Here is a 142,985-nt window from a genome sequence, read left to right as displayed (position 1 = left end):
GTTTATGAAGTTGTCATGTTATACAAACATGGATTAACTAAGTTTCCATCCATCCATCCATCCATTTTCTGTTCACCCTTGTCCCTAATGGGGTCGGGAGGGTTGCTGGTGCCCATCTCCAGCTACTTTCCGGGCGAGAGGCGGGGTACACCCTGGACAGGTCGCCAGTCTGTCGCAGGGCAACACAGAGACATACAGGACAAACAACCATGCACACACACACTCACACCTAGGGAGAATTTAGAGAAACCAATTGACCTGACAGTCATGTTTTTGGACTGTGGGAGGAAGCCGGAGTACCCGGAGAGAACCCACGCATGCACAGGGAGAACACGCAAACTCCATGCAGAAAGACCCCGGCCGGGAATCGAACCCAGGACCTTCTTGCTGCAAGGCAACAGTGCTACCAACTGCGCCACTGTGCAGCCCTAACTAAGTTTGACAAACTTAATTTTGATTATATGTGATAAATGAACTTAAATCAAGTTGGAGCTCCATTCTCTTTTTTTAGTGTACAGATCGTCAAACGATTCAGTTCTCAGCTGGAAAAGTAAATGGATCTTATCCACAAAAACAAACATACTCTGAATAAAGTTTTGGTATAAATGAACCAACTATTTGTGAAATTCCTGAAAATATTTAAAGTTCTGTCAAGAGGAAGGCAGTCGCCCTAAAAGAGTAAGAGTAAAACTACACATTTACATTAACAATTACAACACACTTACTTAGTAAAAACTACCATAAAGCAAAAATGCACGTAATGTTTCTTTAATTTCACAGACTTTATTTTTGTAAATAATCAAATTGCCTTTAGGTTTATAAGTGACTTTACAGTTTAATCTGTGACGTAGAAACACTATATTTCCATATTACACCTGCCATAATTCGCCAATCATACAAAAAAAAAAGAATATTTGAATCAATCGCCATGGACCAGAATGCTGTTCAAAACAGCACAAATGAAAAAAGAAACTGATCATAAAAACAATGCAACGTAAATGTAACTGGAAATATGTGTATAGTGTACGGTTATGGTGAGGGGGGAAAAAAAGTTTCTTTCCGTTATAAAAGTCTTAGTGAGGACGAGGAACTGAGGCAAACCGAGCCCACACCACCAGCCCTCCACCTCCGTGCTTCTCTGCTGTGTTTGTGCTTACCTGCTGGGTTTCGGTTTCTAAAACCGGCTGCGCTGCGTTCCGGCCCAACGCCTGCACTCGGGTCCAGTCTGTCAAAGACATTTTCCAAAGGTCACAATGCGTTCAGATGCAAAGTCATGCTGAAATATTTGGCATAAAAAACAAACTTTCTACCGGCCAGCCGAGCAAACGAGCTGTTTTCTAATTGTGCCGTCATTAATATAATTTCTCATACCTTCCATATTCACACCTCTATTTTTAATGGTTTGTTCAACTTTTAATGGAATAATTAAAAAAATGAATTCTAAACTAATGTGTACCTTTAGAGAGCACTCCCATTTATTATTGATATTATTTGTCTGTTAAATATACACAATATTTTTATTAATTAGGGGGGGAAAAATCCTTACAGGATAAAATTGCTTGATGACATGCTGAATATTTCTGGATGTATTTATTTATGTTCCAACAAATGGCGCCAACATATACAGACATAAGCAACAAATTAGGAGAATACTGAAATGTTTATTCGTCTCAGTAACTCAATTCACTAAGAGAAACACATGACACAAACAGATGGATGTTTTCAGACTTTAATCATTTTCCATTTTAAGCCAACAAAAACACAACATTTTAGATTAGAATATTACATCAGACCAATCAAGAAGCAGTTTTAACGCGGTAAAACTTAGCAAGAAGCTGCTAAATACTTGCCTAAAGGCTGCTGGTTTTAAAAGGTACTTGTATTTTAATCTATTTAATATGATTGCATATTAAAAGTTGGTTTCTGTGTAACTGTGCGGCCTGCTACAAACGGACATCTGTCACCATGTCCACTTCAAAATATATATATATATATATATATATATATATATATGGCTGTCAAACGGCCGAGCTATTCTTCTCCCTTCACTGACACGGAGGAATGTATCTGCTTGTGCACAAAGTGATGCTGCATGCAGAGGAAAACAGTTTTCTTTTCTTTCTCTCTCTCTCTCATTTATTTAACAAAATAAACTAATTTAAAGTCCGCAAATCTACAAAGTCCAAATCATCACATTAGAGGAACCACATGAAACCAAAAAACAATTAAATCAATCCCCCGGCCTCTTAAAAGCCATAATATGTTGAGTGCGATGACCATTTCCTTACTGGGTAGAGACACGCCGAAATGTGCTGACAATCAAAATAGCATTCGGTTTATTTATTTTTATTTTTTTTCCCCTCCCCTCCTTGTGGTTACCCTGTATACATGGACATAAAACGCAAAATGCAGCTCATTATAAAACCTCGTCAAACGGCATCGAGTGTAAGTGTGAGTGCCTTCAGCCCAGTGGGCTTCGGATTTATCTTGATTGTTTCCTTCCACGTCGCTTCAAAAAGTTTTCATGCCTTCTCGAGGGCGAAGCTTTATGCCGACTGCGGTTTTGGGGTTCGGTTATTTTCGCAAGCAAATGCGGAGGAAATATCCCAAACATTTTAACGGCCTCCTCTTCAAAGCAAGTCGACTTTCTGTTGGAGTTTAATGAACAGACAGAACCGAGATTGGCCTTAAATAGGTCGGCTTTTTACTGTGCTTCTCAAAACTAAAACATAAAACCACATTTAGCAGTCATCAAGTCCACGGATAACCACCCTGGTTTATTTAAGTGCAAAATTAGGCTAAAATGGGGGAAATAATTACAAAGTTAGAGGTTCCTAGGAGAGGCCTAGCTCGTCAGCGCACTGCAAAAACGACATCTTGAAGGCCTTCAAATTCAACTTGATTAAAGCTTTGATCAGACGGTTAGTTTGCTAGTTCTGCTTAATTCTCCCAAGACATTTGTTGACAACTGAACAGAACATACTGAGTTGCATAATGAATGAGCATATGGCCTTATTTACAACAAAAACAGCCAAAAGATGTCAGCGTATAGCTCAAGGACAGCGCTAATGTCAAACTAGGCTGAAGTCACACTTTATTGGTTTTTAAGCAGATGGTTGCTAAGGATGTTTTTTCTTTTGTTAATGTTACTATTGCATGTTGTAGGATTGAGAATTTTCAAAAATAATTTAACATCCATAATCTTGTTCATATATAATTTCTTCATTCTTGTTAAGCAACATAACACAGACTTATTGTTGATATATTGAAGGTGAATTTTGGAAAGTACCTAAAAGTCTTCTAGGGAATATTTTCAAGTAGCTACACACCAAAAGGCAATTTGTGATTTGTGAGCACTTGTTTTTAATATCGCACCATAAAAACATATTCTATAGTGATGAATAAGACGCTCCTGCTGAATGAAAGGAGCAGCTCCTGAATAGCAGCTGCTCTCCTGAGTTCATTTTCAGGATATGTCTAAAGATGTTAAAAACGTTTTTTTCCCCCACTAAAAGATGGGGTACGTAAAATAACAATTCCTTTTTAAAAGGGAACACACAGAAGTGGTTTTGCAAGTATTTTTAGTAGCTTTGATATCCAAAACATTTACTTTTATGAAGTGTATAAAAGAACATTCTTTTTACCTATGAGCCAAGGTTTGTTTTTTTTATTTTATTTCATTTATTTATTCGTTTATTTTTCAAAGGATTTCATAAAACTCTCCAACAGCTGCAGATTATCAGCCTCAAACAGAAACATTTTTATCTCGTTTTCCCACAAATGTTCACAGAGTTCTAAGTAGCTGTTAAGTCGGAGCGAAGGGAGCAGTGCAAAATTGCAGCTGCGTCTGTCAACTTTAGAAAGAGCTCCACCTTGAGGCCAACCGAAGTACTGCACAGAGTTTAAGGGGGGGGAGGAAAACAACGGGCGGGAAATGATCCAGATGTGGAGGAGCAGAACAGAAAGGTTGCGAGGGCAGGTAGAGTGACAGCGGCAGTGTGATGTCTCTATTGGCCCACTCTGTGTGTGTGCGTGTGGGGCGGTGTGTGTGTGGGTGTGTGCGTGTGTCTTGTGAGGCCCACTTTTTCAACAAATACGACATTGTGAGGACCCACTGCTCCTTATGGGGCCCAAAGCTCCATAACAAAAAATGCGTTTTTGCTTCTTTTTTTTTTACGTTTAGGACTAAGTGTGAGTTAAGTTTAGGGTTAGGGTTGGGCTACAGAAATGAATTTTTAAAATGAATGGAAGTTAATGCAAAGTCCTTATAAAGACAAAGACATGTATGTGTGTGTTAGATGTCTTCATGTTGGTCCCAGTAGACTGTAGTTTTTAACAGAGCATGGATCACAATTACTGTTCCTAAGGGGAAGAACGGCAAAAAAAAGAGATCTGAAACGTCTCTCGATCTCTTACACACACACACGCACGCCCTCGCACACACATCTGCTTTGTTCCTCAGATCTACCATCTGAATTTCCCATCAGAACTTTTACATCGTAAAGCTCCATCGTCATCGTCGTTGCCTCTCGTTGGTTTCCTTCTTTGTTCTTATGCCTTTCTCTCTCTGTTCCTCCGTCCACAGGTCACACAATATTCTCTTACAGTATTCATTAAACAGAGAAGAATGGTGTTTACGTCGGCTTTTCAGACCGAGGCTCCTAAGCCAAACTTGTTATTGGTTTTCAGCAGATTCCTTCAGTGTTAGTTAGGACTCCATCTAAGAGGAGAGCTCAGCCTTTCTGTCCAGCAAAGAAAGGCTGAGCTCTCATCTTCAGCAATGAAAACTAACTGCAGACGTAGTTTAGAGAACATATGGAAATGTACAATAGGAGAAGATCTTCCTTTGTCTACGGCTGCTAAGGGGTGCAACAAATTAGTCTCATGGAGGTGGCATCTCTTTAGTGATGACTAAAGCAGAAGTCACAAAGGTTGGTGACACGAGGGACACACACACGCACGCACGAAATGAGCCACCCCGGAGCTAACATCTTGCCAGCTCATTACATTCACTTGGACGTGGCCTTTAACACCTAACACCACTTAGAGGGGCGGTGCGGCCCCCCACCATGCCGTATCGCCTCACACACCACAGAAAACAACAACAACAAAAAAAGTGATCAACTCAGGAAGAGTTTCGCAGCTTAGAAGGGATCTGCTGATTTTGTTTTCTGATTATTTAAATACAAAGCAGAACTTGTAGTGAATACGTGCGAGCCTGAACTCTATCAAACTTTCTTAAAGGTGATTCTTTCTTGAGCATGTTAGCATGAGCCTACAGGCTACACAAAACATGTACATGTTTATGAAAAAAAATTAATTTCATTTGATCCTAGTAAACAGACATGGTCAAATGAAATGAAAATGGTTGCAAGGAGACGTCTGCTTGGGTTGCTAGGTAACAGCACAGTCTCCATCGACTGTGACTTAATCAGGAGGTTTTGAAACGGCACGTCTTCCAGACACCAAAAGACATTAACGTATTACCAAAGAATGGCTGCGTGGGTTTTCTTTAGCCCTTGGGCCGCGTTTAGGAGCAGCTGAGACCAAAATGGAAGTATAAAAACGTGCAAAATATAATTCCTACATAACAGGCCCCCTTTCGTTTAAAAATCTTCTGTGCAACATATGTATCAGCATGACAGTGCCACCATCCGACGCTAGGGTTCAGGGGTTACAGGTCGGTGTCAGCCCTCCCCAACACATTCTGCATTCTGCTGATTGCTCTTTCAGCCAATCGTCAATCAGTTTCTACAGCGGGGCCGAGCAGCTCCGTCAGCAGCAGAGGCAACAGCGCTTAGTGTGCGGTTGTGGGCGCCACCGCCCGAGTGCATTCCAGGCCCCGAAGTGGCACGAGGGTCAGAGGTGACACGCATGCACATGTGCAGGCCTTCGTCAGCTCTCCTTGGGGGGGCTCGTCGTCCCACCGGCACGCACACACACACACCCTCACGGACTCGCTTGTCGGCCATTTGCTATGTTTAAGAGACGCGAGTGAGTGTGCGGACGGAGCGGTAACATTAATCCACCTGGATGCGGTGACACGGTGGCCCGTGTTGACAGCAATCGCCACTGTGTTTAGCGCTGTGAACTATTTTAAAGGGATAGTCCAGGCCTTCATATGTCAGCTGCGGTGCAGAGCCGTCTTGGTGTCTTCATTTAGTAGAAGGGACACATTTGATTTCTCTGAAACGAAAAGACGCTACACTCAAGTCAAGCTGTTCTAGGTTCCAAGGAAATCAGTGGGATTTGCTTTTCTGTTTCCTTTTTCCTTTTCATTGATCCATTTTTTAAATGTTTTTTTATCACGGGAAGCACATTGAGTGGTGTTGTTGCTCAAATGTGCTATACTACTGTACAAATAAACATGCTTTGCCTTGTTTCTTAGCAAAATAAACAATGTATTGACCTACATTAAAGACTTCCAAACTCTACAAGGGACGTACGTTTAGCTTTTCCGCCAACTTCCATTATGCTTAGCATGTGTTGCAACCATTTTGATACTCAAGGTTGCTTGGAGACCTCCAACTTTTTCAGTCAGAACTCTAAAGTCATTTCTGCTGTGTTGTTTCTGAGTACGGAAAGAAAGCATTTATAATCCAGATTAGCTCCTCTTCAAGCCTGACGCTAATGGGCCCAAACAAGTCTGACCCGGTTTTTTATCCACACACTATTTTGCAAACCTATAAACTGCTGCAAGACGATTATTTAAATGGAAACTGATGATTGTTTGCACGGTAAGTGGTGGTAGGAGGCAGTGCACCACCAATAATTGTCCTGTGTGAAACAGTAAATGGGAACAAAACACGAAAGTCTTTTCTGGCCAGATTAACCGCCTCATGTATGAAAAAAGGTGGCGTTAAAATTAATCAAAACCAAGAGACAGTGCTTTACATGTTCCATTCTATGTACATGTTCCACACTCAGAAAAAAAAATCAATGGTTGTGCACCACCTCCGACCTTCATTTAATGCTTAAATAACCATTGGCTACAATCCAATCCGTGGTTTTGCAAAACTGTGTTTGCATAAATCAACATGACATTTTTGATACTTGTTTGATAGTTGTTAGGGCCTGTGCACAATCTGCTAGGTCTTGGGTCACTATAGTTTAAGCCATTTGCTTCATCATCTACCAGCTAACAATAATGCAGCCTCTGTTTGCCCAGAAGTCAGAATTTCCCGTTCCAGTCAAAAATGCAGCTACGGGGCATGCTGTGCTGGCGTAGGCGATAGCGCGACCCACGTTTGGAGGCCTTGAGTCCTCGACGCAGCAAATATCGCCGGGTCCGGGAATCGAACCCGGCGATATTTGCCCCATGTCTTCCCCCCTTTCCTGTCAGCCTACTTTCATATAAGGGACACTAGAGCCCACAAAGACCCCCTGGAGGGGAAGAAAAAAAAATGCAGCTATGACCCAATAAAGTCGCCAATAGAGTCATCTACCACTTATGACGTTTTAGAAAAATCTTGATTCAAAAAACCTAAACTACCACTTTAATAATTTACCTCTGGGTATTGTAAACTTTGTCAATCCACATTAAAACACTGTAAAACGTAAAAAATACTGAACTGGTGACATTATTGCATAATTTTATTTTATTTTTTCTAATTTGTATGCTTTTGGTTTTCCATTAGCTGACATTCTTTCATTTTTACTTAGTTTCTGAGTGTTTAGTGAGTTTGTTGATTAGAGTATAAACAGAATTATTTTTGCTTATAATCTCGTATTTTGGAGATAGGTTATATTTATTTCTGACTATTTCGGCTACCATTTCTTGACTTTCCGACTGGGTAATTTTGATCTAAATTACTAATATTCTTTGGCATTAATAAGCACATTTACCATTCAGTGACTTCAGTAAGAACTAAAGCCATTACTGCTTCTTACTGTAGTTAGCTCCACTCTGCTGACTCTCCTTTCTTCCGACCTGTTTGGTTGAAGCCCTGCTATAGGCTCCCCGTCGCATACCCACGTAAAAGCAGGCTCCCCTACGCTCTGCTTTAAAGCGTTGCCTATCCAAACAGGAAAGTGGCCTCTGCCCCTGCAGCAGTTGAGGGCACAGCAGTGGAGATTTCATTAGTCACAGCTAACAGGCAAATTACCCGCTTCAGCGCACCTGTAAAACTTTACTGTGTGTCAATCTCACACAATCGCAGAAGCACCGTATGGGTATGGGTGGCTGCTGCGGTACAAACTTGTTGTGCTAACAGTGTGTCAGTCAAGCCTCTAGTGGGTCAGTGCAAAGAGACGATCTAAGGTCAAAATCAAGACTTTTTGATTCAATCTACACCTTAAAGTCAGATTTTTTTTTTTTACTTTGTGTTCGGTCTTGCTGGTAGATCGGCTGAATTTGGCTGCAGGTAACCTTTCAACAGATTTGCAGTGCAGACAGAAATGAAGTTAAAACACCAAATTACTAAAACTATAACACAGGCTTAAGAGAGTTTGTACACTATTAACTGTGGTTTGTATTTGCCCCTGTACGGGACTATTTTCAGACCACATTTCCACACCTATTAGGCGGAAACAAAAAAGAGAAATAAGAAAAAAAAATTGTCACAATTTACCTGAAGACGCCAATAATTCAACAATCTATGCAACATTTTGTGCAAGAGTCAAAGTGCACTTGAGGTCCCCCTGCTGGTTTGGAGGCCGGTAGCAGCAGATTTGTTTACTTGTGCCTTGAACACTCCTCTGCTAGCTTGCTACGCAGTCACATTAAATTTATTTTCTACTACTATTTGCATTTCAGTATCAATAAATAAATACAATAATTTAGTATAACTGCATGATAGTCATAATAATGATAGAAAATAAAGTCTAAATTATAATTTTACAAAACATTTGCCTGTTTTTTAATGGTTATTTCAAAACCCAATCATATCAAAGCTGAAACTGAACTGAATGCATATAATTAGTGTCTTTAATGAGTTATTGCACTTCCAAATGAAGTAATTTTTAAGCTCTCACTAGAGCTGTCACTCTTTCAAATTAAGAAAAAACATTTAAGATAATATAATTTACTTTTATGTGCTGCTTATGGCTTATGGTTTTCAAATGGCCAAGAATAGAAAGAGGTAAAAACCGGCTTCTGTTGTGCGAGGGGTGTCTGTAACTCTTTAAGAGAAATTCTCACCGTTTCACACCAAAAAGCCACACAAAATAAAAAATAAAAAACTCCTGTATCCTGCTCCCTGAACAGACACAGGGACGGACAAGAAAAAAAATATTAGCTGAGACACACACTTTTCACACACAGTGCTACCTCCTGTCTGGCACGGCACCCTCTTTGTAGCCGTGTTGTGACTGTATCAGATGTGGAGCGATAGAAGTCTGAAGAATGGAGGTGCTGGAAGCGTGCATGTGTGAATTTGTAATGTGCTTATGCTGGAACCGCAAGAAACAGGAGATAGGGGCTCCAAAGCTTGTGTTATGCACTCCCACACACTCAGTCAGAGGCTCACACACACACACGCACAGGCCGGGTGGAACTTTAGCTCCCTGAACTCCTTTAATCCTGCTGAAGGTGGAAGTGAGTGCTGGGTTTCCTGGAGTCACAGCTTACAGTTTCCTCTAAAACTACCAGTGCGGGTGTGTGTGTGTGTGTGTGTGTGTTCACTCAGTTCAAAGGCACAGTGTTGAGGTGAGTTATCACTGTGTCATCTATGGGAATATATGTGTAGCACATTTGAATTGCTGCACTATCACAGAGCGCTTTTACTGCAGCCAGATTTACTTTGCCGTATCGTCAACAAGAATTTTGGAGACTTTAGCCGTTTCCGGTTAAAACGTCAGCGTATTGTCGAACTGCCATGTGAGGTAGTGGCTGCGGTGCTGCGGGGTCACAACAAACAAAAGGATGGACAGCAAATGGTGCCAAATCACTTGAAAGGTGGCTCTGAGGTCAAAGGGGAAACGCAGCGGACTGCTGAGCGGTACAAGGCCAACATACCTGCAATATGGCTTAAAAATTAAATCTCCATTTTTGTCATGTCAGATTTGAATTTTCTCACTTTATTTTCTAAAAAAAAACAAAACTAAAAATGACAGAAAACATTTTCAAGAAGTGGCTTTTATTTCAATCCTCCAGTCTGTGAACGGTATTACAGAGGTCAGAGGGGTCAGACCTCCTGAATTTTTGTTTAATTATCAGAACATATTCATAATATTAGCAAAATAAATTAATTCCAAGAGTTCACATAAAATTACTACTCAATTCTCTTAATATTAGGGCTTTATTCTGGTAGCATTATCACTTTATTCTCGTATTATTTTGACCTTATTGCCACTGACTTTATTCATGTATTTCTCTGACTGTATTCTTGTAATATTACGACTTTATTTCTTAAATTAAACAAAGGAATTGTAACTTGAGTGTTATATTTTGTCATCACGTTGCCCTGAATTCAAAGATCTAAACCCGCTTGGCAGCCCTGGGTGTTCTGATACCCAGGGCTGCCATCTTGGAAACCCAAGGAGGGTATTAATGAAAAATAAAAACTAAAGAAAATACAGATTTTCCAAAAAACTAAATATTCCAAAAGCCAAAAATTTGATCAAATCGATTTATCTCCCAACCCTAACCTGCAGCATTCTGCCTGGTAATCTCATTTGGTTTCCGCCATCACCAAACATTCACTAACAAACACTTTTATGTCCCTCGCCGCAAAATAAAAGGTACAAACCTAAGTCGAAATGAGTAGCTAGAATCAGAAACAAACCTCTTTTCTCCAAGCAATAGAAATACTTTTACTTCCACAGGTTTTCCCAACTCTTGCATGTCCTCAGTGAAGTTCAATAACTCAACTGAAGTCAGATCATTTCCTTTCATCTTCCGTGGGCGTTTTTTTTTTTTTTATTCCCTCTTGGCGTTGATTCTGCCACACAGCTCTCTCTCTATGTAACTGTGTCGTTTATATTCTAGCAAACGCCCGTCTTTCATCCCTGCAACTCAAACCAATCTGCACTGCAATCTGCGAGCAGACTTGCTGACTGTTGGGATTTTGTGTGTGCGGTGGAACCATTATACACAAAAAGCCACACGCAGCGTACGGCTACACATGCACGCTGAACATCTCGCTGTTTCCCCCGCAACGTGGCACGCTGCAACACCGATCCTGTTCAAGAAGGAGACGTGTGTTTTTGTTTGTTTTTTTTTCCCTTTAGTTCAATATGTACATTTAACAGTCGAGCGGATATGGTTCCATTTTTCAAGCAGTCGGTATTTTACACTCCTATTAAAAGAGGACTAATTAGGCTCAGCTATTTTTCATGAGGCCACAAATAAAGCCTGGTGAAAAAAGGAGAAAAACAGGCATCAAATGCATTTTGATGGATAAAGCATGTCTCAGCAGAGCTGCCTCAGAATGCATAATTAGATAATTAAACACTTAATTGACCTCTTAATGACCTTTTGAACATTTAATTGACCTTTGAATTAAGGCGGGCGGAGAGGCTGCGTCAGCACTTTCGCTACGTCAGGTCTTAGCTTCGCGATATCAATGCAAAATCTCAGACAAAAACTAATCTACATTCAGCATCTTTTTAAGGAAGGTCTGTTTCAATCAACCATGAGACTCAAGAGAACTTAAATAATCATTTTAATGGGTTTAGATCAGTGGAACCAAAGCATTTCACTACATAGAAGATAGGAAGAAGAGAAGAAACAGTAATGTGATTTCTGAATCGTACAACCGCGGTTCCTAAGAGATAAACTATCCAAAATAGGGAAAATAGCACAATCCTCCCCAAGTTTCTTAAAAACAAGCATTTTCTATGTTTTTCGCCTTCTTCTCTGAAGTTTCGTTGTTGTTGTTTCCTATGTGTTTGGTGCCATCTTTGGATTATCAAGACGGTATGAAGAACGTCAGATTTTAAAAATTGCAATATGAGGCTCTTTTGAAAACAACAAACAACCTTTAAGCATTAAAATCACTTTTCATTAAGTCCACTTTTTGGTAGTAAAAACCTCTTTTTTTTACTACAAAATGATGTAATATTCAAACCTTAAGCATCAGCAGTTGGAAGCAGAAAGTCAGAATAATGAAAAGAAATAAAGGCTTGAAAACATCAGCCTGTGTGTAATTAATCTTTATCTTGTGCTTAACTTTGTAAATTTGGTTACTGAAATATCAGAACTTTTCTATAATGTTCTAATTTGTTTAATAGGACTGTATGTTTCAACATTTTATAGAGACTGAAGATCTGCTGACCTGATCTAAAGAGGACTTATAATATAAAACGGTAACAGGAACACACAAAAACACAGATTGGAAGTGTTTATGCAGGAATTAGAAGCACCTCTTTGCACATTTTATCCTCCATACACACACACCAAACACTACCGGTACAAGCTTCCGTCTCCCTCTGCCCCTTCATATAATATATCAAAGCATCTCTGGGTGTCTGCGGGTCTCAAAATCCGCCTTCACTTCCTGAACCAACATACACTCTCTCTTTATCTGTCCTTCGTGCTCTCTCCCTCAGAAACACGCACACACACACCACGCGTGGTGATGAAGGATGGTAACTCTCTTCTCTCCGGTCTCCAGCTGATTTACACACACCGTCTTTGACAAAGCACCTGGAATAACACCTCAAACACACACACACACACACACACACACACACACACACAAAGAACCCACACATGCAGTGCCAAGATGAAACCGAAATCAATAGGATAGCTGCACAAGATGATTATGGTACAGATATGTCGTTCAGGTTTTTCTTTTAAAAAGGAGGTAATCATCTTTGTTTCTGCTAGTTTGCAGACTTTTAGACCAAAAAAGCCCTGAAAATCAGCTCAAGATTTGGGAGAAAGTCTACAATGTGTCATATTTAATTTCCCCCAGTGTCAGGTAGAAGCTTTCACAAGCCGGGTTAGAGCTGGGCTGCGTGGATAAGAACAAGTGGATCAAGGTCAAGGCACAACGTTCGGGAAAAGCTGCGTAAATGCGGACGCTTAGGGCTGACCGGGACACGAAGTTGACAGGCTACAGGCGGGAGCAGAGCCGTGCTATATCTGCGAAGATAAAGTTCATCCTGGTCAGGAGGAGGAGGAGAAAGAAGAGGAGTTCGAGTACCGTAGGAGATAAGAGGAAAAGAAAACAGTAGGGCCATTCATAGAGCATCTAACCCTAAAGCAGGCTGTTAGTGTGAGCTTTTCTGAAACAAAAAAAGAAGGAGGAAATTTCAGGACCAACCAGAATAACAGTATATGGACAAAAAAATAATAATAACACGGTTTATTAGATACATATGATTCTGCTTGATCTGTATGTTGATACGTATACAGCGTACAGTGTGCCGTGCGTGTGGTCTCGTCCTCTCATCCTGTTTAGAAAGGAGAAAGACCCCCATTTCCTCTGACTCTGAGTCCTCTGTTGTGACTACATTACGGCTTCATCACCACCCCCGGCTCCACGTCTCCCATGTCAAATGCTCCGCACAGGCCCAAAAACTCTTTACATGTAAGCTAAAAAAAAACAGTGTTGGTTTTTAGTCAGTTCATATGCCAAGGTAAATATTGTTTTTTATTTTGTTTTATCCCACCTCCTGATCTAAATCTCTGGGCAGAATTTCGTCCTGGTGGATCAAAACTAGGTCATGAGTGGAGAAAGAGCAAGAGCGAGAAACAAAACGGAGTTGAAAAGGTGATAAAGGCTGAATTTTAACGCCAACAAGCTGTTCGTCATAGTCACAGCCTCGAAAGGTCAAAATCTGCTCAGAAGTCGGGCTTTTGCGTCGCTTTGCAGTCAGGTATTGACACTGCTGTGAGCCGATGTGGGCGAAGGGCTGGTTTGTTGAGATGTTTCACTGCTGCCAAGGCAGGACGGAGAGTGACGGCAATTTGAAATTTCTTAAAATGTTTTTGAGGCAAGAAAAAAAAACATTGGGTTGACTCTAAAAAATTTACCTGGAGAAATCTGGAGAGTTGTCTTTGAAGACACAGGGTTATCTCACATTATGGCTACTGATGATGCAATGGCACAGAAAGGTCAACGAAATGCAAAAGCCACAGCAGCAAAAACCAACAACACAACAACAAGAGCCACAACTGAAGGATGAGAAAACGGAAGTTGTGATAAACTCGCTGGAATAACATCCGTTTTAGCATAACGTCCTGTTTTACTATGACTTTTGTTGTTACATTATGGCCTTTATTGTGCACTATTCTGAACTACTTTAATCAAAGAACAAGATTTAAAACATGTGGGATGTCCACATCTCGTCCTATGCCATAAAGTTCTCTCTTTAGGATTTCCAAGAGAGCAAGAAAATGAATACAGATTATTTCGACCTCATAATTCTTGGACAGAAATGAGTTGTACTAATCGTCCTATTCCAAGCTTGATTAGCCGTTCCTCTAAAGATTTTGCAAAAGAAGAGCTGCTTTTAGATACAGAGAGACCTATCTTTCCTGCGGCACTAATAAGATCCACACATCCAGGCAGCAAAAGAAGGAGTGCAAAGGAAACCTGGAGTGAATTTCTTCTTGTTTATTCAAAATATACAGACCCCGGTTTCCTCCATCCCAGCTGAGTGCTGACAAATCCGCCAGCCGCTTATCAAATTAAGCCTCCATTAGCTGCATAAACACACAGGCTCACACACGCCCACACACCCACACAAATAGCCCCATTACCGGCACAAACGCGCTCGCTGCCTCACGCGTGTTTAACTGCCCGGCCTATCACAGCCTCTTCAAATAATCCCGCACGCCAAACTGGACATATCTCCGCGCTGAGGTAAACTGCTCTGCGTGTCACACAGTGGCCCCGTACCACTGGTGCTCCTGACCTGCACCTTCGACTGTCAGCGCCTGTCACCCCCGTGCATCTGGAGCCGCCGCAGACTTGGCCCCCCAACATCCCACCTAACGAGACGCGGCACGCAGCGTGGAGTCCACAGTAATTCTTTCCATGAGCACTTGTTAACTTGTAAGATTTTTCTTTGCAGCCGCCATAAAGCAGAGGGTGAGGGTAACACAATCTCAGTCTCTGTGCTCCGTCTGGCAGTTTCTAAAGGGATTTACCTCTCGGTGTAGTAATGTAAAGCCCAAAAGTAAAACATCAATATAAACTGGACGTTTTAATGCGTTCTTCCTTCTCCCCTGTGGCCCCTGGAGGGTTCCTGGCCGGTAGTGCGGCAGTTAACGGTCAGATTGAGGGAAGTGGGGAGTGAATGGAATGCTTAGCGTGTACTCGATCAGCATAAACCAATCAGCAGATGATTTTCAGGTAGACGCCAGTGTTTACATGCGCACAGATTTAAGGCAGCACGTCCAGGGCACGGATAAAAAGAGAGGTTTGGAGGAGGCACTGAAACGGCCGCCAGGTCTTGGGGAAATCTAAAAGAGAGCAAGAGCGACTGCCGGCATTTTATTAAAATATTTTTTTAAAATATCGCAAACACTCCCTCATAACCGTTGGATATTACCACCATGAAATGATTTGCACATCAGGAGTAGGTGCTTTTCTCATTTCCCCCTCGACAGAGCTGATGCAGGAAGGCCACGCCGTGGGCTCTTTGTGAATGCATTAACGGTTTGCCAGTATTTCCTACACACATCATCAGGAGTGGGAGTTATTGTGGAGACCCGCGGAAATCGAAGCAACACGACTTCCTCGGTCTTGTTTGTAAAAAGTTTATGATCATTTGCTGAATGGTGTTGAAGAGCCGTTTTGCTCGAGGGATTCCAGTTTTTCTTTTCTTTTTCTTTTTTTCCTTTCCTCGAAGCAGAACGATTTGTCTGTGAGGAGAGTTTCCGTTCTTGCTGTTGTTGTAAAAGCCTCAGATCTTATTCAAGTGCACTCCCTTGTAAATGAAGAAGACAGTTTCATTACTTGTGTACTCCACGTAGACACACACACACACACACACACACACACACACACACACACACACACACGTTTGGGACTTTCCATTGACTTCCATTCATTTCTACAGCCTAACCTTACCCTTACCCTAACCGTATCCCTAACCAAAACTCAATTCACACCTTAGTCCTAAATCTGACCCCTGACCCAAAATCAGCGTCTCCCCTTGTGGGGACCGAAGCCTGGTCCCCACAAGGAGCAGTGTGTCCCCACAACGTAGTATATGTCAGGAAAATGGTCCCCACAAGGTATTAGAAACAAACGCACACACACACACACACACACACACACACACACACACACACGCACCTTCGGGGTTCTCAGAAACTCAATTCAAACAAAACCGCTGTAGCTCTGTTTTTGTCCTCGTCGTCTTCGTCGACCTCTTTCTCCTCTCTGGAATTCTACTCTCTTTTCTAATAAATCTGGAGGGGCCTTTTTCATTTTTACAGGAACAGCAACTCGTTAAATGGTTGATTTCAGATGGCAGAGTGTGAATGTTTTGAGTTAACTTTATTGATCTGTGAGAGAGGCGGACATCCCCTCCAGCACATGGGCAGTAGATTTACACCTTTGCATTTAAAGACGCCTCCAAGCCCAGATGGTCATTGTACCGTTCTCCTGGCCTCCCCTAGACAGGATGCTGTCTTTCTGACACAAATACTGGAGCAGTCGGCCTAACGGTGCCTTTCCTTTTCAATAACTGGTCAATTAATTACATGAAGAAGAAAAAACTGCAGCAAAATTAATAACTTTCCCATTTTGCAACAAAAATATAGAGCAGCTAAAATTGAAAAAGAGGGGTTTAGATGCTAGATTGTAAGATAAGAATAAAAAATAGTCTTAATTATGAGCTATATTGTCTTACAATAATTCTAATATTTTGTTATTAAAAATAAATGCACTACTAATAAGTCCATCACTTAGTGGCTTTAACTTTTTGGAGAATATTAAGTAGTTGCTTTGAAGTGAGGTGAGTGATGAACCAGAATGTAACGAGTTTGCAAGATAAGCTAAGATAAGCTACAATGTGTAAGAACAGACTCTTTTTCAGTTATTATGTTACATTGTGGAAATTAATTTCTTGTGATTATAGGTAGAGGTGCACAGAAAAATAAACCCTGTGCCACTTTTCAGACCAGTAAGAAACTCAAACTCCTTTTTTCTGGTAAGTTAACCTGAATGCTAACAGGCTGAGCTAACACTTCTTATTGTTAGCTTGCTCCAACAGGCTCTTTTTTGGCTGTTATGTTACACTGTGAAAATTAATTTCTCGTGATTACAGGTAGAGATGCTCCGAGAAATAAATTCTGGGCCACAATGTTCAGACCAGTAAGAAATTCAAACAAATTTTTTTTCTGGACAGTTAGCAGACCTGAATGCTAACAGGTTGAGCTAACACTCTCTAGTCTTAGCTTGTTAGTGGAGAAAGAAAACTCAAAGTTAGCTACTTTCAGCATCTGTTAGGTATTTAAGAATGAAGTCAGAGAGTAGGAAAGGTGTTTAAGAGCTATTTTAAAGGAAACTGTTTCCTACAGAGGGAAGTCTGCTGTTCACTAAGGCTGCTGCTTTTTAAAAGAACAGCAGTAGTGCTAATCATATAACAGCTATGCTTAATACTTCTGATCTTTTAGCCCCCACTTTGGTTTAGAAATGTGTGCAGTTGCTCTTTCATGACTATTCTATTTAAGGTAAAGGTCGACATTCTCTAATAAATGTCATCAGCGAACAATTTTTACCATCAATCAATGTTAAAGATAAAATGTTAACTATGCAATACTTGTTTAAAATACTTGCTAAACTCTCTTCCAAAGGAACTTTTATCTGGAAAAACAGTGACATCAGCTCTGCTTCTAATATAAATAACTAACGACTGCTCATGACAGTAGAGTGGAAAAAACAAAAACATTTTAAATTATGCTATAGCTCCTAAAGACAAATCAGAAATCATCCGTGAAAGTATAATCTAGATATGTGTATTTTATGTTTAACAATATGCTACCTAGTTCACCAATAACAGAAATGAAGCCTATTCTGTCTTCTCTATATCATATTGCTTTCTTCATGGGAACTTGTGTCTAACAGTGAGCTAACAATCCGGACTGGGGTTGGGGCACGAGGCTTTGAAGGACAACTCCACCTAATTGAGAGGTCATTAATGCTGCAGATCCTGTTGTGCTTGTCCTCCCATCACAGTATCAGTCAAGGAGAGCTGGGTCTGTCTCAGACGCATGACATCACTTCATGAGTATGAGCACGTTTCCCATAAACCTCCACGGTCCCACCCATGAGATCAGGGAATACCAATAACGGGTGATAATACAGAAGCCAGGCTTCGTTTTTATCAAAAATAAAATGAACTTTATCTCGTTCAGTGTTTTTTTTTCCCCCTTCGTCTAACCAATGTTTCAGCTGTCTAGGGTTTTATTTGTTTTGCAACTGCTCCATGGTGGCTTTGAGCAGTCTCCATCTCTCATATTAATCTGTTTAGACTGTCTCTTCCCCCTTCTGTCCGTCTTTGTCTCCTTGTCCCCCCTCAGGGCTGAAAGCAGCCAGGGCTGTAAGGTCCTTCTCTTCCCACAACTGCTCTCAATCACCCCTGTGACTACTCAACTGTCAATCACGTCCACATCAGACCCTCACTGGGCAGATTGAGCCTGCTGGCACACAAACACACGCATAAAAAAAAAAGAGGGTGGGAGGGGGGCGACTGGAAAGATGAAGAGAGGGGGGTCTTGTCAACACCTGCTGGGTCTCACTGGAGAATCTGCGGAGACACAGACGCATCTACACTGCAGGGCACCAGTTGTGTAGGTACCACTTTAATTTTGGCCATATTTACTCAGCCTCCCTCCACGTCGCCTCCAACCATGCTCTCCTGCCGTGTCAGCAGGAGCTGCTCTTCCTCCCAAACTGGAGAAGCCATTTGGCGGCAGCCGAGAACCACGGCGCAAGGCACACATGCAAGAACCGACACAGAGGCACAAACGGGCAGTCATGCAGAAGTCGTGGAAAGTCTGAGGTCAAACAGTTTGCCGCGCTAATATGTCAGCGTACACCTAAAGTCAGGTACTTTCTATAAGCTAAACGAGCTCTGAAATATTGGCTTTTCGAATGCAAAAAAACCCCAACAACTCCCAATTAATTTCGTCTGTTCCTGTCCTAAAACAGATCCATGCACACAGAACACATACGTACAAGCGCGATTCGGGCATGGAAACATACATACAGAGTCCATTAGGGTCATGTGTTTGGCCAAAACCGCAGCCCAGAGGGCTCTTTCATGGCTCCATCATTATATCAATAATTCTTCACATTAATCTCAGCAAAGCAGAGCACACAGCCTATTAGCAGACCAGCAGCGGGGCCACAGACTCTCAGACACAAGCAACATGGTAGTCAGATTTATTCTGTAAACTTGAGAGACAGAAATAAAAAGAAAAAAAAGAAATAGGGCTTGGCTCATCTCAATTTGCATGGCTGCTGTTGAAACAGCAGACTATAGATTGCATCCACTGTCAAATGTTCAACATATGAAATCATAAAAGCCTTTTATGTCAGATTGTGCTTTGATAAGGACTCAGAAACACTTGTGATTTTTTTTATATATATATATACAAAGGGCCAAAAAGGCAACATATTCTTTTAGAAATTAAGAGTATGTTTTAAACATTACCAGGGGATTCCTCATCTTCAGTGTTGTCATAATTATTATAATATACTGCAGCATCTGTAAAAATTACTGAAGTTTGCAGATGACACCAGCTTATTCTGGAAAATTACGAGTCTGCTCAGAGGCAGGAAGTGACATAACATGCATTTTTGACTTGTCTAAATGAAGTGTAGGAACTGAAGTCAGGTGTCTTGCTCACTGGGGAGCATCTGTAAACAGAAATGTTCAGACCTGGATTTAAGTCTGGACTTTAACTGCGCCGTTCTAATATGTTTATAGATTCTTTATTTTGAAAGGTTCTCTTTAAACTCAAATTAGTGTAACGTAAGATCATGCAGTGGGAATGAATGTCTTGCTAACATGCTAATTATTTCCTAATAATGAATCAGGATTTGGTCGAACTTAAATAAAAAGACTACCACAAAACACGAAGGGTTTGTGTTGAAAGGAAATACACGTAAAGCAGGCAGAGGAGGGGAATAATAAAGGAACTAAGTTGAACTGAGAGGAAGCCTTCTCTGTCTGGACAGGAAAGGGGGTACTTTCACCTTTGACCCTAGTCCACTATTGGTCTGTGGGTGTGTGTGTGTTTATCCTCCTCCGTATGCCTCAGAACAGGTTCTTTCAGACATCGGCCAGAAGGACAGATGGTCCTCATCGCCGTGGCAGCCCAATGCAGGTGCGTATGAATGGGGTTTTATGCCTCAAGGTAGAACGGAGGGGGGAAAGTGGAGGGGTGTTGATCATGTGCAGCGCCAATAGGGAGCAGATTTCTGTCACTCCCAAGAGTTAAGAGCATCAGACAGAAAGAAAGAAGAGAGGGATGGAATGACTAAGGAAAGAAGAAAACGTGGTAAGCTGTAAAACTTTGGAGCAACGTCCACTTTTATCGCCCCGGATCTGCCCATAGATATAAAAAGCTGTGAAGTATGTTTTTCACTTTTCTTTCATTCCCTGCCATATTTAAACAATAAAAAAAGAGCTATCATCTCAGCAAAGTCCATTGTTCCAGGAATGGCAGCGTCATCTCGGATGACCTCAGATAGTGTTTCACTGTACTTCTTTACTATTCTTTCAACATTTCAGACTATAAATCCAAGACGAAGAGGATAATAAAGGGGGTATAGAAAAAAAACTAGAAGACAGGTCAAAGGTTACTGGTGTAGAATCTCTTTAGGTTAGGCTGCTACAAACATAGGTAATACTTGTTCACCCATGTAAACATGTACATGGGTAGTTGTTTTTTTCTTAAAATGTTTTTGCAGAACCTTTAAATAGGCAAGGCTATTTTTGCAAGTGTTTTCACTGTAGAAGCCATTGCATGATTGTCAACAGAGATCTTCATCAATAGTTGAGAGGAATGGAGAAACTCTCAATAAAGTAGCCGATGATTCCAACATGGCAACTGCACCTCATAACCTATAGTTACTATAAAGTTCATGTTAAGGTAGTGACCCTTTTGCAACTACATCACTTAATCATGCAAAGCGCCATGATGGATGTCGGGAGTGAGGTACGGGAATATTGAACAGAGTGACTGAAGTTGCTTTTGCCAGTTTATTTATAGCTTCTACTTGTTTGAATCAAGCTAATTTGTCTGTGAACGTAACACACCTGGTTGGGGCTCAAAGACCGCAGCATAAAAGTTGGAAATAGCTAGCTTAGAAACCGACCCATACCTCCTCCTTCCTGAGATCTTGATCAAAGCGTCACTATGTTACTTATAACATAGTGACGCTGTCATACGTGATGCTACACCGGTGCAGTCTTAAAAAAGTACAAAAGACGAGATGCTAACCAGTTTTTTCCATACATGTTATGGTACGTTCACACCAAACGCGTTATGCGAGTCAAAAACGCACCTGATGCTTCAAGTTCGTTTGGTGTGAACGCACCATTAGGCTACATGAGAATGTCTCCATGGTTACTAATGGTTAGACGCCTGCCCTTGGCATAATGGGTATCTGATATCTGTCTAATCATTTTTATTTATAAAGTATTTGAACATTAATCTTCTTACCTTGTAGAAAGTGTTCGCTACAAATCCATGATTACGCCGGGGGCTGACAATCATTATGATTGACGGCTGCAATCCACAGCTGACGTAAATTTCCTCATTGAAAATTATAAAATAAAATGACAAGTTTGGTTTGCATCCTTGTCTGTTCGAGCAGCTGACCGGGCAGCTACCTACAACCATTTTTAAAGTGAAATCAACTAAATAGAAGCAATGTTAGGTTACAGATGTATGTTTTAGACTAGTTTTAAAGGAGTGTATTGGTTGTTTTGAAGTCCGTCATGGTGGAGTTCTGGAGAGCGCGACGTCACGTGCAAAGGGTCAATAACTGCCTCAAATTTCAATGGGTTTTTTGTTGTTGTTGTTTTTCAACAATTTAGCAAAAACACTTCCAGTATCCTAGTCTTTCACGCAAAAGACATATTTACAAGCGACTTTAGAACAAGACCAAGTTGTAAACAAGATTTTGTTTGAAAACCAGCAAGGTGCTGTGAGCAAGTGGCTTTTGAACTAAATTCATTAGGTTTTCAATATTTTCCACCTAATATTGAAACTCATAAATCTCTAATCAGTATCTACATGTTGATTTCATAGACAAAATGGCGTTATATTATGGGTCAGGATACTGACTGTACTCACTTTGACAAGGAGTAACAGGCTCTTAAATCTTGAAATGCCGTTGTCTCAATGCCAAAACACAGAACATAAAAAATTTCAGAAGCACACTATTTTCCAGAGGAGGAAAGGCAAGTTGCTAGTGTCTGTGCATGTCCCGGTTTGTGAGCTTACAGTGAGAATGAGTGATTCTCTTTGTTAAACAAAATCTTTATTTAAATATTAGTGCACTATTTTGATAAAGGGTAGGTAGAGATGTTTCTTCATTTTTTTAAAAACATGTCTTGGCTGACAATATAGCAGATAGAATTGTTGTCCGAATGCCAAAAAGAAGCCAAATAGATTTACTTTCACAGGTGGAGTATTAGAGCTTTCGCTATAATGTTCCACCTGAGATATATGTCGAAAAAAAAAGAAGAAGCTTTATTAGAATTCACTTTCACTCCAGCATCTCCGGGACCAGCACCGCCAGCCGGCGCACCCGAGCCCGATTCAGCCGGCGTTCCAGCCGGCGCATCCGAGCCCACAGCCGCTGCTTCTCCGACTCTCGTCACCGCTCCGGATCTTCCGCCTCTCGTCGCTGCTCCCGCTCCAGAGACTGCTCCAAGCCGACAGGGGGCCCTGGTTAGTGGGTTCTCGGCCCCGGTTAGTGGGTTCTCCGCCCCACCTGACTCCCCCAGTGTTCCTCCAGAGCCCCCTAGTTCCGTCCCTCCTCCCGAGACCCCGCCACTCAGTGTTCGTCGCCACCTCAGGGCGGCCCCAGAGACTCGTCGTCACTGCCTCAGGGTTGTCCCAGAGACTCTTCGTCGCCGCCTCCAGCGCCGCGGACGGCCACCGGACCACCTCCGTGGTTCCCAATTCCTTTGCCGCCGCCCACCCTGTGGGTAGTTTTATTTGTTTTTGGACTCTGGCCTCCCGTCCAGCGCCCCTCCGCCCACCGTTGTTGTGGTTTTGAGTTTTGGGCGTCTGGTAGCCGCCCTTGAGGGGGGGTACTGTCATGTTCCGTGTTTTTCCTGTGTATTTATTTCGAGTTTCTGAGTTTCCATGTTGTCCTGTCTTCCCCTTGATTGTCCCCAGGTGTTTCTTGTCCCCGTAATTACCTCTTGTGTATTTAGTGTCACCTGTGTGTCTGTGTCTTTGTCGGGTCCTCATCTCATTTGGTGTCTAATGTGCGCTCAGTCCTTCGTGTTGTCCTTTCGTCATACCAGTTGCTACCGACGTTGAGCTCTGGCTTCCGCTCAGTCGTGCTGCCTGTGTTTTTGGACTGTTTTGGTTTTTGTTAATTAAATCATCATTATTCATCTAAGCTGGTTCCATTTGCGTCTGCCTCACCACCCCTACACCACCATTATATGACAGAAGGACCCGACCAGGCCGATTGGTGAGGCTCGCTTTTAATATGGATCCAGCCGTTTTAAGAAGAACAATAAAGGACTTTGTTGAGGAGGTGGTTAAGCCTTACTCCGCCCGTCAGCGCCTGGGGATAGCCACACGCATGGTCCTTATGTTGGATTACTGGATCCTGCATCTTCCGCACCTGGGGCTGGCGGAGTTACAGCAGGAGGCAGAGCGGGAGCGCCGGACAGCGATCGCCGTGCTGAAAGGTAACCCTCTGCCTCCCAAGCTGCACAGTCTCTCCGCCAGCCCAGACCCAGCTCCGGTACCAGTAACTCCAGCATCTCCGGGACCAGCACCTCCAGCCGGCACACCGGAGCCCGATTCAGCCGGCGTTCCAGCCGGCGCATCCGAGCCGACAGCCGCTGCTTCTCTGCCTCTCGTCGCCGCTGAGGATCTTCCGCCTCTCGTCGCCGCTCCGGCTCTTCCGCCTCTCGTCGCCGCTCCGGCTCTTCCGCCTCTCGTCGCCGCTGAGGGTCTTCCGCCTCTCGTCGCCGCTGAGGGTCTTCCGCCTCTCGTCGCCGCTGAGGGTCTTCCGCCTCTCGTCGCCGCTGAGGGTCTTCCGCCTCTCGTCGCCGCTGAGGGTCTTCCGCCTCTCGTCGCCGCTCCGGATCTTCCTCCTCTCGTCGCCGCTGAGGATCTTCCGCCTCTCGTCGCCGCTGAGGGTCTTCCGCCTCTCGTCGCCGCTGAGGGTCTTCCGCCTCTCGTCGCCGCTGAGGGTCTTCCGCCTCTCGTCGCCGCTGAGGGTCTTCCGCCTCTCGTCGCCGCTGGGGGTCTTCCGCCTCTCGTCGCCGCTGAGGGTCTTCCGCCTCTCGTCGCCGCTGAGGATCTTCCGCCTCTCGTCGCCGCTGAGGATCTTCCTCCTCTCGTCGCCGCTGAGGATCTTCCGCCTCTCGTCGCCGCTGAGGATCTTCCGCCTCTCGTCGCCGCTGAGGGTCTTCCGCCTCTCGTCGCCGCTGAGGGTCTTCCGCCTCTCGTCGCCGCTGAGGGTCTTCCGCCTCTCGTCGCCGCTGAGGGTCTTCCGCCTCTCGTCGCCGCTGAGGATCTTCCGCCTCTCGTTGCTGCTCCCGCTCCAGAGACTGCTCCAAGCCGACAGGCGGCCCTGGTTAGTGGGTTCTCGGCCCTGGTTAGTGGGTTCTTGGCCCCAGTTAGTGGGTTCTCTGCCCCACCTGACTCCCCCAGTGTTCCTCCAGAGGCCCTAGTTACGTCCCTCCTCCCGAGACCCCGCCTCTCAGTGCTCCTCCCGAGACCCCGCCTCTCAGTCTTCATCGCCACCTCAGGGCGGCCCCAGAGACTCGTCGTCGCCGCCTCAGGGTGGTCCCAGAGACTCTTCGTCACCGCCTCCATCGCCGCGGACGGCCACCGGACCACCTCCGTGGTTCCCGATTCCTTTGCCGCCGCCCACCCTGTGGGTAGTTTTGTTTGTTTTTGGACTCTTGGCCCTTCCTTTGCCTCCGCCCACCTTGTGGGTAGTTTTTTGTTGTTTTGGACTCTGGCCTCCCGTCCAGCGCCCCTCCACCCACCCTTGTTGTGTTTTTGTGTTTTGGGCGTCTGGTAGCCGCCCTTGAGGGGGGGTACTGTCATGTTCCGTGTTTTTCCTGTGCATTTATTTCGAGTTTCTGTGTTTCTGAGTTTCCATGTTGTCCTGTCTTCCCCTTGATTGTCCCCAGGTGTTTCTTGTCCCCGTAATTACCTCCTGTGTATTTAGTGTCACCTGTGTGTCTGTGTTTTTGTCGGGTCCTCGTCTCATTTGGTGTCTAATGTGCGCTCAGTCCTTCGTGTGTCCATTCGTAATTCAGTTGCTACCGGCATTGAGCCCTGGCGCCCGCCACACCTTCAGTTGTCATCAACTTTGAATTTGTTGTTCAAACTTTGGATTGTTGTTTTTCTGACTTCGTCATTAAAATTATTTCTTCATTTTCTACCTGGGTCCTCAGCGTTTGCCTCTCCACCTTACACCGCACCTCATGACAAGCAGAAAGGAAAAAAATCCCAACAAAGTAAAACAGAGCTGAGAAATCACAGCAACAATAACAATATGCACCACTGAAAATCACTCAGTACTAATTAATGGAAGATATGTTTAATAGCAACTGTAGTCCAATTTAATGTGTCTATACTTGAGTGAACACCTTTGTAATCACCTGTGTGTGTGTGTGTGAGTGTGGGGGGGCGTGCATGTGTGTTTGTCATATAAATAAAATGTATGTATATATATATCTAATTAATTCTGTTATTTAATTAATTTTAACTTAATAAGATGGCTTCTTAGCCGGAGCACCCGGAGAGAAACCCAAATTAAAAATTGTTCTGTTATTGCTGTGTTTTGATTATTGATTCTATGTTGCATTGTGTTTCTGTGTTTGTAATGATGTAAAGCACTTTGAAATGCCTTGCTGTTGAAATGTGCTATAGAAATAAAATTTGATTGATTGATTGATAAAAGAATAATAATACAAAATCGGTGTGTGTTGTTATCTGTTTGCAATGTTTTTTGTAGTGCAGGACCGCCATCCAATTTCTTCTGCTTATCCATGTATTGGGACGTGCCTGAAACACCCCACCAGGGAGGCATCTGATCTAGATGCCCAAGTCACCTCAACTGGCTCCCCTCGATGTGGAGAAGCAGGGCCTCTATTTTGAGTCCCTCCTGAATGACCAAGCTTCTCACCCTATTTCTAAGGGAGAGCTCAGACTCTATGGAGAAAACTCATTGTGGCCACTTGTATCCACGGTCTTGTTCTTTCGGTCGTGATCCAAAGCTCACGACCATAGATGAAAGTAGGAATGTAGCTCGACTGGTAAATTGAGAGCTTCGCCTTTCGATTCAGCTCTCTCTTCACCATGACAGACCAGTACAACACCCACTTCACAGCAGATACTGCACCAATCCGCCTATCGATCTCCTGCTCTTCATTCGTGAACAAGATACTGGGATACTTGAACTCCTCCACTTCGGGTAGGACCCTTTCCCGACGTGTGTCTGTGCATAGAAATCACTCTACCCTTTTCTGGTTCAAGGCCATGGCTTCAGATCTGGAAGGTGGTCAGGTGGTCAGTGGACCGGTCCATACCTCTCTTCACACAAGTGTCCCATGCACCCTCCATCCGGCCGAAGATCCAATGAGACAACAAAGTCGATCATCAAACTGCGACCGAGGGAGTCTTAATCCCAAGAGCACATATGGACATGCGTATGATTGAATGTGGTGTTTATTGTAGACAATCCATGATGAGCACAGAAGTCCAACAATAGAACATCGCTCAAGTTCAGATACGGTGGACCGTTCCTCCCAACCACAACCCTCCAGATCTTTACTGCCATTGCCCAGGTGAAAGCTGAAGTCCGCCTGCAGAACAAGGGAGACTCTAAGAGGGGCACTGTCCAGTACCCTGTCCAAGGTCTCCTCACCTCTGACCTGGGGCAACTCCAGACTGGAAAAGTGTCCAAACCCTCTCAAGGAGACTGGTTCCAGAGCCAGTGCTGTGTGTTTTGTTGAGGTGATTCTCACTATTTCTAGCTGGAACAGCTCAACTTCATGCAGCAGTTCAGGCTCCTTCCCCACCAGAGAGGTGACATTACACGTCCCAAGAAGAATGTCGGCTCTCATCCTCGGTTACAGTATCAAATCGCCACGGTCCCTGCTCTCGGCCACCACCCATCACATATGGCACCCGGCCCCTTTGGTCCATTGTCAGGGCCTCCTAAACTGCTTAATTTATCTGGTGCTGGTTGGATAGATTCAGCTTGACATCTCACATCTCCTTCCATCTCTAGAAAGTCCTGGATTTGCTGTGATACAAATTTTTTAGCTGCATTACCAAGCTTATCCATTACCGTTTTTGCTTTGGCAGACATTTCCTGGAGTGCATCACTTTGCATTTTGCTTGCTTCGTGATCGCTCTGTATGTTCTTTAATCCTTGCTGGGTCTTCCTTACATCCTGTGTTTTTAAGCAAGAAATCAAATTGTTGTCCTTGACAGCTGGCACGGTCGACTGAATTTCACTACCATTTTGCTTTAGGACTCTCTTTTCTGTGAGTTTATTGCCAGCCTTCTCGTATATTGCCTGAAGTTTGGCATTCCCGACGACGAGCTCCTTCCGATTCTGTTCGAGTTGGTGATAATTGTCAATCCAGTATTTGTTAGCAGCGTACTGGCTTCGAAGGTCATCGATTTTATTCTCCAATGCGTCCCTGTAACTACTCAAGGTTTTGATTTCTTTTTTCAAAGCTGAAAAGTCATTCCAAACTTTGTCACCAAGTCCGACTTTGTAATTTAACTCTTCAAATTGCTCCTCCAACATTCTGTTGTTCGAACGCAAGATCTGGAGCTTCTCTTCAGATTTTCTGCGCTTTTCCTGCAGTTGGTTTTGTTTGTCTAGTTTTTGTTTGGCTTCCTCAATTTGGTTTTGCAGCAAGACGTTCTGTTTTTTCAGAACTTGCTTCTGACTTTTCACTCTTTCGTAATCTTCCAGTGTACCTGAATCGTTCAGTTTGGAATTTAAACTCTCAAGTTCTTGCTCCAGAGCCCTGTTGCTTTGAAGGAGAATCTCAATTTTTTCCTTTTTCAGCTCATATTTCTTTTCTGTAGCTGTCTTATCTGCAAGTTTCTTTCTTGCGTCCTTGACTTGCTTTTCTAAGTCTTTGTTGGCCTGGACACAATCCTTCATTTTCTTTGTAAGGTCGTCCTGATCATCTTCAAAAGAACTGCAGTCTGTCAGCTTAATATCGATCGAGTCCATCTGCTTAGTCGACATGTCATTATTTTCATTGATTTCCTTGGTTTCATCAATGAGAAGGCATTCACTGTCAAGCAGTTGCTGGTCTTTTCCTTTGCGGAAGCATGAAATCTTATTGAAAAAAGACATTTTTCTGACTGAGAGTTTTTTAAAAGTAGAAGCAAGTTGAACACAGTAAGCACACACCTATCTCTGTCAGGAACTCTGTTTCTAAGTGAAACAGAGTTTGTGAAACAGTCTGATACCTTTGCTACATCATTGATGACATCACAGCCAAACCTCTATGACATCACTGGCTCTCTCTCTCTCAACCATTTTGGGAGACTGATAACTTCATGTGAGGGTCCAGTCACTAGCCACGGTGTCCGGTTTGTTTATTTTTGTGTTTTCTGTGGAATGCCTGACATCCGAGGACACAGCAGACAGGAAGGTCAAAATTGCAAAGCTCCAAAGGCCCAACAAACATTATTAAATTCTAATTTGTTATAAAAGACTTTCAGGGAGCAGCGTTGTGAAACTATTAGCCACTTCTCTAGTTATTTGCGTATACGAAGAGGTCTTTTTGCACACGATGAGCAAGTCAACTTTAAATCTAAAGTACACATACACTTGGTAGCTTTACATGTGGCGGCGGTGAACTTAAGATGAAAGAGGAACTTAATGTTTTAATTTTTCTACGGGGCAAAAAATCCAGTTTGTTCAAGTTTGAGGTTTGATTGTTTAAAATGACCAACCTGAAATTAGATTCTAAAGGGCTGAAAAACCTATCACGATATAAATGTAATGTCAGTCAATATCAATAGTTATTGATCGTTTTTTTGTTTAAAATATCTGAAATACTGCCAAACTGGTGGCATGATCCCTGTTTTCACTTCATGCCGCTGTTTATTTTTAAGGAGCTGTATGAGGCACGGAGGCGGAACATGTTGTTGCTAGGTAACCAAAGAGTGAATGAGTTGCTAGGTAACCAGAGAGTAAGTGAGATAATTGATGCCACCAACCTTGTTTATCAGCTAAAAGCCTTTCCTCAGCCTATATCACTCAGAATGCCATGCAGTGCTGTATTGAATATTCTGTATTATCTATTAATATTACTCATGTGTTTATTGCAATATATATAGTTACTGATTTATTGTCCAGCCCAAGCACTATATGATGCAAACAATCAGAAGTGCAACTCTGGGAACATTTTATAACTGTAGCAGCTATTGATCCAGACAATTGATCAAGTCAGAGTTCCCATTTTTTCAAATGGATTTTTTCTGATTTAGCTTGGTAATTCTCATTTCCCAGCTCAAATCAAAAGCAGTATTAAGGTTGACATTTTAACTCGAGGGTATTTTGAACCTCTGATAGTCAAAATGTTGTCTTTGTCGGTGATAAAGGTTGATTTCTTCAAACTTTCAGACATTACAACTTCTGAGTACAATCAGAAAGCTTTTATAATATAAACTTAGCTGTTTATAATTTCCTCTGTGTTATGAAACGTTTAAGCTAGTTAATATTTAATACCAGGAAATCTAAGAACTATTGTGGTCCCTTGCACTAAAAGCAAAGTAGGCAGCTGGGTCATTGTTTTGCAGAACCTCATTTCCCTGAATCTACACAGCTAGACTAGAAACTGAGTTTCACTTTGGAAATTGTTTCTAAAAATCAGATTTGCTCACGAGACTGCACAGTGCTGCAGTTTCTAACAACAACAGCGGGAGAAATGTTTAACGAAAAGTAGAAAGAGCGAGAAAAACAAAGGAAATGGACACTTGAAAGACTTCAGTCACTTAGCTTTCTGATAAATAGCCGCCTTTTCAAAAATGACAATAACTGTAATAAAAACCAACTATATGCCTTGCTGCAGCCTCCACAAGTGAACCATGTGCTGTCTGACTTGAAATCTGTATGGAGGGGTGTGTGTGTGTGTGTGTTTTGCCCTAAAACTATGTGCAAGGAATCTTGCACTCATTAGTGCAAAGCCTCAGTGTAGACTAGCTCCAGTTGCAGCAGTAAATGCTGCCTTTGAACTTTTAATAGAGCCCTGAAACCCAACTAGGCCTTAAAAAATACAAATCTGCAGGAGAGAAAGGGGCAGAAATAGCAACTCAAGAGAGCGTGAGACGAAGACTGGCTGCAGGAGTTAAACCGCCGAGCGATAATTGATTATTTTAAATAATACCCGAAAAACGGGTCAAAATCACTCCCGACGTGGTCGCACGATCGAGGCACCATGTTGCGCCTGCACCTGTGTGCGTGTGTGTGTGTCTACACCTTGATGCAGTTGGATGCAATTAAAACATGCAGCTTGTTCTGTGGGGCAGTTGGACTTGTGGGCATTTTACCAGAGTGCGGGTTTCTGCTGCAAAACCATCTGCAACAAACAGATGTTTAGTCTTTATGAGGTCTTTACAACAGGTTCGGCAAGGGTGTGTGCGTACGCGTGCGTGTTTTGTGCGCGTGTGTGTTGGCGTACACAGGTTTCTGGGTTAGACCCAAGATGGAAACCTCTCATCCGTAAGCTGTAAAAGAGCAGAAATGGAAATGAGCAGGAAATTCAACTTTTTGCTCCAACAGCCATCGTTTTACAGGTTTGGATGTACAGGAGGGAGGTAAATCGCAGGCCAGCTGTGCGCGTCTTAAGCTGGGCGAAGAGCAAACAGCGCGAGAAGTGAGCATAAATTAGATGTTTCATCATTGCTCGGATTATTGGTTTATTTTCCGAGACTCTGTGCCGATGCGAGGATTTGCTGGGCGGTGGGAGTGCAGCAGGGCTGCGAGCCGAACTGTTTATTTGGCTGGGTGCTGTTTACGGAGATGGGCGCTGTGGAGCTGAGTGACAGCAAGAGGAAATTCTTCTGATAATATACTGACATGCTGAGAATCCAGCGGGGAACTTGGCTCTCCAAAATGAACTGAAAACACAGGATGTTTTATGAAAACCCGTCTGTTACAAATCTGACTTTGTGGAAAGTGTAAAAATGATCTGAGCCTGCTAACTTATGGTCATCGTCACCTTTCAAAAGATGATTTATGTTTAAAAAAAAAACCCAAACAATTATGTTTGGCAAAAAAAAAGAAAGAAAAAGACTTATGTAATCATTTTAGGAAGGTGACGAAATTAAATGACTAAATTACCATCACAACAAATTACAAATCTTTTCACTTTCTAACAACTGAAAAGTTGTGATGGTGTTCTTAGTCTATAAATATTACTCTCTGTTCATCTAAAGACCTTTTTATCATTGTAATACCATGGTAAAAGTGTACCACCATTCAATCTGTGTGACAAATAAATACAAAGATTCCCAGTCTCGCTTATTTTTCCCAGCACATGGATTTTTTGGACATGCTGGAATAAAACGGGACAATACTAAACAAACCATTGTATAGGAAAACAATAATATAAGAGGAAACTAAGATATTTCATCCCAGTTTCCATCGCAATCCCCACAGCATGATGCAGCCGACACCATGTTTAACCATGGGGCTGTTTCCAGCGTTACGCGTGGTTCCTCTTGTCTGTCAATAGGGCTCTTTATGTCCTTGTTTTAACAATGGCTTTTTTTTCTCGTCTTAAAACTACAGTAGATTTGTGCACAGCTATTGATCTCTGCAGCTCCTCCAGAGGAACCGTGGACATCGTGTTAAATTTCTCCTACTGTTCTCTCACAAACCTCTCATGTCGTCGCAGAACAGCTTGATTTATACCACAGCTTCTCTTCACAAACAGAAAAATAGCTGCTTTTAATGTTACACCTTAACTTTAATTCGCCCCTTGTCTCCCTCATAACAGCTCTCCTTGCCTCCCAGCTAACAACAGAGTAATAGCAATACATAAAAGTTTAAATGATTAAAGTTCCTATATAAAAAACATTTTAGGAGGCAGGACAAATTAAACCCACAGTCGCTTGGTACCTCCTGCTGGCTGAGCAACGATCACCACCTAAAGCTGTTGTTAAAAAACTAACTGATAAGTGCTGGGTTTACAGCTCCGCGTCCTGACGGGATGACTGTAGACGGAAACGCTTAAGAGTCTAACATTTGGGCGTGCCGTGGTGGCGTAGGGTTAGAGGGACCCATGTTTGGAGGCCTTCAGTCCTCGACATGGCCGTCGCGGGTTAGACTCCCGGATCCGACGATATTTGCTGCATGTCTTTCCCCCCCTTCTCATTCCCCCTTTCCTGTCAGTCTACTTTCATATAAGGGACACTAGAGCCCATAAAAGACCCCCTGGCGGGGTAAAAATAAAATAAAAAGAGTCCAACATTTATCGTCTGCTATCAGAGATCCAAAGAGGAAATCCTGAAAACAGAAAAACCCAGAGCATTTACACAACAAAGCCGAAGACAGACGACAGCTGGAGACGCAGCAGAGAGCGAGCTGCAGGTTTTATCAGCCCCAAAGTAAAAAATAAATAATGATAATAATAATAATAATAAAAAAATAAAACACTAGAGGGGGAAGAAATGCAGCGTAAACTATATGAAGTATGGCAACGCGCACAGAGAGGAGTCTGGAGATTTTCTTGCACAATATGAAAATAAAACCGCCATAAAACTGCAAGGGGCCTTGATTGTGGTCTATTGAGAAACATGGAGGGAAGCCAACGCAGCCAGCTTGGACCGAACGAGACGGAAGGGGAGACATATCAACAGACTTAGAGATCGTTACAGTCAAAGCTGTTCTTCAAATGTGACCACAGTCTCAATCTATACAGAGCCCAGCTCCTTTCATATCCACAGATGAGAGGGACAGAACCTCCCCGATCCTGTTTACTGTGCTCTTTACGATAAATCTTTACAGCCTTGTTTTATGGTAGTCATCATATGAAGTTAAACTTATGGTCATCGTGTTGACATCTGAAAGCACCTTAGCCCTATGATGAATGCCAGAGTTATTTTAAAAAGGACAGTGAGTGATCCACCATTCGGCTTTGACACCGGAGGTAGACTTTTCTTTCTTTTTTTTTTTTTAGAGCGATTCCTCATTAAAAAATATAAGAAGAATCCTCTGAACTTCAGTAGAGCTTTTAACAGTATGAGTCTCCTTTCTCCGTCCTATGAAAACATCCCATCATACTGTGCTTTATCCCTCTTGGCTGGAGCGACGCATCAGATGTGGGGCTTTTCACAGAGCGTACCAGGGGACCAGCGAAACCAGAGACAACAACAACAAATACGTCCTTGTATTTTTAGGTTGTGATTATAATGCTCATTTCACAGTTTAATGCTCTAAGGAAACCAAATAAACTTTGCCGTACAGAGTGGAACCGGCGAGATCGAGATCAAATCTCTATTGCTTCCAAATGGGTTTTAAAACAAACAAAAAAAAAACCAAAGCACACCAAAACCTTCTGACAATCCCAGTTTGTGGGACATTTATTAATCCTTACTATTTGAGACACGTTTCTTTTTATATTTATGTCATAATTAACCTTCTTTATCTGCCAGTAAGCTGGTTTACATTAAACCAAATGTGAACTTCTCTAAATACCTATTTATTTGGACTATGAGTATTTCTGTAGTCTTTATCTTAAATGTTCTTAAAAACATCAAGAGGCAACACCAAAAGTTGGCACATTTAGACAGAAGGTGATCTAGATTGCAATATATACAGCCCATCTGCTTGCTAACTGTTGCAGTTTGCTGCCATCTACTGAGAAATCACAGGTACTGAAACATTCAAACGCTTTCATTAATGTACCGTCAAAAACAAACACTGTAGCAGCCAATACATTATAGTTTAATACTTTCATTATTATTTGTACACTGGACCTCCAAAAGTATTAACTCTGACATTTTTCTCATTTTACTACAGGATAAACATCCTTTAAAAAACCCCAAAAAACATAAATGTTGTAGTATGTAGTTGGCACATTTTATGTACAATTTGCCCATGGTTAATGATTAATTTTCATATGTGGGACATTTACTTACATTTCACTTAGCTACATTTATAAACCTTTTGCAAAGAAAATACCTTAAGGAAGTAATTTTACTAAATTGGGTTTTTTTTTAGTTTAGTAAAATTATACCAGTACTCTTGAATGAAATTTCTCGGTACTCTATCCACTTTACAGTGTTAGTAAATAAAAACATATTTTACTAAAACTGCATAAGACTCTGACACACACAGCCTTTGTTACAGCGAGACTTTATTTAGTTTTCCAATTCTATTTCTATCTGCTGAGCCTGTTATTTGCTATTTGGAGGTCAAGTAAATACATGGTATTTAATTTCCCTTCGGGCTCAATAAAGTATTTTTGAATTGAATTGGTAAACAGCATACACTGTTACTGAAATTACTTTACTATACTTTAGTTTTTGTTCCATTAGTTTTACATTGGGGGGGGAGAATACTTGGAAAAGTGCTTAAAATGTGTTATTTGCTAATATATATATCTTTGTAAGTTTTCTTTTTTTTTAAATTGAGCTTTAAAATACCAGAATTTGCACATAACTATTTTTTATCTGTCTGGTGAAATTATTGTAAAGTATTCAGGTAGCCATTTTACGTAATACTTTTTTAATAGCTACTTTTAGCTTTGAGTAAAAACATACCGAACTACTAGCTAGCGTACCCACCGTTAATCTTTGCACTACAAGTCCCAGGAAGCCTTTCGTCCGTCGCCATAGAAGCGGGAAGTTCACTTGAGCTTCGTTTCCACTATGAACGCCCCGGTTCGCATCTTCGCCGCTGTGCCAGCGGCAGAAACCGACGGTAAAGACAAACAGCAGGGCCTGGAGGTAACATGTCTCAATAAGCCGGTGAGGGAGGTTCAGGTGACCGGGGTGGCGGAGGTTTCCTGCCCGGCCGACCGAGCGTGGCTGCTGGTCAGCGTGACCAGCACGAAGGACTCGATAAACGAGGTGACAAACAGCATTTCCCGGCGACTGGAGTACATTTTCCAGACGATCAGGTAAAAACAACCGAGCTTAGACAGCGACACTTTCGTGTCGTAACGTTAACTAGGTTTTGTTCCTACGGGTAACCGGCATGCAGTGCGTGGGAAAAGTATTCGTACTCCTTTAACCTTTCCACACTTTCGACACATTGCACCCATGAAACTCAGTATTATTGTGCTCTAATATAGCAAACCAAAAGGGAAGGAAATTGTTCTCAATGTTTTTCATAAATAAAACTGCGTGGCTTGCTTTTTTTTTTTTTTTTTAAATCACGTAGTTCCTTAGATTGCAATATTACATCAGACCAAAAGAAATCAAATAATAATTTACATTAAAAAAAAAACACGTTTAACACCTGCTTCAAGATTATTTTCAAAAGGTATTTTCAATCTGACAAAAGAGCCTCATTGGAAAGCATATTCTAATTTAATGTATATTGTTACTAGCTATAATGTTGCTAAAAAAAACCATAATTTGACAAATGTTGCAACCTTTCAGTACTAAAACTTTGCTTACTCAGGATGCTACAAATCCACTCCTGCTATTTACAACAAAAGTCCCTTATATTTAGTCTAATATAGCTTTCTCTCTTTCTCCTTAGACAACATGGCGTCGGCGAGGAACACAGAACAGTGAGACGGACTCTTCGCCGACATGCTGAGGCCTACGCCATGGATGCAGAGGTGAAGTGTTTGGACAGCTAATTTCTTTTTGCAAGAGTAGAGTTTCCTGACCTGACAGCGTTGCCAAATGTTCCCACAGATCCTGGTGACCTTCTCAGAATTCAAGAAGATGGAGCAGACGTGTTGCGTCCTATTGGAAAAGCTGGATAAGAGTGTCCAAGTGGGGACGCCTCGGTTCTTCCACAGCGCTGCGTGCCTGAGCGAGCTGAGGTGCTTACAGCTCCAAACGGGTATCGTCTCGTTTAAATCAAATGCAGGAGTTGTAACCGGTGTGCTTGTGTTGGGTGGTGTTTCTTTGTTGTTGTTTTTTTTTAAGGCTTCGTGCGTCTGTGTCAGCAGTTGAAAATGCTCAACAGAAGGCCAGTAAGATCGCTCAGCTACTGGGGGAAAGTTTGGGAGCCACGCTGCTGGTCAGAGAGGAGGAGACCAAGGAGTGGAGGAATGAAGAGGAGGCTACAGGTGGCGAACGCAGCTCGACGCACCTTCTTCCTCTCCTACCTACAGCCACCGCCACCTCGCAAGTGTCCGTTTCCTTCAGCTTCAGAGACAAAAGCAGGAAAAAACTCTAAACACACATTTGGAGAGTCAAAAACACTTTATTTCACGCTTGAACAGATGTTCAAATTTCATAGTCTTTGCCAAAGTCAAGGCAGTCCCGGTGGCTTTCATTAAAATCATCTGCACATTCTAAGCTAAAATACTGTAAATTATATATTTTTTAAAAAGTTACTTTGACTTTCTTACTTTTGTTACTTCTAATACCAGTATTCGTCTCCATATTCCAAAAAGGCAAAAGTGAGTCCCAGTGAGGAGAGATTCGGTGTGTGTCTCTGATTTACACACCCGTTGGTGTTTAAGTTCAATACCTGTCCTGGAAGAAATGTCACGACAAACTGAGACCAAGCAAAACCGTCCCAGTCAGGCGTCCTCGGTCTCGTCCTCTGGGAACAGCTCCCTGAGCCAGTCCTGCATGACGAAGCGCGTCCCGTCAAAATGTGTGAAGTAGTTCTCCAGGGTGGGAATGTCCGGCTACAAACATCCAACCGTCAGCTCAAGATGCGAGGAGTGTGCGAGTATAAAACAAACCTCAAGTTCTGCGGCGTTCCGTACTTACCCTCATCCCTGTGATGCGCTCCAGCTGTGTTTGAGGCAAGTATGCAACCATCAGAGAAGAGGGTCCAGGTCCGCCGAACAGCACCTTGTAATGTGGCGTCTTCTCTGCCTTTGTGTTCTGTTTTACACAAAACAATGTACATCTTCTTTTTCTTAATCAACAAGGTCTTTACAGTCTGATTGGATTTGACATCAACAAGCACTTAGAATGGGTCTGATGGTAAATAAAATAAGGATATATAGAAAAGTATCACATGCCCACAATTGGGAATAGTAGATCATATTCTTATTTAAAGAAACTTGTGACAGTGTATGGCATCAGGAACTCTTTGGAATATTAGGAGATTTTAAATAAAACCCAGTTTTCTCTATAAAAAGGAAATTGTTTTCTATTGGGTCTCCATAACAATCGTTAACTAAAAGTCAACCGGTTGTTTAGTAGTCTTGTCCTACCATCACAAATGCAAACATGGGAAGTCTACTACTCTAAATCTATAGGACATTTAATGTCACTGCATTCTTTGGTCGGATGTTGCTAATTTCTTTCAGCAACAAACAGTTTGGTTTGGTGTGAAACAAAACAGGACTGGGCAATAAAATAACATCTGTTGGGATAGACATGTGATCAATATCAATAGAAGGTTTGTCCGAAAGAATTGTGATAATTTTATTTAACTCCAATCCAGAGTCGCAGGACATTCTGGGGGGACGTAGGCAGAGGAAAGGCTTTTACCGCTAAACGTCTCACCGACTCGGCTATGAAATGTTGGTGGCATCAGCTAACTCACTCTTGATAAGCTAGCAACAACTTATGTAACTTGCACAGTAGCAGTTTCATGTTGCTTCCAACATACTCTGGCACAGTTCCCTCCTCGGAGGTTTGTGTGTAGTTGAAGAGGACTCAGTGTGAACGTCTGCCGGAGACGTAATGTGCTGAGGTGAACAGGAAGCTGCTTGGTAGGAAACAATGTTCACATTGAACTGATAACGTTGAGAGTCGGCACAACCAGTCGCAAGGACACATTGCGTGACTGCCACTCTGTGCAGCTGACAATTACATGGTGGACAATAAACAGGGCTAGGTGCCCAACTAGCTCATCAAACGTGCTAGCATCCATTCGGATTATGGGAGGTGAAGGAGTTCGTCACAAGAAATGTAGGTAATAAGTACGCTTGACTATAAAATCTTGACCATCCGCAGACAATGCTTTCACCACTTATAAATAAAGATTGGGGTGGAGTGAAAGGAGAAAATGAGCACAACAGCTCTAGAGGAAATTGTGAATAAAAGAGGAAAGGCCACGTCTCAAGGCTGGCAGTACTTTGGATAACTTAAAACCCAAAACGACCAATAATTAAAAGCATCAACTGATAATGAAATGCTTATATTGCAATACTTTTTCAGCTGTATTGTCCAGCCCTTAAACAAAATATGTGTAAAAAAGTACCTCATCCTTACTCATGAGTATATGGAGGATCAAGTTCTTTGTTAGAGTAACATTGAAAAAACTCTGTTGTGTTCTCCAATAAACTGAAAATGGGTTGCCAGCCACATTGGCTCACCAGACACAAAGTTCTTATTCTATGGCATTCTTAGTCTCCCAACCTAAATCTTATAGAAACCCTGTAGGGTGCGCTGGAGAAAGCATAAGAGCAAAACAAGGAACCTATTGTATCTTAAGATTGCGTAAAGAGGAATGAACAGAGTTCTCCATATCTGAATCCTCCAGGAACGCTTACAAATGTGCCCAGTCCTGTGAGTTATTGAAACAGAACGACCTTAAAGATATGAATGAGTTCTGCTCACCAACCTCAGAGTTCGAATACATTCTGTCCACCCACTCCTGAGGAGCTCGCAGTTCTTCGTCCCAGCTCACCACCACCCCGATCATGTGGCCCTTCCTCTCCATCACCACCTCTCCGACCCGCAGGAACACAAACGGGGGGCGAGGGCTGCGTACCGCCTTGGAGGCTGCAGGGACAAAAGGTGTGCAGGTTTTTAAAGCAAGTACTGAAAGGGAAATCAATCACAGGGAAGACAATGGCATCAGGGCTCCTTGTTTAAGTCTACTAGATAATATCCAGATAAGTTGTTAGTGTCATTAGTGGTGATTATAATACCTTAGACGACAATCAAACACTAGAGATTCAGAAATAACACTGGGTGAAACTGGCAGCAGCACGGTAATATCACCGTATCTAAAGTCAAGAGACGAACATATCCTGGAATTTCACAAACCTCCAAAGAATCCATGATCATTATCAAATATCATGGTTTCTATTGGTGGAGACACTTGTTCCTCCTCTTGTCCCAACCCAACCAGAGACCTGCAGGAAGTCAGAATATTTGTTTACAAGAAGAAGCTGAGTTTTGGGTTTGCTTACTAAACCTAAATGGAAAGAATAGAGTTTATTTCAAAACTTAAAAGTCTACTCACTTAACTTTGGACAACTGCTGGTTTGTCCAGTCACTCCACGCAGTAGCGTTAAGGTATGACGTTCTCCACTGTTTCCATATGCGGAGCAACCTGAAACGCATTTTATAATATATCCCTGTATTATCACAATGTAATGACATTACTTAAAGGGCTTTTATAGCGCTACCCCTTACCGCGTGGTTGCGTGGTAGCGCTGCGCCGCCGTAGAGCCGCACCACCGGGAGATGTAGTACTGCGCGGGCACGGCGGAGAGCAGGAGCGCGATCTGCAGCGCGGCGGCGGGGCCGAGCTGAGGCATGGCTGCGCCGCTGACACCTGAAGGCGGACAGGCGCGTCAGGTGCATGCGGGGAGTGCGGAACTACTGAAGCCAAAGTCTACGTAGGCTGTTTTTTTGTTTAGCCTCCGTAAGGAAAGTTTTACTGAAATGTACTTATTACAATTTAAAGAAGAAAAAAGCTTTAACATAGTAACAGTAGCTCTCTTACCTCTTTCTTTAGTCCAAACTTTCCTCTCTTATCTGCTCAACATTGTGCTGCGGAGAGTTGGTTGCGCCTGGGAAGCCTGAGCAGAGTGACAAGGTTTCACTTCTGTTTTATTTACATAAACGACAACCCGTGCCACCGCCACCTGTGTATTTACAGTATTTCGAAAAACTTTCCGAAACAGGTGCTCTGCCCAATCACAGCAGCCCACGGAGGAGCGGACGGGACCTTTAGCGACCAGCCACGTCAGGAAGCTCGTGAGGTCCGGGTGAGTGGAAAAGTGACACATGCGCTTTAGCGACGCAAGAGGGCGCAGTTTTTCATCCACTGCCGCAAAAGCCACTTAATAGGAAATAAATCTGAACAGCGCTGAGAACTTCACAAATGTAATTACAAAAGTGAAACTCAGATATGATATAGATTAATTACACAATGATATATATATATTTTTTTTACAAATTTATTGATATTTTTCTATTACTGTAAATGATCCAAAATTATATGTAAACAGTAACGAAAGCAAGATTGTTTCGGATTGTGTTTCATAGCTCAAGCAATCATGGGGAAGAGTGCAAGCATATCCATGAAAAATTGAGTGGAAGGAAAAGGTGAGGTAGAAAATGCAACAACACATAGACTGTAGCTGGAACCTACCTGCTTCTAAACGTCCCAAGCCTTTTATCCGGGCTAAGAGAAAGAATCAGACTGCGCTGTTGTTGCTCAGTGGTTCAAATTTTGCTTTATCATATAGAAGTACCTTTTGTGTTTTATTTTGAAATCAAGGTCTCACAATCTGGAGGAAGATCTTTCTAATTCCCGTCTTAATTAAGACACAAATCACATTTTTTTATGCCACAAATAACAAAAAGTAAGCTGAATATGGAAACACAACTGTTTATTTACTTAAAATATTGGTATGAACTAACAGGACAGTAGTACTCCCCTACACATACATTCTAGCTTTATGCCTTTTATTTATTTATTTTTTTTGCATCACTTCCTTTAAATATAAAAAGTATCCAAACTAACAAAGACAGCTTCATCAATAATTTCACATAAAAGACCCCCCTCCCATCCCCGCCCCATCCCTCTTTTCACTTTTATCTGCGACAGCTGCACAAAACCTAAAAACTTTTTTAAACATCTCAAAACACTTCCTGGTGGCTCGCGTGCACCCACTTCACTCACACACTCACACAGACTGATGCTTCAGGCAGGCGCCACAAGCAGCATGACTCTGCCACACATCTACAGAGGCTCACACTGAATAAATCCATGTTCTCATGAAAACACAAACGCACAAGTGCAGCTCTGAACTGCCGAACCAGGGATTTAAAACGACAGACATATTTTAAGGGGACTGGTGTGAACGTAAGCCCCTCATCTCAAAGTGAAGAATCCCGGGTCAGTAGATTAGTTCATCTGTGCATTCAGACAGAGATTTATTGGTACCCCACGTAAAGATGGATGAAACGCCTAAAATAAGCTTTTATTGCAGGTATATAATCTCACACAAAACAATTTAAAATGTACATTCAATTAGTAGGAAAACAATCCCTATAGAAGTGATTATTAAGAGAACCAGTGTTGGTATATTATTTGTTCCCTACATCTGATAATGGCAACCAAGAGTGAACCAGGAAAAAAAAAAAGGTTTGTCCAACCATCACAAACATAAAGATTTAAAACTTGCAATTATACTACAATTGGGTTTGAACCAAAGGTCGAGTATGTGGGAACTACTGGAGGGGCTGTTATGCTGTGGGCCTTATTCTTGTGCAAAACCAGTACATTTGAAATAAAAATCTGAAGGCGTGTCCCAGTAAACTTAAAGAAAAAATGAGCCATGTTTGAGCTGGCAATATTAACACTGAAGTGATTCACAAAGCATAGAATCATTACTTCATTGAACATTTCAGCCCATAGGACTAAATCCGACAGAAAACTAGCAGCTAAATGTGTGAGATTATACAACTGCAATAATAGATGTATTTATTTCTAAGGTTTTTACACATCTTTCCCAGTGGTAGCAACAGATTTTTATAAGTCTATCTACTGGACTACTATACATTTGAATTGAAAATAATATTAAAACTTTATGTGCGCATAAAGTAGTTATAAAGTGATGTTATTTTTAATTTTTTAAAGCCATGAATAAACACTTAAAGCCAACTAAATCCTGCACTCAAAATAAATACTTTCATGGGTAAAGATTTAAACCTCAATCGGAAAACAGATTTTGTCTCACCCTGTTGAGAAAGACAGTCGCTAGTTTTTGGCCCTTTCAGATTTAAAATAAACTTTTATACGGACATTATAAAAACAAATAAGAAGAAAAACAACAAAATCCTCAAATGTGTGGCAGAGCATAAAGCATCATTCTATCTCCATGGATCGATCCATTGATTTATCCTCTTGTATGGCAGGGAGACAGACCGAAGACACGTAACACACATCATATATAAATGAACATCCACAGTGGAGACAATAAAAGTTAGTTAGAAAACACATTCAAAAGCCATGTTCTAAAACTTCAGTGCCCACAGACAGAATTTGGCATTGACAAACCTTTTTTTTTTAACAAACAATGACAAACGGGATATATGTTCAGTAATACGTGAGCTATGAGATGAACCAGGTGTGTGTTGACGCTAGCATCCAGTCGGTCCCACAACACGTGATGAAACTCGCAGATTTTGGCGTTCTGTGCTGGGGGAGAAACAAAATACCGGGAACGGATGCATCTTTATAAACTCGGTACCCATTACATGTGACAAAAAGAGAGTCCAAAGTTACAATGGTTTTTCCCCCCCATAAACTCAAAGTCCAGTTCTCAGAACACAGAAATGAGCAGAAACAAGAAGTCCAAATGTAAAATGATAAAACAAGGCCCCATAAGGAAGGAAAAAAACAACAGAGGACTCAATATGCCAGAATAGCAAAGGCACACCATCCGAAACGTGAAGCTGTTTTTCCAGAAAAATGCAGTTCGATCCGGTTTCCCTCCACTCCCCACTGTTTTGCTTTCCAAACTACAAGAAAGTTGCAAGAACCTACGAGACAGATTTGCATGTGAAAAGTGAATGCTGTCACCATAGAAGCATCTCAACATTCTTTCAAACTTGTTTTAGGAACGTGGCAGATGCATCTCAGAGCTAGTGACCAGTCTCTGTACCGTAGGGTCGGTTACATCGACGGGTTAATTCTTCTCAGCAGCTCTGAAGTCATTTCTTTGAGCAGTTCCTCAACCATCGAACTGTATGCCACTGTTTGTAAGCTCCAGGTAAAGCCTGCACTCGGTTGTGTTCAAAACCAACACACACGCACACACACACACACACACGCACAGACACAGCGATGCCGGTCAGATGTTTACATCCACTCACGATCGGCATGAATGACGAGGTGTTGAACTATTTCTACAACTAAACACAAGAGCTGGTGCGCAAGTTGAAATCTATTGTAGATTTAGAAAATTACACGCTTAGGGTTAAATATGTATCGTTCAGCTCCACTTATATTTAGTGAAATTCCCCTTTTTCAGTTGCTAAGAAACCAACTGTACAGTAAGGCTAAAGATTATTCTATCTTTTGAGAGACGGCCGTCTCATTTCCTGTTGGAAACAACTAACCCTTCTTGGTTACATATGATGATTTTACATCTAAACCTGTCAGGTGTATGAATATTTTAGAGCTTAGCAGTAGCTGTTAATTTCAGGTTAAGTTGAAGTGTTCACTACAAGTACGACCGGCAGCGAAACAGACCCTCGGTATAACACTGCTGCGACCGAGCTTAACGGTTGGAACAGAGTTCTCAAGTTTAAAATGTTTCTTTTTAATCAATCACAGTTTGGCTGAGACGAGTGAACCTTGAGCCGTGTTGAAGGTTCCAATGGAGCAATGATCCCAGACACATCAGGAATAGTTTTTTAGTTGATAAATCATGCTAAAATTAATATTCTGTACTGTCCCCGACAAATACCCTATCAAAGTTTCATGGGAGGAAACCAAACTACAAATTCTATGAAAAAGTCTGGCCAAACGATCCGCTAAAATTATGCCAGAAACTTCTCCCAACCGTTAATTAGGCTGTATGTAAATATTTGAGCCTGTATGTATGACTTTAAACCTGTGTGGATTAGAAAAAACCCCATAAAAAAAAATCTAAAATTGCTCCAAATTCTTGTTTTTAAAATTAATTCAAGCTGCATCTTAGTTCACCTACAACATAAGGTGCCTCAAATTAAGATGACATTAACGCCAATGATGACTGGATGCAAACATGCGACCGGAACTGTACTTGCAAAATGCAAGTTTGTAGACAAACAGGCACATGTAGAGACATTGCGCACATGCACACCCACACACCTTACGTGTAAAAGGCACAAGGTATTGCTAATGCAGAGGACGCATTCAGAAATGATATACAAGCGCATCAATGACCCCTTTCACTCATGCATCATATTTTTCCGCCTCACAGTAAAACCAGCTTTCAGGAAGAAGACTGTTCCTCTCTCTAATTAACATGCAGAAAAGAACAAAAACACATTAACAGTACACAAAATGTACAGATGTACAGTACCGACAAAGGTACGCCATTTGGTATTTTAGCACAAACAGACACGCTCAGCTCAGCCAATGTGTAAGACTTCCAAATCAGAGGGACGATCATATGAAATTTTAGAAAGAGCAATGAAAAGGTTATATAAAAAACAGAAAGGATGAAGTTAGGGGGAGAATATGTGGTCTTAGGCCAGTTGTTGGCGTAGGTCAGACCGATTCACTTTTCGTCCCAATCTGACTCTGAACTGTGTTTAAGGTCCGGCAGAGGAGAGGTTCGTCGGACGAAGTGAGAAACACCGTCTTCACAGGGAGAGATTCTGTGTGCTCCTGTGGGATCCAACATGGATCAATAGAATAGGAGGTGTGGGAGCATATGAACATGCAGTGCTAAAGTGCTTAGTGGGCAGAGAGGAAGGTGGGGTCTATGACGAGAAGGGTAACAGGTAACGGCACAGTTGCTCTCCGTAGCGTCAGCCAACTGAGCCTCCGTTTGGTCTAAAGCATCCGATCCGAAAATCCCGCCGGGATCTCTCGGCCCTCTGAGCACTCGAGCTTGTGCAAATGTTCTTTACCAGCCTATGAGATTGGCTTTGGCCTTTTCTGTCAGTTTGCGGACGCGCCCCTTTGAGGACGTCCCAAAGGTGATCGACGAGTCCTCAAACAGCAACTGCCTCTGTTCCTCCTCTGAGTCCTCTTCCATGTACCAGGCGGACCGCCTTCCTTGGTTACGTGTGCGCATCGACCCTATCGTCCCCTCTCTAGCCTCGCCCTTCGGAGACTCTTTCCGACCCGATCGCTCGGAGGAAGTCTGGGGATGAGGCGTGGCCTCCTCATTGATTCTCCTGCTGCTCCTTCTCAGCGGCGAGGGCTCAGGCGACTCGACTGGAGAAGTCGATTCCTTCGTTTTTACTATCCGCGGTCGGCCTCGTCGCCTAGGTGTCGCCGCCACGCCGGAGTCTGACTGTGCTGACGTTTCCGGGGCAGACGACGTGCCGCCTTCGTCCCCTGTGGAGTGGTCCAGCTCGTCATCCGGAGTGGGGCTCCGGCGACTCCCACTCTTTCTCAACTCGTCCTGTTCCTGCTTGCTCTTTTTGCCTTTCTTCTTGCCAGGCGGTCGACCTCGGGGTCTTGAGGGGCTGGCTGGAGTCGGAACCTCTGGAGGACTCACCGGTGAGTCCATTCTGGACCTTCGCCCCCTTCTTCCCACGCCTAAGGTCATGTGACCGCTGTGTCCGTTCAGATGGGCCATACTTTGAGTCGAGGGGCTGGAAGGAGAACCTTGAAAGAAAAAGATGGACAAAAAGAGAAGACACAAGTAGAGACGATTTATCGTTTGCTCTGCAGGTTCAGTCTTAAACCAAAGCTATGTAATTTCGTTTGATGTTGGAAACACCAACCGAGTGTGTGTCGCACGGGCGTCCTGAGTTTCCGACGAGTGCTTCCACCGCCACTGTCTGCTGCTGGAGGGGGCGTGACCTTTTCAGGAACTGGTGGCGTTGAAGCTCGGACAGAATTATGAGCCCGCAGTGAACGAGAAGATTCTGACAATAGACAAGAGATACAGCAATTTCGCAAATTACTAAATGGGTCACTGCCATTTTGTGACCATATAAAACAGCTTAGGGTTTTAATTGTTACACCTTTATATTTTCTCACCAAGAATCTGAAGACATTGACTAGGCCAATCTAAGACAAGATCAGACTTTGATCTTAACTACTCTGTCATGAAGATTCGATTTAATCTCACCTCCTGTGCTCGGTGTGCTGTTAGTGATATTACTCGATGAAGGAGGTGATGAGTGTGCAAAGTGGCGTGCGGAACTACGCGTCCGTCCCGGAGCTGGGGTATCCGCTTTACCGTTGACCAGCTGTGGAGTCTGTTTTAGAGGGACATGCTGTCTAAGGGAAGGCGGACGGGACGGAGCTGGTGATGGCTCCTTCTTGGCGGTCACCCTGGATGATACGCGTCTTTTCCTCTCTGGGCTACAAGCAGTCAGAGAGAAAAGAGAGGGATTAGTCTTTAGCTTCAAGTTTGATTAGTAACAATAAAAGACAAATAGTAGTGCTTTACTTCTTTTCTTTTTTTTTTTACCTGGATGCATTGCTGCTTGTGGGTGATTCGCTCCTCCTTCTCTTTGTTGTGTGCCGTGTCTGTCTGTCTGCGGCGTGTCGCGTCTGTCTGTCTGTCCCTCGTCTGGTCAATTTATCCGTCATGCCGTGGATTGCTTTGTAATCACAAAGGATGGGGCTGATATGCTCCTCAAACAGCGCAGAAAGCCGAAGACTCATGCTGTATATCTGCAAACACAAGGCACAACTGAAAATCAATAATAAAAAAAGAAGGAGCTGACTGTAGAAAGATCTGTCTGGGTTTGGAAGTGTCTTTTTGCGAATGATTCTCACCCGGGACTTTTTACTGGGTGTGTACGCTTTGGAATTGCTGAAAATGAGTCTGACATCCTTGGAAAGCTCAATGGGAGATGGATAATTTCCTTCAGTCAGCTTTTTTAGAACTGTGCCAAAGTCCATCGGAGAGTCGACTATTTGCAGGTAGTCCTACAGGAGTAGAAAAGGAAGAGAGAAAGAACAAAGACAATTAATATCAGCTACAGAATTGAAGCAGCACATGGCATCATAGGGTTTTGAATCATTCGTACCGGGTACTCCTGTAGGTCCACGGGTTCTCTAAAGGGCTCAGAGTCTTCACACTGAAAGATAAGGTCCAGCAGCTCCTTGCAGCGTCCTTTCCAAGCATGAGGATCGTAAGAACGAGGACGGTTCCGTAGCTGGCGCTGCATGGGCTGACGGCCCTTCACAGTAAATCCAAAGTTAATGGCACACACTGCAGTGACTTACAGAAAGCTCTCTCTTTTACTACATCTCTTCTGAAATGCATGAAAGTGACCACTAGGGGTGTTTTGTTTTCACTCACGAGCAGCCGACATCGATAAATTAACGCTAGAAAATTTCTGAAGAAATTTAAACGGGGCCTGCCAAAGTGTGCCTGCTGGTTGGAACCCAACTTTCTGATGCTAAAAATGAGCTTCAATGCTAAAGTAAGCTACAATGTACTCAATAGCATGTGGAGAGTCACAAGCATGTTGAGTAACATGGACCTACACCATTCAGTATGTTAAAATTAATGTAGAAGCTAAAATTAGCCAAAATGCTAATGTTAGCCTAAATGCTTCCAGTGGCATGTAGGGTATCACTAGCATGTTGTCTTACAATGACTTCCTCCATTCAGTGTGCTAAACATGGTTATTAAATAAAACAATAGCTAAAAAGCTTAACTTAGGGGGAAGGGTACTGCTAATGTGGGCAGTAGCTACAGCTAAAGTACTGTAATGTTCAAAAGTCTAACAAAAAAGGACATTGGTTTTAAATACTGTATACAAATGATTAAACACACAACTTTATTTACGTCCAGTGCCGTTACTATTACAAAGGACGAGTACAAAAAGGAGGCTCATCTGACGTCTTTAAAATGGCAGAGCAGTACTGACAAGAGGCTACTGCTAATGTTTGTGCTAATGTTAATGTCTTCTGATTTTTACTTTTGCAAAAGTAAAAATCAAATGTTAGCTTCAGATTAACAACAAATATTGTTATTGTTAAAAAAAAACTATTTCTTCTGCTCTTTCGAAATAATACTTATCTTATACTACTTAACAAGAATCGTGCAGTTTGCGAATCTTTCAGAAAAGTGAAATTTATTTATTTTTGTCATTGGCGGTAAATATATTATAAAACAGACGTTCAACACAAAACTAAAAATGTTATTTATACTTTGTGGCAGTTCGTTACTAGAAAAAACCGCTCATCTCTTCACACCAAATTAATTATTGTTTATGAAACATAAGCTCTTTTGAAATACTGCTTGTCTCCTTAGACACAAGAAATTTACAGTTATCAAATTTTGCTAAAGTAAAAATCAGATGTTTATTTTGTGGCACTTGGTTTCCGGTGAGAGTTGGACTCCGCCAGGGCTGCCCTTTGTCACCGATTCTGTTCATCACTTTCATGGACAGAATTTCTAGGCGCAGCCAAGGTGTTGAGGGGATCCGATTTGGTGGCCTTAGGATCTCATCTCTGCTTTTCGCAGACGATGTGGTCCTTTTGGCTTCATCAGATCGTGATCTGCAGCTCTCGCTGGATCGGTTCGCAGCCGAGTGTGAAGCGGCCGGGATGGGGATCAGTGCCTCCAAATCCGAGGCCATGGTCTTGAGCCGGAAAAGGGTAGAGTGCCTTCTCCGGGTCAGGGGGGGTGTCCTGCCCCAAGTGGAGGAGTTTAAGTATCTCGGGATCTTGTTCACGAATGGGGGAAGAAGGGAGCGGGAGATCGACAGGCGGATTGGCGCAGCGTCTGCTGTCAAGCGGGCGCTGTACAGGTCCGTCGTGGTGAAGAAAGAGCTGAGCCAAAAAGCGAAGCTCTCGATTTACCGGTCGATCTACGTTCCCACCCTCATCTATGGTCATGAGCTTTGGGTCATGACCGAAAGAACGAGATCGCGGATACAAGTGGCCGAAATGGGTTTTCTCCGTAGGGTGGCTGGGCTCTCCCTTAGAGATAGGGTGAGAAGCTCAGTCATCCGGGAGGGACTCAGAGTAGAGCCGCTGCTCCTTCACATCGAGAGGAGCCAGTTGAGGTGGCTTGGGCATCTGGTCAGGATGCCTCCTGGACGCCTCCCTGGTGAGGTGTTCCGGGCACGTCCCACCGGGAGGAGGCCCCGGGGAAGACCCAGGACACGCTGGAGAGACTATGTCTCTCGGCTGGCCTGGGAACGCCTCGGGATTCCCCCGGAGGAGCTGGAAGAAGTGGCTGGGGAGAGGGAAGTCTGGGCCTCCCTTCTGAAGCTGCTACCCCCGCGACCCGACCTCGGATAAGCGGAAGAAGATGGATGGATGGATGGATGGTTACCTGAAAATGCGCTCATCTCTTAGCAACAGATAGACAACAAATATTGTTATTGTTAAAAAAAACATAAGATTTTTTTCTGCTCTTTTGAAATACCACTTAACAAGAATAGTGCAGTTGGTGGCGCTCTGCCTTCTCGGCAGGAACTCAGTGTTTCGCCATCTCTGTAGTTCTCTACATCTCTGCCCTCCTCAGTGTTCTGTTGCTATGGTAACTAATCCTCTTTGAAAACTGTCATGTATGAGTGAGACACAGAGGGGGAGACAAAATTCTGTGTTTTGATTTGAATTTGGCTTGTTTTTTTCACTAGTTACGTCGCCATGGTTACTCGAAATGCCAACAGAAGTAATAGCTCGCATGCCCACATGTTTTGATATTTGTACTGTGGGGTTGCACGCAGCAGTACGAGCTGCGCTGAAAGGAGGAGGCAGTTATTTTGAGGTGTAGAGTAATAGCTGCCTTCCATGCATTGCTATGGCAGGCCCCAATAATGGCAATTAGTCATGTTACCTTATGGTTTCGGGTTGATGTTCCTGGAGCATTATTATCCTCATCATCCTCCTCCTCATCCTACACAAGAAGAAAATGACAAGGGGCCCATAATAAATTATCCCACAGCCAACTGCAGCTTTATCTCAAGGAAGATATTTGTTTTTTAAATGGAAATAACTGTAATTTACTAAAGCAAGCAATAGAGAAGCAACAGTCAAAACTAAATGTATAGAAAAATTACTAACGACGTAAAGTAGTATAGTGTGACAAATGTATAGCACAGTATCCTTTTCCATACTATAGTAGCATAGCATGGCACAGCATACCAATGTGTAGTATTGTATATTATAGTTCTTTATGTTATACAGTACTATAATTTACAGTGTAGTATGGCAATGTATAATACTATACTGTATAACATGATATTATACAGTGTAGTATGGCATGTATATACATTGCATAGGAATGTATACATTGTACAGCAATGTATTCACAGTATAAGATGGTTGTATTGTAGTACAGTATAGAATAGCATAGCCATGCCATACTATACTATGCTAGTTGCATAGTACTAGTGCTGTAATATCATATACATTGCTACACATTGTATAGAAATGTATAGTATATTATGGCACAATATAATATAGATCTAACATAGTATAGTCCAGTATAGCATAGCATAGGAATGTATAGTATATTACAGTGTAGTATACTACAGTATGGCACAGTGTAGGTAAACACACCTCATCTTCAGAGTCAGAGAAGGTGGCCTTCTTCATGGTTTTGTACAGAGGCTTGAGATCTGTGAGACTTTGGTCCCTGCAGATCAAAGACAAAAACAGAAAGCAAATCAGCAACTAATGACTGGACAGGTTAAGAATTTCAGTGACAATGCAAGCTCAACATACTTAATGAACGCCAGCATGAGGTCAGAGACGAACTTGGCGGTCGTGACGATGAACGACCCCGGCTCATTGAACGTCTGGGCGTTGTGTTCTATATAACGAACCTCCCACATTAAAGAGGAAAGGCGCCTGTAATAATAACAATAATGGGGTTTTTTTTACAGACTTGCTCTCATTCCTACACACTGCTTGCGGCACAGCCTCAGGTGAGTTACCTGTAGAAGCGATTCACCAGCCTTTCACGTATGGTGCTGAGATCGGTGACGTAGGCCACGACCGTGCAGTAGGACGGGTACGCCTGTAGATCTACTGGGAAGGCAAACGGTGCTGCCACGTCTGAAAGAGGCCGATATGTTGGACAGTAGACAGAGAAATAATGAAAACCGGTTAGTGCTGGTGTATTTTAAGCTGTAAGAAGCTCTAAAAATAGAAAGAATGAAAGAAACAACAACCTTTGATTAGTAAAAAAATGCAGGAAGTAAAGGTGTACGTTTAGTCAGAATACATATTGCTTTAACCAAAATATGAAAGTCAGGGGTTTTTTTCGAAACCGTTTTCCTAATTTGCATTTATCAGATGAGATAGCTCTGGTCAAACCTGGGAGGCAGAAAACCAGTGGAATAAATAAGAGATAGCTGCGACAGAATGTGTTGGCTTCCACCAGGGGGAGCCCTCGGACTAGATTTCCTTTACAGTTTATGTTTGGTATAACATTACAACAGTTAACTGTAATAAAAGCCAGCTCCTTGGTGTTTTATCTTAATATTCAACCAGCCTATTCCTGTGTTGATGAGCTCAGAATGCTGACTCAAAGCTGCTGGAAATGAGTCTTTGGCTCAATTTTACTTTCGCATAAAGGGAACTGCTGGTGACATCATACCGAGCATGCAGAGTTGGTCGATGGCTTTGATGATGCGTTCGCACTCCTCGGCCCGCGTGCGGCAGCCCCATTCACCGTCCTGCGGGACGTACAGCAGATCTTTCTGCTCGTCTTCTGTCAGAGGGACGCTCGTGCCCAGCTCATCGGGAAACGTGGCTACAGCATGAGCAAGGGGCGAAACAGAAGGGAAAGTTTTCAAAATGATAAATGAAAGGGTTGTCTAGAGTTAACATCCCAAATTTACGATCTTTGCTGCATGTCTTGTCCCTTTGCCATTCTGTTTGACAACTGTGAATAAAAGGTAGGTGCCACAAAGTCTGAGAAAAATGTATTAAAAGTATGAGATGCGTACCGTCGTCAGGGATGGGTTCCATGTCCCACGGGCTCATCTTCTCTGTGTCACCGTTATCCCAGCTGCATGGAAAACATCAGGGATTGGTCCTCTGTACCCTCACTTTCTATTCCTATTGATTTCATTTGTATTTCTGCTGACATGTATTATTGCTTCTTTTTTTTTTTTCCAACTAAGTGACGACATTGCATTGGAAAAGTGTTCTCTCCTTAGAGAGTTCATCTTTCTGAGCTTTACTTTCACGCTTATAGACCTCAGGTCTTCAAATATCAATATCTGGCCAAGAGTAAAATGAGAAGTTTTTAAATTATGATTTCTTTAATTAGAAAAAAAAACTGTGGGGAAAAGTAACTCCTCTAAATTTAATAAATACATATCAGTCAGATTTAGGTATAGGCTTCTTTTTTTCTTTTATCAGTCAGAGATGGATTTGCTGATGTGTTTTCAGATTACTGTCTTGTGCCTAAGCGAAATACACCATCTTGTGTTTAGACAACAAAAAAGTTGTCTTTTTTGACCCTCTTAGTGCTGTCTGAGTCTTTTTTTTTTTAGATATGCTACTAACATATAAGTTCCGCCGACTGTCAATCCTCATCTCTGAATCTAAAAACAGATCCTTTTGGACGTCCCACTCTTTCCTTTTCATCTTCAGTTCTCTCTATTTCTTAGAAACATATTTCATTTTGCTCCCTGGCTTCACTACGTGCGTACAATGTTTTTTAAACCTGATGGTCAGATAAAGATCCCTTGGCTTTTTTCAGACTTTACTACAACAAAACCACAAACGTTTTGGGGGGAGTTTATGTGACAGTTCTGCAGTAACAGACTGCTACATTTAGTGCAGCAACCAGAAAAGTGGTTGCTGCACAAAAATATGGGCCTTTTTTGGTTTATGATAGATTCACAATATGCAACGCACTTGGTTATGCACTTTTATGGTTGTGCCCATTTAACTGCAACCCAACTGTGAAGTGAACAGGGGTTTTACCAGACGTTGTAGCACTGGAACAGGCTGTCGGGATACTGGAGCTGGTAGGGCTCCTGACTCTCAATGGTCCCAAACCACCAGGCGTCGTCGATCACTGACCGAAACCTGTCGCCTGAGCAAGCGACACACAAGAAGTGTTTAGAGGCTTCTACCACATAAAAGTCACACTTCATGAGCCACATCCTGCAGGGAGTACTTCTATGTACAGTGAAGAGTGAATTTATCTGACCTATAGTCCACTGCCTCCTCCTAGCGTTGTCGAACTGTTGCCGCAACACCAGGAAGTCAATGACGTCAGGCATGTCATGGTACCTGCAGACAAGGTGTCAGTTAAAATCAGAGAAAAGATGCTGCAGGACCAATCTAACAAAAACATCCAAAGATATAACCCACTTAAACACAAACACTCTATCAATTCAACTTAAAAAGCTGAAAAATGGCCAAATTCCCAGCATTTCTAGGTATTTGCTTAAGTCAAACTCTTACTTCATGGAGAAGGAGCCTCCTGTCAGCTTCCCTGTGTCAGGGTCCAGAAAGGCCAGCTTCAGGCAGCAGAGTGTGGGCAGACCCACCTCATATTTGATGCCAACTATCTTCATCAATTCCTGCTCCTGAAACGCAAATGAACGCAAATCGTCTCAAAACGGATCAATTGGCTAACCTTGAAATGCAAATTATTTTAGATACAGTTCAGACGTGTGTTTATATTTTTCCCCCCAACATTTTCTTTCTGTGGGTGCTCTGGTTGCAGTTTTCTGGCTGATCACCAATCTTTAAGAAGCTTGAAGTGAAAAAAATAAATATAAAGATGGTACTTCGGTTATCTGAACCAGCAATTTTTAGTCAGATACCCATTTGGGGAAACAAATCAATTTGTGTGGAGCCGTGGAATTGTCTTTAGGAATTAAACCAAGGATGATTGTAAAACTTATTTAGGCTTGGATTTTCCAAAACCGCACTTAGAAATAAATAAAAGCAATTTCTTTGCTGATAAAAAGAGAGAGAGAAAAGGAAAAAGATGATTTGGATTTGATCAGATACCAATTTTTATGCCTGAAAAGTCGCTAAATATTGCAGCAGAGCAAGTTGATAACAGTGCGGTGACTGTTGTTGCATACAGAAATGACCAGGTGGGTAGGTCAACACCCTCTCTACCTTTGCAGACATAGATAAAATTGGTGGATAAGATCAGTTTCTCATGCAAGTATTGGCCGACTTCCATTATCCCAAAATTAACAAAATCTGGGCCGATTCATCGCTGCACACCAAACCTTTTAATTTTTCCTCTGCATTTCACGCCTTATGATCAGAAAATTCCCAAACAACACACTGGAACCCTAACACAAGAAAGTCTGCCATCCATGGGCAAAATGGAACTATTTCCGCTCGGTTATGTCAAAAGGGACTTAACACACTGCAGAAAATAAAATCAAGAGTTACAGTGAAGTCGGACGGTTCTCTTCACGCTCCCAGATGTATTTTCTACACAAGGACGGCACCTTTTCAGCATCTCTTTTAAGCACAGACTATTTTTAGGAGAGAGAAAAATGACTTCCTATGTGAAAGTGAACCCGGATACGCCGTTTCTCAGACTAAGACGTATCGCTACAAGGTTCAGAGGTAGCAGAAAAAAGAATAACTAATTGCAGACAGCAATGAGACGGTAACCAATGATGAAATGATTGTAGCAGGTAATGAATTTTCAGAAACTGCTGCGTCTTTGTCCCAATCCCTTAAAGACGACTTTATTTTTGCTATTCCCTCTGGAGCCGCTTGTTAGACCCCATTGAAGCCGCCGCTGACAGGACTCCCATCAAACAGTGGTTATTACTGGATGTCAGTGTTAAAATCACAAATGGTTCAAATTTAAGATCAATCAAAGACTGCTAAATTATTTGCCACCCACAATACGTTCAGGCGTCGCTGTCATTTATTTAGTGATAATTATGATTTAAGAAGCGGCTTTAGGAGGACATTAAGATGTTTTTACTAGATGGACGGAAACCCCCAAAAATCGAGTCAGTGAACGCACCATATGTGCACCAGTCTTTTCAGCAACAGGAAAGTGTTTCAAAATATACAATGGTTGCAAGAAGCTGTTTGAAAAACGTGCAAAAAATTAAAAGTTTTTCTACTTGGTTTGCTGTTCACTCAGGCGGCAACAACAGAAAGACTTTGAGTGAATAACAGGAAGGCTGAACAAAATCAGGGCAAGTATAAAGTTTTCCATCTTGGTCTGTTATGAAACATGCCGGGTCATGAAATGTCTGGGACTCTTCTGGCAAAATCAAAGTTAAGGTAAGGGTTACATTCAGAAAGGGAATAAACTGCAGTTTACAGTAACTAAAAGCAGCGGCAACTTCGACAGTTTTTTCTTGTAATTTATTAGTACAACCCTACAACTGACATAGCCATATGTCAATTCAGCTCATATTATAAATAATACATCCAGGGGATGAATACTTTTTTTTATAGTAATTGAATTAGCCGGTTTCTTACCCGCAGCTCCATCTTGTGCCAGGGCTGTTTCTTAGGGTGGATGCTGAAAATCTTTTTTTGTTTGGCCATTTCGACGTAAGCTTCATGACCCTGCTGGAAGTAGTACACCTGCAGGCGAGCGCAAAAATGCAACAGGTTACGTTTCGCGTGCGCTTAGCGTCGCAGCCTCGACGAGCGCCTGGATTCGCTGGAGAATTTTCAGGAAGCGTTGCGTACCTCGTCTCCCATCTGAGGAATGTAAGGACATCTGCGGGGAACCGTGTCTGTGATCCAGGCGGAGGGAAGCCATTCCTCCAAGGTCAGCCCTTGCTCCTGAAATTCATTCCTCTGAAAGTCACACACCGGGATAGATGTACAAAAATGTTCTAAATAAATGTCTCTAAGATGTAGTGCTGAAGCCCCTAAAACTAAATTCGCACTTTAACAAGGTTAAAAACACAAAATCCAGTGAGTGAGAGTCTAACAGACCTTCCTCTTCTCCTTTGGTTTCTTCTTCTTTGGTAATGCGCCGTCTTTGTCTGCTTTCTCTTTCTTCTTCTCCTTCTTCCCCTCCCTTTTCTTGTCGCTGTCCTCCTCGGAGCCGCTGTTTTTCTTCTTCACTTTCACGCTCTTCTTGGGCGGCTCCAGGTTGATGCCGGCGTCTGCCGTCCAGTCAGAGTAATCGCTGGAGTAATCGCTGCAACAGAGCAACAACAACAAAGAAAAACAAACATAAAAAAAAAAATAATCAAAGAAAATTGTTTTATGAAAATGCTGTTTATGCAAGAAAAAATGTAACAGAGCCTGGCAAAAAATGTTCAGAAGTTTTGTCAAGATACAACAAACTTTTAAATAAATTAGAAAATAAGCCTCGACAAGTGACGTTTGTCAGCTTAAAAGTAAGTTTTTATTTAATTTTCCTTTAGCTGTGAGCAGAAAATCATCATAATTAACAGAAATTGGCATTTTCAAGCATCAATTTGTGTAATTAATCTGTATAATGAGACAAAGTTTATGAAATAAATGGGTTTAAAAATAATATTCTGATTTTCTGAAAGGGTCTGTGCATGCCTCTCTTTTAATGTTCATTTGTAAAAGTTATAACTTAATAAAATGTTGTTGTACTTCCTGTCAGTTACACACAATCACTATGTAGTGAACAGATCCACTGATCCTGAATTAAAGCTATGCTGCCTTCACTGTACCCTGAGATTCTGAATTACAAACCCTTAACATTGCTTTAATAACAGATATTGTCATGCTTGGATTATTTTCTTCATTCATCTTTGAAGATAAACTCTGAATTTTATATTGCAACAGAAGCATTATTTGCTCTTTCTCCCCAATCCAGACGTTGGAAATTCTGACTTTCCCAATGAATGTACATTTATTGCAACCTTCTGTTAAATAAAAAAAAAAGAAAGTTAATTAAAAATAAATATATGTAAATAAGGTTTCCTTTAAATGCAAAATTCTGGTTGTGTATATTAAATAATGAATTATTTACCTGGAGCTGCTGTGCTCGTCTGGCCACGGCTCCTTCTCTTCTTCGTTCTTTTCATCCTCCGAGGAATATCCGTTAATTTGCCGAACCTCCACCTCTGCCTGAAAACACACATTATTTTAGCGTAAAACACACTTGTAAACAAAACTACATATTACCAGGGTTCACACACTTTTTCCCACAGTAAAATTGAAGCACTTTTCAGGGTAAGATTTCAAAATTTGGACACAAAAAGAACAATAGAAATCAACTTAAAAAGACAGTTTACAATTATATAACATTTATTATTATTAATAATGTCTTTTGTAAGTATTCCACATTCTACAGAAGGGATAAGGTGAAGTAAAATATAACAAAACTTAAATCCCCCAATTTCAACAACATTTAATGTATAAAATATAAGTCAACTTTTATTTCAATTACACAGATCAATAATTCATTGAGCCATTAGGAATAATAAATATTCATTACATTGAAACAATGCGACCAAATCTGCTCAAATTAAATGCTAAAAGAAAACATACAAAGAAAGTTACAAAGAAAATTTATTAAAAAGTGTTCTTGCTAAGTTTTCAGGCATTTTTAATAATTCAAACGAATCAAAAACAAAAAAAGTTTGGTCTGAAATTACTTCAGTCAGAAAAAATGTCTTTCTACAAGGCATATGAAAATATCTGGTTTCAAATGTAAATGACGTTTTCCAAATTTAGGTTTTGCACGTTGAATTGCACTTTATCACAACACTGTGCAGTTTGAATACCAAGCACTTTCAAGTAGTTTATAGAGAAATCAAGCAATTGAAATTCAAGCATTTCAAACACCCTGGCGAACACTGTATTATGTCATACGAGCGCTATATGTACCTCTGAGGTGCTGTCGTCGTCGTCAGCAGCCTCTGCGCTCTGCCGACTCGTCTCCTCCATGGCGGCACGAGTGTGGTAGCCGTGGTTACCCTGACTCTTCCTCCCCTCGTCTACCGCGCACTCTGACGTCGGGTGAACCTTCGCAACAGATAACGAAGGGGAAAGTTTACTGGATGCGTTACAGGATGCAGAAAAAAAAAACATTAAGAGATAACTCCCGCACCCTGCTCTCCTTGGGGAGCGAGTGGATCGTGCGTCTCCTCCTCTCCGACTGATAAATATTGATCTCCTCGTCGCCTTTAGCCTCGCGCCACGTCACTTGTTTCCTGCGCACGTACACAAACCAAGGTGTTCTTGAGAGGAAAGTCTTGTAGAAAGCTCGACTGCATGGATGGGGATCTTTTAAAAGTTTTACCTGACGGAGGCGTCCTCCAGCTCAGGGACCAGCACCCGGCGGCTCCAGGCCACCAGGTCGCCCTCTGTGGCCATCTGGCTGCGGGGGGCGTTGCTGTGCATCTGGCGGACGCCCTCGATCTGGCCGCTGCGCCGGAGACCGACGTTGGGAGGGGAGTGGACCTCAGTGGGAGAACCGACGGAACCTAAAGGGAAACGGTGTCAAAAATGGTTTTATTTACAACCACAGCATCCAAAGGATTTGCTGGATTTAATGAGGGTGCAGTTATAGTGGATACATTTACATTTTGTCACATTTGTACTTTTAAGGGATTTTATGCGATAGATCAAAACAAAGTGAATCGGAGGATAAATGAATTTGAGTTAAAAAATATATATTAATAATAAAAGCGTGGCATGTTTCTGTATTCAGCTGTAATAGACTGAACCTACAGCTGCACATATTTTGGTCTCCACCAGCTTTATGCCTATTTTCCTTCCAAAACAGATTAAATAAATAGCTGGGCGACGTGGCTTAAAAAGAAAATCTCAGACTTTTTCATACCAAATTCAATTTCCAATTTTTAAATGTAATTTTTCTTACTTTCTTCTCTTGAATCAATCAATGAGTCAAGTTTATTTGTGCAGCACAGTTCAAAATGCTTTACATCATAAAAACCCCAAAATAAAAAGTCATAAAAACAACATATCACCAATTTGATAAGCAGTAGCAAACATTTACTACAAAAAAAAAAAAAAAAGGTTTTTATTTCAATAACTCCTTTTTGTAGTTGGCCTGAATTCAAAGTCGAAATAAATAGAAGCTGTAAAATAAACAAGATGATAGTTCTTGGGTGGGCTCACATCACTATGGAAACCCAAGAAAGTGCAGAAATTGTTTTTTAGATTTTCTAAAAGTGAAATCTTCAAAAGCAGAAGCATGGATGAAATGGAAATCATTCCTACCTCTGCTGGCCCTGATGTTCGCTCCAGACCCTCCGGCGGCAGAGGCGTCGTTGGCTCCCATCCTTTGGTCCTGCTCTTGCTGCAGCCTCTGGATCATGGTGTCCAGCGGACTGGGCCCGTCCACCGCCTGCTCGCTCACCACTTGGTTCAGGCCTGACCGGAAGTGAGAAATCAAGTCCACAGAGAAAAAGCCAGCGGCAGGAAAAACATACTTTTTTGTAGGAAATATAGCAACAAAGCCTCACTGGCAGAATTTTAGCCAAGTGGCATTACATTAAAATAGATTTCCATGTCATTGACTACTGATTACAGCCAAGATTTGAAAAAAATATATATAATTAAATATGATTTTAATTCCAGTACCGCCTTTTTTTTTTTAAAGCCTTTCATTATGTGCATTTGAGAAATCCAAACATTAATATTATGCTAACATGTAAAGTCTTCATCTTGAGAAAGGCATTTCTGATTAGGTGCCTGATGAGCAGATTGAAGCAGAGGAGAACGACTCGTGTTTGTTCCTTCAGGCAGGCGCTTTTAAAAAAAAATAAAAACAAATGGAGACGATCTGAGCCGACATACCGGAGGAAGTGACCCCCATCTGAGGGATGAGCTGCTCATCCCGGCAGCCCTCCCGGCCCGGCACCAGCCGCTGGTACCTGGGCGGGTGGGGGTTCCCGTCCACGTCCACCAGGAAGGGCGGGGGCATCAGGTGCGGCGCCTGCTGGGTCTGCTCGTCCAGGACGTAGTTGTTGGCGTCCCGGATCAGAGGCCGGTAATCGGTGTGGAAAAACATCTGGTCGGCAATCTGAAGGCAGTTGTGTTGGATATTAACGATTGCAAACAACATTCTGGTTATGAATGTCAAAGACGGCACACCTTGTCATATTTGCCGCTGGAGCCAAAGCCGAAGATGAGCAGGTGACCGTGGGAGTCGGTGGCGGCGAAGTGCTGCCCGTCAGGACTACATTTACAGTCAAACAATGCTCCGTGTCCCTGGCCTTCGATCTGCAGAAGAAGAGCGAGACGAGGAAGAAGGCGGACGTTTGTGGGCTTTCCAAACCTTGAGATCACCTAAGCATTTTCAGGGATTTAAAGCTCCCATCCGAACCCTGCGGCTGACAGACAAGGCAACACAATGACAACAGAAAAAAGGCATTTTCTGCACAGCAACAATTTAATGAACAACCTTCTATGTTTCCCAGTGAGTCATGTCACTACTCCACATGTGGGAATGCTGTGGTTTTACTGTCTGCCCTTCCTGCCAGTAACTTCCCAACATGTCTGCTGACTAGAAACAACAGAGCCACACCCCCAAAACCTGAAGCGTCAACAGAAAAATTGAAAGAGCAAAACAGCAGCTAGGCTTTTGCTTTAATTTTTGGGATTCACTCAACCCCACTGGAGCACTACAGAGAGACAAATTTGTGCCCAGGTCTTAACTTCCTGGCTTTAATGTTGCCATGCTGTTTTTTCCTTATAATGTAACCTATTTTACAAAGTGCACCAGTCCCTCCTGCAGCAAAACAGCACCATAACACGATGCTACCACCTCTGTGCTTCACAGTTTGGATGGCAAAATGCTGTGAATTAAACTTGTAGAGGCCAATAGAGCCAAACATTTGCACTGTGTCCAAATGCTGAAAGGAATTTTAGCATGTACAAACTTCTGAATTTAAAGAAAGAAAATAAAACCTCCCTCCTTCATTTTTGTGGTTTTTAGCGAGTTATTCTCATAGTATCGAAGAACCTAAAACAGGGTTTCTGCGGGTTTCACCAGGTCAAATTGAAGACTTTTTAAAACAATTACGAATGGAATTTAAGACGTAACTTTGTCCAGCAAACTTGTGATTAATTTGCGCCCGGTATATGTTAGTAATGAGACAAAGAATAAGTTGCAGAAAAGTCCAGCAAGAAAAGAAAAATCCATAGAATATAGCAGTCGAGACAAAATTCAAGACCTGTAATGTATTTAAGGCCAACTTATTTTTTAAAAATTACTTTAAGACATTTTAAGGCCTTCATTTTAGGTACATGACAACTAGGCCTGTCGCGATAAACGATAAATCAATTAATCGTACGATAACTTAAAACTACCGACGTCATTTTAATTATCGGCATTATCGTCTCTTCCGACCTTTTTCTCTTTCAGCTAATGACACCGAATGAAAAAAGGCTCAACTCCGGTTCTCTCCACTGACCCTCCCTTCCTCATTTCCTTAGTGTAAAGCCCAGCGCACACGACACGATCTTAGAGCTGTCGGCCGATTCTCGGCCCATTTATAAAACCTGACAGACAACACATTAGCCCGTGTGGTTTCCAACAATGGGCACAAAATAATGGCTACAAGTCCAGTGAACTAATTTTAAAACCAGGCATTAATCAATGCTTTACTACAATCTACCTGCAATGCATGTGGCTAGTGTCAGCGTAAAGTCCTGACCGAATGAAAATTATTATAACCTATTTACTTCAGGTCCCCTTGTCATTGCTGTTTGGGATTCCCCTCCATAATTTCCCCTCAGAAAGCATGGAGGAGAATCCTCGCTTTCTGATTGGCTGCCTGTCACATTCAACAGGTGTAGTTAAAGCTCCCAGTCGGGGAAAACCCCTGATTTGGATCAGAGCAGCAACAACGATCTACGGTAACACACCACACAATCTTAGAAAGACCAACGTGCTAAGATTGTTGTAAGGGGAAAAATAGGAGCAAAAAATCATGTAGTGTGAATTATTGCATCAGGTAGTCGATGTGCCCATCTTCTCTATTTAAATCTAATTATTACTGAAGGGCAACATAATATACAAACTTCATAATCTGCACTCTTTAGGTGGAATGCAGTTTTTATTTACACTTTGGCTTTATGTTTAGTTTTTTTTTCCAGTACATTTTTTGTTAATGGAGACTGAGAATCCATTTTATTTTTGTTTTTGGTTGTTTTGTTTATTTTGTTTATCAGCTCCAGTGTTTAGTGTTCTTTTGAAAATAAAGTGTATCTAACTTTGGCAAGAAATCGCATGTATTATTACGTCATTTCCATTAAATCAGTGTAAAAAGGTCTTCAAACAATATTATCGTTTATCGCAATAATTTTTGAGACAATTAATCGTTCAGCAAAATTTGCTATTGTGACAGGCCTAATGACAACAGACTTAAATTTATGGTGTTTAAGGATGCATGGACATTCTGTAAAACAGAAAACTTAAACCTGATGTACTATATCTATTTCCAACTGTGTATCAGAGTTTAAGACTGTGACATGACAAAATGTGGACACATTCAGACTATTAACCCTCCTGTTATGTTGCAAGTCAAATTGACCCGTTTAAAAGTTTAAAGACATTTTAAAAATAGTTGGAAGTGTTATGTTTTTTTTACTTTTTCTATTTGTCTTAATAGGTGCACTCTACATATAAATTGAAATTTTATTCATTTTAAACATTTGCAACCCCCCACCCTGCGTCTACTTTTTACATAGATACTGTTTGGGTCAATTTGACCCAGCAATAAAAAAAATGTCCAATTCTATATGTTTCCTTGCAGCTATGAACCATATTTCACCACACGCACACACAAACACAACACATGCACACACACAAACCCATCTTCTCAGCATTCTCTTCCTTCACTAGGAAACTGCGAGAAAGCAGGTGTTCATACAACTTTTGACGGGAACATTTTCTGTTCCCGTGGCCAACTCCACCCACACTGAGTGGACACTCAGCAGAAGTGGAGAAAAACATAAATACTCTCTGCATGACTCATTTGTCTTTATTTTAATCAGCGCGTCAATTTGACCCAGAACAGTATGTGTGTCTCAAGTTCAATTATAAAGATCACCCATTGAAAAAAAAAATCCAAAATGTAATATAAATTTTTCCTTTATTTGTTAGAAATAAAAAAACATCACTGCACAAATATTGAGTGAAATGGTTAGTATTGGAGTTAATAATCAGATACAAAAATGTTTTGGAGGAATTTTTTAGTTTCTGACACTATTGCATGATTAAACACTCCCCGGGTCAAATTAACCCACAAACATTTTTGCTGTACCTCAGAAACAAACATAAGAGGAGGGTTAAGGCGTTTGCATTAATACTGTTAATGCAAACATTGGCTGCCAAACACTATTAATTTAACAGTGTAGTTCTCTTCCCATCATCCACCTGCTACTCATCTTAATACAGACCCAGGAGCAGAATTTAGTCAAAGTTAGTGAACTTTACTTGCAGTAATTATCAAACTGAAATCCGAGCTTTGTCTCAATCACACACTCCCGTTGCAGTTCAGCACCAAAACTGAGACCAAGACTTTTTGGCCAACTGATCAGCTTCCTTAGTGACTCATGTCCTGAAACTGTGATTAGGACTGTCATCGGTTCCCATAGAGACAAAGACAAAAGGATGCAACCGTAATAAATACATTGGAAGAGTTATCACAATGGTACATTTCGCAGAGGGAATCATAACAAGATGATAGAAAATTACACCGAGGTGATTTAAGGTGGAACATATCAGGATCTTCGCTCGACTTGTTGCAGAACAACACAGATTAGCAAACGAGTGAGAAAAATGAGAGACCCACCATGTTGAAATAAGAGCGGATCTTGACTCCTCTCGCCAGATCCCAAACGATGCAGTTCCCGTCGTGCCCGGCCGAGAAAAGGATCCTCGGATCAAACGGATGAGGCTCGAGGACAAACACTTCATCTTCATGACCCTGCCAAAAAAAACACAAAAAAAACCAGCATCAGCTCCATTAAGGAGGGATAAACGCATGCAAAACGCTGGCTATAAACATAATTATAGGGAGAAGTAAAATCCAAGATTTTAGCTTGTTGCCATAAAACTAAAAGCAGTTTAACTGGAATCTAAAGCACACAGATTAGAGTTTTGTTTTTATATGGACTATTGTTAGTCAGTGTCCAATGGGCCACATCCATCAAATGCCATCTGGGAGGCTGTTGTCACCAACAATAAAATAACAAGACGGGGAGGTCTATGGCAGGCGGTGTTGTGAAATCATGACCTGGGGAACAAAGTAGGCCCTGGAGGTTTCACCGACATCGGTAAAATGATGGCCGTGTTGAGCTACTACAGCCTATTAACAGCACGAAAGAACAAAAACAAATCTCTTTTAATTCTAATGTTTTTACATTAAAGAGAAAATTGAATAAAAAAGGTGCAACGCTTTAAATCAGCTGCAAAGGACAGCGATTATTTGGGATTATTTCTTCTTAATTTTTATAATATTCTCAGAATTTATGTAGGAAATATTAACCTTCCACGAACTTTAATAGCCAGATCTTATCTTTGAAAATAACATTGATGAAATTGGCTTCCGGTTTTCATAGTGAGTGTCTGGGAGGTACCTCTATAACTCAGTCAGGTCACCTTTATTTCATTACGGAAAACGTGTCCAACGCTGCAGTGATCTTGAGAAATGCAGATTTGATTTGATTTTTTAAGTTTGCATTCAGCGCTCTCTTTATTTAGCAAGTTATGCAATTATTTTTACATAATTCAGGTCAACCCAGTTTTAGAGTCCCAGATCCAGTTTAACCTTAATTTAAAGTGGCTTAGACACATACCAGGTAGTAAATTAACCACTTTTTCAGTTTCTGACTGAATCTGCAAGTCAAAAACAAAAATACTGATGGATGTAACGTTAGAAATTCATGGACATATTGTATATTTTTCTTCTCTAACTGCTTAATATGCTATTATTTTTCCTATGTTGTAAATTTGTCCTAATTGTAAAGTTTCTTACTCTTAATTTGACCTTTTTTCCAGAAAGTATTCACAATGTGTCTCTTTTCTTCACTTACTTGAATGTGTTTTCTTGGTTTTGTGTCTTTAATAAACTAGCAAAAAGTTTAAAAAAGAAAAGTTCCATAACTGGATATTTGTGTGTAGAATATTCTATTCTATTCTAAAATCAAGGACAAAGTATGTCAAATTTAAAAATCCCTGCTCAAAACTTCACCTATACTAACAATTATTAGACTTTTGCCCTTTAGAGAGGAAGATAGGAAAATGTATGGATTTAAAAAAAAATACTTTTTCAACACCCAATTTCCACGGAAAATGATAAAAACTAATTCTGTACTTTTCCAGCATTTTAAAAGACTGAGGAGTCAAACTTAAAGTCTTCTGTCTAACAGTTAGAGATTTACGGTGGCGGAAAGCCGTAGAGACAATTGGGCCAACAATTTGAAAACGACGTGAGCGTCTGATGAAGTTAAGCAGAAACTGACTACTTGATGTTAAATACACATTGAATTAGTTTCAGAGTTTAAACGTTCAGACGCCTCTTACCATCAGGACATGGACCAGATTCCCGGTGGTGGAGTTCCACACCTTCAGCGTCAGATTATTGGCGGCGGTGATCACAGTGCTGTCATGGCGATCCCACGCCACCATGGTAACCTTAAGCTTAGTGACCTTGTCTTCCAGTGGAGGAGGGTTGTATTTCCTGATGGGAAGATTAAAAAAAATCCAATAAGACTAACAGCAGGATTTTTTAATAACTTAATTTGTCTTATTTTTTCCACTCTTTTATGCAAAAAAATAAAAATTAAGCAATAAAGCTGACAGCAAATAGTTCTTATGTATAAGTTATCCATTTGCCCCATTTTTATTTAAGTTTGATTTCTTTCCGTTTTAGAATAAATGCAAATTTTCGATCTGAAATATTTGCGGCTGCAGGATTTTAAATTTTTACACAAAAAGTGCAAAATTGCAACAAAACAAAAACTTCATATGAAGACAAACACCAAAACTAAACTTAAATGTCTTACTTAATCAGCTGATCAGTGATATACACCTTTAAATTTAGTCAATTTTTAAATCAATATCTTTAAGGAAAAGTAAAATTCACTCAAAACTAAAACCGTACCTTGTTTTATGGAATCTTTTGAAAAACTGAAGAAATGTAAAACTTCAGCTAGCACATCTAAAATACTAGAGAGACGAACCAAGAAATCGTCGTTTCTGATCAGCAAAGAAATAAATAAACCATAAGGTAAGTGCCACAGTGTTATGCTAACCACAGCACTCTTCGGCGTGGAAGGTAATACTGCAAGAAGAAGACTAAAAGTTAGCTATTTTTAGTGTGGTGTTTAAAAGAAAAGGTCAGGGAAACAGATGTTAAAAAAAACTATTTAAAACAAAAGATGTGAGATTTGAAAGTGCTGGCAGCCTTTTAGAAATCTCAGAGAGGAGATCTATATTCCCTAAGGACTCCACCCAAGGCTGCTGGTTGTACTTAATGACAGCAACACCCTAATTGCTTTAAAAAAAAAAAAAAGATCCATGACAGTTTAAAATGGCATCTCTGAACCGTTTAGTCCTTTAAAAAAGTGTTTCAAACACTTCTCTTTTTTAAAAAAAACAATAAAATAAAAAGAAAGGTCTGACAGATATTTTGTATTTCACTGATGAAAATAAACTACATGCATATTGAAGAACATTTTTCATTTTACATTTTTCTTGCTAGAACCAAAGCAATTTTACCTTATGAGTAGTAATTTAAAGTCTGGCCTTGTACTTCTTGGAAGGAGCTCGTGGCCTTGAACGTATCAGTAAATGTCTCAGGGACTTTTTCTTCCAATTCTCTCAGCAACCACAAGTTCAACCTCCATTGTTGCTCATCAATTGTTCAGAAGAAACGGCTGTGGCTATTTATGAACCCAATATTCAAATTCAACCATCCAGGCCTGCTTTCTTCAGCAGGCCTGGAGTCGCAGCAGTGAGTACAGATTGGTGAATCCCTGAAGGACTTAATGGCTGCCTCCCATCGAACCAGTAGAAATTCATTTTATACCAGAGTTCTGCTTAAAGACAGAAGAGGGTGTAGTTAAAACCGAGAAATCGGGTTGCAACTTGCACTGGTTGATTTTTACTTTAAGCCCTCATCAATAATTTGTCGGACAAATTGCAAGTTTTGTCCGCCCTGAGCTTTTTCGCTAATCGGAAAAAGCTTAATCTTTTTCCAATTAGCGAATGCGCTATGCCAAAAGACACTCAGTTTATTTGGTATTTATTTTGTACAATTGCCCAACTTTACAGATCAAAATACAAATAAATAAATGTTACAGACATTTTAATATAACTAAAATATTCAGTATGTTGTGTTATTTTCCAGCAGAGTATATAATTGTTGCTATGTTCTTGTGAATGAAAGGTAATTAGATCATGCTCTAAATAATCTGCAATTAACGATTATTGTAGTGATCAACTATTCCATCAAGTATTCTGACAATTAATCAATTAATTGTTTAAAACAATTGCCACATCCTGCAAATTTTTCATTTAAATACTTAAGCCATTTTATACTATGTTATAAATACATTAAAAAATGCAAGTAAACAAATAATAAAATAAGAAAAAAATAATAATAATTCAGCAAATGGTTAATTTTGAGTCTCTACTCCAGTTAACGATTAGTCGATTATCGAATCAGTTGACGATTACTTCAAAAATCGTTCATCATGATTATTGCATTTAGTCATTTGAGCCCTACAATTATATAAGGTAAAAGCTATTGGAGATTTTTATGACATGCTTAAACATATCTGCGGTTCATTCAGGCTGCAAGGGAGCGAGAGAGAGCAGGACGTTTCAGTAGGTAACAATGAGGCTGAGAGCTTTCAATGTCATGGAAATCAAAAGGGTTCAGGTGAGGATTCAGAGACCTTTGGTACTATATAATACTGTCTTGCATTATAAGTCAGTCCTTTTAAAGGATTGCGTCGGTCCATTTCACATTTAAACCGTAAGCATCAGATAAACAACAAAAAATGTTTCTACAAGTCATTTTTGTTTTTAGATTTCTCCTTTATAATTTCACTTCTGCCTTCCAGAGTTAATCTACACAGTATCCTGATGAATTCAAGGAAACGATCACAATGATTTCCCAGAAAATGTCTTCTTTTTTTTTTTACTGAATTAAAAAATAAACAAGGAAGCAAAACAGGGTTTTGCTCAAGGCCCCAAAATTATTCGAAGCATTTTTGGCAGCCATGCACACACACATACACCCCCGCACGCACCCCCACACACACTTACCCAGGCAGTTTGGTCTGCATATCCAGCAGAATGCTCTTCCAGCCCTGAGGCTGCAGCTGCCAGATCCGAGCCGTACCATCCCTACTGCCACTCACAAACCTACAGCACATAAATATATACGAAGCACTGAAAAGGAGGACTAGTTCAGCTTTGTATTACAAATCATTTTCCTTCATGCAAAGAAATCAAATAAAACCTGAAATCTATTTTCTGTGTACCTTTGCATATTTGTACATCTTTCTCCCTGCTTAGATTGGGGCGACTCGGAGGGGTGGGAATAACAACTGAGCGTTTTTTTGTTTGTGCGAACCCCATGCGGCCACGTTCAGCTCAACACTGAGCGAACACGGTGTGAAAGAATAACTGAGTTTGCTTGTGTGGGACACAGAGAGTGTGTAACAGCGTGCATCAGGCATTAACTAAAGGTGGCGTATTCTGCTGACACAATCAAGCCGCAGCACCCAGAGCTTCCTTTAAGAACAGCCCTTCAACAGCGCTGCATATCAAAACCTGATATTTTTACCGTGTAGCTCTGAGGCAAACAACTTACCTGTCACTGCAGTGGGAGAACTGGATGCTGTCAACTTTATCCTATGTAAAAATAATAATAATAACAAAAGTACTGTCAGAAAGCACATTGTTGTTGTTTTTTTTAATTAAATCATAATCAATTACCGCAGCTGTTAAAAATGCTTCCACCTACAGAAAAATTCATGTTTCTCCACAACAGAATGAAGTATTCAGACTCACTGTGTGGGACTCCAGCTCAGAGATCTTCTCTGGTTGACCCGACCCAAAGTAGTACACCCTAATGATGTGATCGGTGCTTCCTGTTGCGAGGAACATCCCACCTGGACACCGAGGGAAAGGATTAGAGGAGAACTCCTACTCGTGATTTCTGAACCATTTGGAAGAAGGTTTGTTGTTGTCAGTTTCAGTTTCTTTATTATTTATTTTACACTGGTTGTTTTACTCCTAGGTGCACTGACAAATTAAAGTTCTGTTGTTTTTACATGTTTTACCAAGCTTGTGAAGCTACTGGTGTATTAGCTGTACTGGTGCAGAGTTATCAAATAAACCAGTAATTCGGTACATTTACATCTGTGTTTAAAAAAAAAAGAAAAAGAAACATTTTTGTCAATTCAGCGCTGTTTTTCTTTATCGGCCGACACTAAACATCAGATATTTGTATCGGTATCGGAGGTGAACGTACTAGATTCACACTTCAGTGTTGAATATCGGTGTAGTCATCATTCATTTGTAGCACTTACTACAGCTTTCTTTTGGAATCTGTTGTTTGAGAAGCTAGATTGGTTGAATTATATTTTGTGTATTTATTTATCTGAGTAAAGGGACAGAGTATAAATGTGCAAACAACTTACAGTTGTAACATGATGAAACCTGAAGATGTTTTACTCTGAAAAGGATTAAATATGGCTGCTTGATTGGTCGTAAAGTATGATGATTCCATATGTCTATGGGCAGGTTCAGTTTTTAAAATAGGAACACTTGAGATGGATGACGAATAGATTAAGTGAAAGTTTAATTTCACACCGCAGCACACAGCTGCTGTAAAGCCAGTCACATTATTTAATTATGTCGCCTCGGACGGCTTGTTGTGTTCGTAATCAAAGCAAGCAGAGTTTACCTGCGCTGAAGGAGGAGCAGATCATCTGGACGCCAGGTCTGGAGCGCTCCGTGAATTTACTGGGTCTCTGGCTGCGCAGGCATCAAGAGAATGACTTAGGATGTGCAAAATAATATCAAACAAATGCTTCATTCGAAGGGCTTGAATGGCACTTCGGCAGGAAGGACGTGCACAGTTACGATTGTTTTCCCCTCACCCAAATTTGAGCGTGCGAGCGTCCCACTGCCAGAAGCAGATGGTTCCGTCAGCTCCGGTGGAGGACAGGTAGCGCTTTGAGCCGCTACAGAGGGGCGAAAACTGCAAAGAAAACCGATTACTGACGAGCATATACAACACTCAAGTGACCAATAAGCCAAAAATATATACCTCTTAAACTTTTTATTGTTTTTTTTTAATAACCACAAAACTCAGGTGCATTTATAGGGAATTTATGTGGTAAACTAAAATACATAGTGCTAAAATAATAGTGCACAAAATAATACATGAATTTAAATTACAACAGTCTGCTAAAAAATACTGGTTAATGGACTCTGAGTAAAGGTGCAAAAAAAAAGCAGACCAAATCCTCCTTCTCCACACAAAAAATGTTAAAATGTGTAATTTTTCTTCATCTTCATATCTAGACACTGCATTGTGTTGGTCTATCCCATAAGATCCCACTGAAATACGCCAAAGTTAGGTTTTTGCCACGAGTTTAAGAAGTGTGAATACTTTTGTACGCCTGCTGCATCTATAATGTGCGCAGAATGTAGTGGTAAAGTTACAAGTTTGAGCTATTGATAGTAGGATTAAAATAAACTGGTGCTCAAATGGAAAAAAGACAAGTTCTGACCACAAACAAGAGCCAAAATATGGCCAGTTATTAATAAAGACATGAGAGTATAAGCTGTGCAATGCAAAAACACAAAATCTTACCAACGAATTTTTACCTAGTTTCTACTGAAATGTCTTAGTATACTTGAACTAAAACAAAACTAACTTAGTGACTTTCCAGCAATAAATAGTGTTTTAAAGCAATAATTTCTTTAAAAAGCACTTTTTTAAGAAAATACTTTTTTGGCAGATTATTTCATTTATAACTTGGAAAAAATGTCTTGTTTTGTGGGGGAAAAAAGGTTTACATCATGTCACTGGCAAACCTGGACTCCCCCCTACCTGTAGGGAGGTGATGGAGGCCGCGTGCCCCTCCAGGACGGCCAAAGGTGCGCAGGTTTGTAAGCACCACACTCTGATGGTCTTGTCGCAGGACCCGGCAGCGATCATGGTGTTCTCGTAGCTCACGGCCATGTCGGAGATCTCAGCAGCGTGACCGCGCAGGGTCGCCAGCAGACGCCCGTCGTCGGTTCCCCAGATCTTCACCAGGCAGTCGTCTGAGCCCTGGGAAAGAAAACAGAAAAAGAATGCAACGGCACGACTGTCACATGTGAAAACAGCACCTTAGAATGGCTTAAAAACAATGAAACATAGGAATATTGAATTAGAAGATAATGGGACGCTAGTAAAGTCTCAGGAAGTTCCAGTGGCAACCTCCACCATAACTGAAATCTGCAGCTGTCCACTTGGGTAACTGCCTTCTGGAGGAAAGTTTTATGGCCAGACAAGTCAATGACTAAGCTATTTGGCCAAAATAACAGGAATCATGTCTGGAGGAGACAAGGCGAGGCCAGGTTAGCTACCAAGTTGTACTGGTGCATTCCGCAAATCTGGTGGAGGACTAACTCCACATTCTTCCTCTTCACTGCAGATAAACAGTAAATTGATCTGTGTGGTCCAATAGGGCAATGAGCCCAAACATGCATTCAGATAAGAGGTTCTAGAACCTCAGCACTATACAAGACATCTGCAGGTTTCACCAAGGCAAATTTAAGACTTTATAAGACCAGTATGAATGGAATTTAACATCTATATCTCAAAAGAAATGTACAAACTTCATCCAGCCAACTTGCAAGTAATATGCACTTACTCAATGATAGACACAAAAAAAAGCTAGCTAGCAAGGGCATGCTAATGCCACCTTCAATGATATTTAAGATCAAAAAACTATAAATACAGCAGATGGTTAGGGAAACTTGCTGCATTATACAATCAAGGATAGAAAAAACTGAGAACCTGGCTTTTTCACACTGAATAAAAAAGTTAGCTAGCAAGGGTACATTAGCATCTAGTTAGCGGTAACCTCAACTGCGTCGAGTCACAGTACAGAATGAAGAGGTCTGTGTGCGATTCAAACTTTTGCCTGACAGAAAAGTCTCATGATATGAAAAAAAAAAACATTAAGTAATCCTGCTTGACAAAATTTAAGACCTGTCATTAACAAATTAAAGACCAACTTGCATTATCTCTTAATGAATTTAAGACATTTTAAGGACTTCATTTAAGACACACAAATTTAAGTCTTTTTAAGGATGTAACATTTAAGGAGCATCCCTAAAAGGCAGATCCATGGCAGGAAATCAGATTAACTGAATGAGCCCCATCATTTCTGATAAGAAGGTGGTCAAATTTTCAGGTGGAAAAATGCCAGGAATTAGATGGATCCAAAAAGGGGTGTGGCTTGTCTGACTGAAAATCCACAATAAGTTCAAATTTTTCACTTTTTCTGTCTTTGTTTTAAGAGGAACCTTTGAGACTCTGTGCTATTTAATAAATCCACCCTGAACTGAAACTGTTCAGGTAAATCACTAAAGGTCCAAATGGAATATAATATGCATGCCATTGGAGCGTGTATGTAAACCTTTAACCAGAACTATGCATGCGTTTACTACAATATGAGAAATATGCTCTGTATTTACAAAGAAAAAGCAAAAACAACAAGTGCACTTTAATTGCAGCAACATTTTTGTCTTCTGTTTAAAGACAAAAATTTGAAAACTCAATACACTGAAGTATGACTAAATTGCACATAAGCGCTCTCACATTAACATGCAATAGAGTGCAGGAAAACATTTGATCATAAACAGGAAGAAAGGCAAAGCTACCAACTAAGTGCCCAGACATGCTGGCCTGCACAGAGCTAAAGAAAGTAGAGCAAGGTTCCTCAATTATTAGCTGTAATCAAGATTTACTTATTTAGGAATATATTGAAAAATAAAATAAAATAAAAAATTTGAGGAAACTTACAAAGCAGAATGTGGCAGAAATGATATTTATGTCCGATTTTTGTCTTTTACTGCATTCAGTTGCAACTGATGGTGAAAAACTTTGACAATAAACACTGTTCTGATTTTTATCAAAATCTTAAGTAGCAACAGAAACCACAGAACGTTTGAGCTCCACCTCAAATAAGGTCCGAAGAAACTTAACAGCATGAGTGCAGCCTCTAGAAGAAACCTGTCTGATTAAAGGTTGTTTCACTGACATTCTTTAGTTTGAGCAGAAGATCAAGAGCACAACTCAGGCATGAAACCCGCCTTCAGAGGTTGGGTCGGGGGAGAAACACGGCTGAGCATTCCTGTCTGTGATCAAAATATTTTGCAATTCAACGTGCTGCCAGATCCATCTGTGCCTTGATTAAGACCTCGGCTTCGTTTAGAAACACAACAGGTTACCGTCATTACGATGCAAAAACACACATCGAATGTCTCCAATTAAAAACGAGAAGGTAGGACTTCGGAGGGTGATTTTCACTTCATACATGAGTTGGTGGGTAATGTTGTGTTCTTAATTTTTATCTGAAGAACATTCGACTAGAAGAGCCCAGATATTGAGTCTAGTTTATGAAAAGGTAATAGATGTTTAATCTGAGGGAGAATTGAATCTGTGAAGGACATTTTTTGTATTTTCAAACATTTTCCGACTATGCAGAAACTCTGATTTACCGGAATAAAAGCGTCAAAGTTTGGAAAGAAAAGCGAAAGAAAGAAAACTTCAATTACAGACACTTTTCATCCAAACCAAGATGTCTCGATTTGTCATCTCCAATGTCCGTGATAATGAGCTCCAACCGATTTCTGAGCTATATTACACAAATCAATATGGATGCCAGAATCTATGGCTTAAGCAAAACTGCTCACACTTGTTCACGGAATAATCAGAGAGTGTGTTTAGGCCACACACACACAACAATCTAATAATTAATTAATAGAAGGTTGCAGCTGAAAGAGCGAAGAGATCCAAAAATAAGCAATTAAATAAATAAAAGTGATGAGAGGAGACAGCAGGAGAGAGAGAGAGAGAGAGAGAGAGAGAAAAAGAAGAGAGAATGAGAAAGTGACAGAGAGCCAAAATGAATTTTAACTCTGGCACTTAGCCAGTCCCTCAGAGGAAACATTTTCTCCAGTTAAGAAGAGGAATAGCAGGAAGAGTAGTGTGGAGGGGAAGGGAACAAAGAGGGGACAGGCCAGGATGAAGATGGGCTGGAGAAAACGAGGGACGGATAACAGACACAGAGAGAGAGTCTGAGCTCTCTCCCTCCCTCGTTCGCAGCAGCCAGCCATTTTTAGAGTTTTAAGGAGCAGACGCTGGAAATGGTGTACTGCAGCAAGCGGTGTTTAAATCAACAACATCAAACTCGCATCGTCCAATTGTTGGACCAGCGTTGGACTCGGCACGAGACGTGGCTGTTAGATCAAAATTTGTTGGATTCGTTTCTTCCGTATCCCGTAGCTGGGAGTGACTGTAAGAGAAATTACTCGAACAGCAAGGAAACCAGACTAATTTTAAACAGACTAAAAACGGTCTAATTAGGTAAGGACAAAGCTACTGACTCGTTCAAAGCTCAACACATGTTCTGGTCCTTTAAACACCAGAACAAACAGGTGTGTCCCAATTAGAGCGGCGACTAACAATTATCTTAGCTATCGATTAATCTACGGATTATTCTGACTTGACGATTAATCGGGTTAAAAAATTGGCACATTTTGCATATGTTTTGTTTAAACCTTTTTGCGCTATATTAGAAATACATCTAAAGATTAAAAAGAAACAAATAATTCAATTCATTTTTTAACATTATACTGCCTAAAATGGAACAGCATAGCATTCCCTGAGTGCATGCTTGACAGTTTGGAGCAAAGGATGCATTTGCAACATGTGAAAAGCTGGATCTAATATTAATACAGAGTAGGGATCATGCTGATTTTTTTTTTTTGATTGACCTGTTAAAAAGATGCTTTTTGGAGAATTTGTTTTGGAGAATTTTAACCTAAAACTATTCCACTAGAGGAGTTTTGGGTAGAACATTTCACCATACAAAGGATTTTTTTTTTTACCGTAAATACAAAATGTATATTTTTTTTATACAGTTTTGGGTAAATTTCTGCTCTCAGTGTGTTCACCTTTCCGGAAATGGCCGTGTTTTTTTTTTCAAAACTGTTTACTCCAATTAACGATTAATCGTTTGCTAAATTAGTTGACAATTATTTCAATAATCAATTCATCACAATTAGTCTGATTAATCTGTTCAGCTTTAGTCCCAACTGAGCTCAACTAAAGATCTAAACATACACCAGCACCGTCAAACGCAAAAAAAATAAATAAAATAACAGCCTTCTTACTGTGAAGATGCGGCGGCCCGTCCGGTCGAAGGTTACGCAGTACACCGACGACAGGTGTCCCAGGATCCTCTTGTGCATCTTCATGTGTTGGTAGACGGCTGTGGGCACCAGCTGACGGAGGCGGTAGGAGCCGTTCAGTCGGCGGCTGTAGCTCGTCTCCACTTGATGGGCAGAGAAAAATCAAAAGAGAATCAGTACGTGACTTGAAGAGAAAAGAGCTGAGGAGTGACCTAGAGAGGGACCGGTCAAGTGTGTCCTGATCGATAACAAATTCTGGGTTTCTTTGAGGGCTGAGTGGCAAATGAATCCAAAATAAAGTGGAGCCTTTACAAGACGATCCCCATTCGCGGTCAACTGATTTTTATTGTAGTAAAACAAGTAAAAGAGAGAATGCTATTGGTTAGAAACTTAAAGAATATGGAAAAAATACAATTGTTTTCAGTAAGTTCAGGGAAAAATTGCCCGATTTTGATATGTGACAAATTGATTGGTGCAACTATTAATGTCAAGGTACTTCAGGGTTTTAAAAAGTTTGGGTTTCAAAGCCACAAATAAGGTTTCCTAAAACCTGGTGATAGGCGACAGAAGAGGGCTGAAGGAAGCAGCTCCACTTTTCCTCATTTTACAAAGAATACAAACTCAACTGCAGAAATGTGACTAACGATTATTTTAGTCATTGATTATCCTGACGATTAATCAGGAAAAAAATTGGCACATTCTACAGATTTTTCTTAAACCACTTAAGCCTTTTCACACAGTATAAGAAATACATTAAAGACGCAAATAAACAAAGAATAGAATTCCTTTTTAAAATAAGAAAATAACCATCTCAGTAGCTAGAATGCAATAGCATAGCTTTCCTTTAAATAAACTGAACCAGGTGAAGCTAAACTATTCCACTGGAGTTTTAGGTAAAACATATTTACAAACAAAGGTGTTCTTATCTTAAATTCAAAATATATACATATTTTGTACAGTTTTGGCTGAATTACTTCTTCATTTTTCAGCAAATGGCCTTTTTTGGAGTCTGTATACTCCGATTAATCGATTACTAAATTAGTTGACGATTATACCAATAGCTTAGCTTGTGATACTTATGTGCTTAGCCTATATTTTAGCTTTGATTAGTCTGTCCTTATGAAAAACAACAACAAACAAATTATTAAAACTACAATACTCAATTGTACTTTTGCAGCAGTAAAAATAATAGTTCTTGTTTCTGTTTTAAATTTTTAAAAATGGATCAAATGTTGGTGTAAACACAGAGACGTAGTGTAGTTTTATTTAATGTTGTCATACTGTGACAAACCCATCCAGGCTCGTGCATGTTCAAGATAAAAACCATAATAATAATTCATACCAATATTGGGTGGACTCCCATAAATAATTGGTGGCTCCGGGGGTCTTCCACAGTGTAGTGCTGCCAACGCCGAACCTTTCCACACAACATGTTTGCAGCCTGGAAGAACAGAGGAAGCAGATACAGTCATGTTTTAAAGATCACTGTGCGGCACACCTTTAGCTTGGTCTGGATGTATTTAAGCCCTCCATCTTTAACACTTTCAGATTTCGTTCCCAAAGGTTTCCATGACAGACTGCACATGTATAATGTATATCCGCTGGCTTGTGTCGATGTTAAAAGCAGCTCATGCATTGTTCATCCACTTACTGTTGCTGGTGCGCAGGAGGTTCTGCCTGCCGGCCCCCAGCAGGCTGGTGAGTCCCGGCACGCTGGCGGGGACCTCCCTCTCCAGCAACGGACAAACTCTGGAGCAAACCTGCAGCAGGTGGTCTGGAGCGACGTGTCTGTACAGCTTCACCTGAACACAAGCGTTCAATCAGCAACCAGTGCGAGCAGGACAGCAGAGAAAAAAAAACAGAGCTCTCTCACCCTGCTAAAGCATCTTTAGCTTTCTGCTAACAATGCAGAAAGCTTAATTTGATATAGTTCCTCTCATTAGAACAAGCATCAAAATACAAATATTCAGAAAGTAAAACTGGATTCGAGTTGTTTGAACTTCATGCAGTTTGTGTTATATGAAAATTTGATGTGAATGGTTTACCCATGGGGAAAAAAACTCAAGTTTGAGATTTTGGCTTTTTTTTTTTTTTAATAGAGAGCACCGGCATAAAGAAGAAAGTGTGTGTGCAGGCAGGTCTGATTATTTTCTCATCCGACCCGCGTCCGTACTTTTCCATAACTCTCACACCGTTCAGTTAATTTTAAACATACTGAGCAATTGCTGAGATGTAATTGGGTCGTTTATATTCTGGCAAACTCACTTTAGTAGCATTTCATAGAAAAAATACTGCTCTGTAAATCCAGGCTAAAAAGTCAGCGAGTGAGAACGTCATTACAGCTGGTTTGTACTGGATGACATTCAGCTTTAAGTTCATCGTGCCATTTTACGCTTCCGGCTTAAATGATGAAGCTGTCGACTTATTTTGTTTAACTCTTTATTCAGTATTTCTATCCTGAATAGAAATACTATCCTATCCTTGTTTCGTATTTCAATGTATACAAAACGTGAGCATCGGTGGATGTAAACTGCCACATATTCTGACATCAGTGATAGATAAGGCATTGGTTAGTTAGTGGCATCAAAGCACATCAAGCTGTCAACTAGGTATGACTCTAAAACATTTGGTTATCATCTATTTGTATAGTTTTAAGTCCAGACAGCTAAAACTCAAGATGAAACATGACACAATATTAAGTTTATGAGAACTTCCTTTTCCCAATCTACTGAATCTCTTCAGACTACTGCTCAACTATGCGTGGCCTGCAGTACATTTATGCTACATTTAGACGTCCAGCCATTGGTTGTTATAGTGATGCTTTCTGTCTCCTTCAGCCAAGGAGGTGCTTACATGTTGTTTTCATCTTATCTGTAACAACTCTTCCTCAGGTGAAGCCAAGCTGACCAGTGCAAGATTACTCAATGTGGTCACCTCAGCGAGAAATAATGTAATGTTACTAAATGACAAAGATCACTTTTAATATGGCAAAAAGATTCATAGATTTATTTTTCAATATATATTTATACAAACCACATATGCAGACTGGAATCAAACCTGCAACATCCCGATTGCAAGTCAACTACTCTACCCACTGAGCCACAGTTGCAGGTCTGTAAAGCAGCTAACCTGTTAGTACGAGGTTGTTATATAAGTGTTGCTTATGCAGAAGATAACCATGACACATTTTGATAAACAGGCATAATTCTATTTATTGGGTGTTAATTTGATGCTGTTGCTTAACCTTATAGATTAAAAAAATAAATAAATAAATTTTATTGATACATCTTAATATAATCTTGCATCGCTTTCTAGCACAAAAAAGTAAGTGTTGCTCTTTTCTCGTAAACCAAAGGTAATTGGATCATGTTACAAGTTGTTGTGTTAAAACTCAGGTATTTTAACTCAAGATTTTAATACGGCGAGAATCTCACGCGACCCCGTGTGTAAGCAGGTCATTCACAATGTGCCTGCACATATCAAAAAACGCTGGAACGATATTTTTGGGCAGCCGTGAGTCTGAACTTAAACCAAAAAGGACAAAACTGGAAGCCAAATGGACATGTTTAGTGTTTGTACTGATAACTGGAAATGTACGCCTAACAATGACTTATGATAAGCAACCTCCAGCAACATAAGGTAAAAAAGCAAAGGGTTTCCTTTTGCAAAATGCATTAGCATCTCTAAGGCATTCCCCAGAAACAAACAGAACGAGGCTAACAAAGACAGCTAACCGCTGACCATATTCCTAATAAATTACATTTGTTCTCAAAATGCTCAATGGGAGAAGCACACAGCCTAAAATGTCACATAGCTAATGCTCAGCAGCAGAGAGAAAGGGGGTTGGTTCTTGGAGGGGGGCGGGGGAAACACAACATAACCATGAGGTAGGAAACAGAAAAAAAAACAGCCTGTTATAAACACAGTGTGTCACTGATTCCACTGACACATGGGGGACTCTCTCGCATGGCCTACTTCTGAAGAAACACACATGCCTGGATGACTCAAAGAGCATGCAACACACGGCGGGATTAAAGGGAGGAAAATAAAAGCCTGGTGTTCATTTAAGGAGACTAGATTCTCTGATAAAATATCCAGACACAATGAATTTACACTGCATGTCTCAGCTGGTTAAATAAGCCCACTGTTACACATACATTTACTCCTAGAAACTCGTTTGCTTAATTTCTTTATCTAATCCGCAACCATAACTTATTCCTCATGACACACACACACACACACACACATACAGATACCCTTTAATTGCTTTCAACATCCTTGATGGCGCTGAGACGTGATCGGTGTTGCCAAGCACATATCAGAGCCTCTCTCAGGCTGATCTAATAACGGCACATAAAAACACACACTCATGTCCTCATATACATAAGTGAAAGATGTGCAAAAACAACTGGCTCCATTTTCCTTCAGAACACACCCCCGGCCACGACTGCACCAACACTGAACACATGGTCCCTTCACACCCACTGCAAGTTCTCTATGTTTTTTCTTCTTCTTCTTCATATCTTACACCTCCTTGGGTGAGCATGAAAATATGAAATTAGCAATAAATATATACACATATACACCTTCTAATTCCAGTTTAAATTACTTGGTCTAAAATTGACCGAACATTAACGATTATATTTTTAAATCAATCAACAATTCAATTGATCAGCTACTAATAAAGCAACAAAATATATATATTAAAAAAAATATTCAAAAACGATATGAATCCGTTTAATTTAAATGGAAGACGGAAATAATCAAAAATCTAATTAATCCCTCCCCCCACCTTCAATTAATTAGCCATAATTAATATTGTTAATTACAACAATATCAATGAGGGGTATGCGTGTGCTCTTCATCGCTGCCCCCCCACCACCACCCCACCGCACCCCCTTCTTTGACAGAGAGACAGAGCACCGACATCTGAAACGCCCCACGATCCGCTTTTTGGTCGAATAATTAAAACCGCGTCCGCAGGATTTTTGTTCTTAAATTCTCTACACACAACAGTGGATGTTACACACAATAGACCAGGGAGGTTGGCTGAAGAAGGGAGGAAGAGGAGGAGGAGGAGGGGGGAGGAACGGAGAGACGAGCAGGAAGAGCGAGAAAAAAAAAAAAGAAAGAAACGCAGCCAGGCAGAAGAAGCGCGCCGTCAATTATTTTCTTTAAACATCCGAGATTCGGTTCGGTCGTAATGCGCAGCGATTCGCCTTCCCACGTCTCCGCGCACGTTTTCGTAAATGCGAGGAAGAGACACCCCGCAAGCCCGCGTGCGCATTTCTTTCCTTTAAACGTGTCACGTTAAATGATAAAAAATATGAATATTAAAATAAAAATCAATTAAAATGGCAACGACAACAACAAAAATGAGTCGACTACTTTTCACTTCACGCGGGACGTAAATATGCACGCGATAACAAATGGTCTCCACGCCCCCGTGCGTAAATAAGCGCTTGTAGCCGTTTGTTGACATGACAATTATCCTTCAAATTAATAGCTCTAATAGAACATAGAAAAAAAAGTTACCTCTCATCTTCGCATGAGCTGATCAGCTTCCTTTCTTAAGCTCCAACTTACATCCAAGTTCCCTCCCCCCCCAAAAAACAACTCCTTTCCCCAGAATGCCTCCGCGCCGAGCAGGAAGCTCCAACAGAGCAGCTTTACTAAAATCTGCTGTTTATATCTCCCCTCTCTTCAAAAAAAAAAAAGTAATCTTTTCCAACTGTTGCCCCCATGCACGCAAAAATGTTGGTTCTTCGCAGGACAAGAGCGCCTCCATCTCTCCCAGGCTTGTGGCGCAGGGAGTCCCTCCTCCTGATCCTGGCGCTCCCACACCACACAGCCCTCGTGACGTATCAACGTTTCGCACACTATTTTCCAACAACTATTTAAACCTTTTGGACCTGCGTGACACCGAGCCCGCACACCGGGCTGCACACGGGGTCGGCATTCGACCCGGTCGGTGCTGCAGAACGACCCCCCAACCAGGAGCCAGCTCGCCCCGAGAGCGCTTTGGGGTTCTTTCTTTGCCACCTGATTTAAAAATTGCGGGAAATTCAATTTTTATTTTGCTCTCTAAAAACTTTTTTCCTCGGTTATAGAGCAGCCTTACCAAATTTGTGTACGTCCCGGGGTGCTCCTGCCCTGTCCAGTCCAGCCTTCTGGGTAGCAGCTAAAACAGAGGAATAGTGTGGAGTGTGACCACCCAGTTCATAAATGCGCGGACTGGTGTTTTAAAACGCTAAATGATAATTCAGAGAGAAAAGGCGACATCCCACAGTACAGTGCAGAGAGAAGCATCTCTCTCGTAGTGCTGACTGCTTACCTCCTTCTCCTCCACCTCCCTTATCAGGGTCTGAAAATAGGATACAAACGCAAAATTACACCTCGTGACAATTTTGGACATGTTCTAAATTAACCTAAAACGCAAAAACACCAACCTCGGCGGCTTTCTGGCACGGTCCAGCCTCTAGAAACCGGGCTATTAGGAAGTACAGTTCTGGTACGGTTGGAGGGGGAGAAGAGGACGGGAGCTGCGTTAGAAGAGGGCACCGAAGAACATTTTGGGGGCTATTAAAACAGCCGTGACACACTCTTCGTTCTCACTTTACTCACCAGAAGTCAACTGCGCGATGTGTGTACTGTCTGAAGCCATTTTGGGTGTTGTTTGCCAGGGCAGCGCCAGAGCTGGTGTGCTGGGTCTAGGTGGCTGCCCTGTAGCTGTCACTGTTTATCCACCAGGAAGAGGCTGCCTCCATTCAGCCTCGCTCGAACATAGTCCCGCCTGCGTTCATATTCATCCGCCGAGCGTCAGCTAGTGCGCGCCGTACGACTCGCTGCGCAGGCTAACGTTCTTCAGATGTTGGCGACGAGTGCCTAAAATATCATTACGTTAACAGCTGCTTCTGCTGAATTTTACTTTCCGTTGGTTTGCATTGTTTGGCTTATTTGTATTAATCCCCCCTCCCCCCCTCAACGAAAATGGCGGAACCACACAAACAAGCGCGTCTCACTCGGTCTCTGTAGAGTGGAGCTAGAAATGGCAGCCTGCTAAAGCAGGGGACACATTGCTGTAGCTTATCTGTTACGACGAAATTACCCCGTATTTACCACATTTTACGAAAAAAAGTATTACATAGTTATAATTTGACAGAGGACGCAGGCAGCGTTGCGTAATTTCTACGACGTTGTTTGACAGAATTTGTTGAATATCACGGCTCCCGTGTCCGCGAAGGATTTGCAACCGTTGAGTCTAATTGTAGCTACATTGTTTTAGCTCTGCAAACGTGTGAACATGCGTGTGTTTTTACTTCGCTCGTTGTTGCCGTCTTGTATAACACGACGCTGTAACACACCCACTCTGTGCCGTTTGGTGGGGAAGTCGTCCATTTCTCTTCCAAATATTGCTAAGCAGTAAAATGGGGGGAAGGGATGGAAACGGGGAATGCAGCTTAATGAATGAAACCCCCGTGAGTTACAGCAATTTAATAACAATAGAGACTGACGCAAGGCTGACCATCAAGGAAGATTCACAAGAAAACACACACCGCAGGATGACTTACAGATAAGAAAAAGAAACAACAGTTAGTTTAAGCTACTTTTTGCATCATTTGCCCCCAAAGTTTTATTTAGGAATAATGCTAAAACAAGCAACTTCTGTTTTTTTTTTAAGTGTCCATTTTAATGTTTTCTGTGCGATTGTGCAAACTTGGGAATGTAACAACCAAAAAGACCAGCACACAACATGGAAGCAAGGCCTGTCTCACAAAAGTTAAAGGCAGCCTGGAGTTTCGGGTTGATTTTAGTCGTATCACACATCTGAAAGTGCTTTTTTTAAAAGAACAAAAAGGACTTATCTTTGAATGGACTTTGGGCCAGTCTTCACACACGAGTATGCTTTGAAACCATTCCACTATTCCACTTTTGCCCTGTATTTAGCTTCATTTATCTTCTCCCCAATCCCTGTAGTCGGAGAAAAATCATCCCCAGAGCAGCATGCTGCCATCACCGTGTGTCAGAGGGACAGTGGTGCGTTTCCAGGGTGATGTGGAACGAAGTGAGAGTGTCTGTTTCGTGTTCGGCCTTGTCTGTCCAGAGCATTTTCTTCCACCCGTTTTGCTGCGTCCCTCACAAGTCTTGTGGCAAACGGCCAACACAACTTCTCATGACTTTCGTCTTGTCGTTCTTTCATAAAGGCCACATTAGTGGAGTGGATGACTAATTCTTCTCAGGCGACCTTCGTACGCACACAGACGGCTAACGCTTAGTGCACACGCAGCAAGGTAAATCTTCCTCAACTTTGTCTCATTGCGCACAACACTTAAACTTAACTGCGTCCATAAAATGTGTAAAATTTTGATTAAAAAAAATAATTGTAGTTATATTCATGTGTTTACTTAGAGCAAAACCAGCCAGGAGTTAATGTTCTCCCAACCTGAGAACACAACAAAAACAAATAATCTTTTTATGTTTTTTAAGATAATAAAGTAAGCAAACCAGAAGAAATGAGTTGCTCTTTTTGCCCGTTTGTTGCAACCATTTGAATTGAAATGGGTTTTTTTCATATTGTAGAAGTTTTATCAAAAAAAAACACCCCAGCAATTTTCATTCAACAGACTAGATTTCCCACAATGAATAACTTTTTAGTGTTCAGTGTTCAACCCCTTTTATGATTAGGTAATCGCTCCTGACATAATTTCATATTGACTAAACCAAGGCTTTATTCAAGCACAATTTGGAAAACAAAAACCCCTTACAGGTTTGTTTTGTTCCGTTTTTCCACCTACATGTTTTAGCTCATTCAGCTAATTTTAAAAACAAACAAAGATTACCTAAATAAATGCAAAATGCAGATTTGAAATAATTTGCTCTTTTACGGAGGGGTAAAGCAATCCAAAACCAACGGCTGAAAATATAATTAACTCTGTTTTTAAACCACTTTTTTTTTCTTTTTACTTCTTTTTTTAAGTTCACCCAAACCTGATTTGTGTCGCACTTGACGAATCAAGAAATTACAAAATAAAAGAAACAACCAAAAAAAAAGCACCCTGTTTGGCATCAAGAAGTGGGTTAAAATGTGGCAAAAACAAAAACATCGCGTTACGATTGAAAATAAACCAAGAGCAGAAGAAATTATTGTTATATAAAACTCCTGATGTCAGTTCTCACCAGCACAGATGAGCCCAAAATGACCCCCGGCAGATTTAAAGATATTTTCTTTCAAGCAAAATATTTGCTCGTCATAGCAAACGAGACGGGCATCGCTCAAAATGAAATGAAACAACCAGTGTCCGTTAAATAATAATAAAGAAAATCCATCTTTTAAAGAATCAAAATACCTTTCACAGTCTTCCCAGCATAACTGAAAAGCTTCTGTATTTTTCCACCTGTATTTTGATAATTGAACTTTGGTGAGGAGCTCCAAGTCTCTGTGGTCGGAATGCCTACTTCCCATCACCCTAATCTTTATTATCATATGACTTCAAATCAGAAGAAACATGTTGTCGAAAGCATTGTAAACTTACATTTTCCAGCGTTAGGACTTGAAATAAATAACTATTTTATCGTCGTAGCATTTTATCAACTTTGAAAAATGTAGGGGGAGGGGGGAAAAGATGTGCCATTAATTCAAATACATTCATTCAACAGAGACAAAAAAAAAACTCTGTTAAGAAATAATTATTTTTAACAAAGTCACAAATGGTACTTTTACTTGAAGTCTTATGAATCCCTTTCACATACATGCTGCTGAAGCATTTTTAATCCATTTGTTACTTAACTTATCATTTCTAATTAGTGATCTTTACCAGTAAAGTGAAGATGTGTTCTTAATATCTCTATTAGCAGGATAGTTTTCCAAAACTCAAGCCAAGTTATATTAGAAATAAAGCATAACATTATGTTTTTGCAATAAATGATGAGTTTATTAGATTGTTGGTTTTTTTTTTTTTTACAACATTAGCAAATGTGCTTGCAATTTTGTCTGTATTATGTCTTGCTCTGTTGTTTTTTTTGTTTGTTTGTGTTTTCTTCTTTGGTCATTGGGCTGCAAATGATGTGCATTTTAAAATCAAAATTATTTTTTCTTTTCTCTCCATAAATACAGAGCGTTGCATTCAGGAAAATTACTTCACTCTCTCATCGAAAACGGAATCAAACACAATTTGTCACTATGCAACCGCACAGCGAAGCGGTTTTACACAGATTGGTAGATGTGTATAGAACAAACAAGTTATCGCATTGAGATTTTCCCAGTCTAGATACGTTTTATTTAATAAGAGAGAGCTAAAATTACAAAAAAAAAAAGGACAGAAAGAAAAAGAATACCAGTTAGGTTGCTGACCTATGGAGTGACACGGCCACAAGGAGGCGACCTCACTCTGATCCGCCCAGCATGTCACAGCCAAAACAGTGGAATCAGAGGTTATCATTTATTTTACAAACAGGCAGACATTTTGGGAGCTAATAGAAACTGAATGCGCTGTTGTTAACGTCTATCGAAAGACCTTGTTAAGACACTAAAACTGCGGTATTTGTTTCTAATGTTCGTTGTTTTAGCAATTCTGTAGTTTCCACAGTTTTTACTACAGCTTACTAAAATGAACAAAATGCTGCCAGGGGTTTAAATCCCATCAGTTCGTCCCTTTGTGATGAGGATCCATGAACACAACACAAATAAAAATGTTTGTATTCCGTCTTCTTGTAGATGCTACAATGGAAAACATGAAATGTGGTCGATCACCGCAGAGGTTTGATGTAGATGGAGACTTATTTTTAATTGGGACAAAATGATCACAGACTAAGCGAAATCTTCTTACAGTAGAAAACATCGGCTTCGACACAGTGCTCGTCTTTGAGTAACCACGCTTTTTGCGCTCTCTTGCGAGGACCGGTGACTTTTACCCAAAAGCAAACTTTGCTGCACCGAAAATCTGATTTTAACTAATTTAACAAACTTGACCAAAGACGGCATGCCTATTAAAAAAAAAGAAGAGTGACCTAAGTCCTGATTTTTACTGCCCAGAATTGACTAACTTGCACTTTTTCAAATTGATAAATAGAAAATGTCTAAAATTGCTTTCAATTAGGCAAAGTTTTTAAGTTGTGAACGTCCATTTCTAGCAACAACTCTGATGCTATATAGTTATACTTTATTTAACTAAAGTGTTGCATGTCTAGTTGGTAACAGAAAATGGTTTTTTTTGACTCTCAACTCCTTTTGACTTGACGATTCTGGCCCATATGAGGAAAAGTTTGGACTCTCCTGGTTTATGGTTTTGAACGACAGGTCAAATGAAGAGGCCGAACGGTTTCACTGGTCCCACCACTCCAACAAATGCTGACCTTTCACTTCCTGACACAGCAGTTGTATTTAACACTGCCACGTGCCCCTGGCGACCTCCCACACACACAAAGGTGTAAAGATGGACACACACACGGAGCGCTTTAAAAAGTACTTCTAAACCTGGACGCATTGAAGCGGCGCTCGGGAATGCTAACCGTTTGTCAAAATAAAGCCCAAAATAAGAAGTTGCAGTTTGCTAAGGGAGACTTGTAACAGAAGGTGTTCTGTTTAGGTGACACCAAATAACGTTTTTGGGGGCAAAATATAAAAAAGCCACATTGGAAAACTGCAGCACATTTCCCTAAACCACTGGTCCAACCCTAAGAGCCATTTCTGCCCAACAAAACTTATTTTAGTCACAAAAGCAACATGAATCTTCAGAACAAACCTACAATAGGGAATGTGTTTGTATTTTTAAATTACAGAACAAAATAAAATTTGATTTTTGTTTCAGAGTTAATACATTTCTTTCAAATTTTATAGAAAAAGAACAGTTTGCAATAGACTGACAAAGGAAGGCTTTTTTTTTTTTTACACTGTCGTTCTTTGTGTAAATGTTATGCATAAATTGGTTGCTGACGCCCTGCCGCAAACATCACAATAGTGAAACATGGTGGTGGCAGCATCATGCTGTGGGGAAGGTTTCTTAGGCTTAAATGGAGAAGCTAGTAGTATTGAAGAAGGCTTGAGAAGAAGGTTAGAAAGTTCACCATCTTTTAGGAGGAGCTAAGATCCAATAGTTTAGATCAGGGGTGTCCAAAGTTTTAGTCATGTAGGTCAAAAGTTAATATTACTCTGAGAACTCCAAAAAAAAAAAAAAAAAATTAACATTAGCGAATAAATTATTTAAACCTTTTTGTACAAAACGGATGGTTTTCATTACAGATCTGAAACTTGAAAGGAATTCTGAGCGTTTTCTGGATTAAAAGTTTTCCATTTCTTTTGGGCTCAATTGAAACAAATTATTCTAAACTATTTGCTATATTTAGCCAAGTTTAGTAAATTCAGTAAAAGCCAATTTGGGCGCAGCAAACTCAACATTTCAGTAAAAGTGTCGGCTATAAAAGGCTTAGTTAACACAAATAATTTGCGTCCTGCTTAACATTTTCCATTGATGTCGGTAATAATTTTACCCTGATTACAAAGAAAAATCTGTCCAAGGGCCACAGATAGCCACCAGGATGTCCATAGCCTAACACACCAAATATACTGGTGTGTTAGGACGGACCAGTCAAAGTCCACACCTAAATAAACTGTGAACGTATTGACCTTATGTGTGCCATGTTTCCTCAGATTTTTATAAAAACTTTAGAAACCACAGAATCTTTTCAACATCACAATCATGCTTCGTTTCATTTCGTCACATAAAACCCCAAATATAACCACGTTGAACTTTGACCCAGAAAACCCCACATTTGTTCTACTTACGCTAAAAGAAAGAAAGACAGAAAGGGGGGGGGGGATGGCAGGTATGTGTGATGGACTTTTACTTTTATTTCAAAATATTCTCTCCTAACAGGATGAAACTCCACCGAAGCCCCGAGGATCCGACGCCGACGGAGCCGCCCAGAACAGGAGCACCACTCGTTTATTGCTATGTCACTCTGCTTCAGGACAAGATGTTCAAAAAAAAAAAGAAAGAAAGAAAAAATACCCACAAACACTTCCACTCCAACACACATACAAAAGGAGCCATGTGGAACGGCGTTAGGGATTCTAAAAACTAGGAATTGTATTTTTTTTTTTAACTGCAGATGTTTTTTTGTTGTCTGGTCTCCCACTGCTCTGCATTTTTAACTTTCCACCTTACCCCAAGGAGTCTGGGGGGCGGCGAGGGAGAGGGCTAGAGATCAGGGCATCTCCTCATGACAGGCCGATAATGGTGACCTTCTTCGCAGAGGAATAACTACAAATAAGAGGCCAAACTGGTTTAGAGATCATAACAGTCGCATTTATGCCCCAGAATCTCGTTTTTTCTTCTTTCTTTTTTTTTTTTCAGGCATCACAAATAACATCTGCAACTGTCTGATAAAATCACTTCAATGTGCCTTTGAACATCTAAGATGAACGCTGTATTCTAAAGCAACACGGGATGCAAGAGGGAGCGGGAGGATGAGGGTTCTGCTGGTTGTCCATCGCTATCGCTAATCAAAAAAAGAGAGAGATAAAAAGATGGCATGGTACAAAAAAAAAAAAAATCATCACTAAAAAAAGATGCTTTGCTGCCATGAAATTGGAGCGGACGAGTCGGTGGACGAGTTGGAATCCTTACGCCTTCTCGTCGGTCGCCTCGTCTGCCGCTTCAGAGACCTGCCGGGAAGAAGACGGCGAGTTTTAGACGATCCGGCTGAGGTGGGTTTTAGAGGAAACAGATGCTATCCAAACGCTAAACCTAAACCAGGATGTTTTTATTGGCTTATTCTGGTTTGCTAAGACTCAAGTGTATGTGTGGGAGGTTTACTGGTATCGCATAATGTTGAGGTTTAAATCAGATAATGTGTAAGAGCGATGCCTGTCAGGATAAAGTTCGCTGGACGATAAATTGCCACAGAAGTTATCGCGATAAATGATAATATCGCAGTTTGGAGACGATTTTCCAGTGAAACAACGGTAATAGCAAAGCGGTGCAAGAACACATTCTCAAAGACAAACTTGAAATTCTAACAAACATTTAGCACCGGAAATGGAAGACATTTTAAATATCCAAGATAAATAAACAAAACAAATAAAATGAGTTATAAAGTATGAATTGTCCTTCAAAAAATGGCCAGTTGAGACCAAAGAGAAAGAGAAAATTGATAAATCATGAAAATAGAAATGATAGAGTCTGTTTAAATTTATCATGCAATAAATTGATTGATTATGACAGGCTTAGTCAAAACACTTTGAAGTATTTGATTAGAAACAATTGATGGAAACGGCAAAATTTAAAAAAAAAAAACTTCCTCATTTTCGCAAACAAAAATAGAAAGATGGGAGTGGTGGATCGCTTCCATCCACTGGTGGTGGTGGAAGTCTAAACTTCCCGCTCGGAGAGGAGAACTCTCCATTTTTCTGAAATGTGTGATCGGGGCTGATGTGCAACCCCTACATTTACGATAACTCTTTGAAGAATTTGAATCAATATAAGTTACGACAACATTTAATTTCTCTTTGGGATCAATAAAGTATTCTTGACTTTTAACTTGAATTTTATTTACTACAGCCATGAGTAACGTCAACATTTGATGAAGAGATGCTTTTTTGCGTAGCCTGATTGATTCGCTCCAAACCAGTACATGTAAACACACATAACTGGCTTTTTTTTTTTTTTTTTTCCTTTTGCAAGATTTCAAAGGAAATGCTTAAAATTAAATTTTAGAACTGAATTGGGTTGAAACACAGATGGTAACTGGAGATTTTTCTGCCTGCGTGCAGCGTAGTTACTCCATTCTGCTGGCAATGCCTCATCTAAAGTGTCATGGAAACACTGAGCTGCACAAGACGCCCCCTGGGTAACGTGAGGTGTGTTTCTTAATTAATCAAAAATCAAAAAAACCTCTACAACCAAAACTACCATATGTAAGTGCTACAGGACTTACAGTTGAAGCTAAATGTCTACATACAGAGCATAAAAAGACAAAAGTCCTTCTTTTTCACTGGTAAGACTTCAAACCAGAATAATCATTTCCTTTTGGAAATAATTTGGCTACCCTACATGATAATGATGTCACTGCTGTTGGAAATAGAGGAACGCCTGTAGATGTTTTATTGCTTGTTTGTTTTTGTTACAGGACACAAACGCACTGCTTCGTTGTGCAGCATCATGGAAAATCTGGACCATCCTTCCATGCAACTGCCTGGGGATGCGTTCAAAGTTCAAACAATAATTCTGTAGCATAAACGAGGTGGGAATGTCCCGCCCATGCCACCGTTCAGGTCCTGTGTCGCAGAGATGAACGCAACACACATTGGTGTGAAATGTGTGAGAGTTTGGTGAAACTGGTAAGAGAATGTGATTATCCGTAGTGTAGCGTGTCTTTGCACCAACATGGCCAGAAAGGCAATTCAGCGAGGGCAAAGTCGTCCAAAGAGCAACATAGAAAGCTGGGTTATAGATTGCAAATGCATAGACAGAAAGTTTAATTCTGAAGACTTATCTGTGGTTTGACGAAAGTAAAATCGAAGTGTTTGCACCTGATGGTCATTCTTTCATTTGGAGGAAAAAAAGAGAGAAATCTTGCAGACTGTAGAGGTTTAATAAATTTTGTGCATTTGTTTTAATCAAGGAGAATACGAGTCAGCTGGTACTTCTTCATTTATTAAAAGAATCAGGAATCAAAGGAGTAACTTTGGTGACGTCTCAAATGGCTTTAAAAGAGCTTTATAAATAAATTTGACATTGACATTGAGGTCAAAAGTGCTCAAATAAAATATAATGACATGTGGGTTAGCCCGTAGCGGGACATAGTTGTTTTCCTGTCCTAAATAGATACAGGCTGATGCATTACATACAACCCATAAGATGACATCTTTGGTTTCTGTCCTCGACAATCGTGGTATGCTAATATGTCTCGTGCTTGTCGCAAGTAGGGACGTTTTGTGTTCCCTAAATATTGGACTGTGTTGTGTGAGACCAGTAGTATCACTCTTAACTGTATCGTACCATTGCCTTAAGAACCTACAACTAAAGGCGGCCCTGGAATGGTGCGATACGGGTTGGTTGTATGATCTGCTTTTACAATGGGAATAGACAAATGAGCGAACAAACCTAACTTTTCAGTGGAATCGGGGCATAAGGCACATTTCTGATAACAGGATACTTCCTTGAAACAGCGTGGAATTAGTATTTGTTGAAGAAAATGGAAACTTGTTTGCAACAGGATGTTCTGTTTTGTTCTTTGTGTGGGAAAGTTGTTTTTGTTTTGTGTGTTTTTTGGTGTTAAATTCTGATACACTGATGGAGCTGTTGTTAGGCGGTTGCTTTGACAACGGGTCTGCGGGTAGCCGACACACAGAGCAAGAAAAAAGAAAAATTTGAGTGGTTTTGAGCTGTTCTTCAGCGTTTTTTCTGCGTTATTCCTCTATCCGCTGTGGCGCACCACACCGAGTTGATAATATCTACATCTCCAGCTTTCATTTTGCTAACAAAATTGTTCTACTGTGGCAGCGCAGCTATGCATGGCAGGTAAAAGGATCATCTTGTCGCCCTACAACATTGCGCGCATTCGCAAAATTGCCAAATGTAAACAATGACATGCAACGTTTCTATAGTAAGTATGATACTACTTACTATAGATACTACTACAGAGGTAATACAATGTGCTGAAGTGACCATAATTTTCCCAGTTGCCACCTGCCACGTATCTTACCAAAAGGCAAATGTCAGATCAAACATATACTTTACAAACCTCAAATTTGTCACCTCCCTGCTGAGCACGTGATAAATTTTGATCCAGAAAAGTGTGTATTGATTGAATGATTTAATATATTTAAAGCTTTTCCCGGCTATGTGACTTACTCCTCCTCATTGTTTTCTAACCAGCACTAAAATATCACCGGCAGTTAGCCTTAACTTGAAAAGGGGGATCCAATGTGTCTGCTTCCTCTGAGTGACTACTGGAGGGACCGGCTGTCTGAGAACGCAGTGACCCAATCACATTTCACTTCACAGCTTTGTGCAGCAGCAGTAAAAACTCTGTCCTTGGCTCACTTCGCTGCAGAACAAGCAACACGTCCTCCCCGTCCGACCCCATCCCCGCTGGCTGAAGTCACATTTTCAAACCTCACAACAAACACAGCACTCCACAGCACACTGGCTAAGCGTTAGCTACGTAGAAATGAAGAAGTGGTTAGTGACTAAAAGTAAAAAAATAAATAAATCACAGAGAGGTGAGTTAGGATCATTGCAGCATACCCTTAACTCTGACTGTCTCGCTCTGCCCTTTCACTGACATCAAGGAGGGAGCCATGCTTCTGATGGAGGACACACTCACAGATGGACGAGACACATAGATCTATGTTTGTGTGTGTGTGTGTGTGGAGGAGATACATGATATGATCGTGGTGTGAGTTAATGAGGAAAACAGATGTTAAGTAATTCATTGAAAGGATGATGTTTGCATACATTGACATAAAAATCAGTTTTTTTTCTTTCTATCCCTTAGGGAATAAAGTATGCTTTATATTCCTTCCTTCATACCTCGTTGGCCTTGGTCTCCCCATTCTGGGCCGGACCATCTTCCTTCTTCCCCTTACCGCCGCCCTTCTTGGCCTTTGCTCCTTTTTCTTCTTTCTGCCACGAGACAAAAGACAAGACCTCCAGGTTTAAGGAACCAATGCGGGGCTAATTTCAGTTTCAAGGAAGCAGCAAGATTTTATTTTAAAGGCCCCCCTGGCATCTCAAATAGTTATCATACACTTTAAGAGGACTCCAAATTCATTTGTCAGAGAAACAAGCCCGCAGCATCACAGGTTCTTTACCTACTTTGTATTGTTAGCAATGGACAAGAGGCACTTTTCCACCATTTGTTTCACACCAAACGCACTTGGAGTGTTGGTTGTTACAAAGCTTAATTTTGGTCTCATCTGACGAAATAGCTAAATCTAGCATGCCTTGTAAATAACTTGTTGGCATGGAGACAGCATTTAATGCCTGATATGGAGACTTTTAAACCTTTCATTGACATGGACATGATTAGAAGCTTATTATTTGTAGCCATTTCCAGACTTTCAAGACCAGAACCTGTTTGCCTTACCTAAAAGGCGTTTTTTGTCGTCTTTCCCATTTTGAAGACTAAGTGAAGTGGGATTCTGGATATCTCATCGTACTCATATCCCAGGGAAATAGAAAACCATGGATTACGAATTAAAAGTCATTCAACTCTTTGATCAACTTAAAGTCAAAACAACATAAACTAGGAAAATGTTTCAGTTAGTTTTACTGGGATTTTTGTTTTTATTGGAATTGTAGCGCCTGTAATTTTGTTAAACGACTCCAACACCCCAACGGAGTCAATACGCCTAAAATAAAAGTTGGAATACTCTCAAATTTTCCAGTTAGCTTATGCACCAGCAATAAAAGAAGAATGTATTTGAATGCCTCTACACGTCTTTTACCAGGGATGCCAGTAAATGTGGACGAAGCATCCAGCAGTGTTGCTGATGGAACCAAGTACTTCAAGTTTTTTAAAGTGCGACTGAGTGGGTCCCTCACCTTGACAACGGTCTTCTTGGGCTTCACCTCAGCTTTGGGCGGAGCAGGTTTCTAAAAACAACAACAAAAATCACATCAGTGAGAACTGACTATTCTCACATTTTATAAGAATTATTTGATTCAGTCTCTTCAATCTGAGCCATTTTATGATAGTTATAGTACCCTTAATATAGTAGATGGTAGTGAAACTCATGTCTGACGAGAATCTTGATTAAAAGCTAATATACTTGGATTTTGTTTTGTTACAAATTTGTGACATTCCTCTGCATCTTGACCTCAAACGACAGATCAGTGACGCGATCGCACTGGAAAACGAGCAAATTTGGAGCAGATTTTCCTACAGTACTGAGTGTGAACGAGTGCACCCTGAAGCCATGAGCTTCAGTAACACTGCAGTCAAAAAATTTAAATCATGTGATTTTGTTTCTCCTAAGAATATCCTTCCTGTACAGAGGATGAGCCTTGTAGAGCTTCAACAATGGTTCACTGTGAGGTTAACTCTTTAAACAGTTGAAATGAAGACATAGCAAGTCGGGAATCAGGCAAAAAAGAATGGATGGCACCGTTTTCATATTAGGTTTTCTATAATAGCATCAAATTTAACGTGGGAAATATATTTTCTGCAATATACATTTCTATTATTTGTCAAAAGGTATATATAGGTGTATACTAGTCAAAATATGTAGGATAGCAAATGTGTGAATCAATAAATCTACTAACGTCCAAATTTAACCCTGCCAGACCCCGACAAAATAAATAAACAAATTCCTATTCAAATATTGTTGATGTTAACATTAAAAAATATATATATATCTGTCATTGTTACAGAAAAGTCTGGACTAGGAATGTAACTAGCTGGTGAATTTCTATTTGCCAAAAAACACAAAACCTTTCAAACAATTTTATTGTTGATGCAAAAATGCTTCGTAAACAACCTGCACACCCACAATTGAATCCAAACATCTACATACGTTGAATACGCTCTGTTGAAACTGTTGGAAATCAGTTGCAACAGTTTCAAAGTCTGTTGAAACTGTATACATTTATTACACGATTAATTACTTTTTATGTGAAATAATTTGTGTACTTTGTAAAATGTCGCTTATGCCAGATACAGCCTGGCAAACTTACAAAGATGTTCACCTGTTAACTGTGACAATTCTAATGATTATGATTGTAATAAAAAACAAAAATAAAATCATGTTATATTATTACCATCCCACCCTGTCTTGTGTCTTAAAGCTGCTTCGGAAATGTATATATATTTCTGTTTGTGTGTATACTTTTTAATGTTCAACTGTGACAAGCAAAAACAATGTCTTTAAAGTCATGTTGAAAGTGACTTTGCGGTGATCCTTTTCTGTAAACTCTTGGTGAAAAAGAGAAAATCTAGTTATCCCAAAATATGTAAGTATTAACAGATAACAGAAAATCAATATTATCTCTTTTCTTGGAACATAGTAACATTTTATAGCACAATCAAGTAACTATGTTAACTTCAGTTGTTAAAAAAATGCTACATTTATCAAATATGTCTTGTAATTTAACGCCTTGAACTTTGGCCTCTGTCGCTTTAAGAAACTCCTGCTCTTCCTGAAACTCCGCCTTGGAGATGTCGTCACAGTCTCCTCTATTGACCTTTAAACAACATTTTTACCAACGTTTCATTGAGAAGTAGCTCCTATTATGACCTCAGCAGATGTGCAATTACACCAGGTGTTTGCTAATTGCAGCTGGCTAGTCTGAAGGAGCTGAGTGGGGAAGTGACGTCTTCCCCACTCAGGGGAGGGAGAAACTCAGTAGCTTGGAAACTGAAGCTTCAAGGAAGAGCTATGTCTCCGCCTTAGAGACAGCTTAATGGTCGCCATAGAAATTAAATGATTTCTCAAACATGCATGAAAGAATTAAAGCAACACTCTAGGCATGTTTTTGATAAGAGAATAACATTGCAACATGATGTAAAGCTTTAAAAAAGTCCATTTAACATAATACTGCCCCATGCAAACATGCAAAAACATGCAAAGACTCAATGGATGGATAAAACATGCAAAGTACAAAACACAGAGAGAAAAGTCACTTGTAGGGCACAGCTGAATGACCAGAGTCACTGGCATAATGTAGAATATCATCATTTGTCAGATCATTTTGCATCTAAATGAAACTGGTTTTAGTAATTTGGCCTGATTAAAACCAGCCCTGCAGCAGACCCGGACCACAGCGGACAGAAACAACAGAAAAAAACAAAACGCATGCATACCAAGCCAGAACTCGGCCCTCGGGGAGAGGGGGGGAGGACGATCATGAAATTTATAAACACCGACTCCGTCGATCAAAGCCGCAAACTGGATTTGTGACTTTAGCAACGGCTATGAGGGGAGTTTTGAAGAGAGCGGAGAGAGGACAGCTACAGAGGTGAAGACAGGAAGGGGGAGAGGGAAACTTACCGCCGACAATCTCTCTGACCTTCTGGTGGGCTTGAAGGAGCAAGGGATGAGAAAAGAGCGAGAGAGAGAGAGAGACAGAGAGAAAGAAAAAGAGAGAGACATATCAAATACACTCTGTGGACAGCTACAAATGTCCTAATTATTAACCTGCCCTGTTTTCTCATACATATACATACACCGTCAACACAGTCAATACAAACCCACAGCATGTCGTAACAAACACACAGCACAAAAAAAAATAAAAAAACCTTCATGTCATGTCAAATATTTACCTCTTGCTTTGTGACTTTAGAGGCTTCCTTACCCTCAGCACCCTCTGGGGACTGAAAGAAAAGAAAATAAGAAGGTTAAAAACTAAAGATTTAAGTGATTTACATCGATTATCTTGACTGATTAAGATGATTCGGTTAATAAATGTGTATTTCTTTCACAAATGAACAATAAAAGAAAGGGTTTACTGCTCTTAATATTTGTGATACTCCTTTGGATTTGGACACGATTACTCCTAATAGAGATGTTTTCATTCTTCATTTTATAAAACTGAAGTCAAAAATTAAAACATCCTTTTAATTCCAATTTTCGTATTTTAATAAACTTAAAATACACCCCTTTAGGTGATATTTCCCCCTTAGGAATTCTTAAATTACTAGGAAATTATAACCAGTGAAAACAGTTGTACGATTTATAATCTTTTGCTTATTGTTGAGCTAAAATAAATTACAGGCCATCTTTTGTCGACCCCTGGGGGAAATAATTTCAACTCTAAAGGTTTACAAAACTAATTAGGATTTATCAATCTGCAATTTTTGCATATCTAATAGAGCCTGATGTTCGGTAAAGTTTCACCTGAGTGATTTAATTACCACGTTTCTCTTCTTTTTATGAGTTGAAAACTGCTTAGAGGTGCACTACAGGTTCATGTTGTGTAAATGATATGCACCGTGATGATGCTGGAAGCTCTCCGGTGATTTCCATTTTAATAAAAGATGCATAGGCTGCACAGTGGCGCAGTTGGTAGCACTGTTGCCTTGCAGCAAGAAGGTCCTGGGTTCGATTCCCGGCCGGGGTCTTTCTGCATGGAGTTTGCATGTTCTCCCTGTGCATGCGTGGGTTCTCTCCGGGTACTCCGGCTTCCTCCCACAGTCCAAAAAACATGACTGTTAGGTTAATTGGTCTATCTAAATTCTCCCTAGGGGTGTGTGTTGTGTGTGAATGGTTGTTTGTCCTGTATGTCTTTGTGTGGCCCTGCGACAGACTGGCGACCTGTCCAGGGTGTACCCCGCCTCCCGCCTGGAACGTAGCTGGAGATGGGCACCAGCAACCCTCCCGACCCCATTAGGGACAAGGGTGAACAGAAAATGGATGGATGGATGGATGGATGGATAAAAGATGCATCTGGCCAACAACAGAGTTCCTTCGAGGCGTAATGGGCTGTAAATAGCGCCGGCCCAAGGCATAAGTGAAACATTCGGCTGCTGAAAGCGTCCCCGCCTCCTAAGATCACTTAAGATCACATGGGACCGGCTGACAAATGTAATATTTGCAAGAGTATGATTCAAATTTATGGCGGGACTAGATTAAAATTTTGAATTGAGTTAATTGCAGGGACTTTAATTAATTAATCCCAATTAAATGGATCATCATCTAAAATTACATATCTGCAAAATAAGCAGCATTCCCGATTCAAATAGACGATGATGCTACATTATTGGGTAAATTTAAGTATGTGCTCAACAACAAAGAGGCATATTGTTTTTAATCTGTTATTTAAGTAATTCAACCATGAAAATGGATCAAAGTGACATTATACACAATTGGCTTTCAAATGTTTCATTAATGTAATGTTTTTAAAAAAAAAAAAAACTTCTTGAAGTATGAGCTGTGGACGCTGACATTTAGCGTTTGCGGCATCTGTGCGGTTGCATGGTTAGCATTGAGATGCTAGTTAGGCTAACTTCTTTTAGCACAAGTTGAACACAACGATAATCTTCTCCAATCAGATTGCCTTTTAAAGGTTAAATTAAACCTACAGTTTGCCCAGAAAGCATCATTATCATCCGTTGCTGTTGCTTGCGTGTCAGATTTACGAGCGTACCAGAACCGTACAAACACAAAGGTTCCAGTCAGGACCTTTGTATCCCGGCTCATACAGGCGCATCTGGATAAACCACAAATTTTCAAATGTAAATTCGTTAGTTATTTACTTAAAATGGGCGAATATCACAAACGACAAAATAAGACACATGACAGCTTACATATTCATAGGTAAGACTGCTGAAGTGACAGCTTTTCATATTCATGGAAGGTTCAGTGGAAGGCAAACATGTAAAAAAAAAAAAAAAAAAAAAAGAGGGACAAGTATGAGGGACAACCACAGCATTGACAGGATTGTGAAGCTTAAAAAATGGAAGAGTTTATGATAAATTTATAAGACATGAACTGCAGATGCAGTCAGTGGTTCACGTGCCACCAGGCACAAACACATCCAAGCAAGACATGGCCTACATCTGTCGCATTTCTTGTACCAGAAGCATCTTATCTGGAACTGGAAGAAAAAGAACTGGGCTTTAGATAAAAGTAAAGTTTGTGTTTCATTTTTAAATCAAGATGTCAGAGTCTGGAGGAAGAGTTGGAGAGGAACATAAAGGAACAATACAGCAGATCCAACAATGAAGATGACCAATAGCATCAAAGCAACCTGGGCTTCACTGACACCTCAGAAATACACATTTCCAGACACAGTGACACTTTATAGCACAATCAAGTAAAAGGTACCTTTAGTTGTTATAAAAATGCTGCTGTATATAAATAAAAAATGACATAAAATTTTTTTGACTTTGCAATTTGACCCATCTGTTTCTTTAAGAAGCTCCTACTCTTTCCAACACTCCACCTTCAACACTTCGTCAGAACAACCCTCCTCCATTGGGCTGTTTGCAACCGTTCTTAGGAGAGGCATCCCCGAATGGTTGCCATGGGAGATTCAAGGATTCCTCAAACATGCATGAAAGAATCAAAGCAATGCACCAGATATAATAGGGGTGCACCGATTGCAGTTTTCTGGTCGATTGCTGATTACAGAGTTTTTAAAAAGAATAACTTAACATTTCCAATTTTAGCCAATACCATTTTTATGTCTGAACTGTTGCTCAAATATCAAGAAAGTTACTGAATTAGTAAGAATGGAGTGACTGTTGTTAACCGTAAATGTGCAGATATGATCTGGTCAGCCGGTTTGTCAGTCAAGCGTCTCTCATGGAAGAAAAGAAAAGCACAGTGGTTGATATTTAGACCTTTGCCGAGGTTGATAACATCGGTGGATAAGATCAGCTTCACATGTAAAAGTCGGCCAATCACCGGTCTCCCAAAATTAAGGAAATCGGCACCGATAGATCGGTGCACCCTTACTAAATAACAAAAATTTCACTGGTAAAATCAGTTGAGATAAATCCATGTCTCCCTCCTTCCTACAGAATATTAGCCAGGAGTTCAAGCTGTCCAAACAGTCATTTTGCAATGTTGTGCAAACCGATATTGAAACAAAATATTTGCAATTTCTTGTCGCCATAATTGACTGGAAAGAAAAACCTCATTTTTTAAAGGAATTTTATTTATTAAACACAGTAAAACGAGTCACACGCTTTGTGAGTATAGTTAATCGCATAGAGGGAAACTTGTTAGCGCCCTTAAATATTCTCCCATTTTGCATCTTGTCATAGTTTTCATGTTTTCGATCATGAAACCTAACCTGAATATCAACCAAAGATAACCTGAGCATATGATGATGATGAATTCATTAATTACAAAAAAAATAAATAAATAACTATCCAACAAAACAGGAGTTTTGGCCCACTCTTCTTTGCAGAATTTGTTTTCACTCTATTAAGGTGATGCAAAAGCGTCCAGACTTTGTCTAGGCCGCTCCAAAAACCTTTATGTTAGTTTTCTGAGCCACTCATCGGTAGACTTACGACCATTGTTCTGTTGCTAATGTTTATCTTTTTGAAATTCAAATTGATGACCTGAGACATTTAAGTGTGACCAAAAAAAAAAAAAAACAAAAAAAAAAACATTTTCACTAGGATGTACATTGAACAACACGCACAGGTCAACACCTCTTGGATGCAGGTGTAGGCACACAGCACGGAGGGGGAAAAGAGTCAGTTTTACATGCAATGTGACAATCGCATCATTTGCATGTGGGCGACCCCTCCGCCCCTAAATACCCCCTTGTCCCTCTCACTCTCCCTTTCCACTAAAATTCTCTGTCCTCAGAGGAGATTCTGCGCAGACAATAGCAGATTTCAGGTGATGCAAACGCCAAATTCCACGTACCCACGAACACAATCCAACAGCACTCGACGGCGTGCTGCTGTTTAGACAGTGAAGAGGCAACAGCAATTCCCTGATTCTTCCCTTCTTCCTTGTCTTTTTTTTTTTTTTTTGCCTGCTCGCTTCCTGAATATGGGATCGCTCATTCGGGTTGGCACCTACCATTTCTCCAAACTAAATTTAGACCAGGGGGTGTGCGATATGTTTCTTTTTTCCTCCCTCCTTTTGCTTCTGAAAAATATTCTGAAATGAAAAGTCTCCAGCTTAACTGTTTTCAACACATTTATAGTTAGATTCACGCGCCCATCCATCCTTCCATCCATCCATCCATCCATCTTGCGAATCCGTCTGACATTCTCGCCAGTCCGCACCGAGTCGGACAGGGAAGTGGGGGACGGGGGGGAGACCAACATACAAACGCTGACGTGAGGACAGAAATATTTATGATGCGAAAATAAATTTTTAAAAAAATTGAAAAAAAAAAAAAACACGTCGTAAAAATACACACTAAAAACAAGAAGCGTAGTGGCAGGGTTTCTCTTGAAACTTTGCCATCACCTCGCCTCACCTGCCTGCCGCGGCGTCGCCACATTAATCGCGCGCCGCTATTTTCGTCCAAAGCGAGAGGTGGAGGTGGTGGGGAAAGAGAGGGGTAAAAAAAACTACAGTGAAGTGCGCCGGCCGGAACTCACCTTTCTCTTCGGCATTTCTGCGCGTGAATAATTCTCCAGCCGAGCTCGAAGAAGGAGGAGAGAGACAAATGAGTTCAAAGCCGAAGGGCAGCGGGAGGTGAATTTGAACTACCTAGGAATACCGGATCAATATCTGAGCCACCTTGGATAATATGTTGATTATATGCACTCCCACAAAACTCTGTGCCTCCCCGATCCCATTGGCTGGAGGGGTCAGAATCCTTGCGCTGTGACGACTCCTGATTGGCCGGGTCGGTCTCTGTGTAAATAACAGGGCGGCGGGCATTGGCCGGGGTTTTCCCCCGAAGCTCTCTGTGATTGGCTGCGCGCTCTTTGTGCGCCGAGCCCGAGTTTTGAGGGAAAGTGGAGACGGGCCAATGGGAGAAGGGGCCCCATTGCTCTCTGTTTGGGGATCTGGGTGATGTAGAATGAGGGCAGAAAAAAAAAAAAAAAAAAAAAGGAACAAATAAAACACAAAGGACCAGAACCAGAAACCAAAAGGAAGAATGGCACGAACGTCCTCCATAAACGCGGTCCAGAAAATCTGATGGGCATTGTGTCTTGCAGGGGTTTCCCAGCCTGCTGTAAAGAACTAGATGGATCGTAATGTATGGCAGGTTTTTATGCAATTCTGCCAACCACATCTTTCACACAACTCTATTAGAGAGGGGGGAGAGGGTGGGACAGGTTATCACCTACAAACAGCTGGTGCACAATTCTCAAATACTGATTATATAACATTTCCAAAAAGTGGTCACACTCTACACTCTTAATGAATTGTACGTGTCTGAGTATTTAGAGTAGAATTGTGAAGTAGAAGGGAAAAGGATGCCTGCTTCCAAGTTTGATCCTAAATCAAAAATTGAAAAGTGACGTGAACTTGTATTAAGCCCTCAGTCATTATACTCCTAAATAAAACGTTCAAGAAGTCACTTAATTAGTGAACGCCTAAGGTGTGTTAGAGAACATTGGAGAATAAACAGCGTCATTTGATTCAATTTAATCTAATTAGAGTCTTTTAAAAAACTATTTAGTTAAAAAATAACATTCACACTGCAAAAAGAGAACAGGTGATCCGAGTTAAGTGTTTATGATATTTAACTCAACCGTTTTCAAGTAAACGGTTGCTTTTTCCAATTAAAAGCAGTAATAACCAACTCATTTATCTTGCCGTACAATGTCTACACAAAGTACTAAGTAAACATCATCACTGTACATGTTACAGTCCCAGAAAAAAACGTACAGACCACTCACATCGAATTTCGCCCCAAAATGAATTGGAGACCTCGGATCCTTGGTTCACACGCACCTGTATCACGTGTCATCGCTGAAATTTTAAAAGCAGGCTCTCCAGCTGGGAAGAAGCGCACACACCTGCAAGTTGCACCCTGCCTTTTCCTGTGCTACAGTCGCTGGGCAAGTAAAGGAAGCTGAAACTTAGGTCAAAAATATACGTTTTAGATTGCACGGCATACAGAAAACTTCTACACCTGCATCCTTTATCGGTGCTAACGAGATGAAGGTTTTTGTTCTTCAGAAAAACACTAAAACAAAAAAAAAACACAGGAGGAAATTCTCAACAGAACAAACAGAATCTAAGAGCTGAATTGAAGTAGATGGCCACATCTGGATTAACACTTTTTTTTTTACCCCCAGTGACCAACCCGCTGTGTCCTAATCAACCTCGATCTGATCATTTTTAAAAATGGAAGCCGTCAATTTTTTTGTATTTTACTCATTTTTAAACCAACAGTGAATGTAAATATTTGTAAATTATCTGTAAGTTACAAATACCTATTTAATCCAAGCCACACAAACAGATTTGAACAACATGTGCCGAATTCTCCGAAGAAAGATGTTACACAAAGCATTTATTTGAAGTTGAAAGGTAACAATCTGTGCGCGCTAAGAAAAGAATGACAACTGCTTTTCTTTACTATTTCAGATGGTTGAAGTTCCATTGGCATAATTTCAGAATAAAATATTCCTCCAAGCATTATAGTGGAGCATATACATGATAACATTTAAATGCCATTACAACGTCCAGAGGAACATTGTAATTAATTTCGCTCATGTTCAGCACGACAATCTTCTCATCTCTGAACAATGAGCATCTGAAAGTTCTGCACAGAACCGGCAGTCGTCGTGTTTTTGAAATATTCGGGACATACTGTATATTACACCGTTTTCTTTTAAACGCACAATGGAGCAGAAAGCACAAAAGCCAGAAAAGCAACCTCCACACTCTTGGGCAGCATCACAATGTGCAGAGAAACAGAGAGAGCTCTATAGATGGAGCTTTCCTGTCCAAACAAGCCTTTTGATTCTACATGGGCCCAAACACAAAGCTGCTTTAAAAGTCCAGAACACACAGGGCCAGATGTGCGGATGGACACTCCGGAGTTCTGATTCAAGCTATCAGCAAGCTAGAAGAAAAAAGAAGAATGAAGAAGATTCATACAACAAACGTAGCAGTACAACATGCAGTCGAAAGATTTTATAGGTTACAAAAACAGAAGAATAAGTGGACCACATCTGGGTTTGTTTTGTGTGGATCATTTTTCACTTTTCCTTTTTTTGTGCTGGCAGAAAATTATGCTTTTAAAGTGTTTAGATCCTGTGTTACAATCACACAACATAAAACCCTCTATAACTTGGATTTCATTCCATGCCCACCTTCAGTATTAAGCGTTTAGTACAATAGCAACTTATTAAAGTCCATAAAGCGCCTTTTCACTTGAAGAAGAATGAGAAAGATTCATACAACAAACGTATCAGTACAACATGCATCAAAATGGCCACTACTACTTCAAATACCTTCAAACTACCTAAATAATGCGCCACCAGCGCCACGTGATTGGTTGAAATGTGACACCAATTTTCAACCAATCTTTCTCGATTTCTTTCAGTCGAGAAAGAAATGATAATCTGTTGCTACTGATACTATGTGAGAGGGGATTTTCTTAAGCAATAAAATAAAAAGAATACAATGTTGTGTAAAATAAACGCACCCTTCCCTAACAGAGTTGTGAATGTCATACCTTTAACCCAATACACCTGCATTATTTATATGGAAAGCAGCATGTATATTTAAAAAAAATGTTACAATAAAGAATTGCACTGACTTCACTAGTCAGTTCTTCTGTTGTACAATAACATCTAAGATGTGAAATGTAACTCAAATTAAAGAATCACCGAGAAGTTCCCCTGTCGAGTTTGTCTGGGACAGAAGTAATGAAAGACTTTGCTGTTATATCTTAGTAATTTTCACCACTTTTATTTATCAAAATTGAATGTTGGTTTTTGTTTTTTTTTAAAAACCAAGCAAACTTGCAGGTCAACACCGTTTATTTTGTAAACTTAATTCCTTGCCATTTTGTAACTAAATTGTTATCAAGTATTAACTCTTCACACTTAAACCACAGAGACAATGTTAGCTTGGTTTCAAAACGATTGTATTAAAATTAGATACTGCTGCTGCTACATAAAGTCCAGCAGTAAACAAGACAGAAGCCAGTTTTACATATATGTAAATATATTTCATTAATGGTGATTTTTTTTATTTTTTATGTTTTCTCATTGTTTGAATTTTTGCATCAGATTTCTATTTGTAAAAAGCTCGACCTTCAAGTCTTTTGCGCCCTCTAACAGTTTATCTTCCATGATTACTCTACATGTGGCTCCATTCATCTTTCCATGAACTCTGACCAGCTTCTCTGTCACTGTAGAAGAAAAGCACCCCCCACAGCACCATGCTGCCGCCACCGTTTCTTTCAGTGTTGCTACTGGATTGTGTTTTCAGTAGTGTGTGGGGTGTTGGGGGGGGGATATGAAAACTTGTCTGATTTTGCCTCAACAATTGTGTGTTACTTTGTGTTTGTATGTCCCTTGAATTCTCAAAAAGAAAACCTAACAAAAAACCCCCATTAAAACAAGATGACAAAATATTTAATCAATCAATCAAGAGGTATTAATACAGCACAGCAGTTTCATAAGCATAAATCGGGATCATTAAAATTATGCGTTTGTAAATTTAATTAGGCTATAAAAGACCTCTGCTGTCAAACAGAATGTAATTTCTTTTTATAGCATAATGTCTAGTCTAAGGTAGAACTTGGCTGACACCTTGTGGATAGTTTTTGTCATAGTTTTCATCCTTGCATCGCTTTCAACCTCAAATCAGGAGGGGAGAAAAACTATCGATTTGGAGCAACATTGTAATGTAGTCTGATGATAATATTACCGCCTCTTTAGATTTTAAAGTCCTGTCATTGAGACGCATTTATCAGGAAATGGCTACTCTTCTTCTGCTGTTTTCCCCACCTAACCCCCGCAAAACAAAAAACAATCGGCAAGTTCTACTGATCCATTTGTTTGGCTAGTTCAGCCTCCCACCCGTCGCTCAGACCACCCCCACCACATCCCACCCACATTACGTCATGTGGACCGGCGCGCTCCACTTGTCCGCGAGGGAGCTGATCATCAGCAGCGCCATCCCCTCTCGTGCACCTGCACGCGCGCGCAGCCTCCTGCCTTCATCTGGTCCGGGTCTGCTTCGGCGACCGTAAATAAACCGGGCAGGGGAAAAAAAAAAAAAAGGTTCGCACAACTAACTGCGAAAGGCTGAGGAGGAGGCGGGACTTCCGCCCCGGGAGCAGCGCAGAACTAAACCGGTCCGGCTGTTTATCTCTTTGTGCAGCCGGAGAGGACCGAGGAAAGGCTGGATTCTGATAAGGTAAGCGCCGCTTGTTTATTATCATTATTAGAATTTGCAAATGTGTTTACTTTCTGTCCGACCTATCGCCTTCCGATGCTATATTAACGCACTCTGGGCTTTGCTTGCATGTACCTGGCTATTGTTTTCAGTAACCAGCAGAGCTTCAGAGAGGTTAGCTCTGCTGCAGAAATGTATCAAAACTTTACAGTCTAAATCCCGCTTCATTAACTGTCTGTGCAGGGTAACTAAATGGGATATATTTCCAAATGACACCATTTCTGCTGATGCGTTTATATGCCAACCTGCTGCTGCTTTAAGGTCAATCTGGGCATATGAATTTACATCAACAACTATGTTGTTTTTTTTAGCAACAATTACACACCAGTTACACACAAGTTTGGTAAATAATTTTAAAAACATGTCAATTCCTAAAGTAAAATGCTTTTCTTTTCATTTTGAAGCAGTGGAATATAACAGATGAGGGCACAGCTCAGAATATTAAAATATTAACTTCAGGTGCATCAATTCAATGCCTTGCAAAAGCATTCGTAACTCTTGAACGTCCTTGCGTTTTTTTGTCACAATGCAACCACAAATTCTAATATTTTTGTTGGGCAGGGAGCATCTGTGAATGGCCAGTTTCATAGGTTCCCATCATTCTCATTTGGATTTTGGTCTGGACTTTGACTGAGCCGTTTTAAGACATTAATATGCTTTGACATGGGACATTCCGTCGTGACTCTGGCAGAATGTTTAGGGTCATTGTTCTGGTGGAAGGCCTCAACTTCTCCATTAGTAACAGTTCGATTTTGATCTCAGTTGAGCAAAGTGCGTGCAAAAAGTCCCCGGGCCGGGATTCGAACGCAGGAACTTCTCGTTGCAAAGCAACAGTTCTAGGTAAAATCAAAATAAAATACATTGAGTTTTGTAGTTGCAATGTTACAGAGTTTGTGCTCTGTATATAAAGAACAGGCTTATTAAGAAGTGGTTATTACGCATTTCTATAGGGAGGGAAGTGAATTTCATTACATACATACTCAGTAGTTGTGAGCTATTTTTAGTGTCCCACTGTTTCCTGAAGCACATCTGGGGATATCTCTGTGGGTTGGAGGGAGATTGTTAATGAGCTTTGCAGTCAGCCTTTGTTTATGTGGAGATTAAAATACATAGATCTTCTACTGTTGGCTCCTTCTGAAATATAAACCGCCGGCGCATATCAAAAAGGTTGGCATACAATCGAACGCTGTTGGTGCATCACTTCCTTTTTTAGCAGCATTCAGAGAGCAGCTGCTGCTCTCATTGTTTCAACTGAGCCCATCCAGACCACATGTTTAAAATATTGCATATTTTTGCTGACTGCTATGTTGAGCAGACATGAATCTATCTGGCTATAATTATCATGATGTCAATAATTAACAATAATATCAAAGTTGCATCTTTTTCCTAAAAGTCTACGTCCCTCGTTTGTATAAGCACAGTATCACCCAACATTACAGGAATGCACCAGTTCCATCACAGAGCCAGCTATGCTACTATGCTAGTTGAGCAGAATGCATTTACTGCTTCGGTGTTAAAATGTCCACCATTTTCAAAGCATGTGTACATTTCAGATTCAAAGACATAATAAAATGGGTAGAGGTGTTTGTGGTGTTTTAAAGACGGCTAAAAATATCTCAGTGCTCTCCGACTGAATCATCCTTTGTGGATATTATGAGAAGAATGGCTTTCAAACGAGATAATGTGTCAAAACATAACTTAAAAAAGGACTGAACTTAAAATTTAGGGGCTAAAAAAAAAGAGATTTCAGTTTAAACATTCATGTCACTGACGTCTACATTTTTCAACTTAAATGCATGTATTTTTAAGAGTTAGGAGTGGGCGCTAAATTAATTGTATTTATTAATTGAATTATTGCTTTTTGAAGGTTTGATTTTTGGAAAATTGGGAATTTTTCACCAATGCACTCCTTGGGCTTCCATAGTTTGTAGTGATGTCAGCACGCCACGGGCCGCCATTTTGTTTGATAAGAATGTTTTACAGCCTTTATTTATTTGGACGTTGATTTTAGGTCAATGCTGCGACAAAACATAAGGGCCAGGCCATGATTTTGGTTTTTTTTAATTCCAAAAAGTCATAATATTACAAGACTACAGGCGTATTGTAAGAAAATGTAGCAATTTTATGAGAGCTCAAACATTGTCTGTCATTTTAATAATCACGTTATAAGAAAACAACAGTCTATTTTTACCCATAATGTTTTTTTAAGCTAATGAAATGGCATACTATACAGATCTGAACTTAGCTGACTGGGTGGATTTTCACTTTTATTGTAATTTTTAGGGGCGCACTGATTGCAGTTTCCTGGCCAATCACAGATTACCAATCTTTGAAAAGTCTGACCTGCCGATTCGGATTTTGTCCGATACTGATTTTGTCTGAAATGTCACTGAGTTCTTAACAGTGTTAATTGCTATTGTTAATTGCAAACATGCAGACATAACCTGATGGGCCGGGTCTGTCAGTCAAACCTCTCTTACAGCAGAGCAAAAGAGGACAGTGGTTGATTTTCAGACCTTTGCCAAGGTAGATAATATCAGCTTCACATGTAAACATCAGCCAATGACTGATTTCCCAAAAATTAAGAAAAACTGAGCCAATTTATTTATTGGTGCACCTCTAGTCATTTTACATGTTGTATGCATAATTCTTCCAGATAAATGTTTGCTTGAGCAGGTTTAGTGTTTGTGTTTTGCAGGTTGTGTCATTACAAGCCACACTATGCTGAGCTACTTGACATCAGGAGGCTGCAGACTTCCTTTCTACCTCTTCGCCGTGGTTCTCCCCTTGGTTTCTCCTCTAACCCTGAACCGCCATCAACATCAGGAGCACGGCGACAAGGAACGACCCAAACTACTCCTCGTGTCCTTCGATGGCTTCCGCTGGGATTACATCTACCGCGTCCCGACTCCCAACTTCCGCAGCATCATGGACGAGGGTGTGAAGGTCGAGTTTGTGGAGAACATTTACATCACCAAAACCTACCCGAACCACTACAGCATGGTGACGGGGTTGTACGCCGAGACGCACGGCGTCGTGGCCAACGAGATGTACGACCCGGCTCTGAACCTGTCCTTCTCTATGGAGACGGACAGCGTTTATGACTCAAGGTGGTGGGAGCAGGCCGTGCCTCTCTGGGTGACAGTTCAGAAGGACGGAGGGCGGAGCGGAGCGGCCATGTGGCCCGGATCTGACGTACTGATTCACGGCGTGTTCCCCACTCGGTACCTCCCATACAACGCCTCGGTTTCCTTTGAAGCTAGGGTGCGGCGGATTATCGAGTGGTTCTCCGCGCCTGAGGGGGAAGCCGTGGATTTTGGAATTCTGTACTGGGAGGAGCCGGACGAGAGTGGCCACAACCTGGGACCTGAGAGCCCACTCATGGACTCAATCATCGCCGGGATCGATGAGAAGCTCGGATTCCTCCTGGATGAGCTGAAGAAGGCCGGGCTGTATGAGAAAGTGAACCTCGTTGTGACCAGTGACCACGGGATGACCCAGCTTTCCCCCGAGAAGATCATAGAACTGGACCAGTATGTGGACAGAGATTTGTACACCTGGGTGGATAAGAGTCCAGTGGTGGGAATCCTCCCCAAAGAAGGTAATGATACATTAAATGGTGCATGAAATAATCATCTGGTGACTAGAGCTGGGCGTTTTTTTAGCCTTCTTCTGGTTAGAAAGTTCAAAATCTGTTCCTCTTCCAATCAGTGAAAGCATCATCACAAATAGCTACCTGGTCCCATGACCAATGTGTCAAACAACTTAACTGTAAAAACTCTGCCTGTTAGCATTACTAACAACATATAGCAACTTAAGATATACTTGGATGGGTGCATCACGATACAAGCGTTTCATATCAGTTGATATTGATAATTATTAGTTTTTTCTTTTAAATATCTGAAATACTGCCAAGCTGGTTGTGTGACCTTTCCTGCTTTATCAGTTTTCACTCCAGGTTGTTTTTTTATTCCGACGCAGTTATGAGACAAAGTGGTGAAACCTTAAACTGCTGCTACTCCACAAGTTATTGCTAGGTGACCAAAGAGTGAGTGAACTTAGCTAGCCGTGAGAGGTTGAGCTGTTAAAAACTTCTCTCTGCCTACATCCCCCAGCATACTGTGTGGTTCTGGATTGTAGCTCAGTGAAATTATTGAACGTTCTATCAGATGCATTATTGACATTGATCACGTATCTCATCACAATATATATTATTGATTTATTGACCAACCCCAGCCCAAGCTTTTTCAAATATTGTAATAACTGTTTTGTGATGGATCTGTGTGTCGTTTTCACTTGATTTGTTTAATTTATTATTTTGAAATGGCATGGACTACTTTTTGTCTGGAAATAAAGACGCCTACGTCTCATGGACCATTGCAATTTTCAGTGGTTAGCGACTCAAAGGCAGTCATTCTCAGCATCAGTGAGGTGTCTAAAGAGGAAGGAATCAGGCCTTTAAGAACCTTTGGAAACAGAAAATGCATCATGCATGGCATGTAGAGACATGTTTCAGGTTCATTTAAATTGTGAGAGAGCAATACTTGCAGCAGATAACAGGAAGGTTGAATAATAATACAGCGACATAGCTTAATTTGATCCTTTTGAGCTTTCAGTGTGAGAAATAGCTGTTAGTAATGCTAACTCTTCTAGTCGCTAACATAAGACTTAGAAGAATGTGTGCTACTTTTCTCCCAGTCTCACACCAGCTATATCACATTGTCTTTTCTCCCAGTATAAAACGCTCATGTCTTCATTAATGCTGGATTGTGCAATTAGTAACACTGTTACCTTGCAACACAAAGTTGCAGGGTTTGAATCCCGACCTTGGAGTGTTTCTTTATGTTCTTCCCGTGCATTTTTGGGGTTTCTTCAGGTAATTCCACAGTCGAAAAGCATGACCAGATGGATGTCTGCTCACAGTAGAAAGGCTACAAGAGTATGTTGAATATAAATCTTGTATCTTTTTTTGTTTTAAGGAGGAATCAGAATTGGCTAACTTAAATAGTGGCAGGTCAACGTTTAAAAACAAACAAACTAATGCTTGGAAATTGGACAAAAGCTGAGTGCTACATTTGTTTTCTAGGAAAAGGTTAACAGAATGACTCAGACCATGAGACAATAAAACCAATTAGTTTTTTATCAGCAGGAGTGCAAAGATGCTTATAGTTCCTGACCCATTTCCTTAGTGTCTATATCATATAAAATACTAGTTATGAGCATTAATGAAAAAGTCATAAACATATCTGCATATTTAATATTTTTTCACTGTACTGTCACAAATGCTAACGTGTCAGCATTCGTGGCATGCTGACACGTTAGATGTAATGCTGAGGGGTGGAGTGGTGGCTCACCTCCTAAGGTCAGCAGGTACTCGTACGCTCCGGTTGTGGGTTGCGTCAGAAATAAAACTCGACCCTTTGCCTGTGGTCTGCCTCGTAGGGAAGCTTGACGAGGTGTACGCAATGCTGGCGGACGCCAACCCCAACATGGTGGCGTACAGGAAGGACGACATTCCCGAACACTTCCATTATCAGCACAACGTCCGGATCATGCCCATCCTCCTGGAGGCCAAGGAGGGCTGGACCATCATGCAGAACAGGACCGGGCTCTTCATGCGTACGTCTGAAAATCCTGCCAGGTTATTCTGGAAATTATTTTTTTTCTTTCTTTCTTTTTTTTTTTTAAAATCTAGCTTCAAACAGCAGCCATTTGCCTTCTCTAATTATAGCTTCACAGGTGATGTATTTCTGTCCCCGATCCAGAAGCTAGCACAAGTTACACCGAGTGTAATTAACGAAGAGGGGCCAGATTTGTTTTCTCATGGGACCGGAAAGAATAGGGTGGTGGGGGTTGGCGTTCTGTGAGTTTTATCGCTGTGCCTTCCAGCGCTTTCCCTAATTCAATAAAAAGATAAAAGCTCCTTTTGTTCAGATTAGAAATGTCAGAACATACGTCTCAGACGCAGTACCACACTAGCTAATTACACTGCCTGTCTCCGCCATCGCTGAAAACCTGTTAATCAGTGAAATGTCCATGTGGAAGCTGCGCATATCAGGAGAACATGCTGTCTCTTTCTTTGGAGGATAAAACAACATCTGTACAGCCTAGCAGTGCTCTCAGTGTATCATGTATTAATGGACAGAGTATTGGCATTAAAATTAAAGTCATGGATAAGGAATTACTGCACCATTGTAGGCGTCGTTCTCATCAGCAGGGTCTTAAATTTAGCTCCATTACCGACTTAAAGTCTGCTTTATAGATTTGGTTGAGCTGTGTTAAAGGAGTAGTTCAGAATTATTGAAGCAAGATTTTAGTAAAAGGTCATAAAAAGTAAATATGTTATATAATTTAGTATAAATAGATTACTTTGTTCCAGAAACTAAAGGTTCACAAACCAAACTAAAACTAAAAAAAGTGGATTTTTCTGCAGTCAGTCATCTGATCTCCACCAGAACAGAGTGTTAGAGATTTTTTAGTAGGTTCGAAAGGAAAATACCTATCACACAGAATAACAAAATGTTTCCATATTGGTACCATAAACAGGGCTTACTTTTATTTTTATTTTTTTTTAACAATGGGTTCAAGATTTCAGTCTCTGTTTTTAAAAGCCTTAAAAAATAATAATGTGTTATTTTTGGACATTTTCACTTGTCCACTTATGTTAAACCTCTAAAAACTTATAAAAATAAATGCTTCACCTAATTTGGAACATAGATAACTTTTACACATTAATAGTTCTGCCTAACTTGGAATCTATTGTTACCTGATGGGTCTTAACATATGGGAAAAAAAGGGAATATGTAGATGAACAGAAGTAACTTATCATAACTTTCACACCTACTTGTTGTCCTTTTCCTCCTCAGTGGGAAACCATGGCTACAACAACACCTTGCGCGACATGCAGCCGGTGTTTGTGGCCCGTGGTCCGGCCTTTCGCCAGAACTATATCAAGGCCTCCATGCGATCTGTTGACCTTTACCCTCTCATGTGCCACATCCTGGCCATCCGGCCTCTGCCAAACAACGGCTCGCTCCTAAACGTCAGGGACCTGCTGTCTTCGGAGCCGACTACGTCAGTGCCCGCTTCGGCCCACTCCACCCCTTCTCCTAAGGCCAGCAGGTACTCGTACGCCCCGGTTGTGGGTTCATTCATCGGCGTGGTGATGGTCCTCGGATTCCTAGTGGTCTACGTCATATTGGTGACGCTAAAACAGCGGCCTGTGCTCAAACACAGAAGTTGGGAGATGTCGCAGCCCTTATTGCAAGAGGACTTGCACCTGTAGCTGAGGAAGTTTGAAAGGATTGGAGATGGAAAAGAAGAGGGGCGGTCGCTCCCCGAGGTTCCCTGCTCGGTCCAGAAGCATTCTCTAAATCAGTGTTTCCCAACCCTGGTCCTCAAGACACACTGCCCTGCATGTTTTAGGTATTTCCTTGCTTCAGTCCAGCTGATTTCAATTGATGACTGATTAACAGGTGTTTTTTTGAACTGCAATCAGTTTAATCAGGTACATTAAAGCAGGGAAATCTCTAAAACATGTAGGAGAGTGTGCCTTGAGGACCAGGGTTGGGAAACACTGCTCTAAATGTCAACAGATGTGGTTGTGCAAGCGAAACATTTATAGGGTTTGCTTCTGGTGCAGGTTTAATCGAAAAAATAAAAAAATAATAATGTAACCATGCTTTGATGTGAATTTAACTTGAGATCATGTAACAACTTCAATGTCACTTTCTGCATAGAGATTTAGGACTAAGAGTGGATTTTTTATCTGTGGTTCTGAGAAGTTGGAACTTTTGGTGGCAAAAACTATGACTTGGGATAATGCAGAGGCATCAGTATGCTCAGATTGATAATCTACCAAAGGCGTTTTATAGTTGATAGTCAAAGTCAATTTATGTTTGCTTGGACATCTATCCTTGTAGAAAAAAAAATATTTTTCTGTGACAAGAATAAGGATTTAGGTTATTCAAAAACAAACATTTGACTAAATCAAAGAAAAATTAGCAAAAGTAAAAATACCTGCTTTTGCATTTTCGAGGTCTTTGCTCACACTTATTGGCATACTTGGTAAAAACGTGTGAAATTTCTTTTAAAGTAATTTTGTATTACAGTAGCATTTATTCTCTCAGAATACCTTAAAAAAAATCTGAAATTTATAAAACATTTTTTTTAGTTGGACAAAATTTCAATGACAAAAAAACAGACAAAAACATTCCCTTCAATGATGTTAGATGAGTGCTGATCTTTGTATTAAATGTTAAATGACATTAAATGTCCCAAATTTGCTCATGTCTACAGTCAGAGCACACAAGTCTGCATGGAAAATCTTTAATTTTCTGTCCTACCAGAAGATTTATAAACTCTACTGGGACCTCTACTGGAGCTGTGTGCTTTGTTTGGATTTGATTTGATTTGTACTGAACTTTTAATATTAAAATCTTTACTCTTGACTGGTCATTAGGTCAAATTACATTCAAATTTTAAGTTGTACTTTAGTGAGATTGTGCTATCTTAATGCTTTTACACACATTTACCAGGAGTGCCATTGAAGGTGAAAAGTCCTGTAAAGGCCAGTAGTATATATAAGGAGAATAAATGTTATCCAACATGAACATGATCTATGATCCACATTATACCTATATGCATAAGTAGATACATTGGCAAATCTGGAAAGCCTTTGGCTGTTAGGATCTAAACAAATTACGCTATTTTTAAAAAAAAAAAATGGACTTCTTTCTTAGCTCCTATTCTAGATTAAATTGTTTGGGATCTGCATGAGAGTCCACTGTTTGGAACCACCTTTTATGATCCTATGTCCAACATGGAGCAAAGACCTAGTCGTGACAAGAGATGCTGAAAGCAACAGGTGTGGAAATCAGATAACTGGGTATGCCTTCAGACAATCTGCCTTTTAAGCGTTCATAGTTTTTACACTGAAAAAGTCCACCAATGAAGTGTGTGGAGAATTTCTGCTGTCTCTCGTCTACTTTCCTACTAGCAGAAAGAGGTGGAAACGTGTCGGAGATTAAAAATAGCTGTTCAACATGCTAATTTTGAGCTATTCTTAGGCGGCAGACAGTTTTGATTTGACATTTTCAAATCTATGCAAATCAGATTTGTATGTCACGAACTAAAGGAGGACCAAAGTCTACTTAGAATTTTCCACCACTTGTTCTGCTTGTGGTTTGAGCACCGGAGAAGATGTTACTTTATACTGGAAATGCTGTGATTCTGCTAAAGTATTTTAAAAAAACCAAACTGCTGTAGCTTCAGGAGACTGGTCATGGTCACTGTTCATTTTGAATGTTACCTGGAAAATTCACTCAGTGCGTCAAGCTACTTCATGTGTAGGGCATTCTCGTCACACTACCTTGCTCTTTCATAGTCAGCTACCATTTGCCTTTAAACTAAACAGAGTACACCTCTCTCAAGGGTTCATTTTGTCTTCTGGTCTGTTATGCCCTCTTCACACCAGATTAAGGCGGCCCTAGTCTCCTGGATTCCTATCGCAGTTGGAAGTTTACAACAAATTTACCTTTGGAAAACCTAATTTTAGAGTGACATGTCTCTACTATGCTCTTATATGATGGAGTACATCCGCTTTCACTACTGCGTTTTTGACCATCCTATCAAAAATGCTATCACTAATGACAGAAGGTATCTCTACTTTTACAAAGTTTTGCATTTAAACTGCAGCCCGAATAATTTTGCAACCTTCTTGCAAATTGCCCATATGCTCAATTTGGAGGTGTGCGCACCTTATCTGACAGTATCGGATCCACTCATGAAGGCCTTCGCAGCAGAAGGTCTTACATGGCCCACACAGTCCGGTGTGAAGGGGGCTTTAATTGTTGACTGTCTCGGGAGGGCATTCTTTTTCTTTCATAGATGACTGTGCATTTCGCTACTTGTCGTAATTTAGTGTTGTAACCATGGCCATATTGTCGGTGAAATGTGAAGTGCAATTGCAAGCTGTCTGTACTGTGTCTTAGGAATTCTAGGGTTTATTGTCAATTTGGTTGAGAAGAATTTTTCGGAATGACTCGCAAGACATGATCCCCTGATTTGCACTACAGGTTTGAAACAAGTTGTTGGATGCTTCTTAGGACATGTAGCCTCTAATTTGCACTTCTAGTTCATAGTAGCCATTTCAAATAACAAAAATAAAAACTAAAATTTTTTTATTTTAGATCTCTTGCTTGAGATCTTTTTAATTTGCATAGTTACAGAAAAGATTAGAAGACTTGAATCCAAATCAGTTATAGATATATATAAACAAAAAGATTGGTTTAATTTTCTCCGTTTGCTTTTTGAATGTCTTAACCGTGCCCAAAAACAACAGACATCACTGTGATATAAATATAGATATACTTTTTACAAAATTTAAATTCATAAATGAAAAGCATTTATATGGAAACTACCTACTTTCTCATCCTTTCAATGTTTTAATAAACAAACGTATTGTCTAATAACTTTCCCAGACCCACTGATATGGAAGTGAAGTATTATATTTCAAAATTATTCAAGATCAGCAGTATTATATTTCAAAATTATTAATTTGTACTTGCTGGGGGAAAAAAAGAGTTTATTATTATCGCCTTGGATTTGGATACAGTGAATATTTAATATGAGTGACAGATTCTATCTTTGCCATGTTGATGCAGTTAAGAGTCTTCTGAAAATAAAATGGCTCATAAAAACTTGAACCTTAGTCTGCATGTTTTGTTTTGCTTTTTGGTGGTCTTTTTGGTGAGTCCACATTGTTTATTGTGATACGATATAGGTTCCAATCCCCTTCAAAATATTTTAACTCGATAACTACTTTTCAGTGTTTCTAGGGAAACATTTTTTCATTCATCAACCAAGTCATTTTTTCAAAATATTTGAGATACATTTGACTGAATTTTCATGTTTTCAAACAGCCTAACAAACTGCTATTCAGTGTTTCCATGTGCCTGTGTTGCACAAACTGACGGTTTATTCTGGACCTGCAAAATTTTCTTCCAACATGCCCCTCAAAGGGATGCACTTTCAGGTGACAACTTTTCACGGTAGATTACCCCAGAACCTCTGATTTGAAAATCCTGTAGTGTAATTTAGGTCTATCCAGATATTTGGCTTTATTAAGAAAGGTTTTTATAAGCTCTTCCAAATAAAATCATTAATTGTATGACAAGCTTATTTTGAAGGGAGTTATTTCTTGATCGACACTGCCACAGTTCACATTGATGTTAGATTAACTTCAGTGTAAAGATGATGGTGTTTAGTCACAAGTCCAGTTCATGGTCAGTTTTAGATGGATAGGAGGTTTTGTGGTTGTTCTTGAACGTCCTAACCCCATTTCTTTTGGTAACAGTTTCATCAGTGGTAACATTTCAGAAAAAAACTAAAAAAGTTTGAGATTAATATCAGAAATTTTCTAGAACGAAAAAACGAGGGGATTTCTGAGTTTGAAGCATTGCTGATCTTCACCAAATAACTTGGAAATTTTGAGAATGCAGTAATCTAAAACTTTTTGATTAAAAAAATGTGCAATTTTTGAGTTTGAAAAGTCAAAAATGTCAGCAGAAAACTCAGAAATTTGGAGAATAATCTCAAAAATGTATATATATTAAAAAATCATCAACATTTCTGTGTTTACAAAGTCAAACATTTTTGACTTGGGAATTTTCAGAGTTTCAAAAGTTGAACATTTTCAACTTTTTAAACTCAGAAATTTTAATGTATGTTCTAAAAAAGATTGAGATTAACCTAAAAGTTTCTGAGTTTTTCCCATGAAATTTTCGACTTTTCAAACTCAGAAATTTCCTAGTTTTGTCCCAGAAAATTTCTGAGATTGATAAAAAAAATTCCTGAGTGCTTTGGTGGAAATATAGTCTTAAATTCTTTTCCATCAACAATGGCCCATCGTGGTACAGATATATTTTGTAACAGTTATGCAGAAGTACTTGCTTCACCTGAATGTCCTTGAGGGCACAGCCCCCAGTGATTGCATTATTCACTCGCCGGATCAAAGGTCCTTTATGGCTTTGTAGCTGGAGTTTGTCCAGACACCAGTCAGTGAGAGGCAGGCGGACTCCGAACACTGCACAACTTTCCCTCCACGCCTAAACACCAAAATCCGAGCGTTATGGATCACGTCTACGAGCACGTCGAGCACCGTGGCGGAGCCGACAGCCCCAACCGACAGCCCAGGTATGAGAACATAGGTGAGGGAATGAACCATCTGTACAGCGAGGTGCAGGTCCACGCCCCGCAGAGGGGCAAGCGCAGCTCCCCAGACTACATGGAGATCAAGGACGGTGACAAGCACAGCAAGTCCTCATCGTCGTCGTCCTCCTCCTCCTCCTCGTCCTCCAGCGGCGACGAGGGAGACCGGGGAGACCTGACGGATGAACAACAAGTTGTGGCGACGATGGACCTGCCGCCTGAGCCAGAAGGGGTGAACAAAGAGGAGCATGACAGCTCCCGGCGCTCATCAGCCTCCTCTCACGCCTTCTCTTCCTCATCCTCCTCCTCCTCCCACCACGGGGATCCCTGTGACGACCCTCCGATTGAAAGCAACATCCTGGATGAGGATAATGCCATGGACGGGTTGCTGATGTCTTACACCCATCCCAACACCATCCCGAAGACGAAGGAGTCTGTGGACTACAGCATTAAAACTCTGGAGAACGTCACTCTGGATGGCAGCAGCGCGGCCCCGGCTGACCCCAACGAGCCCAAGGTCTCCCTCTACGTCAAGGTAAGATTTTGACTTTGTAAGCTTTAAACACAAGGTTGAGTCAGGACACTAACTCCAAGCTATGTTGAAGGAGGGCATGAAGTGCATTTTTTTTTACTTTAAGTAACTCTTGCCAGAGGCGACCCTAAGTTGTGTGAGGCCCTGGGCAAAAATCTGATTTGGGACCACTTCCGGTTAAGCTCATTGTCTAACAGCCACCAGAGGAAGTGTGATGTCTCCTTTATATGAGCCACACTGTCAAAGTTCATAAATTGCTTTGCATATATTAAAACCTGTTTTTTTATTAGTTTTATTCTCTGTGAGTCTGTTTCAATGCCTAAAACTTAAGCTTTGTCTACAATGAACTTAAGAAAAAACATCGTCATCGTGACTTAATATCTAAAATACAATTAACAAAGGCATCACTCAGTCTTGGGACTTTGTGAGACATGGTAATATAACGCTTTGTGTCATCAGCATAAGTTGATGCCTTGTTTATGGTCGAGGAACTTTAGCATTTAGCTTTGAGGTACTCTGTAGTTTCAGTCATAAAATTTTGAGGAACAGTTTTCCAAGTCTTGAAATAATTTTCCTTTAGCAAGATACTGTAAACTTGTTCTGACAATTACTGACATACAACAGAAACTAATGGAGGGTGTCTGTTACGGGTGGCCCTCAATTTGAAAGGTACCATAGATTGAAAGCATGGAAAAATGAGGCAGTGTAAAAAATTTGGCATTTAGTATTCACCATAACATCATCTTATTTATGCACTCATATACTGTAAACATTTTCAATCGTGTATTTATAATTATCAGATATGCCAGCCCATGCAACCTCATATTCTGCTTACACTTATGCTCAGTGGTAAATTTTGGGACATTTAGACTGATAGCTCATAAAAGGAGTCTGTATTTTAAATGCTCTCTTCTGCTGTTCAATAGAAAATAAATAGGCTTTAAATGAATTGTAACAAGAACTGCACCTTCCATAAAAGTAAATGCTCCTGATACGGGTATTCCATTTTTTAAACAGGCAAAGTTTAACTTCATCGTATACATTTTACAGTTTGATGACTATATAGCACTAAAGTTACAAGTTTTCATTTATGATTTTGACATTAACATGGCCAAAGGTCTTTCAATAAAGGCATGTATTGCATATGTTTCTAAATCATCACAGGCTTGACATCGCATAAGGTAATGATTGCTGCATTGCTAGCAGTGAATGCCTACAAAGTAGTAGGAAGCTTATTTTTAGCTACACTTTTATACATGGTTTTAGTGTGAGAGCTTGACTAACAAAAGCTTACTGTAAAAGATAATATAATTATATATATAATTAAAAGTATTTATCAGATTGAATGTGCAGGGATACTTGTAGAACATGTTATGTAAGCTGTGGCTTTTCTGAGGCAGAATCTTTTAAGTCATGTAATACTTAACTTATTCACAGTAAAAGACCATAGCAACCAAAGGTGAACTCTAGGCCAGCTCAGTTCCTCCTGTGTCTTCGTTGATTTAGTGATAGTTGTGGAGCGGGGCCATCGGCTACTGCAGGACTGAAAACGTCCCACCAATAGGAAATATTAAAGTCACTGTTGTCTGCCAGAATGGGTCTTGGCAACAGTGAGCAAAAGTATTCACACGTCTTGAACTTATTTATTATGGACTACCACCGCAAGCTTTGATGTATTTCGTTGGGATTGCAGATGGCCGAATGCTGAATGAAAATGACGGATTGCTTTCGAAGTGTCTTAAATAAAATAAATATTGGAAGAATGTCACGTAAATGTGTATTCAGTCCCCTTGAATCAAGTCCTTTGCACATCTAGATACAGAAATGTTTGCCCTTCCAAAACAACTCAATCTCATTCAGATTGAATGGAGAGCGTCTGTGACCAGGAGTGTTTAAGTCTTGGTGCAGATTCTCAGCTGGACTTAACTCTGGACTTTTACTGGGCCATTCTGACACATGAATACTCTTTGATCTAAACCAATTCACTGCAGCTCTGGTTGTACGTTTATGACTGACTTCAAGCAACTTCTCTTCTGAAGAAGCGCATCCCCACAGGGTCATGCTGCTACCTCCATGTTTCACTGTGGAAATCACATAAAGTGGCAATAACATGGACGTTTGTATTTGCAACCTGGATAAATGTGAAAAACCTTAAAGGGTAAACATTTTCTATCAATTTAGCAAATATTTCCCGATTATGTTTTTGTGTGCATACCAGATATATTGCCAATACTTTAAAAGCACCGTCTGAACTTGGTTTTGTTCTACAAAGCTTTTCATGATAAGATTCCCATTTGTATGCACAAACATCACGGGACACACACACCTCTATACACCTGGAGGTGTATAGGGTTCAGCTTCATACCTTCATTTCATTGGGGAAGGTCTAACATCTGGTGTGAACACCGACAGACGGCGAACATGCATCCCTAAACCAAGTCTTTCATAGTTCTAATCCACCTGGTGTAACGTTGCGTAAAATTGACTCTAATCTTGGTTTATCGTCTGTTTGCTATTTACTGCCTATAAAAAGGAAAACGCCTTGTAAAAATGTAAACTGCTTCAGATAAAATTTTCAAACACCCCAAAAAGCATGCTGCAAGTTCACTTTGATGAGTTGAGTTAAAAGCAAGTTGAGATAGATATGCCTTTAGCTCATTTATATACATAGCGCTGTCAAGCTGGGTTGGCATTTCTGCGATAGTTATCTGTAATTGAGCACATTTACAGTGAAAGCTGATAAAGGCACAAACTGACATCAAATCAGAACTACAAGTTATCTCCGAATCATGATAAACAGTGACCATAGTTCACCATGGTAATGACCCACCTATCTGAGTTTATCAACACCGAACGTTTAGAATACGAGCTCGATAAAAGCGCCAAGTTTTGGCTAGTAAATGTTATATGTTGGTGTTGTTATATCACAATTATGATAATCACCGACCAATAAATGGTCATGGAGATTGACGAGATCCACTGTCCGTTGCCCTCCCGTCTGAGAAACTCCAAGACGTGTGTGGATTTTCCAGTGGTTTAATCATCAACGGCTGCTATAAATTAACCCCAGCGCCGCTATAAAACTAGGGAGGAGAATGAGGACATCGCCTGTTTTTTTGCTGACAACGTTGCATGACTCATCCCCTGCAACGGAGGTTATAAGAGTTATCTGAGAGACATTTCCACAGCAGCTGTGGTGTTTTGAAACGCAGTAATTTCTCTTGGTAATAGTGAGAAGATGATTCTCCAGCGGGCACATCCGGGCTTGGATGCATTCACGGTGTGTCCTTTTACGAGGTTTCTGTAAACTTGAAAGAACAATGCTACTAGAAGCGGAGGGGTTAAATCAAGAGAGAACATTAAACAGTCTCCTTCACCTTGGCTCCGGAAAGACACAAACACCTGTTACTGTTTGATTCTGCTAGTGAATGATTAGCCCAACAAGTGAGGCTTTGAGCTTCTCTTTGTCTAAAGAACATACACAATAACGACACAGTGTCTAAGAAAAGATTTCAGTATAAACTCATTCAAGTGTTGGCTTAGTGAAAAGTATTTTCTTCCATACATATTTACTCTCTTTTGCTTTTTTTTTTTTTAAAAAGTCAAGCATATTTTTTCCAGACCATCCAACTAATTTTAATATTAGACATAGATAATGGTAATACCAAAATGGTAAGACTACAGCAATGACTTCAGAGAAGCAAAAATGACTGCAGTCAGTCTGAGAAAGACGGTAATTTACAATAAACTATTTCATGCAGTTGCCACTCTGCATTAAATATGCTCACATCCAAGAAAATCAGTCACAGTTCAGAAAAAGACAGAAGAGATATGGCGCTGTGGACTTTCCGGAAGACAGTCTTTTTTTTTTTTTTTCAAGAAGATTCAGAATAACTTAAGTTCCAAAACTTTAACAAATGTTTGGAACATTTCCCTTTAAAAATGTGAGACCAAAGTAGAGATGCCAACCAAGCATGTTGGAGGGTTGACGAATTCTGGCTTATTTTCCAGCCAAAGGATGTGTTAGTCACCGAGCGTTTTTAAACTGTTCTTCAGTCAAATATGAGACCAAGTGTCCAACCGTCAAAACTTTGACAAATTCGGATCATAGAACAGGACAATGATCCCAAACCCAAAAACAAACCTACTGCAGAGTTGCTGAAAACGAGAACCAAGGTTTTGCAAAGTCGCAGTCAAAGTCCAGACCTCAACCTGATTAAAATGCTGTCCTCGGATGAATCCCTGAAAGTAAAGACGTGAGACTATGATGAAGGGTTAAAGAATACAACAGTTTCCGGCTACTGCTCTGGTTCTCCAACATACTGAAATATTGATGCTTTCAGTGACATAATTTTACAACTCTGTAAAGTCACCATGGGTTTATTACGTACCAACATCTAGGTCACTAGTCAATACTCGGAAGGACGATTATTATTATTATTATTTTTTTTTTTTTTACCCCTCCAGGGGGTCTTTTGTGGACTCTAGTGTCCCTTTTACGAAAGTAGGCTGACAGGAATGGGGAAGGAGAGGAGGGAAGACATGCGGCAAATGTCGCCGGGTCCGGGAGTCGAACCCGTCAAGGACTCAAGGCCTCCAAATATGGGTTGCGCTAACCCCTACGCCATCACGGCACGCCCAATTATTATTATTTTTATCAGAACTGTAAATCTATGTTCAGCAAACGTTGCTTGGTAGTTGTCAGATTGCATGCAGTGACCTTAAAATCTGGTTAGACCTGCTGAAAAGAACATCTACCTAAATACTGTTATACTTTCTATCAACTAAGGCTTAATTTGGATAATAAAAAAACCTTTTTGTATCATGTTCACCATATATATACCATATATAAGTCTTTATTTGGGGGCCTTTTAATATTTCCCTTCTGAAACGAGTCATTTTCAGAGTTTCAGACCTTCCTCTTCCTAGAAACTGGTTGGTGATGCGTGCATTTGTGTCAGCCAGGAGAGGGAGCTGTGCTATAAATAGAGCGTTCAGATTCTACTTCCTTCACATCTGTCTTTCGTTTTATGCTTTCCAAGGTGACGGGACTGTTTTCTTCCAACTCGGATAGATCTGTCAGAACCTTGTAAGCCAGACACGTTGCAGCCCAGTTCCTTTTGCAGTGCCATACAGTTTGTATGCAAATTATTCCTACTTCCCGCCTTCAGAGACCAAATCAGACATCAGTGAGCCACTGAGGAGTTGTCTCCACTGCTGCTGGTGATCACATAAAACTTGCTGGAGCAGACGAATGCGGACCATGAATTAAATATGAACGCTGCCGCTCCTCTGCTCCAGGAATAAAAAAAATAAAAATAACCAACAGAGTGACAGGAATGAGAATTCAAAGTGGCATAAGTATGACTGTATTTTTTTTGGGGGGGGATTATTTTGCCTGAATATGTAGAAATCAAAACAGGCTTTCCCCTCCACCCCCCCTTCTTATTTTTATTTGACAAATGAAAGCCATCAGACTAAATAACCCTGTGGAAATAGAATTTTTTTTTTTTAAGGTTTTTATGCAGATGGATTCTGAAAATAGGAGATAAGATGTGCTTTATTTGTGGGGGGGGGTTTGCTGGTGAGGATGGAAGTGAGAGATGGGGCTCCACCCCCTGGTATGGTGAGGCCTGACACCTGTTCAGCACTCTGTGTCGATGAGCCGTGCCTCTGCTCTTCATCCGAGTCTAAATCAGGGCGCGAGGCTTTATACCCAACACCTGGACTGTCACGACGAGGAGGGAAATTTACTTTCAGAGGGGCCAAACTGAGGTGGACGGCCTCGGATTAAAGAGCTGCTCAAGTTGAGAGAAGACAAAAAAAAGAAGAAGAGAGAGAGTGAGATCACTCATGGTTAAAGGAATCCTTCCAGAGAGGATGTCTTCCATGGAGGATGTAAACCTCAAATGACGAGACAAACTTAAAAGGACGCAAAACAAAACAAAGATCAAGGCAGCATGTCCACAAACAGCCAGGACAGAGAACCTGATATAGAACTTTTTGTGAAGGTAAGAGAGAAATGGGATTGGGGATTTTCTGACGTTTTGATGAAGTTTGGGTGAGCGCAGCAGCAGAATTTCAGCCGTTACGCCGCGACCCCGGTGTGATATGGAAAGCTGAGGTAACCCAATAGTGGAGGTAGAGTTTCAGCAGCAGCAGGATTACCGTGACAGCGTTTCTGAAGTTGCTGATGCTGGGAGGCTTGTGCTGGCCTCTGCACTGGTTCCCAATACCGAAGGAGAACTTTAGCTTCAGGGGGAAATGTGTTATACAAGTACCTCCTCTAAAGCATTACAGAATGTTGATGTTGTATGTAGAGATATTGGAAATAGAAGAAGTCGGTTTATCAATCGGCTCTTCTTCTTTTTAGACAATAATTGCCTGATGCTGCATAAAAATGGAGAAAATATTTCACCAATTATATCACTGATTTGTTTCAGTAAACTTAATATGTTAGTAGAAATCCAAACTTTGCAACTTATGTAATTTTTGTCCCGCATTAGCTTACGTTAAACAACCATCGTCTATAATTTCTGATCTGCTAAAGAATAATGGAAAATCTTACATATAAATCTGTTTAGAGAAAAGAGTTTCCATAGCAGCTGTCATTCTAATATTAGTCGTTTCATCATGTGCCCTCTGAGAGGTGACCCAGATGGACAGGGGGCTGTCCTGGTTATAAATTTGAAAACTGAGACACAAGCACCCCTGGAGTGGCAGCTTCTGTATTTTTTTAACAGCAGTTAATAACTTCAGAGGGACCTGGAAAAAAATGGATTGTGAAAATTTTATCACTTATGTTATGTTGATTTAACAAAAAAGGGGCTACGTTGTGTTTCTAACCAAAAGAAGAAGAAGAAGGCTAGTAGTGTCTAATGAACACCAAGGAACCATTTGTAGACTACTATCAACATAACAAGTATGTAATTGCACTAATGCCTGTTGAGGAATAGTAAACACGTACCAATGAATGAATGGGGAGCACTTTGCTGCCACCTTGTGGTCAGGTTTAAGTCTCATTTAATGAATTTTCTGTTGCATGTTCTACATTATTTTTGACAAGTTCTACTGAATTTATAATCTGTTTAACAGGGAAAAACACAAAATAATCTATTTTTATGTAATTGCAATTCAATACAGGCATAATGTTAAAAAAATATTAAACCAAGTTTAATAATCGCATATTCTCAAAATCTGTTTAAAAGATGCATCTTTTAACTTTTATGATAATTATGACAAAGGCAATGGATATATCATTATCATAATTAGGATTTATTTAGAACAATCACAGATAAAAAGCAGAAAAGAGTCTTGTTTAGGTGTGCTACACTCACATTAAGTCTTCCCATGAACTGGATTGAAAAGGAAACCCATAAACCCTTTTTTAATAACATTAGAATGTTTTATTTTTTGTTTATTTAAAAATATTAGGTAAAAGTCTAATAATATTTTATTGGCTGTATAAAATTGTATGCAGGCCTGTCGATGTTGAATATATGACCAATTCTTTGGTCAACATAAGATAGTTAGCTCTAGCATGTGCAAACTACCCAATGGGTAAAAGGCTAATAATATTGATAGCATAGAATCCCCTTTCTTAGTGTAAATGCAACTCAACAGGGCAAACTTAAATTTGCATTATTAAACAGAAACATTTTACCATCTTACCAGTTAACTTTTATTCATGTAGAAGAGTCTCTGTAAAGTCAGAGTGTTGCATGGTTGTACACCGATGAGACTCTTTCTCTATAACCAAACAAACTGGGTCATGACTCAATGTTGAGTTAAAACTAGCACCTGGGTTAAAGCCATCACTCAGCAGTTATTTTTGCATGCACTGACTAAATAAAGTGCAGGAATTAATGATTGTCATGTTGGAAACATTCGGAGGAATTAGGGTCCACTGTGCTAAGTTCATAAGACCTTCACTGAAGATCTGTTTTCAAAAACGCTGCTGGATTTATGAGCTTCAAATAAGCTGACAACTCACTGGCTTCAGACTACCAGGCCTTCCCACATGATGGCTATTTTCCACCACTTTCTGGATGTTGATTGACTATTATCTGTTGCATGTGTATTGTGTGTACCTCCATGCAAGCGAGCCCGGCCATAACAATACTCACAGGCAGCCCTATGAGCATCAATGGCTGTTGAACATCCAGCTGACTCAGCTGCTTTTAGCCTGGGGCTTCAGTTTTCTGGTCTCAGTGCTGTGTAGACATAAGCACATGTGGGTATGTAAACACTGCAAACGCCTCATTCTTTTGATACACAGTAGCTTGCTGAGGTTTTCCCTCATTTTCTTTCCTCAGACTTGTATTTTATGGAGATTTTATCCAATAAACAAACACAATGCAGCACATTCTGACTTCTTGCAAAAAATAAAGGTCAGGAGAGGACAAATATCAAAAACATTAATAGTTCAGTTAGAAGGATTCAGATGTGGAATAATTGTGAGGTGTGATTTTCACTCTTAAATGAAAAAAAAAAGTATAAAAGTCATACAAACAAATACAATAAGGTTTGATTATGCTATCCGTTATGAGTTTGTCACAGCTGGAGATACATTTTGAAAAAATATACAGGAAATATTGGAATATGGATGGATATTCTGCTGCTTTGATTTTGATTGTGCCTTCTGTATAACAAGGTGAAGGTATAATAATCTTAACCTACACATTTTGTGATCGACACTTTGTTCTTCCCGTTGACAGGAAATTACATTTTATTTATCTAGTTTTGTTTTGTGTTTCTTACAGTATTTTCCTTTTTTGACTTGTGTATGGAAAAGTTGAAAAATAAGCTGTAGGATTTATTTTCCAAGGCACTGCAAAACATCATACTCTTTTCAGTTAAAAACAAAGTTTCAAGAAACTTTAATTACCAGATTAATGTGCTGAATGATGGGGACCGGCTCCAAACACTAACCCAGGGGTCATTGCTCCTATTCTCTGCATGGCGGCGGGTCAGATCCTGCTCCACGCACCCCAGCGGCCGGTGAACCTGATATGCTCAATTCAACCGATCCACTGTATCAGGTGTCAGTGATGGAGCTCTACATGCCGACACAGGATATCTCAGCATGCACACACTTGGCAGATGAAGAGAAAATGTTTATATGTTGCTCTCAGAAAGCAACAAGGGACAGGTTCTGTCCTCATTTGACTGATCAAGAAAAATAAGATAAACATCTACGAAAAGTTTGTCATGTTTTCATGTCTGATAGCTGGAGTACATCGTGATGTTTTGCAGGTTTTTATGCATTTTATGTCTAATTTCTAGAACATTATAAAAGACCTCCTATTAACTGATATATGTTTACTATTTGATTAATTCTATATGAGCAGTTTAAACGTAGATGGCTTGTCATAGCACTACTCCCCTCATGGAAATGCTGCCAATCCAGGCCACTCTATTTCATTAATCTTCTGCATGAAGGTTTGTCTGAAGGTCCCTGCCTCCCATCTTGCTACTTTAGCCAACAAGGCTTTGCAAAAGCTTTTTTTTTCATCTAGAACTTTTCCACATTTTCCACATAGTCACAGACCAATTTTAATACGGAGAGACCAACAAAATGCATATCTACATTCACTATTTCCTCATGCTAAGCTATTTTGAATCACTCTGAGAGTCTGATTTGAAACTTTTCTCAAGTTCAGAAGTTTGCATGCATTTCTTTAGTATTTGGTCATATTGCTCGTCTTCTGTATGACTTTTGTCAAAGGTTTTGGGTCTCCTTCCACCAGCTTTTGTCAATTTCGGAATTTTGGCCCATTCCTCTACAGACCTGCTGTTACCAAGTAAGGTTTGTAGGACTCTTTGCTCACACAACTTTTTCTACCCTCAAATTTTCTATGGGATTGAGATCAGAATTTTGTGATGGGCCCTCCAAAACATTGAGTTTAAATTCTTTAAACCGGGCTGTATGGCCGAAGTCAAAGTCGATTTGGAAGACCTCTTTGTACCCATGTCTTAACCACCTGGCTGATGTCTTGAAATGATATTTTCATATGTCCACACACTGTTCTTCCCCTAACATTTTTTTTGTGTAGTGCACTAATCCCTTCTGTGGCAAGGTGCCCAGAGAACACGATGCTGCCACCCCTGTGCTTCACAGCGGGGATGGTGTTCTCGGTTTTGTAAGTTTCCCCGTTCTGCTTTAAATCCATTAATAATCATCAAGACCACAAACAAGACGTCTCCAAGAATCAAGGCCCATTTCCCCGTGTCCATTTGCAATCTCTAAGATTTTTTTCCCATGTTTCTGTTGGAGTTCTTCTTCCTGATTGAGTGGCCTTTGGACCCAAGACAATAGAGAACTTGTTTCACTTTAGATAATGACACTTTTACCACCTTACATCTTCACAAGGTATTCTACTTAAGTTCTGGAGTAGAACATAGTTCATGTTGGTACGTACATATTCCAGAAGACTATTGTGAGAGCCTTGTGGGTCAAAATCAAAACTGTTTGACCCAAGTCACAAAGTGTTGAAGCCATTGTAACCAACTAAAAACATAGAAAAAATGTTAAACATCTGGTTTCAACTTCAAATGTAATTCACCAGCCTGACTGACCTTATTGTACATTGTGTGTGTGTGCAGGCAGGAAGTGATGGAGAAAGCATCGGCAACTGTCCTTTTTCCCAACGTCTCTTCATGATCCTCTGGCTCAAAGGAGTGGTCTTCAACGTCACAACTGTTGACCTCAAGAGGTGAAGAAAGAGCTGCTCACTGCGCACTTTGTGCTACTATCGGTCTATTTGTGCTACATAAAACCTATCGGTTTTTATGTGACACCTTATTGTCCCCATGTCCTCTGCAGAAAGCCAGACGATCTGCAGAAGCTGGCTCCGGGGACGCACCCCCCTTTCCTAACCTTCGACGGTGACGTCAGGACCGACATCAACAAGATCGAGGAGTTTCTTGAGGAAGTTCTCTGCCCTCCAAAGTAATTCACATGGAAAGCTTTACAACACCATGTGTGTTTTATCAGACTGCACACCGCCTGCTTTTGGTTGGATTTATGACAACTTTGTGTTGTTTTTGAAGGAGCAGGAAGCCGTTTAGTCGAGTAACGGATGGCTAGCTTTGATGAAAGCTGACATTTTCTGATAAAACTGTTAGTTTGGGGGTTTTGTTGATATTTATATGCCATAGATACCATTAAATCCAGTGACTAAAATCTCAACTATCCATATTTAAAGCTCTATCCCACATGTTTAATGATATTTAACCAAAGCTAAGATGGGTTTATTGGGTTCTATTAATGTCTCTTAAAATGTCTTCAAAGTCAGACTGAGAACGCCAGATTACCTAATTCTTCTTTTATTGCCTGTAAAGTTTTTTACGTTTTAAATGGACCCTAGTGTGCGAACGCCAAACGAGGTGGGACGCCAGTTCGGTGCGGTTCTGTAACGTGTTTTAAATTTAGTGCTAAGCTTCAGTCCAGGTGTTAATTCCATCCAGATGCTTTGGTCTGACTGTACCTTCCGGCCCACTCCCCATGCCTGCTCAGGTATCCCAAACTGGCTGCCAGGCAAAGAGAGTCCAATACAGCTGGAAACGACATCTTCGCCAAGTTCTCAGCCTTCATCAAGAACACCAAAGCCGAGGCCAATGCCGGTAGGGAGCTAATTTTTTGCCATATACCTGTACATATGCATTTACATCTGCAGCTTTGCAGAGTTAGAACAAGTTTTATTATGTTTCGCCACTAGATCGCAGCAAAGCTCAACTTTTCAGGCTTTAATGATCCTCTCATTTACTTTGCTGCCATCTAATGGGGATTTTTGTTACACACACTCAACGACCTTTAAGGTGCATTAACTTATCAGCGTGTGTGACAATGAGTGTTTTTGGTTTGTGCGTTTCAGCTCTAGAGAAAGGTCTAACCAAAGCCCTGAAGAAACTTGATGATTACCTCACAAGCCCCCTGCCTGAAGAGATCGACGCAAACAGCAAGGAGGAAGAAAAGGCCTCCAAACGGCTGTTCCTGGATGGAAATGAACTCACCCTGGCAGACTGCAACCTGCTGCCCAAGCTGCATATAGTGAAGGTAGGTTAAGATTTCTAAATGACCTGGAACTGAGGCAGATAATGGGAACAGTTGAAGTATTTATCCTGTGTGTACAGCTAGTATTCAGGACAATAATGTGTGCATTTTTAAAATTAGGACAATATTCTTGTTACAAATTTAAATCTGAACATATATAACAGACTTCACACTTATTGGCAATAACAAATGAATCTTATTGGAATAGTATGATCTCACATTAACAAAGTAACAAAAAAAAAGCAATATTATTCTCACTCAGTTTAGAATGTAGTTTCACAAGACTAGAGCATGTGAAGGTTTATTTATGGCAGATAATCTTTTTTGAATACTGACCATTTTATTAGGGACGTGTACACTTAAGAATAAAAGTATGGAAGTAAAATTTTTCTGGTTTCTACTCAGGACGCCTTTCTTCAAAAGCAGTTTGAGTTGCCTTTCGATATACCTTGATGTTACCAGATGACTGGCGCAAAAAAAATGCTCACAGAAGAAAAGAAGGGCTTAGTTGCAGGGTGGAGACCATTACCAAGTCATAATTTATAATACAAAAATATAATATAAAAAATTATAACTTTTTCAGCGTTAAAAGAAAGTACAAAACATGCTTTTTGTATTTCTGCCATTCTGTTGTTATAGGGAAAAGAGCTTACGTTGCCAAAAGCAAAGTTAAAACAAAAAAAACACACACACCAAATAATAACAGTAAGAGAATGTATTCTAAGTTGTTTTTTATGTTATAGCCATGTTAATTTTGTACCTCAACAAGTTAAGTACATCCTTGGATAAATTTAACAAATGTCCTAATACATCACCCTCATCTGTTTGAACAATTAAATACAAATATCATCGCTAGAAGAATGTTTAGCCACTACAGTGTTTGGGAAAGAGATGGGTTCAAAGACATGAGTGTGTTTTAGTGTGAAATGTGCAAATGAACTGTAGAACAAAAGCAATAGACTGACAAAATAATGCTGGCTGACGTTAGTCATAGTGAAATGAGTCCTGTATCAACACGCGCTGTAAGCCAACTCAGTGAGGAAGAAGCCATTATTCCATAAGCAGCATAAAAATACTGTTTGCATATCACTTGAGGACAAAAACCTTAAAAAGATGTCCTATGGTCTAATGAAATTAAAATTGAAGTTGACTCTTATTCAACTAATTATTGAATAAGAGGTCAAGAATAAGTTGACCTCTTATTCTTCTTATACTTGAAGAATAAGAGAAGAAACAAAACAGATGGCATTATGAGAAAAGAACATTATTCCAAAAAAAAAATTTAATAAAAAAAATAAAAAATTGGGCTCACATCTCAATACAAAGGCTTACGCACATTACGGCCTTGATGTTAGTCGCAATGGCAATTTAGAGGTAGAGATAAAAAGGTGTGTGTAAACAACAAATCTGTAAACCTGGGCCAAAATTTCAGCAATTGATCTTGTGGAAGGATACCCAAAATGTTTGATCCAAGTCATACAGTTTAAAGCACTGTTTCAATTATGTCTTTTTATGTTGTTTATGTGAATATTTGGTGTCATACTAAATTAAGATGTGACTTCTTAATATAACATTAAGATTAAGGACAAAAGAAATGGCTAGCTACTAACAACGCTTTGTTTTTGTCCTAGATTGTCGCGAAGAAGTACCGCAACTACGACATCCCGTCAGAAATGACAGGCGTGTGGCGGTATCTGGAAAACGCCGGCTCACGCGAAGAGTTCACCAGCACCTGCGCCGCAGACGCCGAGATCGAGAACGCCTACAAGGATGTGGCGAGGAGACTGGCCAAAGCCAAATAGCTCACCAACCCCCATCCTGAGCGCCAATGCAATAAACTAGCAACACACACAACATCCATAAGCAAACAGAAAAAAAATTTACACTACTCGGCATATTCTTCGTGCGACACTCTGCAGAAACATAAGATCTTTGTCTTTTTCAGCGCCAGATGTGATGGATTGCAATAATTCAGCGCTCCCTGTACTTAAACGGTATTTCAATCACATCGGCAGACATGGCATAACAGAAGCGGAGCAGAAGATAAATCGAACCCTATTTAGCTTGACCCGAAGCCAGCTTTTAGTCGGCTCTGCTGTGAAACTTCTGACAAAACTCTTTTCACTCAAACGTGATTGTGTCTGTCCTTATACGTTCCTCGTAAGACAAAGCCCTCTTTCATACGTCCTCCACAGCACAGCCAAAACATTTTACTAGCTGCCGATGTCAAGGTTGTTGGCTTTATTTATTCCCGAGCCCACAGAGGTCTAGCCTGACTCCTGTGTTTATTATCGAGCTCCGGCTCCCGGGGAGAGACACCTTGTTTCATCTGTGATGGATGATTAACGCCCAAAGCTTTCCGAACACGACAGCTCCAATTCTCAGTTTTCAATCGTCCGTCATTCCTTTTTTTTTTTTTTTTTTTCCCCCCTCGGTGTTGCTACATTAATTCTTGGGGTTTGTTTTTATTTTAGCTTATGAGTGTCTTGAGATTCCCATCCTACTCTTGAAAGATTTAATGACATTTAATGAACAAACTTGCCCACGTCAGGGCTTTTAGAGAACAAAGTTAAAAATTTTGTGCCTTTTGTTGAATAAAAAAAAAAAAGAAGAAAAAAATCTGAAACACAAGCCATTGTGATTGATGGACTCATTGGGATTAAATGCATTGCAGCAAGGAGTTAAAGCTTGTAGTTTCCCCCTCCCACCCACTTGTTAAAAATCCACTTCAGGTATTGATTTTGTCTCGAGTTACCTCATGATATTATAAATGGAGGTACTATTTATTCAGCGGCCCAATCAGGTCTGATTAGGTAGAGCCATTAGTGGCGCGATGAAAACCATCTTCCAGACCAGTTCCGTACTGGTCAGAAGCCCTGCCCTGCAGCTCCACACTCTGATGAGTCCATCAACATCCACTGCTTAAAAAGTTCAGGTTTAGGAGTCTCAGTGTCCACATAGAGGAGAGAGGAAACTTGTCTTGGGGGCTTGCTGTTTTTGGCTTGCTGTAACGTTTGCGACTATAGCGAGACTTCCTCGAAGAGCCATAAGGCTTTTGTATGGTTTGGACAAACACATGATGTGAAACCGGAGCTTGATGACTGAGAGAGTAGCTCACAGTGAAGCTCTGCAAATAAATCAATATTTTCACAGATCTGCTTCTGCCTTTTCTTTTCCTTTCTTGCATGGCGATCGCAAGGTTGTCACTGAGACGAGAGGGTCTCCTGGGGATATTGCGAACGTGCTGCAAAGGGTTAAGCGCACCCGACCGACAGAGCTGATCAAATCCAGCGGTGCAGGTTTGTTTCTCTATCCATAACAGAGAGAGAGTGATGACCGCTGACAGGCTTAAATAGAGGCTTCCATGCCAGGGATCAAACGCCATCCTTCTTCTCCACTCTCTCATTAAGACGGAAAAGCCGAGCGCCGCCATCCGATCCGTCTCCATTTTTCCTCAAAGGAGTCTAAAACTTGAAAGATCTGTGCCTGTCGGATTTACAATGGTGGGCGAGCGGTGTTTACCGAGACGCCGGCGTGCCAGAAACAACAGTCAAAGAAAATAAATGGAGCCTGCCGAGTGTTTCCACAGGGGTAAGGAAATATGGAGCAAGACTTGTGCCTTGCTGTTTGGTAATTAGTACCTAAACATCGCTGTCCTTGGATCCCATCGCTCACATTCAACATTTCTCCAGGCTGGATAATATACAGTGGAGCATTAACGTCAAACACGTCTGGTCGTTGGGGCCTGGCAAGCCACATTAATCTGTTATTACACTCCCAAGTGGATCGACCAGTTGCTGGCCTTGGCTTGGCCACCGTATGGGCTGACAGGGAGTCGCACACTGCACTTTTATGGCTACATTTAGTAAACCTTTTCAACTCGGGCATAAATTGTGTAAACTGACTCCCGCTTTGAGACCTCTGCTGATTAAAACAAACTGGCGTGCCTGACATTTGAAGACCCACCAGAAACAACCCTGTGATCCAATTAAAGGCCAGACTTATAGTTGCAGAAGTACAGCTGCTTAACCCGCCAGAAGAGCAAGTCGGATCTCAGAGCTCGTTGCTTCAGCTATTGCACCTGGAGCAGATGTTTCTTACACCCATTTGAATGGAGTTTACATGCGCTAAAAATATTGTTGTCGTGCTATCCAGAAAAGGATTTTTTGAAAAGTTGATTGAAAATGATCTCTTTGCTACACTGCCTTCTAAAAGTATTCACACCCCCTGAAATGTTTCACATTTTCTCTTGTTACAGCCACTTTATTATTATTATTAATATTATTGACCTTTATTTCACCAGGAATATCCCATTGAGATTAAAAATCGCTTTTACAAGAAAATACTTTCCAAGCACACAAGGTTTACAGAGCATTCAAAGCAAAACTGTACAAGCTAGCACCGCCATAAATAAATTAGTTAAAAGATTCCTCAGTTGAAACATTGGGGTTAGAAACATTTAGTGACAACAGCAACTTTGGATTCATGTATTTCCACAACTGGTTCCAAGAAGATGGAGCAGAAAACTGAAAAGAGTTATTTCCAAGTTCTGTTCGGACTTTAGGCACCCGAAAGTTAGAGTAAGTTCTCACAAAGAGGAGAATATGCTGCGGTGAACTTTCTGTTTATGTAGGCCAACAAATACAAAGAAAGAAGGTACAGTACGGCCTTTTCACTAAAACAAATAAATAACAATAAGCCACAAACTTCTGTTGGATTTTAGGTAATAAAGCAGAACGTGGCCTCACAACTTTGGTTTTCCATAACTATAGTCAAAAGTTGCCACCAATGCCTCCTCTCAAGGTTGATCGACCCATCAGAAAGTAGTGTGTCATTTTTCATACATTTGTCCTCCTCCTTGTTTCATTTCAGCCAACTGGTTCCAAGATCATTTAATTAGTAAGCTACAGCCACCTGTAGTTCAACATTCTCTTAATGAGACTGTTACACAACTAAAGAGTGTCTTCTATCAGAGGCTTCTTCAGCGTGGCTGTAATACAGTCTGCTACAGGAGACTCTTCCTGTCCACAGCCATCAGCATCTACAACAACTTTTTAAAGGAAATTACATGATATGAGAACCAATATTTGATTTTCCTAGCTACAAAAGGCATGAGCCTGGACCAGGTTCATCCTCTGTTAGGATAGTGACCCTAGATACATAACCAGAAATCCAATAGAATGGTTTAGATCAGGGGTGTCAAACTCCAGTCCTCGAGGGTCGCTGTCCTGCAGTTTTTGGATGTGCCACAGGTACAAAAACACTGAAATGAAATGGCTTAATGACCTCCTCCTCTGTAGATCAGTTCTCCAGAGCCTTGCTAATGACCTAATTATTCTATTCATGTGTGGTGCAGCAGAGGCACATCTAAAAGTTGCAGGGCAGTGGCCCTCCAGGACTGGAATTTGGGTGTATGGTAATCTTTTAATTTTGCCAACACATTTCTTTTGACATAATTTTACAGGTTTGGACCAACTTGAATCTGACAGATAATCTGTAGAGTGAGATAATGATTAGGGTAATGGTATGGAGACTTTCAAACCCCACTCTCATCACCAGAGATTTAAATCATCATAAATACGAGTCGGTCAGTAACCATAAAGAGTGTCATTGATAAAATGCCAATAAATCTTTTGGTGGTTACTGGTTATTAAGAAGCGAAAAGATCATTTTGGCTTCCATTTTTGGATGTTTTCTCCATCTACATAGTTTTGTCACTCCCCAACGTTCCGAACACGGTAATGGCGGCGGAGGTGCACAAAGTAGCTGATGACTGAAACTCATACAGAACTCAATACGGTACCTTATTCTTCACAGAACCCAATAATATAACACAATATAACATCATTAACATCACCAGCTTACCTGCAACTCAAGATAGCTCCGTTTAGTGTGGTATGGTCGCTAAACAGCGGTCACATCCATCTTAGAAACGGTCTTCTCTTTGTGTCTGATAACGCGATATTTCCCTGAGAGCGCCGTTTCTCCCTCGACCTCTTCGTCATTGGTGAAGCGACACTGACCCCTACTGGCGAATTACTGATATAGTTGCCAAAACAATGACAGGTGATGAATAACAACATACTCTGTTTTATAATCCAAATTAACTAATCTTTGTGCTCTAAATCCAAAAAACACAATGAGTAAAGAACATATAAGTCACAAAACAATATACATTTACAAAAAGTATTATGTTAACATGGCCTATGTGCCACATTAGCAAATAATTTCTGCGTTGAATGAAAGTAACTTTAAGCATAAACCAATAATACTGAGCTTAACAGTTAATCTAACTGAGAATTCCTGTTGAGAGATACTCTACAAATTTTGAAAAGTCATACACCACACAAAAGAGTGGCGAAATGCACACAACACTTTCCAGATATCTGTTTGTAAAAACCTTTGAAAACTATTTATTCTTTTTGCTCCACTTCACAATTATGCACAAATGGGATTTTGACTTTCACATAAAACTACAATAAAATAACAGAGGGTGTGGATACTTTTGCGAGGCACTACACAATGCAACAGATATGAATCTGTCAATTGAGTTCAGTTCAACAAAATTCAGTTCATTTCAAATCAGTTCATTTCACTCAATCTTAGTTTGATTCAATTCAGTTCAGTTTAACTTCAGTCCGTCAGACTGAATTTATTTCACTCAATTCAATGCAATTGTGTTTGCTTCTATTCAAATGACCCTTTGAAAATTTTTTTTAGGAAAAGGTATGCTTTTCATTGGTTTTTTGTTTTACTATGGCAGTTCATAAGAATATCGTAGACAAAAATAATTTTCTTAAAAGGAGTCTTCTGGAGGGATGAAGGATTAAAAATTATATACATTTTTGTATGTTATTCTTTCAAAAAATACTAGCTTGTGTTAATTTTTTTTATTTTTATAAAATGAGCTCAGAATTATGAAATAAAACCTCCGGTTAAGAAAAAAAAAAAAAGAAGTACACTACGAGACTATTAAAGCGAGCACAGAGTCAAACTCAGTTTTTCCTTTCTGAGTTTCCGGATTCATTCCCCCGGCCGGTTCTCCTGTTATCCGGTGTTCTCCTTTAATAAGACCGCCTGTCCTCCGACGTCCCCCGTCAGCCACCGCCAGCTCCCTGGGCGCGTGGGAGGAGGAAGAGTCCAATCAGGACTCAGGATGTTCTAAAAAAAGAAAGACACGGACTGCACAGGACGCGTCCTCGTCTCCTCCAGCCTGAGACGGACGGAGAGCGTCTCAGAGAGTATCGGGTTCTCGGTATGGTCCTCCGCCATCCTCCACCATCCTCCGTCCTCAGACGTTTCAGTGGCTTTGTGGTGAAGCTTGATGGGGATTATTGATCTGCCCGGCGCGCGCCTGCGGTTTCGGCTAAAGACTGACGACTTCACCAGAGCGGATTTAAAAAAAAAATAAAAAAAATAATTTTTTTGGCTACTGAGGGGAAAAAAAAGAGGCCTGCTAGTTTGAGCTTTAAGCCAGGTGTTCGTTTCATTTGCATAATAACATAACAAAAAATAAAAAAAAGTCAAACCAAAAAATTAAAGTACTAAAAAAAAAAAAAAAGAAACAAAAGATAACAATAAACGTATCAGAGTGCTTTCTTGAGAATAATTGCTCCAGAGAGCAGCAATCATGTCTTGCAGACTTGCAGAGCCCAGATGTAGTTAAATAACTAAAAAAAAAATAAAATAAAAAAAAAAGTCCTGCTTGGATTTACTGGTCGGGGCTTCAGTTCCAGTTGTGAACCACATGAAATAATCCCTGGTCACTGGAGAAGGATGTGGACACTGTGCTAATTATGTGAGAGGATGATGTCAGGTACTGATACCGGCCAACGAGCCAGACAGGACGGGCTTTTTTCTTCTTCTTGTTCTTCAACTTCTTCTTTCCCTCCTCTGCGCTGCCTTCCAACATCCATAACCTCGCTGCGGTGACCGGCGCTCGCTGCACGGTTACGCTCACATCCTCATGTCGGATATAACTGGATCTGGATCCTCGGAAAGACCCTCACATGTCCATGCACGTCGGGCGGAAGCTTACTTTATCATTCAGAGTTGTACATCATCGCTTCGGGCTGCAGGAAACACGCAGCCATTTTATTATTATTTTTTTAAACTTTGTTTTATTTTAATTTTTACTTTCTTTCCAACCGTAAACCATAAAACCTTGAATCTAACACGGGTTCTGATCCCTGGTGCTGCAGAAGATGGATGTTTAAAGCAGAACCATACACAAAGGCTGGCGTCTTATTTTGCTGGGGGGAGAAGGGGGGCTTATGGTGGGTTTTCCCCTAAAATGAAAGAAGAAGAAGAAAAAAGCCCCAATGTCACTCATGGTTGTGTGCGTAGGCGTAACTTCCTGAAGGACTGGTGTGGACATGTCCCCACCAAGTCTGGCCGGAAGGGGACATGTCCCCACCAAGTCTGGCCCGAAGGGGACATGTCCCCACCAAGTCTGGCCCGAAGGGGACATGTCCCCACCAAGTCTGGCCTGAAGGGGACATGTCCCCACCAAGTCTGGCCCGAAGGGGACATGTCCCCACCAAGTCTGGCCCGAAGGGGACATGTCCCCACCAAGTCTGGCCCGAAGGGGACATGTCCCCACCAATATTTCCTTCACCTTTTTTTCCTTTGTGTGCCTGCATGTGTAACTCGACAGCAGCTGCGCGTTGTATTCAGAGCAATAACAGCCAGGTAATTATTATTTTTTTTAAAATTCCTTTGTGAAACGTAAAAGGCAAGTCCCGCTCAGTGATCTAGTGGATTGGACATCACGTGACTTGCTGTGAGCGCCTGCGCTGTTGCTTTGCACTGAGTCAGGAATGTCGTGGTTGGAGGTAAGGGGGGGGGGGGGGGGGGGGGCGGGGAAATGACGCAATCAAGCAAAGAATCTGAGAAGTGGGGGCAAAGTTTTGATATTGATTGTCAACACTACGGTAGCAAGATAAAGTCCAACGGGATCACATGTCACAGGTCGGTAAAAAACTTTAATTAAAAAATACATAAAGAAAGTGGAGGGGTTAGTTATGCTAGCTTAACTTAGCTTATAGCTACTCTTGCTGCGCAGTTCAGAGTATTTCAAAAACGAGGCGACCCACCTACATTTTCTGAAAAGATAATCAGAAGTGCAGGTGTTTAAGTTAGCTAATCAACTTAGCTAACTTAAACTAAGTTAAGTTGAACTTAAACTAACTTAAGTTAGTTTATAACACTTAAGCTTCATTATTCATTAGGAAGTGTTCGGGATCACTTCCTAATGATCCCAAAATGAACATTCAAAAACATAAATCTGCAACAGACAGAATGTTCTGTTTGGTTGTTTGTACGTCCTTTTTGTGTGGGAAATGTTTTTTGTTTTTTTTTTAGTATTAATTCCTGACGGACTTGAACGTAATTTCGCTCCGCCCTCCCGGGACTGCTGTTTATTGGTTGCCATGGCAACGAGTCTCCGTATGACGTTAAGCTGACAAACTGAGAACAAATAAAATAAACTAATACATATATATGTATATATGTATATATATATATATATGTATATATATATATATATATATATATGTATATATATATATACCTATATATATATATGTGTATATATATATATACACATATATATATATATATGTATATATATATATATATATATATGTATATATTAATCTACATATCTATTATATATGTATTATATATATATATATATGTTATATATATATTCTATTATATACATATTATCTATATGTGTATATATATATATATACACATATATATATATATATGTATATATATATATATAATATTATATATATATCTACATATATATATATATGTATATATATATATACATATATATATATATATGTGTATCTATAATATTACACATATTATATATATATATGTATATATAATACACATAATATATATATATACACATATATATATATATATATGTATATATATATATACACATATATATAATATATGTGTATAAAATCAGCCCGTTTTTCTACATTTTTCCCAGGACAAATTGCATCATTTGTTCGTGGAACGTGTCGATATTCAGAGCAAATCATCAAATAGGATGAAATATTTCATAAAGTACAGAGGAGCCAAAGTTTGTGCTGACAAGGATTCATTTGTGGATGTTGTGGCCACTTGTGCTAAATTTTGTGGATTGTAATTTCTACCAATTTAGATTTCTTCTTTGGGTCGTTAGAATATATTTAAGTTAGTGTAAAACCAACATTTGTAACTAATTGTTTGGAATTGTTTAGATTACGTTGTTAATTGTTAGACCCTCCCATTGTTTGGTAAACGTCTGTTGTGTGGACGGGAGGTTTGTAAATGATTTTTTGACCACTTTTTAGAGCTTCAAACATCAAATTGAGGTTATTTTTCATTTTCGACTAAGTTGCAAAAACATTTATAGCAATTATTCCGCTTCTACTTTAACAAGAATTAAATCATGTATATATTTTCAAAACAATCAAATCACCCACGGCCTTTGTTGGAAATTTTTGTTTTTGGAACACAGAAGGCCGCGACACAGAGGTCACTTATTCTGCTTTTGAAATGTCTGATCACATTTTGATTGTTACAAAATCTCACGTTGTTGATGTTTTTAGCACTTGACAAAAATCAGACAATAAAAGGCAACTCTGTGATAATTCTTCACAAAAAATATTACCGAATTCTGAAACTGTTTTCAACTGTAGGCAAGCATTCGGCAAATACATTAATTTTTTTTTCATTGCCTGGCTGAAATGTCGTGCAAAAAGAATGTCGCATAAACGTTGGGAGTCAAGTTGCAACTTATGCAGTCTCATGCTCTGAGTTCGCTGTTTTTGACATGCAGTTTGAAATGCTGACATGAAGCGAAGGGTTTGGACAAAGAAGCCTTTTGTTTATGTGCTTGGTTGCTGTCCGTGGTCCTGACAGTCAAATTTTCATATTAATTCATTTTATTTCTTCAGTTTTTTTGTTTTTTTTTTAAAGGTACTGTGGCCAGTTTCATGTTACATAACTTGGACTGGCAGCTCTCATTAAATGTAGACATTATAGGTTTTGTAAAAGCGCTTTCATAGACTTGCTTGATTTAACGGAGAGTCTCTCAGTGGGTCGAGAGCAGTGGCGCAAACAGACGTTTTGGGGGGTTCGGGTGCGCAAGTGGAAAAAAGGAACCACAACGTCACCTTCCTGAAATGATGCCCTAAATGTTTATTTATTTATTTATTTATTTATTTTTTTGCCAAAAATAATTATGGAAAATAATAACAATAATTACCACCTCTTTTTTTCTTTCTTTCTTTATTTTTTTGCACAAAAAAAAAAAGAAATAGAGAGAAAGAAACAGACAAAACAAAAAATCACTTTTGGTGAAAATCGACTTATGCCAAAAATAGTTTTTGTCGCTAGGTGACGATATGGAGCCGCCGGCTGCTTAGGTTGTGTGAGACTAATTACAGGCACAACTTGAGCATCGTGTATATGTATATAACCTATTTCAAGATCAACAGTCATATTCTGTCTGATGCAGATCCTTAAGAATGCCCACCTGAGGAAAATAAAAGAAAAATCAACTCAAAACAAGTTTTAAATGCCTTCTTGTCGGACAAAATAACAGGCAATTTTCAAGTAACATAATAGTAAAGGCGTAGTAATGCAAGAACACGTTTTCAAATATCAATAAACTTTCAATTCTAACGAGCACAGGAGCTAGAAGACATTTTAGACAGACCAAATAAAACAAATCATGAAGTCTTCATCGTCCTTCAAAAACCAGGCTGGCTGAGACCAAAGCACCAGACTGGAGACTTTGGTCATCCAGTTTTTAGTGGAAAGAGAGAGAGAAAAGAGAAAATCAGTCAACCATGCAAATAGAAATGACTGAGCTTGTTTTGATTTATCATGCAATTCATTGATGTGTTGCTAACAGC

General features: G+C 40.5%; 6 protein-coding genes and 1 long non-coding RNA gene across 22 annotated transcripts; 4 read left to right on the top strand and 3 right to left on the bottom strand.

Moving 5' to 3' along the window:
• Positions 1–34,912: 34,912 nt before the first annotated feature.
• irak1bp1 (interleukin-1 receptor-associated kinase 1 binding protein 1) lies at positions 34,913–36,602 on the top strand. 2 transcript variants are annotated; one of them, XM_028040342.1, is made up of 4 exons: positions 34,913–35,235; positions 35,823–35,904; positions 35,984–36,134; positions 36,244–36,602. In XM_028040342.1, exons 1-4 carry the CDS (start codon positions 34,985–34,987, stop codon positions 36,471–36,473), a joined length of 714 nt encoding a protein of 237 aa, XP_027896143.1. In that variant the 5' UTR covers positions 34,913–34,984; the 3' UTR covers positions 36,474–36,602. The 2 variants fall into 2 exon arrangements, with proteins under 2 accessions (XP_027896143.1, XP_027896142.1); XM_028040341.1 differs by having other exon boundaries at positions 34,917–35,235; positions 35,984–36,114; positions 36,221–36,602.
• Positions 36,481–40,209, bottom strand: LOC114158645 (uncharacterized). 3 transcript variants are annotated; one of them, XM_028040344.1, is made up of 8 exons: positions 40,096–40,209; positions 39,942–40,017; positions 39,629–39,770; positions 39,456–39,545; positions 39,257–39,345; positions 38,829–38,989; positions 37,019–37,135; positions 36,481–36,933 (listed from the first exon to the last, which is right to left on the bottom strand). In XM_028040344.1, exons 3-8 carry the CDS (start codon positions 39,751–39,753, stop codon positions 36,823–36,825), a joined length of 693 nt encoding a protein of 230 aa, XP_027896145.1. In that variant the 5' UTR covers positions 39,754–39,770; positions 39,942–40,017; positions 40,096–40,209; the 3' UTR covers positions 36,481–36,822. The 3 variants fall into 3 exon arrangements, with proteins under 3 accessions (XP_027896145.1, XP_027896146.1, XP_027896144.1); XM_028040345.1 differs by having other exon boundaries at positions 38,825–38,989; positions 39,942–40,175; XM_028040343.1 differs by having other exon boundaries at positions 39,942–40,172.
• Positions 40,121–69,094, top strand: LOC114158647 (uncharacterized). 3 transcript variants are annotated; one of them, XR_003598452.1, is made up of 3 exons: positions 40,123–40,206; positions 40,487–40,546; positions 69,038–69,094. It is a non-coding gene; the product is annotated as an uncharacterized LOC114158647 (long non-coding RNA). The 3 variants fall into 3 exon arrangements; XR_003598453.1 differs by lacking the exon at positions 40,487–40,546 and having other exon boundaries at positions 40,121–40,206; XR_003598451.1 differs by lacking the exon at positions 69,038–69,094 and having other exon boundaries at positions 40,121–40,206; positions 40,487–41,839.
• phip (PHIP subunit of CUL4-Ring ligase complex) lies at positions 42,221–82,417 on the bottom strand. Of its 3 annotated transcripts, XM_028040335.1 has the most exons (41): positions 82,093–82,417; positions 81,918–81,976; positions 81,803–81,832; positions 81,590–81,649; positions 77,120–77,270; positions 76,811–76,909; positions 75,451–75,611; positions 71,111–71,332; positions 70,152–70,252; positions 69,956–70,026; positions 69,058–69,158; positions 68,858–68,898; positions 68,308–68,406; positions 65,557–65,713; positions 63,824–63,958; positions 60,117–60,245; positions 59,820–60,045; positions 59,241–59,393; positions 58,297–58,480; positions 58,105–58,207; positions 57,882–58,019; positions 57,022–57,119; positions 56,004–56,211; positions 55,752–55,862; positions 55,536–55,643; positions 53,523–53,647; positions 53,266–53,348; positions 53,037–53,148; positions 52,049–52,110; positions 51,697–51,852; positions 51,032–51,152; positions 50,820–50,945; positions 50,655–50,730; positions 49,930–49,989; positions 47,159–47,311; positions 46,905–47,057; positions 46,594–46,799; positions 46,249–46,484; positions 45,899–46,042; positions 45,475–45,779; positions 42,471–45,441 (listed from the first exon to the last, which is right to left on the bottom strand). In XM_028040335.1, the coding sequence occupies exons 1-41, from the start codon at positions 82,130–82,132 to the stop codon at positions 45,070–45,072; spliced, it is 5,475 nt and encodes a 1,824-aa protein (XP_027896136.1). In that variant the 5' UTR covers positions 82,133–82,417; the 3' UTR covers positions 42,471–45,069. The 3 variants fall into 3 exon arrangements, with proteins under 3 accessions (XP_027896134.1, XP_027896136.1, XP_027896135.1); XM_028040333.1 differs by having other exon boundaries at positions 42,221–45,779; XM_028040334.1 differs by having other exon boundaries at positions 42,471–45,779; positions 55,752–55,847.
• Positions 82,418–88,291: 5,874 nt separating this feature from the next.
• On the bottom strand, positions 88,292–101,781 carry hmgn3 (high mobility group nucleosomal binding domain 3). 7 transcript variants are annotated; one of them, XM_028040350.1, is made up of 7 exons: positions 101,485–101,729; positions 96,733–96,783; positions 96,461–96,490; positions 94,017–94,067; positions 93,003–93,095; positions 92,718–92,817; positions 88,292–89,131 (listed from the first exon to the last, which is right to left on the bottom strand). In XM_028040350.1, the coding sequence occupies exons 1-7, from the start codon at positions 101,497–101,499 to the stop codon at positions 89,124–89,126; spliced, it is 348 nt and encodes a 115-aa protein (XP_027896151.1). In that variant the 5' UTR covers positions 101,500–101,729; the 3' UTR covers positions 88,292–89,123. The 7 variants fall into 7 exon arrangements, with proteins under 7 accessions (XP_027896151.1, XP_027896147.1, XP_027896152.1 ...); XM_028040346.1 differs by lacking the exon at positions 101,485–101,729 and adding an exon at positions 100,796–100,972; XM_028040351.1 differs by lacking the exon at positions 96,461–96,490 and having other exon boundaries at positions 101,485–101,781.
• A 4,153-nt stretch (positions 101,782–105,934) lies between these two features.
• On the top strand, positions 105,935–116,964 carry enpp5 (ectonucleotide pyrophosphatase/phosphodiesterase 5). Of its 2 annotated transcripts, none has more exons than XM_028040337.1 (4): positions 105,935–106,219; positions 108,957–109,859; positions 111,701–111,899; positions 113,125–113,381. In XM_028040337.1, the coding sequence occupies exons 2-4, from the start codon at positions 108,980–108,982 to the stop codon at positions 113,231–113,233; spliced, it is 1,188 nt and encodes a 395-aa protein (XP_027896138.1). In that variant the 5' UTR covers positions 105,935–106,219; positions 108,957–108,979; the 3' UTR covers positions 113,234–113,381. The 2 variants fall into 2 exon arrangements, with proteins under 2 accessions (XP_027896138.1, XP_027896137.1); XM_028040336.1 differs by having other exon boundaries at positions 105,937–106,219; positions 111,701–111,877; positions 113,125–116,964.
• A 1,339-nt stretch (positions 116,965–118,303) lies between these two features.
• On the top strand, positions 118,304–134,209 carry clic5b (chloride intracellular channel 5b). Of its 2 annotated transcripts, none has more exons than XM_028040339.1 (6): positions 118,304–119,003; positions 129,606–129,715; positions 129,826–129,951; positions 130,519–130,625; positions 130,877–131,058; positions 132,687–134,209. In XM_028040339.1, exons 1-6 carry the CDS (start codon positions 118,389–118,391, stop codon positions 132,855–132,857), a joined length of 1,311 nt encoding a protein of 436 aa, XP_027896140.1. In that variant the 5' UTR covers positions 118,304–118,388; the 3' UTR covers positions 132,858–134,209. The 2 variants fall into 2 exon arrangements, with proteins under 2 accessions (XP_027896140.1, XP_027896141.1); XM_028040340.1 differs by lacking the exon at positions 118,304–119,003 and adding an exon at positions 124,677–125,011.
• The last annotated feature ends 8,776 nt before the right edge of the window (positions 134,210–142,985 follow it).

This window comes from Xiphophorus couchianus, chromosome 15, assembly GCF_001444195.1.
Source record: "Xiphophorus couchianus chromosome 15, X_couchianus-1.0, whole genome shotgun sequence".
NCBI lineage: Eukaryota > Metazoa > Chordata > Actinopteri > Cyprinodontiformes > Poeciliidae > Xiphophorus > Xiphophorus couchianus.
Note: the sequence above shows the minus strand (reverse complement) of the source record. Positions and strands in the feature narration are given on the sequence as shown.

Bases quoted from the DNA above. Each gene is read 5' to 3' on its own strand.
- clic5b (XM_028040339.1), top strand. From the start codon at position 118,389: ATGGATCACGTCTACGAGCACGTCGAGCACCGTGGCGGAGCCGACAGC. The intron at 130,626-130,876 runs GTAGGGAGCTAA...TGTGCGTTTCAG, and splicing joins CAAAGCCGAGGCCAATGCCG to CTCTAGAGAAAGGTCTAACC. The intron at 131,059-132,686 runs GTAGGTTAAGAT...TTTTTGTCCTAG, and splicing joins CCAAGCTGCATATAGTGAAG to ATTGTCGCGAAGAAGTACCG.
- enpp5 (XM_028040336.1), top strand. From the start codon at position 108,980: ATGCTGAGCTACTTGACATCAGGAGGCTGCAGACTTCCTTTCTACCTC. The intron at 109,860-111,700 runs GTAATGATACAT...TCTGCCTCGTAG, and splicing joins GGGAATCCTCCCCAAAGAAG to GGAAGCTTGACGAGGTGTAC. The intron at 111,878-113,124 runs GTACGTCTGAAA...TTTCCTCCTCAG, and splicing joins CAGGACCGGGCTCTTCATGC to TGGGAAACCATGGCTACAAC.
- phip (XM_028040333.1), bottom strand. From the start codon at position 82,132: ATGGCTTCAGACAGTACACACATCGCGCAGTTGACTTCTG. The intron at 70,027-70,151 runs GTGAGGGGAAAA...ATGCCTGCGCAG, and splicing joins GCTCGCACGCTCAAATTTGG to CCAGAGACCCAGTAAATTCA. The intron at 46,800-46,904 runs GTGAGAATCATT...TTGTGTTTGCAG, and splicing joins CACCCAGTAAAAAGTCCCGG to ATATACAGCATGAGTCTTCG.
- LOC114158645 (XM_028040344.1), bottom strand. From the start codon at position 39,753: ATGCCTCAGCTCGGCCCCGCCGCCGCGCTGCAGATCGCGCTCCTGCTC. The intron at 38,990-39,256 runs GTTTGTGAAATT...TTGTCCCTGCAG, and splicing joins TGATCATGGATTCTTTGGAG to CCTCCAAGGCGGTACGCAGC. The intron at 36,934-37,018 runs GTAAGTACGGAA...GGATGTTTGTAG, and splicing joins AGCGCATCACAGGGATGAGG to CCGGACATTCCCACCCTGGA.
- irak1bp1 (XM_028040341.1), top strand. From the start codon at position 34,985: ATGAACGCCCCGGTTCGCATCTTCGCCGCTGTGCCAGCGGCAGAAACC. The intron at 35,236-35,822 runs GTAAAAACAACC...CTTTCTCCTTAG, and splicing joins TACATTTTCCAGACGATCAG to ACAACATGGCGTCGGCGAGG. The intron at 36,115-36,220 runs GTGCTTACAGCT...TTTTTTTTTAAG, and splicing joins GCGTGCCTGAGCGAGCTGAG to GCTTCGTGCGTCTGTGTCAG.
- hmgn3 (XM_028040346.1), bottom strand. From the start codon at position 100,957: ATGGTAGGTGCCAACCCGAATGAGCGATCCCATATTCAGGAAGCGAGC. The intron at 96,784-100,795 runs GTACGTGGAATT...CTTTTCTTTCAG, and splicing joins CTGTTGGATTGTGTTCGTGG to TCCCCAGAGGGTGCTGAGGG. The intron at 93,096-94,016 runs GTGAGGGACCCA...GTCTCGTGGCAG, and splicing joins CCAAGAAGACCGTTGTCAAG to AAAGAAGAAAAAGGAGCAAA.